Genomic DNA, 144,179 nt, shown 5'->3' with positions numbered 1-144,179 from the left:
CAGTGTTACTTTTTTGGGTTAACTTTAGATGTAGTATACTGTGGATTTGCTTAGAAGTAACCAGAAAAAAACATATTGTCTATTAGCTAGTTAATGCTTTCTTCTTAGCAGGTATCTGTGTTCTAATCCAGCACAGCTGCAAAGAAGTAATTCAGGCGGCGTTGAGAGCTATGATTGTTATTTCTTTATGTTGAGACTGGGGAGAGGGAAATAGTTTTTTTCCAGCAAGGCAAAATTAGGAAGTAGGCTACCAGTCTCACCTCTTTCTGTATCTTCCTTCCATCCTCTTTTCTGAAGAGCCCTTCTACTTCTATTCTGGATCCAGTTCCTTTCAGTTTCCCGAAGGAGCTGGTCTCCATACTTCTCCTTTTCCACTAGCTCTTCCTTGACACTGGTGTCCTGGTCTTACTTTCTGCCTTCTGTTTAGACAAGTTCCTTGAATGATTAGCCCCCATTTTTTACCTTTCCACATTACCCCCAGAAGCTTTGTTTTCACCAGGGAGGTGACCTTCTTTAAGATTGTTAGTGACCTTTTTCTTTTTTCTTTTTTTTTTTTTTAAAGATTTTATTTATTTATGCGACAGAGACAGAGAGACAGCCAGCGAGAGAGGGAACACAAGCAGGGGGAGTGGGAGAGGAAGAAGCAGGCTCATAGCGGAGGAGCCTGATGTGGGGCTCGATCCCAGAATGCGGGATCACGCCCTGAGCCGAAGGCAGACGCCTAACCGCCGTGCCACCCAGGCGCCCCTGTTAGTGACCTTTTTCTAACCAGTCTGTTTATTTTTATTAAATGTCGATTCTTAACTTTTTTGTTTACTTCACATTATTGATCACTCTTGAAATCACCCCTTACTTTGACTTTTCTCTTGAAGACTCCCCAGCTGGGTATTCCTACCATTCTCTTTCTCTAGTCCTGGTTTATTATCTTCTTCCTGAATCCTCTCTGTAGTTTATTTTCTGAACTTCACTTTTGCTAAGTTAATTTCTCAGAAAACTTCCAGGTGATTCTCCAGAGCTGGCCAAACAAGTAGGACTTCTCTGTGGTCCACCAAACTAAGCTCTGCCTCTTCCTCTCTACCTCCAAACTGCCTGCCTTTTGTCTACAGCCTGAAATTGATTCACTTTCTTGTACCTTGTACCTTTACTGGCTTTCCATTGCCTGCATGGTAAAGGCATTTTAAACCCTTGACAGTTTAGCCCCAACCTAATTTTCCTGTTAATTTTCTACTAATCTCCAGATCCCCTTTCTTCAAATGCCATTTCCGCTGCTCTCAATACTTCCCTGCCTTGAATAACCCTTCATAAACCCCCGGAAATCTCCTCAGGCCACTGGGTCCCACTCTTAGTTTCTTTTACATTTGTAAATTCCTAATTGTATTTAAGATCCAGCTCGAAAGTCCTTGGTGATAATGTCCAAAGTTCTTTTCTTTCATTACAAAATTAATAGTTCCTTTCTCTGTACTACTTTGCTACTTCATTCACACTGTTGGTAGAGTAGCTATCACATTGCGTTTTACTTGGTTTATACACATCTGTTGTCCCTTTCTAGGCTTTGAACCACTTGAGACATTACATCTTTTTCATGTCTAAATCCCTAACATCTCTTACACAGGATAGACACTCTATAAATGTTGAATGGGATAGGCCTGCTAGTATACTCAGTAATCACCAACCCAATATTCTCCTACACTGGAAACATCGGCATCCAGCCTTTCCCATTCTCTGTACACGTAGACTGCCTTCTGCTAATTTAGTTACTTCTGTATTGATCCACATGTCAGTCTTTTTGCCAGTACCACCACACTGTCTTGGTTACTGTAGCTGTGTAGTAATTTTGAAATCAGGAAGTAGGAGTTCTCCAACTGTTTGTCTTCTCAAGACTTTTATCCTGTTCTGGGTTCCCTGCTGTTTCATATGAATATTAGCTAGGATCAGCTTGTCAGTTTCTGCAAAAATGGATTTTGATAGCAATTATAGTGAGTATGTAGACCAGTTTGGGGAGTATTGCTATCTTAACAGTATTTAAGTCTTCCAGTCCATGAACATGGATGTCTTTACATTTATGTAGGTCTTCTTTAATTTCCTTTAACAATGTAAATTTATTTTTAAGTATTTTATTTTATTTTTTTTCTATTTGTGAATAGAGTTATTTTCTTAATTTTATTTTGGGGTTTTTCATTGCTTGAGTACAGAAATATGATTGAATGTTTGTATGTTGTTCTCGTATACTGCCTTGCTGAGACGGTTAATTAGTTCTAGTGTGTGTGTGTGTATTCCTTAGGATTTATAAGGTATTTCCTTAGGATGTACAAGGTCATGTTTTCGTGTTTTTTTAAATTTTTTATAATGTTATGTAAGGTCATGTTTTCTATAAGTAGAGATAATTTTGCCTTTTCCTGTTCAATGTAAATGTTTTTATTTCTTTTCCTGCCTAAGTGCCCAGGTTAGACCCACCAAGTACAATGTTGTGTAGAAGTGGCTTCGTTGTCATGTTTCTGATCTTTTGGAGAAAGCATTCAGTTTTTTACCATTAAGTATATGTCTTTTATTGCTGTTTTTTTGAGTGTTTTTATGATTAAAGGGTGCTGGATTTTGTCAGATGATTTTTCTATGCCCATTGAAAGAATCAGGGTTTATATTTTTTGTGCTCTTAATATGGTATATTACATTGATTTTTGTATATTAAACCAAACTTACATTCCTGGGGTAAATCACATTTGATCATGATCTAAAATCCTTTTTAGATGTTTGCTGTTTTGTTTTAGGTTTCCCAGTCCTTTTTTTTGAAGATTTTAAAATCTGTGTTCATAATCATTATATTCTGTAGTTTTCTTATTTTTGTCTGGTTTTTGGTGTCAGGGTAATATCGGCCTCACAGAATGAGTTGGTAAGTGTTCAAGAGCTTTATTTTGTATAGATTGTGCCATGAATTCACAAGATATAGCTTCCAATAGCTCATTCTCCTAGTTAGTTTTTAAGAAGTGTGCATCTCTCTAGATGGAACAGGCTGGAGTTTCTGGTAAACTCAAGTTTCTCTTTCTGTGGCTTGCTCCTTTTTTTGATCATTTTCCTTTGCACAGTTCAAGATCATTCTGTTTTCAGAGTGTATAATGCATTCAGATTGCGTGTTAACTCTCATGGCAATCTTGCCTTGATTGTTTACAAAAGCTTGCAGTGTGCAGTGCAACATTGTAGACACTTTGAGTTTTGCCAAAATGAAATTTGCCATAATAAAATAAAATTTGGGTATTTTTTTTAAAGTACCCATTCCTTTGCTGTCTGAGGTGCCACCTTTTTTTGGCCATGAAATATCAAAGGAGTCAGTCCATGTTTTCAAAAGAGCCTAGAGTACATATGCTAGATGGAATCTTTTCCCTGGCATTAGTCATTTAAGTAAAATACTGGACTATGGCAGCTTTCACTGAAAGGTCTCTGCTGTAGTTTTACAAACTGATATGCATGTGCTTTGCAGGGAAATGAGTTCAGCATTCTCTTTATTCTCTCCATCTATCCATTGGGCTCTTTTGCTTACAAACAACAGAAAGTAATTCTGGCTGACTGAAGTCAAGAAAGGGAGTTATTAGGAGTGCCTGGGTGGCTGAGTAGTTAAGCATCGGCATTCTGCTCAGGGCGTGATCCCAGAGTTCCTGCTGAGCGGGAAGCCTGCTTCTCCCTCTCCCACTCCCCCTGCTTGTGTTCCCTCTCTCGCTGCCTCTCTCTCTGTTAAATAAATAAATAAATAAAATATTTTTTTAAAAAAAGGAAAAAAGAAAGGGAGTTATTAAAATGCTATGAAATAGATAAAAGAAAAACTGATTATTCAGATCTTGGAAAGAACAGGGGTATTACTCACAGTCTCTTCAAATTGTCTTTCTTGGTGTGAGTCTTTCCAGCTGGTTTTCATGCTTATATCATTTGGCTCAAGATTCCCATATCTGGAGGAGAGAGTCTGCCTGCCCTGATTTGGGCATGTGCCCACCCTTGGCCAGTGGAAGTCAGGGATTCCTTACTTGGTCTCACCAAAGGAGAACAGAGGTGTTAGTACTGGGAAAGGGGAATTGGATCAGGGGAAAACAACATATACCACCATGAGGGTGCCACCTAATTTGTGGTTCATTCCTTTTAAAAACAAAGGTAATTCTGGGGTGCCTGGGTGGTGCAATCGGTTAAGCATCCAACTCAGATCATGATTTCAGTGTTGTGAGATCGAGCCCCGTGTCAGACTCCGCACTGAGCACAGAGTCTGCTTGAGATTCTCTCTCCTTCTGCCCCTCCTGCCTGTGCACTCTCTATCTCAAATAAATCTTAAAAACAACAACAACAACAAAAAAAGGTAATTCAGATCTCATTTTGCCCCATCGGGTATGCAAAGTCAGCTAAGATAGATTTTCTTCAAAGAATAGTAAGGATGTTCTAGTTCATGTAATAAGTAATATCTTAAGAAACAGATCCTCACAATAAAAAATATTTCCAAGCTTGCTGATTCTAAGACGTGCTGGGTTAGCATGGGTTGACATGGTTGACATGATTCCTATCTCCCTGCCCAGATTCAGCCTGGCTCAATGCAAGTAAATTCCTTCTGAGAGAGAGAGTACCCCTCTGGAGCTCTCTGGCATTTAAAAGAGTGCTTTTAACTTTTAGTTCGTTTAAAAAACCATTGTTCCATCATTGAACAAATGGCCAGTGTTAACTTATTATATAAGTGTAGAGGGCCAGTTGAGGACAGTGGCTGATACTTGGCAGGATTAAGTGGGATTCATGATAATAGAGGCTTTGATAGCGATCGAATTTGGGCTAAGCTTTCTCTGAGGCAAGGCTCAGGATCACAGAACCCCAAAATGGCAGAGCTGGAAGAGACTCCAGTCTCTGGACTGGACTAACCAGTCCTCTTTCGCTAAAAATAATGACAGTTTGCATCAAGGTTACAATTTTGTGGTAGTCTCTCACTCAGAAAGAACCTCTCATTTTGTAAACTGTCCTGATCAGTGTCATAAACCACTAAAAAACAGGAAATTCCAAATTGCAGGCTAGTGCAGGCCCACCCCAGCTGTCCCAGAATCTCTGGGGACCTGCCTTCAGGCCATGCACCACCAGGACTGCCACTGTGGACTCCAGTAGACATTTGTTGTATATGGAGGAGTCAGGAGCCAAATCATTTTCAGTCTGAATGTACAGAATTCATCAGAGTTATGGAGGTCTCTCGCATATGGGCAAACCTGAGATTGCTCACTCTCCATATGGAGAGCTTTAAATGTAGTGACAGTCATTTGTATAGCATTTCATGCTTTATAAAGGACTTTTCTCTTACGCCATTTTATTTAATCCCCACAACTTTTTGGAGATAGGCTTGATTAGAATCATCCTCTTTTTTCAGATGAGCAAACTGCGACTCAAAAAATACTTGTCTGGTCACATAGCTGATTAGTAAAGTGGCAGAGCTAAAATTAGGACCTGGATCCTGGAATTTCAAAACCCATGCATTTCCTATAGCATTAAACGGCTTCTGGGTAATTCATTCAATAGTGGGGAACAAAAACTTTGACCTCTTTGTTCTGAAACCAAGGAAACTGCTGTATATTTTATAGGGTTTCACTCATCTAGCTACAAAGGAAGGGGTGGGGAATGACAGCTACTGATGGGGTCAGATGGTTATGGAGATCCCAGGAAAAGTCAAAGACATGTTGCTGCTCATGTCCCATGTGTTCACTTGCCACTTACTACTCTTTACTTCTTTGGGATGAGTCGGACCAAGGCATTGCCTCTGGCATCCATACCCTGATTCTCAAGGACCTGTCACCCCTCCCTTCAGTTTTTAGTATGGAGGCCTTTGGTTAGTGCTGCTGGAGGACAGCCTTTCTCTGAAGAAATGCATCTTCCTTTATTCTAGAGGTAGAAACTATGATGCAGATGGTGTGATAAAATCATAATGGCTTGCCATTAGAGCTAGAATACATTGTTTATTCATTACCATTGATTATTTTGCCAAGTGTTTTGTGTAAAAAGCTTCTTAGCTTCTGGATGCTTCAGGATGATTTGTCACCTGCAGTAGTCAACACCCACTGCCATTGTAGCTGAGAGGAGCATGCTGAATTGTAAAGTCCGGGGCCCGGTTGGCAGCCAGCCTGCCCAAATACATGGCACTATGACTTCAGGAGGCTGCAGGTACTTTGCTGATTAGAGGAAGTGAGTTCTTCAGGTAAGAAATACAGAAACTAGGGGCACCCGGGTGGCTCAGTCAGTTGAGCATCCGACTCTTGGTTTCTCTCAGGTCATGATCTCAGGGTTATGAGGTCAAGACCCACGTTGGGCCCCTCGCTCAGTGTGGAGTCTGCTTGAAGACTCTCTCCCTCAGGACACCTGGGTGGTTCAGTCAGTTAAGCATCTGCCTTCGGCTCAGGTCATGATCCCAGAGTCCTGGGATCGAGTCCCACTTCGAGCTCCTTGCTCGGTGGGGAGCATGCTTCTCCCTCTGCCCCCTGTTTGTGCTCACTTTTTCTCTCTTGCTCTCTCTCTGTCTGTCAAATAAATAAAATCTTTAACAATAACAACAAAACTCTCTCCCTCTGCCCCCCAAATGAATAAATAAATCTTTTTTTTTTAAAAATAAACTGTGTTGAGTAGCCCCTGAGTATACAGAGGGACCAGCAGTGTCAGTATTACCTACAAGCTGTTAGAGATGCAGACTCTTGGGCTTTACCCCTCCCCTGACCTACTGAGTCTGCATTTTAGTGTGATCCTAATGAGGATTTTTGTGCATATTAAAGTTTAAGATGCACTAGTATAATGGGCATTGTTGGTTGCCTATCAGTACACATTTCGCTTGTTTTTTCTTGATCACAAAATGCAGATTTTTTTTTTAGTTATTTCCCCCTCACCTATAGACAGCCATGTGAATGTATTCTTTGTCTCAGCTGGTCAGAGCATGGTTTTCCTTGCTCAGTGACTGTTGATGGTCCAGGGATAGTCATGTGATAGTTTGGCTCAGTCACGAGGGAAGACTGATTCTTTGTTTTGGGTAAGCATTTTCTCTCTCATCCAGCAGGAGAGAAAAAATAAAGAAGCATGCTCTCCATCATCATCATCATCTCAGTCTTCAGATAGTGGAAATGTAACCCTTATTGCCACTGGCATAATCATCCTGTGCCATAAGGGGATTCGTCTTGAGTTGAATCTGACACTGAAGTTCTTAGAGCAGAGAGGGAGAAAGAACCTGGATTTCTGACTCTGGCACTGAGCTGTTGATCTATCCAATGCTTACATCTCTCCTTGCTTCCAGTCTCTCAATTATGCATGATGATAAGTTTTTCTCATGCTTTATGACAGTTGATTTTTAGGTATTTTTTATTACTTGCAGCTGAAAGCATCCTAAAGTATTCTTACACAGAAATGTATGCTAGATGCCCGCCCAAAGTATTGTATGTGCTGATTCTTCTGTAAAATATCTACTTTTCCAGCTGGTTTTAGGTTTTTGTTTTAATATTTTGAGTAATGCTTTTACCATGTGGTGATCATTTAATTGCTCAGATTGAATGTTGGGGTGAGGAAAGGAAAGCTACGAGTAAGAAGAATGGGACAACTATCCTGAGAAGGGGCAAACTTGCATTCACAAGTGTTGTATGCTAGATTGTAGAGCCCACAAGACTGAGGAGCCCCCTAGACTGTGAGCCCACTAGATGGTGGAGCCCACTGGCTGCAGTGCTGGTCCATACTTTGCCCCTTATTTAGTGTTCGGACCTCAGTTTCCTCATTTGTAGAATGAAAATAGTAATGAAAAATAATAACGAAATGGTGGAAGTAGAAATGCTTTGAAAACTGGACTCTTTTTTTCCCAGCTTATGTCTCCTTTCTTTTTTCTTATTTATTGTGGTAAACCATATATAACATAGAATTTACCATCTTAACCATTTTTACGTGTATAATTCAGTGGTGTTAAGTTCACATTAACAATGTGTGCAACCATCACCACTATTTTTAGAACCTTTCTGTCATCCCAAACAGAAACTCTGTCCCCATTAAACCGTATCTCCCCATTCTTCCCTGCCCCCAGCACCTGGGAACTTCTATTCTATTTTCTGTCTCTGTTTAGTCTAGATAGCTTGTATAAGTAAGATTACACAGAATTCATCTTTTTGTGTCTGGTTTATTTTACTTAGCATAGTGTCTTCAAGGTTCGTCCATGTTGTAGATGCGTCAGCATTGCGTTCCTTTTATAGCTGAATGGTATTCCATTGTATGTATATAATACATTTTGTTTATCTGTTTTACCTGTGTACGGTTATTTCCATCAACCTGGGCTCACACTGGTTATTGTGAGTAATGCTGCTGGGAACGTTGGAGTACAGGTATCTGTTTAAGAACCTGCTTTTAATTCTTTTGAGTATATACCTCAAAATCATATGATATGATCATATGATAATTCTATGTTTAACTTTCTGGGGAATCACCAAAATTGCTGAAAAGTTGATTCTCAAAAAATGAGTTGTTATGATATATTTAGAAATAGATTATAAGATATATCTATGTTTTTTTCTCTTGGTTCTATAGTTTTTTCATTAATTGAGAGAACTTAGTAGTTTATCATGGGACTCGTGAACTGGCCCTTTTATAACAGATTGAATATACATACTATTAGATTTATGTATATTCTCCTCCTTAATCAAGTAAGAGAATAGTTGGTTCTCTGAGTTGAAATTTCAAAGATTTAAGTGTAAAATGATTCATGAGATTGTTGATGTCAAAGTACCCTGCTTTGTGTGTGTTGAGAATGAATTGATTTACTTCTACTAGTAAACACAATAGCATTTTTATGCCCCTTGAAAAACAAAAGGCTGAATGTATAATGAAGAAAATATCGGTATAAAATACAAGATCTTGCTGTTATATTAATATTTTCTATCAAACAAATAACATTGGATTATTAGGTGTCTAAAAAGTTATAGGTACAGAATTAGGAAGAAAGTCATTGTGGGAACTCTTTTTGCAGTATCTCTGAAATATATCAGAAGGTAATCATAGATTTACAATTGATTACCCTTTCTTTCCTTGAAATTGTAAAATGGGTTCTATCAGCCCACCAGAGCATGTTTTCATTTTTATAATACTGAAAATGCCTTTGCTGATCTGGCAGTTCTCATCCTTTTTTAACGTGACTTAGACCGGCTTAGTCTGCAGAATGTAGTGGTGACAAATACCGTTTTATATCCACTGTGAGAAAACTTTTAAGAACACATTGAAAGTTAGGAAAATAATACTGCAGAAACCCTGCCAAGGTGACTGGTGCAGCACTAGATTCCCACTGTTGGGACTGATTGATCAGGGAGGTTGCATCTCTTCCCAGAAGTCATTCTGTGTGGAATAATTTATATGCCCTTCCAGGTTGGCTTTAGTTTAGCTTGCATGTAAAATCCACATAGGAAAGCTGTGGAGGTAAATAATTATAATAAACCTTGACTTCTGTGGTTGGTGGAAATGCTATTCTGAAGTGTCCACCGTATTAAAATGTTTGAAAGTAACTTCTAACGCCACCTCAAGTAACTCACATTACATATAATTGGAAAGTTTTCTTTTGATTTATTTCTTACTCTGTAAATATGAGTTGATTTTAATTGCCTGTGATTTAGAATTACTTATTCCATCAGGAGTTTGAAAATAAAACTTTCTGGGGCGCCTGGGTGGCACAGCGGTTAAGCGTCTGCCTTGGGCTCAGGGCGTGATCCCGGCGTTATGGGATCGAGCCCCACGTCAGGCTCCTCTGCTATGAGCCTGCTTCTTCCTCTCCCTCTCCCCCTGCATGTGTTCCCTCTCTCGCTGGCTGTCTCTATCTCTGTCGAATAAATAAATAAAATCTTAAAAAAAAAAAAGAAAATAAAACTTTCTGTAGTTTTATAATCTGCTATCTTCATAACTTAAGAAACTATTACTTTTATTTTGCAGCACACCGCTAGTTTTGTATTACATTAGGCACTACTTCAGAATTCTGAAAGGGCATGATAAATCTCTTAATAGGGATCACATTGTTCATATTTAGAAGACCTCCTTCTTGACTCTTAACATCCTACTCCCTACCCTCAGGTGAAACCCTGTGTGAAATTGAACATATTCTGTGATATGGTTGCTGTGGAATCTGGAGTCTCCTTCAACACATGCAGTGTGAGCAGTGTGTGTGTGTGTTTATAATATTTTCAGTGAGTTAATTTAACATTTAAACAAATAGGCAACCATTTAGAAAGTGGTTTGGCACCAAATCAGCCTTGAAAACCATTATCTGATAGTCATTTATTCTGCAGATACTTATACTGGGAACTGTTCTAGGTGCTGGGGATTTAGCAATAAGCAAATAGAGGCCCACCCCGAAACCCCTTACCACCATGGAGTATACAATTTGGAGAGTCTTTTGACCTTTCCTGTCCTGCCCTGAGGGAGAGGTGGTAGAGGATGCCTCTCTAAAGTCCTTCCTGAGTGGAGTTGTTCAACTCTGCATTCCTGGGGCCAGCAGAGAGCCTGACACTGAGTGGGTGTCCCATGAACATTTGCTGAGTGAATAAATGAGTAATAATGAGGTCACTATCACTTTCTCACTTAGATTATTGCATTAGCTTCCTAACTAGTCTTGCTTTCCTCCTTGCTTTCCCTCCTCACCCCCCAGGTTGTTCTTAAAACAGAAACCAACGTGATCAGAGGTCTCCAGTGGATCTCCATTATACCCTGAGGAAAAGCCACAGCCTTTGCAGTAACCTACAAGGCCCCACAATATCTGGCCTCCTGAGGCCTTCTGGCCTCACCCCCTACTGGTCTTCCTCTCATTCATTCCCCTTTAGCCACACCTACTTTGTTGTTTCTCAAACTCACCAGCCAGGCTCCTATCCCAGAACCGTTCATCAGCTGTTCTCTGTCCAAAATTCTCTGTCCGTAGATGGCCACAGGGCCCACTCCCTCACCTCCTATGGGTCTTTTCTCAAATGTGGCTTCCTTAGTAAGGCCTTCCCCAGCTACCCGATCAAAAATTGGAACTCTCCTTTCCCTGACACTCCTGATCTTCCTTCCCTTACTTTTCTCCTAGTGCGTATCTTTAAAACCCACATATACACCCCTTGAATGAATGGATGGATGGATGGATGGATTTTAATTTTGTTGTTCTCTGTCCCTCCATACTATTAAGGACCACCAAGGCAAAGATTTTTCAGTTTTGTGCATTGACGTATCTGCAACATCTGTAAGAGTACCTGTTAGTGACTCAGTCAGTATGTGTTGAATTAGTAAAAAAACAAAAACAAAAACAAAAAACTTTTAACCAATGTTTCTGTCTGAAACTTTTTTAAAGTTTTAAACCTTTTTAAAGTTACTTTTTTAAAAAAGATTTTATTTATTTGAGAGAGCGAGAACAAGAGAGGGAGAGAAAGCTCAGAGAGAGAGGGAGAAGCAGGCTTCCTGCTTAGCAGAGAGCCTGATGTGGGGCTCAATCCCAGGACCTGAGATCATGACCTAAGCCAAAGGCAGACACTTAACCGACTAATCCACCCAGGTGCTCCTGAAATACACTTTTAGTAGAGCCAGAATGATACCTTGTGTGTCTGTGTGTGCTTTGACTAAATGACCATTGGTTTTGCTAGCACTGTGGCTCAAGGCCAATTGGTTGATTCTAGTTCCAGTTGGACAACAGAAAGGTTGATTCCTAGCCTTCCCTAATAAATCTAGTAGCTCAGTGAAAAAAATCAGCTGTATTTGTCTTTTAACTGCAAACACAGTTAAGTACACATCTTACTGTCTAGTGGTGTTGATATTTGTCATTTGCCTTCTATCAGAATCTCTCCTTCTGTTGATACTGTTTTTAACTGATTCAAACTGAAGGACATAGCTCGCATCCAGAGTGATACGTGCTGAATGTTTGCTCTAAAGATTCATGCAGTATCAGATCATAGAGGCACTCTCAGCCATTCCCTTCCATCTTTTTCACCTGCTTGAAGTATTCTAAGCATTTCCCAACTCTTGGGTCTCCCTAAGGAGAGGTTTCATTGCATTTTATTCTCTGAGGTTTTTATCAATTGAGGGGGAATGGAAAGGTCCAGAATAAAAGAGTTCCATACTTTCTAATCTTTAGGTGAAAGAAATTTTAACAATTTGCTGGTTTTAGGTCTGTGGAATCCTTTCAATTAGATATAAGGAGCAGGGTAGTGGCTGGGAGCATGGAATTTGGAGTTGATTAGACCTTTTGCAAGTTGTTCAATCTCTTTGAATCCCAGTTTAACATATTTTGCCTATTTTATTTTCATAAAAGATAGGAAAGTAGTACCATGAAGTAAGTACTGTTATTAGCCATTTTACAGATGGGAAATAGGTTTAAAGAGGTTAAGGAACATGATCAAGATCACAGAGTAAATTAATAATAAATAATCTCTCTTATGGTTTTCCATACACGCAAAACCAATAGGGTGTGTGAGTGTGCGTGTATGGAGAGAGGTTGATTGATTGATTGATTGATTGATCTTTAGGAATTGGCTTGCATGATTATGAAATCTGCAGGCTGGGCTGGCAGTCTGGAGACCCAGGGAAGAGCCAGTGTTGTAGTTGAAGTCCAAAGGCTGTCTGCTGACAGAATTCAAACCCAGTCTTACTTTCACCATTATGCTATGCCTCTTCTCAGATAATCCTGCTGGTTTAGGGCTTGGCACATACTGAGACTGAGTATACAATTAAGGTCCACAGAGGTGGTTGAAAGTGGAATGTATCTGAGGTTGCTGTAACTATGTTGTCATTAAAGTTAGTACTGAAGCTGAAATTGAGGTTGTCTAAGAGATGTGAGCGATGACAACACTGTATGAGAAATAAGGGTGTGGATAACAGCATAGCCTGAAGGAACCTGTCTGTTGCATTTATCCAAAATGGGCATATTGTACTGCAGTCATTCTAGCCCAGGGTTACGAGATCAGACAGGGCCAGAACTCTGCCCCAGTTCTTTCAGAGGAACTTGTAGTTTCAGGAAGGATATGTGCTGGATGAGATCTCTGAGCTTTGTCCAAGTCCATTTCTGTCTAAACCCAGAATTGCTCCATAACCAAATTGACCTTTGAAATACTTGATTCTTTCAACTCAGCCTTGCTCACTGGGTACTGTTAAAAGCCAGGGGGGTAACTTTTTTTCTCTCCTGGATACCCTGTCTACATTCCACAAGGCGGTGGGGTGAGGGGGTGTCGAAGTGGGATGCATATAAGGTTGCTACAGTGGTGTTGTCATGTTAGGGCTTAGCCAAGGTGGTACGATTTCTGGCAAGGTTGCAAAAGTGGATAGTTAAAACTTGGTAGGAACAAAGGTCTCCAAAAAATATGGATGGCACATAATTGAGTCACTTAGTAATCATAGAGGATGTTAACCAGCTCCTTCCTGTTTTAGCTGGAGAAAAAAGTAAGAAGTAAATTGATTTACACTGCATCATGATGTAGAGTTAAAATTCTGTCTTGGAAGACAGCTGAATATTAAAATGAATGCTTAGGGAGGGAATGAACTTGTTTAAAAGATAGGCAGAGAAAGTAGATGACTTTTTAAACCAGTCCTTGGAAATGTGAAGTGTAAAGGTAATTATTTTTCTTAATCCTATCTTTGTGGCATCTTTTATATGTTATGCCCCCTTCTGTTTTTACGCTGTTGATTTTATTTTCTGCATTACTAGCTGTGTCTCATGTCTGTGCGCAAAAAATGAAGTGTTTCAGGGTTTACCAGGCACCACCACTTATGACCGGGGCCTGGGTAATTCAGGCCACTTCTCTGCTTCACTTTCCTCACCAGCAAAGTGGGGACTATAATCCTGCCTGCTTTCCCTCCTGTAAGGTGTGGATTCCTGGAGAATCATAAGGACAGTACCTGACCCAATAAGCCTTTAATTCGCATTAGCTGCTTTTGATGATGGTGATGCATTGATGCTGGCCCTGGGGGTAGAATTAAGGAATCCAGCTGTGATTGTCTTCTGTGTCAGCAGTTCTCTTCTCAGCTGCAGGTCAACTTTTTAAGATCCGTATTATTTATGCCCTCATTTATATAGATGAGGAAAGGTACTCTCAATGGGTAACTTGCCCACAGCCACACAGTAAGTGGCAGAGCTGACCACATTTCAAACTTGGATCTGTAAGACTCACACCCAGGCTCTTTCAAATATATTGTGCTGATTTTTGTTTTGTTTTGGTTTTTTATTGTAAAAAAACATAAAATTTACCATCTTAACCATTTTTAAGTGTATAGTATAGTTAAGTAGTGTCAAGTAGGTTTGCATGTTGTGAAGCAGATCTCCAGAACTTTTTCATCTTGTAAAACTGAAACTCTGTACCCATCAAACAACTCCCCATTTCCTGCTTTTCTCAGCCGCTGGTAATCATCATTCTTTCTATATGATGAATTTCATTAGTTATTAATTCATTAGATACCTCATGTAACTGAAATAATACAGTATTTGTGCTGTCTTGACTGGCTTATTTCACCTAGCATAATGCCCTCCAACTTCATCCATGTTGTAGCATGTCACAGAATTTCCTTCTTTTGACGGCTGTGTAGTATTCCACTGCATATTATATATATATATATATATATATATATATACTGCATTTTGTTCATCTATGCATCGATAGATATTTGGGTTGTTTTTACCTCTTGGCTGCTATACATAGTAGTGTGAACATGGGTGTGCAATATCTCTTTGAGACCTTGTTTTCAGTTTTCTCCAATATATACCCAGAAGTGGGGTTTCAGTGTCATATGATAGTTCTATTTTTAATTTTTTGAGGAACTGCCATACTTTTTTTTTTTATAGCACTTGCACCATTTTCAATCCCACTAATAATGCACAAGGTTCCAACTTCTCCATATCCCCACCAACACTTGTTATTCTGTTTTCTAGTTTTTTGGGTTGTTTATTTCATAATAGTCGTCGTAATGGCTTTTAGGTGATACCTCATTATGGTTTTGATTTGCGTTTCCCTGATGGTTAGTGATACTGAATATCTTTTCATATGCTTATTGGTCATTGGTATCCTTTGCCCAAATTTTTAGTCAGGTTGATTTTTTGTTTTCGAGTTATAGTTTTTTATGTATTAACCCCTTCTTACATATATGATTTGCAAATACTTTCTCCCATTCTGTTGGTTGATTTCTTTTACCCTGTTGATTTTATCTTTTGATGCACAAAATTTTTGAGGTTTAATATAGCCCCATTTATGTATTTTTGCTTTTGTTTTTTGTGCTTTGGGTGTCATATATATGAAATCATTGCCCAATCCAAGGTCACACAGCTTTGTCCTTACATCGTCTTCTAGGAGTTTTATAGTTTGGGGTCTTAAACATTTAGTTCTGAAATCCACTTTGAGTTCATATTCGTGTGTAGTTTAAGTTAGGGATCCAGTTCCATCCTGTTGCATATGAGTATGGAATTCTCCCAGCATCAGTTGTTGAAAAGACTACTTCCCCACCATGCAGTTTTTTTTTTTTTTAAAGATCTAATTTATTTATTTGACAGAGAGAGAGAGAGAGAACTAGAGAGAGAGAGCTAGCGAGAGAGGGAACACAAGAGGGGGAGTGGGAGAGGAAGCAGGCTCCCAGCAGGGACCCTGATGTGGGGCTTGATCCCAGGATCCCAGGATCACGCCCTGAGCTGAAGGCAGACACTTAACAACTGAGCCACCCAGGTGCCCCACACCATGCAGTTTTAAGGAGAGAGGAGAGAGAGTGATAAGGCAAGGGACAGACAATTATTTGGGGCAGAAATAATGCTAATTTCTTTCTTGTTTACTGCTACATAGATGGAAAAAGGTATCTGTAAATCTTTGCTTGTACGGTATGTTTACAAGAATTATGGAGAATTCGTTTCCTTGATTTAGACAGAGTTGAATATTATTTATATTCATGTAGAGAAAAGGAAATCAAGGCATTACAGTAATACAATATTCTCTTAGGCTCCGAAGAGCCAACTTGCAGAAATCCAGGGTGTCTGGAATCCAGAAGTTGCTGGCAGGTTGGTGGTAGGGGAGGAAGCCTTTTTAATGGCAAACTAATGAGGCTCTGAGCTCCCAAAAGCAAATAGACACGAAGGAGAGAAAGAGCCAAGGACTCAAAGGGGCTGTATTCTATATACTCTGATAGTGTGATTCACAGCGGGGGCAGCAACATCTCAGAAGGAATGTGGCCATCCCCAGAGGCAGTGGATACGAACAGGGAAGGTTAGCATGGAAGAGCCAGAAGGGGGAGGCATGGAAGCCAGCAACACTGGCATAAGCGGCAGACCTTGAGGAAGAGGGACCAGACTGAAGGTACCCAGCTTTGTGGCCTCGTGGTGGAGGGGAAAGGGGGAGCACAAAGCCTTTCCCCCTTCACTTGAAGTGTTAGCCTTCAACTAACTAAAAAAATGGACTCTCCAGAGAAATTCAGTCCGTAGGAACTCTGAGTAGCTAACTGGGGGAGGATATATATGTGTGTATATAGCTTTTTGACTAATGTGGTAATATTTCACAGAGTTGCTAAAACATTTCAGATGTCTGATTCTCTTGTTAAAATCTCTGGGCTATAAATAGGGTTATAGAAAACTTATTTGTCTCTTTGTCCTTTCCTTTTTTCAGTAAGTATTATCTGTGTATATTATTTATTGTGAGCAATGTTAATGTTATACATCCTTCCGTCAGAGTTATAACGCAGCAGAGAAGACAAAATGTTTATATATAATAGTAATAATGGTAATAAGACAAAAGGTTGTCATTTTAGATAACCTTTTGAGGTTATCTAAAGGAAGAAAAAGGTCTTTTTAAGAATGGAGAAACAGAGCTGAATATTATGCAAAGTTTATAGGTCTGGGTCCTTGATCACATTACAAATCTTATGGCAATGACAAGAGACTTCAAAACAGTGGTTCTGTAGGTCGTGTTAGTATAAATAGTAATTGTGGGATGTTTGATTCTACTGCTGCCCCACTATACTAGGTATTCTCTTTGAGCTATTTACACTGTAAATACCTCTGAAAATAAACATGGAAGTATATAATTACTTGTTATCCACATCATTTGACTAAAGTGGGACAATAGATATTGTTACAGAAATGCGGTACCTTACATTGGAATAGCATTCTCTGGTGAACAGAGGAACATAGTAGTCTCACATAATGTTATACAAAGAGTGTGGATCTTAAACATTTAATCTTTTCTTTCTTTGAAGACTCTTTTTCGTTTTCGAGAATTTAGCAAATAATACTATATGGTAAAAAAAAAAAAATAGAGGCTTGGGCTAAAAGACATAGGAGAGCTGTTCAACGTGTGGACGGCAACAGAGACTCTTAAAATTTGCTGAAGGAGAAAATCTCATTTGGCATCATCTCTTCTTCTGGAGTTCAGCCAAATTTGACTAACATTCTGCCTCCAGGCTAAGAACCAATGACCCTTAAATTTTAAAACCAGTGGGTAAAGGGTGAAGTTCTACCAGAAAATGTCAATTTAGTTCATCAGTTGCAAAACTATACTAAAACACGTACACACAATGAATACATGTTGAGCTTATGTCTAAATACTGATTGCATTACAGATGGCCTATTACAAAGCCACTAGAAAAGTTATTCTGAAGGAGAATTTGAATAACTGTACCTTTTTTTTATCATGGGACTTTTATCTTAACTCTGTATACCCACATCCTTCATGTCTTACTGTTCTCCTTTGCTTTCCATGAATTTCCCTTTATTGAGGTATAATTAGCATGCACTAAGCCATTCATATTTGACTCTTACACTGTAAGGTTTTTTAAAATATTTTATTTTTAAGTAATCTCTACACCCAACATGGGACTCAAATTCATAACCCCGAGATCAAGAGTCTCATACTCCACCAACTAAGCCAGCCAGGCACTCCTATAAGTTTTGACTCATGACATGATCACCACAATCAAGAAAATGTCATCCTCAGCTTGCATCATGCCCCTTTGTCCATCTCTTCTCTCTGGGTCTCTGGGACTCTTTTGCCATTGGAGTGTAGAGGAAAAAGTTCTGAGAAACACTGTCTTAGAGAATTCTCTTAAATTCTAGAACTGGATCCCTGAGGCACATTTGAGCCTGTCACTCCACCTGCCACTCATCTGTGCCTCTCTTGGCCTGGAACCCTGCATAAAATTACAGTTCTGAACATGTAGTACAAGTTAGCTTTGTTGGTGTTCTGTACCTTCCTGGACCACATCAAGCGTTGCTGGCCAGTGCTTTCCAAACTATAGTGAAGATTGAGGCTTTTCTTAAAAAAAAACAACAACAAAAAACCCCCCACTTTTAGTCCATTGCTGTCTGATGCTTCTGTAAAGGACAATAAAATTGGTTACTAGAAAAATGAAATGAAAAAGAAGTCCTATGGGGGCACTTGGGTGGCTCAGTAGGTTAAGCGTATGCCTTCGGCTCAGGTCATGATCCCAGGGTCCTGGGATTGAGCCCCGCATCTGGCTCTCTCTTCAGCAGGGAACCTGCTTCTCCTTCTCCCTGCTGCTCCCTCTGCTTCTGCGCACTCTCTCCCTGTCTTTCAACAAAATAAACAAAATCTTTGATAAAAAAAAAAAGTCCTATGAATACAAGTCTCAATTTTTTTCTTTAGATTCAGCAGTTATAAAATTTCTCTGTCAAATTTTAAGTTTCTAAGTACTTGTTCTTTATTTTTGCACTGATTTCAATGCAGATTGATAACAAAATCTTACGATCATAGGCTACACTGAGTGGCACTGTGATAGGCAACCCTGCTTATCCCCCTGTGTGTTTCACTGGGTACAGAGATCTCGCAGGCATGCTTTTAGAGTTTCCCACTTGGAGTGTTCTGAAACTTTTGGCAATTACTTTGACTTCAGAAATGAAAGAAAACTAACAGTTGTTGAGTACTCACTATATGACAGCCAGCATGTGTAAAGCATTCTTTTATGAGGTTAGTTGTGATCTTGTCATCTTTGGCCTTTATTATGTTGACATATACTCCCTCTTTACTCACTTTGTGGAGTTTTTTTAATCTTGAATGGATGTTGAATTTTATCAAATGATTTTTCTGTATTGAGAGAATCATAAGATTTTTATTCTTATGTTGGTAATGTGGTATATCACTTTGATTGTAGATGTTGACGCATCCTTGCATCGCTGCAACAAATCCAACTTTGATCACGCTATATAGTCCTTTAAATGTATTGTTGAATTCAGTTTGCTAATATTTAGTTGAGGATTTTTGCATCTGTGCTCATCAGGGATATTGCCCGTAGTTTTCTATTCTTGTGGTGGCATTGTCTGGTTTTGGCATCTCTGTAGTGCTGGCCTCTTACATTTTGGAAGTGTTCCTTCCTCTTCTATTTTTTGGAAGAGTTTGAGAAGAGTTGATATTAATTCTTCTTTAAACATAGAATTCACCAGTGAAGCCATCTGTCCTGGACTTTTGTTTGTTGGGAGGTTTTTGACGACTGATTCCTTCTCCTTATTAGTAATTGGTCTGTTCAGACTGTCTATTTCTTCATAATTCAGTCTTGGCAAAACATTTTTATTTTTTATTTCTAAAAATAACCCTGAAGTGTAGGTGATAATAGCTCAGTGGAGGGTTGAATTAACTCATTTATATTTACATATTCAGTTAAATGTTTCTGAATCCTTGCTATGGATCAAGTGTGTCCTAGGCTCTGGGGAGGCAACAGGAAGTAGAGCAGATAATACTGTCTGTCCTCATGGGATTCACATCTTTGTGGGGGAGAGACATCATAAACAAATAAATGAAACCTATTAAATGGTGATAAATTATGTAGAGAGAAATAAACTAGAAAAAGGTGTAAGGGAGAGGTGGGGATTGCACACTTAAGTAAGGTGGTTGGAGAAGTCTTTACTTCCAGGACATTTGGGCAGAGATCTGAAGGAACTGATGGGGAGAGAACCGCTCAGAGCTAGTAGCAGTGGTAAAGGTCTTGGAGTTTTTTGAGATCCTCAATGACATGAAAGACCTTTCTCCCACCTTCTAAATGGCTCATCTGGGTTTAAACTCACATTTGGCCTTTCCCTTATGCTTTACAGCTTTTATTCACTATCCATGCTTCTGGTTTAAAGATGCCTGAATTCAAATAAAGTGGAAATCCCTTTGGGAGTGGGAGTGCAATTTTTGTGTGTTAAGGAGTTAGACTGGAAGTCTGCTGCTACGTGAATCTTGCTTTTGATTAGGTCTGGATATTTTCCAAGGCTTTGAGTATCTTATTCCTAAGTGTACAAAATATCTTGAGTTTTGTAGAGTTGAGTTTCCATTTTTAAGTGGATGAAATTTCTCTAGGGGACATAGAAAGCCAGACAAAATCAGGGAAAGAATTTTCAAAGAACAGATGATTAAAGCTTTGGAAAGAAGACATTGCTTTTGTTTAAGCACTTTGAAGTTAAGGATTGTGTAAGTCCTTCCCTATTACGAATGACCTGATGCTTAACAGACAGCTCTCCGTGGCATTGACAGGAGCTTTGTTGGGACTCTTTTTTTTGTCTGGTTGCTCTCCCCTGCCCACAGCTTCCCTTCTGCACTTGTCAACAGCTCTGCCCCAGACCCTTTTACCTTTGATTCTGAAAGAAGACTCCAGCCACCTTCATTTTGACCTCAGTCTGTACTTCCCAGTTGATTAAGTTCTTCTATCCAGCTTCTCTTAACTTAGGCAAAAGATCCTGCCAGCAAAACATCCATGTTGGGAACTGAAATTATCCCCTCAGGCAATAAGGACTGCCTTGAACCAGCAAGGTCCTCCACAACAGTGATCAAACTGACCTTCACTTCCCACCTGCCTGTACCCACCAAGCTTAGTCCCACATTTTCCTTACATAAACCTGGATGTATTTTTAGCACTTTGGAGACAGGCTTTAAGACATTATTCAGCTGTCTTCTGGTGTTGGCCTCACTGAAATAAATTCCTTTCTTGTTTCACCACCACGCCTCTCTCTGCCTTTGGATTTTGTCAGTGGTGAGTGACCAAGCCTGGTCTGTTTGGGACCCCCCACACCAGATGCGCTTGTACCCCTGCACCCAACTTACAGTCCTAGCTGCTGAACCTTGGACTCCTCTCTGCCCTGTCACCTCCTCTACCAATCCCAGATTGGGTTGGGGAGGAGGAGGAGTGGTATGTTGTCATTCATGAATTATGGATTTGGACAAATGTTATAATGACATGTATCCATCATTACGGTATTATACAGATTATTTTCACTGCCCTAAAAATCTCCTGTGCTCTGTCTGTTCATCTCCCTCTCCCCACCTCCCATGTCTTGCTGATTTTTATATTGAAATTTAGTAATTTGTAAGTGTACTTCCACATTTGGTGGGGGATACTCTTATTACTCTTGGAATATGTACTCTCTCTTGTACATAACATTCCCTTGGTAACAAGCCTAACACCCTTGGAGTTATCTATCATGTAAAATAATTTCTGCTATTATTTTTCTCCATTAGTTTGCTTTATTGTTTATAACTCCCCATCCTAGGTTGTTAGAATAGAGGTGGGATTTTTAAACCTGGAGTAGGTTTTTGTTTTTTGTTTTTTTTCCAAACATAGTCATATGCTTTTGGTGAACTAACCATTCTTCAGACAATGAAAAACAGAAGTCAGCAAGCTTGGCCTTGATGATGGGTAAAACCTGAGTCCTCCGAAAGTTAGCTTGAAATACTGACTTGTTTTACTGCCCTTCAGGATCACAGAGAGCCCACACATAGCAGGCATTGACAGTTACTTCTTTGTTTAAAGCTGTGTTAGCCACCCAGCTGTTTTTGGCTCTCTCTTTTTCATCAGAAGACATTTGTCCTTGAAATCTTCTCGGGCCCTTTTGGCCTGATGCAGTTCTCCATACCTTCTCTTCCCTGACATCTTAGTCCTACATCTGATGATGTTTTATTGTCATCAGGCTGCTGGGCTGAGTGGGTCTGGACTGGACCAAACACTGACTTTCAGAGGTACAGCTTTAGCTACAGCTCTCCTTTTCTTCATCTTCCTTTAGGCATTGTTTATTTTTTTTTTCTTTAAAGAATTTCATGGTTTGATTTGTCATGACTATTCCAGAAGTCAGTCTTGAGTCATCAGGGTTATTTAGTCTGTCGTCTTATGTGCATGTGTGTGTCAGTGCTGTGGTATTCATTTTAGATATTTGGATAGCGTAGGTTATAGCAGTCTTGTTTCTGTAGCCAAAACCAACTCAAAAGAGGTTGCCAACAAGGACAGAAAAAATAAGACAATGCAAACAGGCCCGTGTGTCTCTACACCTGCATTAGGAACCAAGGGCAACTGGGGCCAGGATTCATAGTTTTTCTACATTCAGTGGTAGTTAAGATGTAACATGAGCAGAGGGCTTGGGAATGGGGGGAGAGGCCTGATCTTGATCTTAATGTTAGAATTACAGCAGTAGCAGAAACTCATTATCCATTATTGGTTTTTCCTAATCATTTTAGCTTTTTTCTCTTTTTAAGATTTATTTATTTATTTTAGAGAGAGCACGAGCGGGAGGGGCAGATGGAGACAGAGAATATCAAGCAGACTCTGTGCGCAGGTGGGGCTTGATCTCATGACCCAAAGATCATGGCCTGAGCCCAAACCAAGCATTGGACACATAACCGACTGTGCCACCCAGGCGTCCCTAGCTCTGTTTTTTTTAATACAGTTTTAGGATTTACGTACGTGAACAAGAGCTACTGGGTAGCAGGTTTTACTCATCCTATGAGGGGGTTGAATTAGAACTTTTGATAACAAGTCAGTCCCAATTATCATTAAGCTTAAGGTAAGGAACAATCTCCTGGTCTCAGCTTATAATCTAGTAGGGAGAGGTAAAATAAGCTTTCTCTTCTCTTCTCTTCTCTTCTCTTCTCTTCTCTTCTCTTCTCTTCTCTTCTCTTCTCTCTCTCTCTTTCTTTTTTTTTCTTTCTTTCTTTCCTCCCTCCCTCCCTCCCTTTCTCCTTCTCTTTCTCCCTTCCTTTCTCTATCTATTTATTCATATTGAGTTATAATTGGCATACTAGTTTCAGGTGTATAACATAATAATTCAGTATTTGTATGTATTGCAAAGTGATCACCACAGTAAGTCTAGTTAACTTGTGTCTGGATTTATCTTAATAATATGGCAGCATATGGTAAATGCCCTAGAGAGAGAGAGTGATCAGTACTAGAAGGACAGAGAGCGCTCCCATTACGTAGGAAGAAAAGTGCTAACAGGTTTTTGACCACCCCAAATAAGGACACTCATTTCTGTTACTGCTTCAAACTTCCTGACACTGTGGTTTGATCTTGACTCATATGTCCAAATTCCTTGAAAATGGGTTTGAACCTCTCAGAATACAATATGATTTCTCAGAACTGTCAGTACACTGAGCATATTATTGTATAATCGGTGACCATTACTTGTCTCCCTTGAACTGTAAGCTCATTAAAAGCAGTGAAATGGTCTCCTTTTTGTTCCCTGGGGCTTAGTACAGTGCCTGACATGTACTAGCAGGTGGTGCTTTTTTGTTATTCCCTTCCCTGAGAATTTCCTTTCCCTCCTCTTCATTGTGAGCACAGCCAATAGAGACTCCCTTCAGTCACTTACTCCCTAAAGTCTCTCCTGCTGCTTCTCTATCCTACAGCTCCTTAACAACACTGCCTCAGCTATTTCTTGAATACTGTCATGTGCTGTGTATGTATCTCACAGTCTAGGAACTTACTCAGGGCCAGGAGCTGTGCCTTATTCATCCTTAGTGCCCTGCACCCTCAACAGTTAGTTACATGGTAGTCATTGGGTACATATTTGTTGAAATGGAAATGAAGGGAGGTTTTCAATTTACAGGTACTTGTTTGCCACTCACCCCTCTGTTTTAATGGTACAAAGTGGGTAATGATAAGTTAACATTTGCTTGGGCTCAAAAGTTAATTTTTACTGTTTTTACTCATTTACATTCTTTTTTTTTAAGATTTTATTTATTTGAGGGAGAAAAATAGTGAGAGAGAGCGCAAGCAGGGAGAGGGAGAAGCAGGGGACTCAATCCCAGGACCCCAGGATCATGACCTGAGCTAAAGGCAGACACTTAACCGACTGAGCCACCCAGGTGCCCTTACCCATTTACATTCTAAACAAATAACAATTTCTCTGTATTATAAAACTTCACTTTTTAAGTAAAAGGAAAATGGTGCTCCATGTGTTTTTAAACTACTGTTTAGCATTTCCAGGAACTTAAAAATGCAGCAGTTAAAAAATGAAAAGCTGTTTTTTCTGGGAAATAAATTTTCTTTGTCTATTCTTCCTTCTTACCAAGTGACTATTGAATGCACTTATGAGCTTGTACATGTTTTGACACCGTAGGGAAGTATATAATAAATTGCCAGTTAGTCACCAGTAATTTCTAATTATGACTCAGTTCATCTTCCATCTTCATTTTTTGGCAGAGCACATCCTTTGCACTTGAGTTTGTAAAAACTTGTTTCATGTATTTCTAAACATATACCCAATCCAATTTGTTATATACTCTCTTTAAGTAGAAGCACTTATATTCTGAAATAGCTTTGCAATTTTAAAGTTAACAGTATAACTTGGTGGTATGATAAGATCTTGACCATATGGAGTATGAAATATCTCTGCTTTCCTCTACCCCCATTCATAGAAGTTCCTTTAACCAGAAGGCTTAGTGCTTTTCTCAAAAGCATCTCAGCTGTCATAAGTATGAGAAATGTTTGTTTTAGTTCATAAAATGTAAATAATTTTTTAATCCAGTTCCCAAGAAACATGAGGATGTAGGGGTATCCTTTTTTTGTTCCACAAGAATAAATTTAATCTTGTATTTCAGGTTAGCACCCTAGATTCATTATCCCATATCACCTTTTTGGGTATGCATTCATGGGATTTTGTAGTTCTGATTTTTATTTTTCAGCTAAAACTCAATTTGAGATCATACAGAATTTTGTAACAAAAACAGCTTGTTTGACTTTTTATGTCTGTGATTTCATTTTATCTTTGTGTAGCCTGAGATTTAGACAGAATGGTTATTATCCATTTTGTAGTTGCTAAAGCTGAATATTAAATATTTTGACTGAACCAAGATGTCACAGCTAATAAGTGGTACAGTTAAGACTGTAATCCAGGGACTTTTACTTGTAATCAGGGCACCTTCCAGCATTATATAGTGTTTCCATGCATATTGAACTTATTACTAGTGTAAAGCTGTGGTTTTCAGCTATGTTAAGTGCATTTAAAATTTTTTGTTAAGGGGCGCCTGGATGGCTCAGTCGGTTAAGCGTCTGCGTTTGGCTCAGGTCATGATCTCAGGGTCCTGGGATCGAGCCGCATCAGGCTGCTTCTCCCTCTGCCTTTCCCCTTGGCTTGTGCTCACTCTAGCTTGCTCTCTCAAATAAAATCTTAAAAATAATTTTTTTGGTTAATGTTTAATATACATATAAAAGAGTACACAAATCTAAAGCACACAGGTTGATGAATTTTCACAAAGTGAACACATAGTTAAATTATTTTGAATATGAATTAATATTGAAATGAACTTAACGTGGAATGTGCAGGACCTCTTGATTCCAAAGAAATTTATGCATGAATGTATGTACGTATTTATTTATTTATTAATGCAGATTTATTTATTTATTTTAGAGAGAGAGGGAGAGGGTAAGAGAACCTCAAGCAGACTCCATGGTCAGTGTGGAGCCCCATGTAGGGCTTGATCTCACGACCTTGTGGTTATGACCTGAATTAAAACACCACCCAGGCACCCCCAAAATATTTATTTTTAAACTTTTATTACACTTTCCTCAATAGTAGTTTGAATTGTTTAAGTGGACATCTGATTTTCTCATTTGTTCATTTCTTTGAGCCTGAGAATCTGCTCTTTGGCAGGAGTCACATACGTGTGGGGGTACACTCTTGTGTAAGAATCCCATTTGTAATAAACTTCCATTTGGGTTTAGACTAATAAGAAATCAGGCAACAAATTGTGAGGTCTCAAGCTTTATTTCAGGAGTACTAGGTACCAGGCTCTCTGGGAGCATAAGTAGTCTGAGGGGCTTCAGTGAAATTTTCCCAGAGGAAGTGACATCTAGGCTGACTCCCACCTGTTGATGAGAATCATCCAGACATGCCATTCTAGAGAGGAAGAGCAGAAGGGACGAGAACGTAGGATGTTGAGGTGTGGCGGATCCCCATAGTTGGCTCAGAGTGTGTGAAGTAGGAAGTAGACCTTGGCAGTGGAAGTGGGATCAGGGTCATCTAGATCAGGATGGGTCTTGTGTCAGATTGGGGCTGCTTTTATTGTTACTTAAGTTTCTTTGGTTTTGAATAACAGGAATTAACTCTGGCAAACATGAGCTCAAAGGAATTTTTTGGAAAGATAGCAGGGTGGCTCAGGGGACTAAAGAAAAGGCCAAACATCCAGGTCTCTGAGAGGATGAACAACTAGAGCAACTCCCGGCATCTCAGCAGAAGAACCTGTGGACTTTTCTCTGTAGGGTAATACCATTAGTTGACTTATTCTACCTGCTGAGGATTAGTCTCTATTCAGATTCATATTTTCAAGAAATAGAATCTGATTAGCTTAGTTCAGGTCCAGTGCCCAAATCAGGACCAGTCACCATGGCCAGGGATAAGAACACACCCTGTCTAATTAGTTGCCTGTTCCATGGTCAGGAGAGCCAGAGCTGAAACAGAGAGTGGAGGGAGGGAGACGCACTGCCTTTAAGGCAGTTTTGCAACTGTGTGTAGAGGGCGTGGGTTACAGACAACGATCAGGAAAGAGTTGAAGTCCAGAGACCTATTAGACAATATTATAGTAATCCAAGGGAGAAGTGATGATGCCAGAAGTAGGTACTGTCCACAGGGCTAGAAAGAAGTGGATAAACTCACATATTTAAAAGGCAGCAAAGAAAGGACTCTGCAGTTGGATATTGGGAGGTTTGTGGGGATGTTTGAGGAGTTGAGGATGAGTCCTGTGTTTCTGGTTTTGGCCACTGAGTGAATGAATGGTGGTACCTTGTGTGGGGAAGAGCTAGTTTCAGGCAGGGAACAGGGCTTTCATTCAGTTTTGAAGTGTTTGTTCAGTTGACATACTTAAGCAGACCATGTTTACCTTAAACACGCTTGGTTACTTCTAGGATTCCAGTTCTGCCATCAGGGTTGTCTCATTCTTATATAGGGGCATATGCTAGGATTGTCCCTTTCCTGTCATGTCCTTGGGCAACTAGAGTCTTTACACATTATTTCCGTGGATATTTACAACCTGCACCCCCTCTCATGCTCCTATACTTTGGACACTTTCAGGTCTGAGTGGATATAGGGGATTTTACCTTGCTCAAACTCAAAAAGACTCCCAGAGCTAGGAGCATTTAGGACCAAGTATTGCCGTTTAGGTTCTTTCTTGGATATTACTGTGGTTAGACAAGGCTTGCTTTTCTATGACACTGTTTTTTTGACAAAATTTCACCTGAGTTTGAAAATACTTGAAAATTGGGGACTTACTTGATTAAAAAGTTTGAATTATAATTGGAAGTTTTTTAGTTACAGTGTTTTAATTTTAATAATATTCAGTGTTGTAGGTCAAGTCAAAACCTGACAGGTGGTTCCTTCAGATACTTTAATCAGTGCTTTTGCCATTCGGCAGCTTAATGGCCTCAGAAATCCTCTGGGTCAGTAGTGCTCAGTAGGGCTAGAACTGTTCCCTAAGGAGCAACTGGGAACTTATGGGGTATTTTTTGTTACCTCGATGGTTTGGGCATGGGGCACGTAGGCATTGAGTTGGCTAGGGCCGAGGATACTAGATATCATGGACTTTGCATCCACAGGACTTCAGTGCAGGTTAAAAAGAAAAAAAGAAAAACTTTTATAATTATCTGAACATAGCACCTAATTCTATTTTTTTTTAAAAGATTTTATTTATTAGAGAGAGAGAACAAGTGGTGGGGAGGGACAGAGAGAGAGAGAGAGAAGCAGACTCCCCACTGGGCAGGGAGCCCAGTGTGCGGCTCGATCCCAGGACCTGGAGATCATGACCTGACCAAAGGCAGACGCTTAACCGACTGAGCCACCCAGGCACCCCCCTAATTCTGTTTTAGATTTAATCATGGATTACCTTTACACAGTTTGAGTAAACACTAAGTTTTTCAGGAATGCCATGAAATTTGTAAGTTGAGTGAAAAATGAAGTTTGCTTGGGATTTTACTGTGAGCTGTACTCTCCTAGGTAGTATTAATTTCTTTTTATCCTGTTTAGAACCTCAAGCCTTTAAGAGAGCAATTAGGATATATTGAGGGACGCCTGGGTGGCGCAGTCAGTTAAGCATCTGACTCTTGGGTTTGGCTCAGGTCATGATCTCAAGGTTGTGAGATCGAGCCCTGTGTAGGGGTTCAGGGCAGAGTCTGCTTAAGACTTTCTCTCCCTCTCCCCTTCCACCCTGCTCTCTCTCAAATAAATAAATAAATCTTTAAATATATATATATTGAAAAGGTTTTTGTTTTGTGTTTTGTTTTTAGATGAGATAATTGGAAACCGAATGTTTTCTCAAGTGAAATAGGGCAGACACACCAGGGAAAGCATATGTCTAGGGATGAACATGATGAACTTGCTGAGTTATAAGTGTGTTTCATAAAGAAGGACCTAAGAGGCATATAGAAAAATGTAGACATTCAGGGGCGCCTGGGTGGCGCAGTCGTTAAGTGTCTGCCTTCGGCTCAGGGCGTGATCCCAGCGTTCTGGGATCCGAGCCCCACATCAGGCTCCTCTGCTGGGAGCCTGCTTCTTCCTCTCCCACTCCCCCTGCTTGTGTTCCCTCTCTCGCTGGCTGTCTCTCTCTGTCAAATAAATAAATAAAATCTTAAAAAAAAAAAAAAAAGAAAAATGTAGACATTCAGTAGCACTTGATAGATTGGGTAAATCAAATTGGGTGAGACTACCCCAGATTTTTTTAAATGCCAGAGAGGAAAAGATATGCAAAGTCATTGAAAAAGTTACAGAATAGATCTGTGTCCAGAGAATATTCTATGGAAAATGTGTCTGCTGATTTCTTTTTATCTGTGTGAGACTTATAAGGGAAAAAGGAAGCATGGCTATTGATCTGGTTCTTTTACCAATCACCCAAACTGTAGCTGGTGATCATAGGGAACTGTAGCTCCATCTGCTGGAGAGAAGCAGACCCACTCTTGCACAGTGTATAAGTGAAAGTGACCCTCTCTCTGTATACAGTCTTAGCAAGCCGCCCATTATTTATTAAATATTCCCCGTGTGCAAAATAACGCCTTGTCAGGCTCTAGGGTAACAGTAATAAAAATTTAGACACATTCCCTGCTGTCACCATGCTTAGCTTTGAAAGGCTTTCTGCTTTTATGAAAAAGACTTCAGTTTAGCTAGTACATTTTTGCATTCCAAGTTCCCTTCTTAGACTTCTCCATGGATGACTTTTAAGAAGTCATGTAACCTCTCTCTGAGCATCATTTTCCTTATCTGTAAGATAAGAACCACTGCTTCTCCTACAGGCTCAGTTTAAACTTTATTAAGTGCCTACTGTGTATGGCAGACATAGGCACAAAGGGCATAAGATAAGTAGGAGCCCAGTTCTTGCCCTCACGCAGGTTAGAAAAAGAAGCTCTTACCATATAAGTGAGAGGGCCTCACGGGAGCCCTGAAGAGGGGTGCCTGATGAGGAACAGAGAACGGGATTGAAAAGGGTTGGGACAGGTTTTTTTGAAGGTCTGATGCTTCACTTCAGTTGTACAAGGATATTAGAGTTAGCAAGGGGAAGATGGAAAGATCTTCCAGGCTGAGGGGACAGCATAAGCAGCAGCACTGAGATGAGGGCCTGCATGGCATGTGTCACTGCTGGGTTGCATAAAGTGAGTGGCAGGGAGCGTCGAGATGAGGATTGGCAGGTCAGGGGAGGTAGGGTTTGTTTGCTTCTTTAAGGGGCTTACCTTTGTGCTCAGTGCGCTGGAGAGCCATTGTAGTGTTTAAGCAAGTTCCATAGAGAGACCCCTGGTTCTTTAGATGAGTTGCTGGTTCAGTCTCCTGGATTTGTTTGAAGGCAGAGGACCTAGTTAAGAGGCTGCAGCCACAGACCAGTAATCAGGAGGGCTAGAACGGTGACAGGGCTAAAAAATGAGAGTGATATGGGCAGAAGGACAAATTTGAAAATGAGTTAGGAATTAAAATTAGCAGAATTAGATGGCTTAAAGATAAGAAGTCAAGGGCAACTAGGGAATTCCTAGCTTGGGTGACCAGTTTGATAATGTTGCCATACCTGAGAGAGGGCATGTAAAAGGTAGAGCTGGCTATGGGCATGGCAGGGAGGGGGTGACTGATTCAGTCATTTTGAGTTAGGACGTCTCCATGAGAGCAGCCGGCAGACAATTTGATGCATGACTGTGAGTTCAAGAGAAAGGTCTGGCCAGTGTTGCTAACGTGGAGGAAGTAGTGGAGCCATGAGAGATGGTGAAGTCATCAGGGAGAATATGCATAACAAGACCGGCAGAGAGCCAGGGTTCAAAGGAGGAGTTGCCACACCCAAAAGGCAGGCAGAGGAAGGGGATCCTGCAGAGGAGACAGTGATGGGATGATGAGAAAGACAAGGGTAATGGCCTGGAGACCAAGGGTACTGATTTGAAAATTTCCAGGAGAGCATTGTTTATAAATGTCAAATAAGAAAGATTGAAAAATGTCTTCTGGATTTGCTCTTGCTTAGAAAAATTTGTCTGAAGAGAGGAGGAGGGGGTGAGATAGTAGCTGGAAGGGCTCAAGATAGACTTGTCCTGATCTAAGCATGCATGCCCCTTTGTCCATCACACTGCCCTGTTTCCTTCACGGTGCGTGGTGATATAGGGACATATGCTAGGATTGTTTGCCTCTTCTGGATTTTAATTGCAATAATGTAAGTTACTTTCTTGAAGAGAATTCAATATGCTGGGAATCTTGCTCAGAAGACTTCCGTTCTATTTTCCTTCTCCCAGGAGTGATCGTGGCTGCTTTCCAGGGTTTCTATCTGTGGTATAGTACTGTCCCTGGTGGGACTAGGGGGGGAGGCTGCTTCTCACCCACAAACAGCTTTTGTACTTCCAGCTTCCTTCTACATCCCACTCACATCCCCAAAAGAAAGTAAGTAAATCAAGGCCAGAAAAGTCCTCTGGCTGGAATTGTACAGTGCTGAGTATTGTGTGTGAAGTACAAACCCAGCTCTGATGGTGGGGTTTTAGAGTGAGCCATGAAAGTAGAGCCTTTTAGGTACCCCCAGGGTTGCTGGGCAGATCCCTGAAGTTTAGAGGTCACTTTGCCTCTAGCTTGTCTCAGGTGAGCTCTTTCACCTCTCCAGACAGCAGACTGCTTCCCTGTGGAGTAGATGGCCCTTCAGGGTGCCTTTCACTTCTGCCGTTCTACTGACAGTCGCCATCTCACAATGCTGCCAGTACAGTCTCAAGTGTTGGCATAACAAGCAAAGGTGAGGAGTTGTCTTCTTGTTTTTAAAGATTCACCTATAACTGGAGAAATGCTGTTATCATTCTAAAAATGACTGCATTATAATAAAGAAATTGCTTAAGGAACTTCCTTGTAGTATTCTCAGTGAGTCCGGACAAGGAAGTCATCATTTATGGAAGCGGAAGGCTGTAATTAGTGCTCCTGAGTTCCTCCATCTCAACCAAAGATCCCTTTCTTATTCTTCAATGGAAACTTGGCACCCAGGAGTCCTGGGAGGTGACTCAGTCGGGTGTGTGAGGCCTCATTAGCCTTGGCCCTGCTCCTTTTCTGCACTGTGTTTGTCAAGGATATCTGGGACAGAAGGAGCTGTTTCCCTGGCTCTGTCTGCTGGAGTTTGGCCCTCCTGTCTCTAAACTTGGACTGAGCCACCAGGAAGAGAAAATAAAGACGAGCCGCTCAAAACTGAAGTGGTAAAGCATTAGAGAAGTAAAAGAAGTGCTAATAATTGAAACATGTAGATACTGTTAAGATCCAAAAGGGTGGAGGCCATCTTTTTATGAAAGCCCCACCTCCTTCTATGCTGATTGATTATTGGTTTCTTTCTAAGTCTTTTCTGCATATTACAAATGCTTTCAGTAAGTTTATGGATGAATTTCTTAGTAAGGTACATAAAACAACTCAACAGGATATGAGTTATGACATTTAGGGGTGTTGCCTTATTGCTTCAGAACTTTGGGGTTATCGTGTAACACGCCATGTCACATGATTTGACTGAATGCAGGGGAAAAAAAAGCCCTCAGCCTGGTTTCATTGGCTTAAATATAGCTCAAGGCAACAGACACAAAGTTAAGATGAGGAAGTACTATACAGTGTAGGAAACAGGAGCTTTTAAAGATAATTCACTGATCTGGAACTGGTTGCCCAGGCCCTGATAAATGAGTGAAAACAAGAGCAGAAGTACCAGGAAGGAGATGCTTTATTCTTGAAGTGAGAGAAAGGAACTCTGGAGGCACATCGGGTAAAGTGCTTGGAATATCGACTTGGTTTTGCAGAAGTGGGGCTGTGTGTACAAAATTAAGACAGAGGAGTGGAAGTTTGAGAGAAGACATTCATCGAAAAGATATTCGTCTAAACTTGTATATCCAGTAACAGGAACAGTCTTGGGTAAGTTGTAGTAGCTTTTGGCCATACTAATTAAATTTTTCTTTTCGCTGCTACAAAGCGTAATGGTTGTGGTTCTTACTTCCTGCGGGTGCATATTTAATTACTGAGCATATGTAAAAGCAACTTTATGTTTTATTGGTTTCAAAGAGGGTGAAGAAGGGAGGCTATACCCTTATATTTGCAGAGAAAACATTAACCACCTTGATAGTGTTTAGTGCCATATAGTTTATGGTCCTGCAGAAACACAGAGTATTTTTATAGTAATGCTTCTTGTCGTTTTATTACATTAAATATGTTTAACCCAAATTCTGTGTAGGGTCTTAAAATAAACAATCATATACTGTTTAACATTATGCTTAGTGAATATGTGTCTTGCCATGGTGTGGAAAAAGCAACTATAACTATTTGAGTTACTTATTCATTAACCTGTGTAAGTCTATAAAAACTAGCAGGCCATTTTTAAAGCAACCTTAATGTGCCAAATCTATATTTGTAAAACATTTATTGAGAGGTGATTATTCACCCCAAAAGGATCTTGTGCTTTACACATGATCTGCCTTACACAGTGAACTACCTTAGAGATTTAAAGGTTTTATGAAAACATTTATTTCTCAGTCAATCTCCAGGAGCATTGTAATCTTGAGAGGAACATAGCTGTGATATAGAATGGGGTGATGTATTAGGGTCTTTCTTATTTTATATAGGTTATGTATTCGTAGATATATGTTTTTATATACAAACACATAGTCATAAAATATGGAATAGTTATAGCATTAGGAAAACAATTATTTTTTTCAAGGACATGAAAGAAAAAGTTAAAAAAAGGATGATCGCTTTGCTTTGGTCTTGCAAATTAATAGAAAGGGTACATACTTTAGTTTGCAACAACAAGGCACTATGCATGGCATATAGAGTTAAAAAATGAGTAAGGTACTTTGGGTAAACATACACACAGTGGTGTAAAAAAAATTGCATACAAATAAGCATAATCAGACCACCATGAGTACTGTCAAGTTTTGGGGGATAACCAAAAGGAGAAGTGACCTCAGGGACAGCACCATTTAATTGATTATTAAATTGGGCTTTGAAGAATGAGTAAATTTCAGCATTTAAAAAATGATGGGAAAGGGTGTTTTCTAGCCAGAGTTGGTGACATCTTGAGCAAAGGTTTGCAGGTCAGTTTACTTCTCTGTTCAGAACCTTCCATTGCCTTTCCACCTCACCTAGAATGGAACCTGGAGTCCTTATTCTGGTTTGCAAGGGCATACTTGATGTGTGCCCTGCTCTTGATTCCTCTTTCTTTCAGATACCATGTCTTTCCTGCCCTTTTCCACTAGATTATAAGATCCATGAAGCAGGGTCTTTGTCTTTCATGTTCCCTCATGTATCCTAGTGCCTAGAGCTCTAAGTGCTCAGTAAATGAGTTTGGAATGAATTCAAGATATTCAAAGTCATCTAATGTGCTAGGATGTAAGATGTGTTTGTGGGATAAGAGTGATAGGGAGTTCACATGGAGTACTGCTCTTGAATGCAATATAAAGTTTTGGGGTGATTTTGCAGGGAAAGTATATGGTAGCATTGCAGTGTGGAGGATGGACTTGGAGAATCAGAGAGTGGAGATAGTAATACCATATGAAAGGTTGTGTCAACGATTCCTTCACACAATCGACATTGGACTTATTTGCTCCATGATAAGCACTGTGTTCAATTCTGGGGATGCAAAGATGACTGAGAAATAGTTCCAGTTGTTGAGAGCAGATATGTGAACATCTTGCAGTAGAGGTCTCAACGAAGTGGTGTGATGGGTACTTGAACCAGGGCCTTACCATGGGTGGCAAGGAGTATTAAGTCTCATGGACTGTTTCTTCATTTCAGCAGCTCCAGGAGTTCCCAGACAAAAAAAAGGAAGCTATTACGGGAACTTCAAACAGTGTCTTTAGTCATTTATGTGTGTGTGTGTGTGTGTGTGTGTGTGTGTGTGTGTACAATTTTTTTTTAAATGCAGAGACCTTACTGTGATTTTGAATTTCATCTTGCCTGAAAGTTCCTATCAATACATTGATTGGCCCATTCATTCTCAGAAGAAAGATGCATATAGGAACAGCGCCTCTATAACTGCCTCTACCCAGTGTCTATACTAGGTCAGATTTTAGCTCCAAGTGAGTGCATCACTTTGGGGGCATAGTTTGCCAGTCTACAGAATGGAGATGATGTCCTAATTGAATTAAATGAGGTGATGTATAGGAAAGTATTTTATATATCAAACATTGCTACAGATATATGGTGGTATTGTTGGGGGTGAGGAGGGGTACTCTCCCACCCCAGATGAGAGTTTGGGATAGGATATATAGAACATGGAAAAATTGAAAAACGAATTTTACCAAATATTCTGGGTTGGGAGAGAGAAGAGGCAGATGTTCTCTTAGCAATATATTTATGGAGCTTAAAAACTTGCAAAAGGAAGTTTGCAGCCTGAGGAACTATTTGAACATGTAGTTCTTTGTGTTCCGCCATTCATGGTCTTTCTTGTCACTGGTTTGACAGTTTCAGACCTGTAAGGAGAAGCTGCCTTTCTTGTTCATGTATTTATTAACTGAGTCTGTTTATCCTTCAAACACTTTGGTATAGTTGAAAGACTGTGGATTTTAGAGCTACCAGATGTGGGTTCAGATCTTCCCTCTGCCACTTATATGGTTTTTTTTTTAAAGATTTTATTCATTTGTTTGACAGAGAAGGCACAAGCAGGGGGAGCAGCAAGCAGAGGGAGAAGGAGAAGTAGGCACCCTGCAAAGCAGGGAGCCCGATGTGGGGCTCAATCCCAGGACCCCAGGATCATGACCCGAGCCAAAGGCAGACACTTAACCAATTGAGACATCCAGGCATCCCCACTTGTATGGTTCTTAATAAATTATAAAATATCTGAGTCACAAGATTCTTCACCTGTAAATGGCAATAATTCCTAATCTGTAGGTAGTAATGATTAACTGACACGTACAAGGGTCCTAGCTTGATATTTGGTGGGATTTAGGTGGTCAAGAAATGTTCCCTTCTCTCTTCTTTTTTTTTTTTTTAAGATTTTATTTATTTATTTGACAGAGAGAGAGGCAGCCAGCGAGAGAGGGAACACAAGCAGGGGGAGTGGGAGAGGAAGAAGCAGGCTCCCAGCAGAGGAGCCTGATGCGGGGCTCGATCCCAGAACCCTGGGATCACGCCCCAAGCCGAAGGCAGACGCTTAACAACTGCGCCACCCAGGCGCCCCCTCTCTTCTTTTTTTATTGTGGTAAAATACATATACCATAGAATGTGCCAATTTAACCATTTTTAAGTGAAAAATCAGTGGCATTAATTACATTCATGATGTTGTACAACTATCACCACTATCTATTTTAAAAACTTTTCATCATCCCAAACAGATGTATATCCCATTAAGCATTAACTCCCCTGTATATTTATATAAGTGGACTTATATAACATAAGACCTCCCTGTCTGGCTTCTTTCACTTAGTATAATGTTTTTGAGGTTCATCCATATTGTAGCACGTGTCAGAATTTCTTTCCTTTTTATGAATTAATATTATTGCATTCTATGGATATGCCACATTTTGTTTATCAGTTCATCTGTGGAAGGACACTTGGGTTGTTCCCAACTTTCAGCTATTATGAATAATGCTGTTGTGAGCACAAGAGTACAGGTATATGTTTGAATCCCAGTTTTCAGTTCTCTGGGATAGATACCCAGAATTGGAATTGCTGAACCATATGGTAATTCTATGTTTAACTTTTTGAGGGACCACCAAACTGTTTCCCCTCTTTGTTTTTTATTTTACTCTACATCATTCATACAGGTATCCTTTAAGATCCAGAACTACTGGAGCTCAGGGTTGAAAGAAACCAAGTTCTATTGAGTATTTGATGATCTTCATGATTTTTTTCCCATTCTGAATAAATGTGATCCTCTTCAAACTCTCCCATTGCCTGACTACCATTGAAGAGATTTTCTTCTCTCTTTTGTTCTTTTTTTTCTTAAATCTCTCCCCTTCTCTTACGTTTTCTTCCCCTCACCAATTCTTTCCCTCTCCCTGTCTGATTCTGTCACCATCCCCCATCTTTTCTAAAGGGATGAAATCTGTCAGGAGCTGCTCCTTCTTTTCCATCTCCCAGCCTCACTCACACCTGGAGTTGTCCTTGTGGACAGTGTCCTAGAGATGGAATGAGATCAAGAGGCTAGATCACATTGATGTGTAATAAACTTCTTTAAGCCAGACTTTCAGAAGGATTGGCATTTATAATAAATAATGGCAAGAATTTGGGAAAAGTTGGGTAGAAAATAAGAAAATACCATCATCCCAGAGAAGAATCATTTTCAGGGTTGCCAGCTCAGCACATTGTTAGCAACAGTTTGAAGGAATTCATAAAAGAATTTTTTTCACAGACGAATCAGCCAGAAATAAACCCCAGACTGCCAAATCAGATGTGATTTCTTAGTCAAAGAAACTGCTTTTTATTCCCTGTAATCCTGATTGGCCTGGCCAGTAATTGAAAGTCAGTATTCAGTTTGGTTTTACTTATATCTGAGACCATTATAAAGGTCTTCATTCATTGTGTATCTGATGAGACACTAATGGGAAATAAAGGATGTATCCATGCATCTTAGGAGAATGGAGTTTACACACATGAAGTAGCGAAAATTAGAACAAGGCTACATTCAAATTTAGTCAGTAGCAGTGAACTGTTGATAATAGTCCTAAGGAGAAAGTGAGCCGCAACCAGAATTTTGACCTTAATTTTAATGACTTATTAACACGTGGACCAGTAGAGAGGTGAAGGGATGAATATGGCAGGTAAACGGAGGATGGGAATAAATAATGCAGCTGTGGAGAAGGGGACATATTTTGCCTAGAAAGCACCCCACAGCCCTGCCTGGTAAGGGTGATTCTATGGAAGCAATTAGAGTGGAAAGGAAGGAAAAAAGGAAATTGTGATCCAGACTTTACATGACTAACCACAAGATGACTACATCAGCAACTCAACATGTTCACAGGGTTTCTAAACCTTCAAAGAAAGGGAAGTAACATTTACTGAGAATGCACTTTGTGCTGTTAAATACTAAATGCTTTCCTTCTGTTTGTTAGTCTTTGAGCCCGTGAAGGGGTTTTATTATGCCCACATTTATAGATGAAGAATCTATCCTGCAGGTGAGGAAATTTGCCCTGGCTAATAAGAGATAGAGTCCAGGCTGCCACTCCCCCTTGTTTTCTGGGCTACATTTCTTTATTCTGTAACAAGGCTTATATTATCTAGATTGGTGCTATCCAATAAACACATAACATGAGCCATATCACGTGTATAGTTTAAATTTTTCTAGAAGCCATGTACAAAAAGAAACAAGTGAAATTAATTTTTTTAAAAGATCTTATTTGTTTATTTGAGAGAGTGTGTGTGCACGAGTGGGGTGGGGGGCAGGAGGGAGAGGGAGAAGCAGACTCCCCGCTGAGCAGGGAGCCTGACTTGGGGCTTGATCCCAGGCCAAAGGAAGATGCTTAATCGACAGCCACCCAGGTACCCAGGTGAAAAATTAATTTTCATAATATATTTTATTTAACTCCATATGCCAAGCTGTTATCATGTCCAAACTATATACATGTCTTGTAACATATTGAAACTATTGAGATATTTTACATTTTTGTGAGCTAAATCTTTGAAATCCCAAGTCCATTTTACTCTTATAGCACATTTTGATTTGGGTTAGCCACATTTCAAGTTGCAGCATGTGGGTAGTGGCTACCAAATTAGCATAGGTCCAAGAAAGGTATTGAGACTCACCCTAGAAAATCTAGGGTAGAGGCTCTGCCTTGAAGTCATGTTTTTCATCTTAAGAGAAGATGGAAAACTATAAAAGAAAAGTACAATACATGAAAGGGAGGACTGCTCTTTAAAAGCAAGTAAAAACAGAGAGCATAACGTTCAGAGTTGTCAAGTCACTGTGTTGTATACCTGAAACTAATGTAAACACTGTGTGTCAAAAAAGTAAATGGGGTGCCTTGGCGGTCAGTCGGTTAAGCGTCTGCCTTTGGCTCAGGTCATGATCTCAGGGTCCTGGGATCGATTCCCGCAATGGGCTCTCTGCCACTCCCCCTGCTTGTCTGTCTGTCTGTCTCTCTCTCTCTCTCTCTCTGTCAAATAAATAAAATCTTTTTTAAAAAATTAAAAAATAAAAAATAAAATAAAATTAAGAAAGTAAAGATGTGGGACACCTGGCTGTCTCAGTCGGTGGAGCATGTGACTCTTGATCTCCGGGTTGTAAGTTCAGGCTCCACAATGTGTATAGAGATTACATAAAAATAAAATCGAAAAAAAGAAAGAAAGAAAGTCATTACTGTATCATGTAAGGCATATTACTGACCGAAGGGCCATTTATGGAGAGTGGTAAAGTCATACCAATTTTTATCACCACCACCAGTAACGACCACAGGAAAACTGTGGCATTGGGTGCTAGATTCTGAACCATATTTAGTTAGGGGAATGACATGTCTTGGCAAATCTACTAACCATTAAGAATGGCACCACAGCTTTTAATGTATATATGCATGGTGTTGACAAAAGAATCAGTTCTTCCAAACGCCTAATGCCTTTTTCAGATGGGAGCTATGATATCTGCTTGAGGCAATAACCGTGAACAAACTACCTTATATGGGAATTTCCACAGACTTCAGCTCTACCCAGAGCAAGATAAATGATAGTTGCAGACTTCTATTGCAGCAAAACAGGAATTTCCCCTTCATCCTCTTCCTGTGATTGTGCCGCCTACTTTGTTGTCTTTGTCCCACTTAACTTCTGTCATTTCTGTCTTTCAATCTTTTCTCATTGTACTTTTTTCTTTTTGTTTCATTTTGTTTTGGTAGTAAGCTGTGTACTAGGATCCTGTTCTCTGGTCTCTTACCTGTGGGACTTTAATTCTGTTCCTACACCCAAAAAAATGAAAAGGATGAATTAGAATTCTTCACAATCATTCAGGGCCCCTCACTTTGGAGCTTGGAGCCTCATTTTTACATTAATATTGTTGTGCTACCATCTCCAGACCTCTTTTCATCTTGTAAAACTGAAATTCTTACCTTCACATTCCCCTCCACCCCCAGCCCCAGGCACCCATCATGTTACTCTCTTTGGCGATTTCAGATATCTCATATGAAGTTTAATCATATAGTATTTGTCTTTTTGTGACTGGCTTATTTCACTCAGTGTAATGTCCTTAAGGCTCATATGTGTTGTAGGTCTCAGAATTGCCTTCCTTTTTAAGGCTGAATAATATTCCATTGTGTGGGGGCGCCTGGGTGGCTCAGTCATTAAGCGTCTGCCTTCAGCTCAGGGCGTGGTCTCAGAGTCCTGGGATCGGGCCCCATATCAGGCTCCTCCGCTGGGAGACTGCTTCTTCCTCTCCCACTCCCCCTGACTGTGTTCCCTCTAGCTGGCTGTCTCTCTCTCTGTCAAATAAATAAAATCTTTAAAAAAAAAAATTCCATTGTATGTATATATCACATTTATCACATTTTGTTTATTCATTTGTCAGCAGGCATTTGTGTTGCTTCTACCTTTTGGCTGTCGCGAACAATGCTGCTGTGAACATGGGTGTACAGATATTTCTTGGAGTCCCTGTTTTGAATTATTTTAGATACACCCAGAAGTAGAATTGCTGGGTCAGATGGTAACTCTGTTTTTTTATTTTTTGAGCATGGCCATACTGTTTTCTATACTGCCCCATTTTATATTCCCACCAACAGTGCAGAAGGGTTCCAATTTCTCCACATCTCCAACATCTGTTATTCCCCCCCTTTTTTTTAAATAGTAGCCAGCCTAACTTGTCTCATTTTGATTTTGATTTGCATTTCTCTAATGACTAATGATATTGAACATCTTTTCATGTACTTATCAGCCATTTCTGTTCCTTCTTTGGAGAAAAGTCTGTTCAAGTCTTTTGCCCATTTTTTTTTTTTTCAATCTGGTTGGTTTTTTGTTGTGGTTGGATTATATGAGTTCTTTATAGATTCTGGATATTAACTCCTTATCATATATAATTTGCAAATATTTTCTCCCATTCCATGAGTTGTTTTTTTAACTCTTTTGATAATGTACTTTGATGCACAGAAGTTTTTAATGTTGATGTAGTCCCAGTTCTCTATTTTTACTTTTGTTGCCTCTTCCTTTGGTGTCCTATCCAAGAAATCATTGCCAAATTCAATGTCATGAAGCTTTTCCCATATGTTTTCTTCTGGGAGTTTTATTTGATCCATTTGGGATTAATTTCTGTATATAGTGTGAGATAAGAATTCAACTCCATTCTTTTGTATGTGGATATATTTCCCATTTTGGGCTTCCTGGGTGGCTCAGTCTGTTGAGGATCCAACTCTTGTTATGTCATGATCTCAGGGCCTGAGATTGAGCCTTGCTTGAGAATCTTTCCCTCTCCCTCTCCCAACTGTGTACGCATGCACACTCTCTCTCGAATGAATGAATGAATGAATGAATGAATGAATGAATGAATGAATAAAAGCTTTTAAAAAATAAAATAAAAAATTTATTTTTCCTGTTTGCTGAAAAGACTCCTTTTCCCATTTGAATGGTCTTGACACCCTTGTCTAAAATCATTTAACTGTATTTGTGAGGGTTTATTTCTATGCTCTCAGTTCTGTTCCTTTGGTCTGTGTGTCCGTCTTTATGCCAGTACCACACTGTTTTGATACTGGAACTTTGTAGTAAGTTTTGAAATCAGGAAATGTGAGACCTCTAACTTTGTTTCTTTTGAGTTTGATTTGGCTTTTTGGGGTCTCAGAATTTCATATGAATTTTAGGATAGATTTTTCTATTTCTGCAAAAAACATTATTGAGATTTTGATAAGGATTAAAGCTTCATTTTTTAATTCTGTAAAGCAAGGGTGATATTTTTGCCCAGTGATTTAATTTAAGGCAGCAGTTTCTACCTATAGAAGTGCCAGATAAGGCCTAGAGGCTTGGGGTTGGCCTTAGGCATCTATGGATGGTAGGAGGCACATGCTGGAGCAAAGATTAAGAACAGGGAATGATTTCCTGGCATGTATTTGCTGTAGTGCCTTAAAACACGTTTAAGGAATTGTGTAGGGGATCTTCACTCTCTGCTGCAGACACAGAAGAGTTAATACTCTTTTGACTTCACTGTGACCCAGTAGTAGTATATTGAGGTCATGTCATTCAGTGACCAACATGACTATAGTACTTTATTATCTCTCCCAGTTTGTTTCTTATTAATACTTTATTTGATTCTTACAAAGAGATTGTGAGGTAAACAAGCATATGCTGTCTTTGATTCATAAGCAAGGAAAGTAAATGCTTTGCAGAAAACTTTTGGGTGGCCATGTAATAGCTAGAATGATGGCAAAGCCAGAGGGAGGCCTCAGGAGCCTGGTGCAGCCTTCTTTCTGCGGCAGAGTTGGGCACCATAGTCGCAGGGTGGGGCTGTGATCTCTCCTTGTAGTGGTGGAGGCTTTATGGGAGCCATCTAGTGTAATCTGCTGGCTCCTTTGACTCTCCCCTGCCTGTCCTTATGGGCACAGAAAGGAGTGTGCTGAGTTGGGGGAACAGTGGTTGGGAAGATTTATGGCAGGAAGGGGATTCACAGTTAGGGAAAATGGCTAGAAATTAGGCCAGACAGGTAAGTAAGTGCATTGTAAAGATTTATGTTGTTAGAAGGTGAGGGAGGGACAGTAAAGTGTCCTCCAAACTGAGAAGGCATTTTGAGACCTGAAGAGGAAGCAGGTGACTCCATACAGTTTCCAGGGTAATCTACTGACAGTGGTTGGGGGTGGGGGTGGTGATAGGGGCAGCGGCGATGAGGGGAATCTTGCAGAAGATGAGAAGATGATCCACGGCAGCTGCATAGTTATTTTCTGTAAAGTCCAGACCTTAGTCCACATATTTTATAGAGCAGTGGGACATGCAGAAGGGCACTGTAGTGAGATCAAAGGTTTGCACACACCTCAGAGGGCTTGCATGCACCTAATCAACAGCTAACCTTTAATTAGATCTGGAGGCACCACCTGTGCGTTAGGAAGGGGGAGACTATGTTATCTCTAACACAGGCCAAAACAAGCCTCCCCCTATCCCAGCCTTGGCAGGCATTTCTAAGGTATGTATGTTAATCTCCAGGGGAGCTGGAACAAGAGGTCATCGATTGAAACGTGATAGAGGGCCAAAGACAGGGCCAGTATTGTCAGCACTCCTACATATGTCTCTTATGCTATACCAAGGGCTTTGAACTGTATCCCGTATAAAATAGACATCCATAGAAATATTTTAATTTAATATTTCTGATCATAGTATGATCAGAATTGCACTAAAAAATATTTGCAGTGAGGGAAAGGAGAAATATTGATGATAATGGTGATATGTATTTTGTATTTAACATTAATTATGTGCCACTTGTCAACCTTAAAAATAAAATAGGCAGTTATTTTCCTAGCAAAATGAGTTTATTCAGGAATAGCAGAGGAATTGCAATTTAGGACAAGCAAACTATTGCAAACCACAGGTAAGTCCAAAGGGACAAAGGGAAGGTTGCTTTTATTAGGCGTTAGGAGAAAATTGGGGAAGATTGTTGTGAACAAAAGTTCACTAGAAAAGAAGAGTTTTTGAAGTGGGGGAGAGATTGTCCCTCTTTTTCTTAAAAGCCGGAGATAAAATTCCTGTGGGAAAAGTGCCTTTTCTTTGTCTAGATAAGAATTACTTTCCTTCTTGCTGCAGGTTATGCAGGCCATGGCGAGTGGTGTGTTGCTGAGAGCTCCCCCTTCCGGGCTTCCCGACTCTATTTTCAGTGAGGTTTCCCTTACTCCTTCTACACTTGACTTTCATTAACCCAGTTGATTTTCATAGGAGCTGTATGGGGTATGGTTATAACCGTCCCCTTTTTAGAAATAAGAATAGCTAGTAAGAACCAAAGCTAGGATCTGAGTTCAAGGCTGGTTGACTCTGAACCCAGCATCTTATGGAAGGATGAGTGAGGATGGGGGACATCAGCTGGGTATGCATAACGTTATGGGGAGGGTGTTAGGCATGTAAATGTCAATGAAGAGAGGAATGGAGATGACATTTCATACATTAAATCAACTGGTTTTAGTGACTGGGTTGGTGAGAAAGAAGATGCTGAGGAAGACTTTGAGATTTTAGCTTGGCAGCCAGGTGATAGGAATGCCTTTGGTCAAGATAAAGTGGGCACTGCTATACAATATTCAGTTTCCCCACTACCCCACCAGTGATAAATAGAACATAATGAAGCATGCCAGTTGTCTGATACCTTTACCATATAAGTAGTGCTTGTATACAATTAGTGTTTACACAAGGACATGTTTCTATCTAGTTAAGATTCACTGTGATATAAATTTTAGGTTTATTTCTCTCTAACCTAAATATTCAGAAGAGAGATAGACGTTGACCTCTCATAAAATTTGCTTTTAAAGGTACTAAATTCCTTGTAGCGCCTGGGTGGCTCAGTCGTTAAGCATCCTCCTTCGGCTCAGGGCGTGATCCTGGGGTCCTGGGATCGAGCCCTGCATCGGGCTCCCTGCTCTGCTGGGAGCCTGCTTCTTCCTCTCCCACTCCCCCTGCTTGTGTTCCCTCTCTCGCTGGCTGTCTCGCTCTCTCTGTCAAATAAATAAATAAAATCTTTAAAAAAATAAAACTAAAGGTACTAAATTCCAAAGTACGAAATTAAGTGAAACTTTATACTATGGCTAGGGTTTCTTTTTCCTGTGTTCTTTCTGCTTATTTACTTCTGGGTTTTGAAGTGTGTGTCTAGGTCTTCATTTACATCTTAAGGGAATTGCATCTGAAAGCTAGCCCTCTGTATCTGTTTTTGCTAGTCTTGACTGTTTAACCTGTCTCTAATGCATCTTACGCTGATCCTTTTCTCTTAGACAGTTTATATCCAATAACTCTCATTATCATCTTCTTCTGAGTGTGCTTCCTAGCAAAAAATTTTTTTTATTTTTCCACCTTTATTGAGATATAAATGGCCAATATTTTTGAGGAACTTCCATATTGTTTTCCACAGTGGCTGAACCAGTTTGGATTCCCACCAGCAGTGCACAAGGGCTTCCTTTTCTCCACATCCTTGCCGACACTTAACTCTTATCTTTTTGATAATAGCTGTTCCAGCAGGTATGAGGTGATATTTCCTTGTGGTTTTGATTTGCATTTCCCTCATGATCAGTGATGTTGAGTACTTTTTCATGAACTTGTTGGCCATTTGTATGGCTTTGGACAATCCGAAGCCTCTGCCCATTTTTTAGTCAGGTTGTTTGTGTTTTGGCTATTGAATTGTATGATTTCCTCATATACTTTGGATATTAACCCCTGTTAGATACATGGTTTGGAAATATTTTCTTCCATTGTTGCCTTTTCATTTTGTTGATTGCTTCTTACGCTGTGCAGAAGCCTTTTAGTTTGATGTAGTCCCGCTTACTGATTTTTGCTTTTGTCACTTGTGCTGTTGCTGTCTTGTCCAAAAAATCACTATCAAGACTGATGTCAAGTTGCTTTTCTTCTAGGAGTTTTACAGTTTCAGGTCTTAACATGTAAGTCCTTAATCCATTTCAGGTTAATTTTTGTGAGTGGTGTAAGATAGAGGTCCAGTGTTATTCTTTTGTACCAGCATAATGTTTTATGTCTTCTGTTTATTAAGTATCATTTAGAAGTGGCAAGATGTTTTTTAATAATGGCTATATATATCAAGTGGTGGCTACTCAGGCTTTCACTGTGGGTTACATTCATGTGATTTTGTACCTGAGAACTAACAATGCCCCTTTTCAAACTTACTTTCATTTTCTGAAAATTGTGTGCATGTAATATCTTTAGGAGCCACATGATGGCAGAAACAGTGCTTTGAAACTTGTGGACTTAACAAACATGCTCTAAGAGAGTGTCTGCTCTATATCTTCATCCTTTCTGTATTAAAAAAAAAAAAGGAAAAAAAGGCATAGAATTTAGTAGAAGAAGCCTTCAAATATCTATCACGTACTTAAGAAAGAAAACATCACAAATATAGTTGAAATCTCTTGGTACACTTTCCTGTTCCAGTTACCCCCCCCACCCCTACTTTTCCTCTGTTAGGAAACCATTTTCCTAAATTTGTATTACTTCTCTATATATCTTTATACATTTATTACACGTTTATATATTTTTAACAGTACAAGAGATTGTTTCTTTTGTTTTATATTTTATATAGTGTATTCTATTTGTGTTATTATGAAACTTTAGGTTTCCACTTAACAATGTTTTTTAGATTTATTTATGTGGATTTATGTAGGTTTAGTGAATGACTTTTCTTTTGAAGCCATATAGTGTTCCATTGAAGAGAGCACACTTTTTACATCTTTTTTCTTAAGGATTGATGTTTAGAGAGACAGTATAGTAGAGTGATTCTAGACTAGGGATCTGGGGACCTGGTGTACCCTTTCAGATCCCATTGCTGTCCCTTACTAAGTACAGAGCTTGGTTTCTACTTCTGCAAAATAGGGGTAGCACTTGTTTCACAGGGTGTTGTGACCACTAAATGAAATAGTGTATAGAGCATTAACACCATAATTATTATTATCACACTACAACAAGGTAACAGTAATGTAGAACCAGCATTATTTTGTGCCTTTTATTAAATTCTGTTGAAACTGGAAGTCATCCTGAAAGAAGGGGGAAGAATAGTGAAAATGAGGACTTGTAGACAGTTGAAGTGGCTTCTTTCAGATGACTTCTGCTTTCTCTAAAGTAGGCGAGGTTATCTGTACGAGAGATGGGAAAGGAGGGTGGGTGGATGACTTGAGAGTGCTCAGTGTTTGAAGTGACCTTGTTTGGGCCATGATCTGGCTAGGTGCTTGCAAAAGAATTTCCTGTTTAGGTTATATGCTTTTCTTGTTTGTTTTGTTTTTTCTTAGCAACTTTTCACCTGATAAATCATGAAGGCTCTACCACCACTCTGGAGTTTCTCTTTCCCTCCTCCCACAGCATATCTTGCTGCCTAGACCGTATTCCACAGCTGGATATCTCCAGGCCTGTAACCCTCTCCACCTTGGATCCAAACCATTTATGGCCTTCTGTCACATGTCACATAAATTTCCTAGCCTGGCAATGACAGGTCTTCACAATATGGCCCTGACTGCCTTGATGCCTTATCCCCTGCATTCTTCTGCTCCCACTGTGTTTCCACAGAATGAGGCTACCCACTCTTCCCTGAGTCACTCTCCACCTTTCCATGCCTTTGTTCTATTTCTTTTTTTCTCTACCTAGAATATTATCTTCTCCTCTCTCCCCATGCCCTTCTTTTGAAATTTAACATATCCTTTACTGTATTTTGTGTGATGGAGTTATTTAAACATCCCTCAGATGTGACATCCTCAGATACTTCATTACAAAAAGCGCCCAGTAAACCTAGGAATCCTGCCGCAGACTTTCTATTGTCCAGTCATTACATTTGGGCTGTTTTTATACTGCTCTCAGGGTATTGTGTTCTAACTTCAAGGTGGTCATGCTTACTTTCATCCCCATTGGTTGAATTTTTTTTAAGTTAAAATAATTCTTTTTCTTTTTTTTTAAGATTTTATTTATTTATTTGACAGAGAGAGAGAGAGAGAGACAGCCAGCGAGAGAGGGAACACAAGCAGAGGGAGTGGAAGAGCAAGGAGCAGGCTTCCCGCAGAGGAGCCCGATGCGGGGCTTGAACCCAGGATTCCGGGACCACGCCCTGAGTCGAAGGCAGACGCCCAGGGACTGAGCCACCCAGGCGCCCATTAAGTTAAAATAATTCTATTATGAAAATTTTCTAATATAAAATTGGAAGAAATGAATCTCCGTATACTCATTACCCTCACATACTATATGACTGTATTAACTTCTCTATCCTTGTTGTCTCTCTTTTTTAACTGAGATATAATTGACATACATTAGTTTCAGGTGTACAACGTAATGATTTGATATTTATATATTGTGAAATGATTATCACAATAAGTCTCAACATCCATTACGATAGTTACAAAATTTTTTTTCTTGTAATGACGACATTTAAGATCTACTCTTAGCAACTTTCAGATATACAGTGCAGTATTATGAGCCATAGTCACCACACTGTATGTTACATCCCCATGACTTATTTTATAACTGGAAGTTTACATTTTGACCACCTTCACCAATTTTGCCTACCCCTCCAACTCCTACCTCTGGCAGCTCACAGTCTATTCTCTGTCTCTATGAGTCCTTTTTTTTTTTTAGACTCCACATATGAGATCACACAGTATTTGTCTTTCTCTGACTTATTTCACTTAACATAATGCCCACAAGGTCCTTCCATGTTGCTGCAAATGGCAAAATTTCATTCTTTTTGTGGCTGAATAATATTCCAGTGTGTGTGTGTGTATCACATTTTCTTTTTTTTTTTTTTAAAGATTTTATTTATTTAGTTGACAGGGATAGAGACAGCCAACGAGAGAGGGAACACAAACAGGGGGAGTGGGAGAGGAAGAAGCAGGCTCATAGCGGAGGAGCCTGATGTGGGGCTTGATCCCATAACGCCGGGATCACGCCCTGAGCCAAAGGCAGACGCTTAACGACTGCACCACCCAGGCGCCCCTCTTTTTTTTTTTTTTAAGATTTTTTTATTTATTAGAGAGAGAACAGAGGAAGAGGCAGACTCCCTGCTGAACAGGGACCCCAATTCAGGGCTTGATCCCAGAACCCTGGGATCATGACCCAAGCTGAAGGCAGACACTTAACTGATTGAGTCACCTAGGCATCCCCATATGTCACATTTTCTTTGTCCGTTCTTCCATCAGTGAACACTTAGGCTGGTTCCATGTCTTGACTATTGTAAATAATGATGCAATGAACATGGGGGTGCAGATATCTTCAAGTTTGTGTTTGTGTTTCTTTCACATAAGTATCCAGAATTGTAAATGCTGGATCATATGGTAGTTCTGTCTTTATTTTTTTGAGGAATCTCCATACTTTTTTCCACAGTGGCTGCACCAATTTACGTTTTCTCTAAAAGTGCACAAGGGTTCCCTTTTCTCCACATCCTCACCAGCACTTGGTACTTCTTGTCTTTTCGTTAATAGCCAGTCTGTGATGTGATGTAGTATTTCACTGTGGTTTTGACTTGCATTTCCCTGATGATGAGTGATATTGAGCACTGTTGGACTGTATTTTTTTTTTTAAGATTTTATTTATTTATTTGACAGAGAGGGAGACAGCGAGAAAGGGAACACAAGCAGGGGGAGTGGGAAAGGAAGAAGCAGGCCTCCTGCCGAGCAGGGAGCCTCATGCAGAGCTCAATCCCAGGACCCTGGGATCATGACCTGAGCTGAAGGCAGACACTTAACGACTGAGCCTCCCAGGCGCCCCATCATCTGTATGTCTTCTTTGGAAAAATGTCTAGATCCTTCGCCTATTTTTAATCTGTTTGGTTTTTTGCTATTGAGTTGTCTGAGTTCTTTGTATATTTTGGGTATTAACTTCATCGTATATATGGTTTCCAAATATTTTCTCCCATTTGGTAGGTTGCCCTTTCATTTTGTTGATCGTTTTCTTTGCTGTGCAGAAGCTTTTTAGTTTGATGTAGTCCCATGTGTTTATTTTTGCTTCCTATGCCTTTGCCTTTGGTTTCAAATAAACAACTCATTGCAAAGCTGATGTGAGGGAGCTTACTGCCTATGTTTACTTTTAGGAGTTTTATGGCTTCAGGTCTTATGTTTAAGTCTTTAATCGATTTTGAATTAGTATCTGTGTGTGGTTTAAGAGAGTGGTCCAGTGCCATTCTTTGCATGTGACTGTTCAGTTTTCCCAGCACCATTTACTAAAGAGACTGTCCTTTCCCCACTGTATGTTCTTGGCTCCTTTGTTATAAATTAACTGACCATAAATTCACAGGTTTATTTCTGGGCTCTCTGTTCTGTTGCATTGAACTATGTGTGTGTTTTATGCCAGTATCATACTGTTTTGATTACTGTGGCTGTGTAATATAGTTTGAAATCAGCTTTATTCTTCTTTCTCAAGATTGCTTTGGCTATTAGGGCTCTTTTTTCTCTCTTAATTTACTTAAGTATTTAAGAAACAAATCCCAGACATTAGGTCATTTGATCCCAGATTACTTCAGAATTAGTCTCTGATAATATGGACGTTTTCTTTTATAAACACATGCTATTATCACATCTAACCGAACGAGTGGATTCTTTGGCATCATCCAATGCCCAGTCCCTGATCAAATGTTTCACCTGTCCTAAGAATATTCCTTTACAGTTGGCTTGTTTGAACCAGGATCTAAACAAAGGCCATACTTCAATAATACATTTGATTGTTACGTCTCTTAAATCTCTTTTAATTTGGAGGAAAACTCCTTCCGCATTTTTCTCTGCTATAATTACTTTTTGGAGATACCAGCTCTCTTGTCATGTTGAATTATAGTTTTGAATTTTTTAAATAAACTTTTATTTTGAAATAATGTTAGATTTATGGGAAAGCTGCAAAGATAGAGAGTTCAGAGAATCCTTCTATACCCCTCACCCAGGTTCCTCTTTTGTTAACATCTTACATTACCTTCATAGCATCCAGCCAAGGATATTACATTGCATTTAGCCTTGGTTGAATTTTAAAATAATTTCTGATCTTAAGCTCTCTTCCACTGTTGAGAAAAATAGCCCTTTTCTGGCTAGGAAGCAGTACACTGTAATGGTTAAAAGTATGATTAGGGGCGCCTGGGTGGCACAGTGGTGAAGCGTCTGCCTTTGGCTCAGGGTGCGATCCCGGCGTTCTGGGATCGAGCCCCACATCAGGCTCCTCCGCTGGGAGCCTGCTTCTTCCTCTCCCACTCCCCCTGGCTTGTGTTCCCTCTCTCGCTGGCTGTCTCTCTGTCAAATAAATAAATAAAATCTTTTTACAAAAAAAAGTATGATTAAAACCAAGCATTAGCTTTCAAATTCTTAATAACATAAAAACTGTGTGATTTTAGATTACATATTCTGCTACATCAGTTTCATCATCTTTAAAATGGAAATAATACTATTACTTTATTTGATCATTGCAAAAAATAAATTTGATAAATGCATGCAGAGTGCTCAGAAGAGTTCCTGGCTCATGGTAACCACTCAGTAAACGTAGCTCTTGACAAAGGTAATATTTCCTAAATCATAGTGAATGTCAGAGAAGAATCTGGCTGCCATGGCAGGGAGTGGGGGGACCATTTGCTTAGAAATGAGTTCCTTTGCTTTGGTTCTGTGACAGGGATCTCATTCAGTTTTAAGTATTTCACCTCTATCTTAAGAATTTTTATTCAGTAGAACATATTTCTGTAGTATGTGTGGATCAATCAAATACGGGCTGCAGGAGTTACCTTTCTTCCCTTGATCGGGGAATGAAACTGCATACTTTTTTTTTTCTTGATTAGTCTCACGTAGTGATTGGTTTATGTTTCAGAGTCACCTCCTTTATAGGGTGGCTGTTTGTATGCTTAAACTCTAACATTCGTTTGTGGCGTAAAGTGCTCTCAGAGGAATTGAAATGGGTTTGCTCACATTCTCAGTGCCTCTTCCTGCACCCACACCCTCCTAACATCTCTGTGTTGTCTCGGTTGCTTCCAGAGCCTCCCCAGTTGCTGTGTAACTGCGCATGGTTTCAGCAGAGTTGCTCTGACGCAGGAAACCCGTTTTCATTAGAATCTTTGCCCTTTTTTCCAGAACTCTTGGAAACATTGAGTCATCACATGTACTTTGCAAGGAAATAAGGCAGCATTGGTAATTTTGACCTGCAGAACTCTAAGGAATCCCGGAATTCAGTTAAATTGAAGATTACCAATTTGACTGCTTTCTTTCACTGGCCTTTGCTTCCAGACTGGTAGAAGAAAATTAGCCAAGGAGGAAGATGTATATTGTCCAGGAGTACACAACAGGTCTCCTTCCAAACCCTCAGACTGTCCATTCATGATATTCATCTAGAGCATAACTAGACTACTTCTCATTTTCAGGGATGGAAAGTGTGGGCTGCTGTGGTGAGCTTGGCAGTCTCTCGTCTGTGTTTACAGTCTGGGACTTGTCCTCAGGGCTCCTCTGCCTGTCAGGTTCCAGAAGCTTCCTGGCTTAGTTTTGTCAGTGTTGAGAGGCAGTTCTAGTTCACAGTGGACCTTTTGATAATCTGTGGGGGTTGTGTTTGGTGGCCCAGAGACAGTGTAGTCAATGGCTGAAACAGGAACATTTGAATCAGGTAGACCTGGCTTGGGATCCACACTTTATTGTGGGAACCACTTGGGATCCTCCCTTATTGGTTATGTTGTTTGGTCAAGACCTTGAACTGTTTTAGCATTTAGTTACTTCATCTGCAAAATGGGAAGAGTAATGATACCCACCTCATAGGACTGAGATGAAAATTAAATTAGATGGCATGCACAGCATGCTTGGTAGGCACTCAAAAACCCTGCTCTTGTTAGTAATGACCAACCGTGTTAGAGAGTCAAGAGACTTTGAACTTTGTAGCAATGGGAAGTGAACATTTTTGTGTCCCAGCTTTTTCTTTTGTAAACACTCTATAAAAACTATTTTATTAGATTCAAAGTTGGTTTCAAATACCTGCCTCTCTGTGGACAATATTGAAGGAACATGAAGTACAGCTCATGCTGTATTTCACTAGGTAAGTGTTGTTGCTACGTCACTACCAGAATGTGGGGAAGTGTTAACCACGTCAGTGCTTTCTGCCTCTCCTGCCCCTGTGTCTAGTCTGTGGCCCCGGCTTCTCTATTACGTCGACATTCCTCTCATACCACTGTACCTCAGGCTGTTATCTCTTTCCTGGACTGCCTCCAGGCTCATCCCCACTTGCCCCTTAAAATCCACCCTCCCCAGATGCCACTGTGAGAGGAATCTTGGTGGAACAAATTTGATCATGTCAGTTCCTTGTTTAACAGTACAGTGGCTTCCCATTGCTCTTAGGTTAAAAAATGCAAGACCCTTTAAAACGTGCCACTGCCTGTCCCTCATCTCACATGCCAGTGTTTCCCCTTAGCCACACAGTTGGATTTCCTTTCCTCCTGCCCCTGGGTCTTTGTACCAACTGGTTCTGCTTCCACAAATGCTCCCCACACCCTTTAGCCTTTAGTGAGTCCTCATCTTTTGGGTTTTTGGGGTATCAGATCTACTGTTTCTTTTCAGGAAATGTTTCCCTGCCATCCCTCCCCTGTTCCTTGTTGTAAGCGTTCTCACAGCAGCCTGTTCTATCATTTGACATGTTTTTAAATATATTTGTGTGATTACATGGTTAGTACTAGTACCACTAGTAGATTGCAAGCTCTGCAAGGTCCCTAGTGCTTAGAGCAGAACTCGCCACATGATAGGTGTTCACTAAATGTGTATGAGTGTAATGATTGGCATGGGGAAGTCACAGCACACTCTTCTGTACCCTTTTACCGAGCCCTACCCATCAGGCCTGTTGTAATGTTGTCTGCCCCCCCCTTCCCTTTCTCATGAGAGCCTCACCTGGACCCTCATCTTACACTTGGGCAATGAGACCCTCTGCACATGACTTTCCATTTTTTTATACCATCTTGGAAGCTGTGGTTCTGTCTTAGAAGGTCTGCTGCTCTGCCAGTCTCATTGTCCCTTTGACACATCTCTGTCAGTCACATGGGAGGATGTTTCCTCCACCTGGAGTGCCCTCCACTTCCCTCCCACACAGATCCAACCGCTTTAGGGGATGCATCAGTATTCAGTTATATATACTGAGGTTTATGAGGTGTGCTTTCTTCCTGATTTGATTACAAATCCCTTGGAAGATGGAATAATGTATCTTCATTTAATTTTTTGTTTTCTTCATTATTTTAAGCATTTTAAATTTTGATTCCTTATTACAGAACTATATTTATCCATTGTAGAAAACTTAGAAAATATAGATAATCCGTAAGAAAAAATAATTTCGAATCTCCTTGGATCCTACCAACCAGAGATATTTCGGTGACTACTCTTCCAGACTCTGTGGTGTGTGTGTATGTGTAGATGTATACATATGTGGTCTTTTCCTGCAAAATGAAAACAGTGTGTGATATCCTTAGCTTTTATTTCACACAGCACTATATCATAAATACTTTTTCGTGTCAAATAATTGCCACCGATCACTCTAGAACATAAAACTATACAGGAAATATTGTCCATATTGAAATAATTATGTCTTTAGAGCTTTCTTAAAAATCCTGTTTTTTATCATGGAATTGAACTTTTATCTGAGTTAGGGAGAAGAAAATAACAGTAAGTGAATGATGCTGACATTAGAAATGAGGCAGCACAAATTTTTTTTTTTTTTTATGTTGTTGCCTTTAAGATGAGACCTATACAGAACCTGGAAATATTTTGAGAACTTAGTGAAAATAGTTTTGCTGTGAAAGTTGATGTGTTGACAGTGCTACCTGTAGTAATGAGTCCTGTCCTGGGGTAAGGCAGGTATTGTGGTTTAGTTTTTAAGACACACCTCTGAAATTCCAGGGCAGGGAGCAGAGCCCTTAAGAAGATCACAGTTTCTGGCTTGTGACTTTGCCTGCCTTGGAATGTGGAAATAACTGTTTCTTTCGTCCTCTCACACACAATTACTTCACCTATTGTATTTTTCCAAGTGACCGTTTAGTTTAGAAATATGCTCAGCAGGTATCGATGTCTTATAAGGTGGACAGGTAGAGAGAGTAGAAACAATATAGCAATGTTATAAAAAATTTTATCAAAACATATATAAGTAATTATGTGAAAATCTGGATAATCAGAAAAGCTCTCTTTTGTTTGAAATATTATCAGAATTTCTTTTTAAAACAAGTTTCTTTAGATAATTAAAAATTATTCTGTTTACAAAAGTTTAATCTTATGTTCAGTTTTCCAAAAGCATGTTTAGTACATCAAATGAGGTACGTTACAATCTATCCTACGGAGGAAAAGTACAGTCTTCTTGCAAACATCTACTTCCTTGTTCCTTCCCTATGATTTCAGGGCTCTGTTGAGGAGTCTCTGGTTTTGCAGCAGGTGTGTATTGGAGCTGGGATGATGAGTATGCCTTTTTGTGGTGTTTTGTATCCTTGTTAGATCTTATCTTTGGAGCAGCTCTTTTGACTCAAAGAGAAAGTGAACAGGAAAGCAACAATCAAGAAAAGTTCAAAGATGCTCAGTATCTTCTCTGTTCCTGCCTCTGCATTCTCAAGGACCTGGCACTGGGCAATGTTTGTTGAAGAGCTGATGTATAAATTCTGATCTTGTGTTCCTGATTTACTCAGGAATGGGATTTCTCACTAACACAGTGATTAGGGGTAAAATGTGCTGTCAGAGCTCCATCAACATTGACGCATCATGTTACTTGGGTCCTTTCTTAAAATCAAGTCATTTTAATCTGGGCAAAAGACCACTGATATCACCTGATTTGGTTGCTTCTGTCTCTAAATGAAAAAATTGAGGACTTTGATAGTAAAATGATTTCCTGTATGCTTATATGCCAACCACAGCAAGGAAGCTGCCAAACGGGGAATGTCTTCTGGTTTCCTTCTTGTATCTTACACCAGCTTCCCTTGTACTTAGCCCTTTAAAAATGTGAATGGGATAGATTACTTGAAATTTTATTCCAGGGGCGCCTGGGTGGCACAGCGGTTAAGCGTCTGCCTTCGGCTCAGGGCGTGATCCCAGCGTTATGGGATCGAGCCCCACATCAGGCTCCTCTGCTATGAGCCTGCTTCTTCCTCTCCCACCCCCTGCTTGTGTTCCCTCTCTCGCTGGCTGTCTCTATCTCTGTCGAATAAATAAATAAAATCTTAAAAAAATTTTTATTCCAAATTCCTTTGAAATATGCTAGGAAAACTTGCCATATCTTGATAGCAGCATCTGAGAACATTTTTTAATTGTCCAACAAAGTACTGCAGATGACCCCAGGCTGCTGGTTATGAGAGAAACTTCAGTCTGACTCTGACTCAGAATGATACAGTGACCTTCTCACAAGCTTCTGATGACAGGTCAGCCTGTCCACTTGGGTGTGTCCATCTTGAGTGAGTTACAGAAAAGCTAGTTAAAGAAAAAATTCAGAGGGACTTGTAGACAGTTGCAGTGTCATCTACTAATGAATGGGACCGTGTTTGGGGTGTTTTTTTGTTTTTTTTTTTCTGACTCTGGGCTGGTTTTTTGCAGAGTTTATTCTGCCTTCTCATATTCTTTGCTCTGGTTAGTCTGAACTTGGCTTATCAGAGTTTGGACTCTTCTGCAGCAGAGTTGTTTTCAGCACTGGGTCCTGCCTTCATATTGATAGCCCAGAACACTCTGAGAGGTCTCATTTAGGGAGATAGCATGGCTGATAAACAAATGTTTAGGAGATGAATGTGTTAGACATAGTGAGAAAGGATCATATTCTTGCTTTATTAGGGAAAGTTTGCTTTCCCCTGTAAATGATTTTTCATAAGATAAAATTTAAACTAAAAAAGGATTCATTTACATTAAGTTCAAAGTTAATTGCAAAACATAAAATTCTTGTCTTTATATGTCACACAAAGAAATGAATGACCTGGAAATGTACAGCTATTGGACCAGTTTGTAGGCTCTCTTAGTAGCTAGTACAAAAGGTACTGCTAATGAGGCCCAGTTAACTCTAACTCTGCCACGGAAGCCAGTTTGCTGCTGTATTATTTCTGTATAGGAGGAAGAGTGACAGTTCAGTAACACTAATGATAAGTTTTAGAGGTTTGATGTTTAACTAGTTTTCTTTACCCTCTCATGCCTGAAGGAGTACTTGGACCAAGTACACTAAAAACTGGACTATGTCATAAGAGGACACTTATCGTAATGAACACTGAGTCATGTATAGAATTGTTGAGTCATTATATTGTACACCCGAAACTCATATAACACTGTATGTTAATTATACTTCAACTTAAAAAAAACTGGACCATGTCAGGTATATGCAAAAATCTAAGCTAAATTTTTTATTTTTATCCCATATAGAAAGTATTAATACTGTGTGAAATACTGTTCAACTCTACAAATATGAAAAGCTTAGGAGTTTTTACAGTCTCACCAAGAAAGTAAATCTTTGCAAAACTATGGAATAGATGTGCCTTTTTAAAATCTCATTTAGGCGGTGACTGGGTGGCTCAGTTGTTTGCGCGTCTGCCTTCAGCTCAGGTCATGATCCTGGGGTCCTGGCGTCAGGCTCCCCTGCTTGGCTGGGAGCTGCTTCTGCCTCTCCCTCTGCCCCTCCCTGCTGCTTGTACACTCTCTCTCAAATAAATAAATAAAATCTTGTTTAAACATCTCATTTAGATAATGTTGAGTGTTAAATGCAAAAAAAAAAGTTTCAGAAATCTGAAGATTGAATTTCACAAGTAACATCATAAAGTGATTAGGCTCTCAAAATCAATTCGTTGAAACATTAAACCAAAGAACTTATTTAACTTATGTCTACCATGTATCTGGCCTTGTGGACACAGTTTTAAATTACATATGTTGCTACCCTCACAGACCCGTTATCCTAAGGGAAGAGGTTGGTAGAGAAACAACCTATCATGAGACTGTGTGATTATGACGACAGAAGGAAGCAAGCACAGTTGGGGGGGGCGGGGAGGCACTCTGGGAGCAACAGAAAGGGAACTGCGGGTACTTAGGGTCTAGAAATGATTCTTTTAAGAGATGAGTCCCAGTGGGATGATTAGGAGCTGGTCCATCTTCTAGTCTTATGAAGGTGCATGTGGAAAGGCCAGGAGGTGAGAGGAAGTGAAATTTGTCCTGGGAACCACCTGGAGTTCAGTGCAGGTGTGAGGAGGGCACAGGCTCAGCAGGGCTCAGTTGGTGACTGAATGGCAGTGAGCCATTCAAGAGTTTTTCAGCAGGATCAATACGTGATCAGTTTATATTTTAGAGCACTTTGAAATTTGGAGGATAGATTGGAAGAGGGTAAGGTTAGTGGCAGAAAGATTGGTTAGGAGAAATGAAGGGGGGAGACAAAGGAACTCTTCTGAAATAGTGTCTGGCCCAGTGCAGAGCACTGAGTAAATACATACTAAATGAACAAATGAGATCCAAAGTCCTGCTCTGTGGTGCTGTAGGTTTTCAGAGAAGTGGGGAGATCAGTGCAAATCAGAAGGTCCAAGGTAAAGTCCATCTGTTGGCTTCTGAAGAAACTATCAGTTCCCTGAAATGATTATAAAACTTTGTGCTCACATGCATTTTCTGAGAGTTATTTACTTTCATCAGATTCATAAAAGGTCCCCAACCCTCTGAAAGGTGAAAAACCACTCAGTTAGGTATTAACCTGGCAGAACAAGGCCTGTGTGGTGCTCCAAAGAACTTTGTGGTTAGACATCTCAATCAAGGGTTAAGTTTACAAAAGAAATTATCAGCTGTTCTGATGAGGTTAAGCTGAAACAGATATCTAATTTGTCGAAGTACAGATTCAAAGAGAACTCAACAGTTTGGATAGAAGTGAACAAAAAGTTGTAATTAGGTTCACAGACCAGCTGCACTATAGTGGAAATGGGATAGAAGGTGCTTACCTGAACAACTTCTGTGAGCTGTTGTTCCTTAACAACCGCTGGGCGTGAGGCCTGGGGAAAGCCCCAGGAGTTCTATGTAGTAGTGAGCACCTCATCCCTGGAAGCCTCTAGGAAGAGGCAGAATCCCAGGCAGATGATACTGTATAGGAGCAAGGCCTTGTGGAGAATGAGAGTAGGGAATTCTGCGCTGAATGGAAGGCTAGACTGGCCTTCAGAGATGTTTGCAGTGCTAAAATGAAATGTTTCCCTGTTTCGAGACCACGGAAAATGCACTTGCATAGGCCTCCCTCTGTACTGTCAACAGAAGGCACCATTGATAGCTCTGTTTCTATGGAAAAGTATGAAAGTTAAAAAAAAAAAAATGACATGAGACCGCCTTTGCCAGTTATCTCCCTGTCGTGTGTTCCAGGGGTGTGCTTTCCCTCCCTTGGTGCTGAAGTTCAGGAACCCTGTTGTGAAGAGAGGAGTTGATAATCTGGCTGCTTCATGAACTCGTTGGTCGGTGGTGTGTTTTGTGGCATTTGTGCATTTCCCTTTCAGAAATTGTGCAGGTGCTTAGGTGTACCTGTGTATCCTTCCCCTCGTTCTACTTACAGCTCAGTAAAATCTCAGAGCACATCTGAAGGAGTGCTAGGGACAAAGAGGAAGCCTCTCCTCAGTGAGAAGACACTGTGAGTTGAGCTTTGCCCTGAGCCCCAGAATTTAGTTTTACTCAGTTGTGACAATTTCGATAGACCATAAGCATTGATTTACTGAAATTCCCATTTGTCATTACTGCCATTTTAAAAGTCAGAGGGCAAGAATTGTTTCAGTTTGTTTGTTATGTAGCTTGGAACTTTTTTTTTTTTCTGGTCACATCCTTTTAACCTTAGACTCATCAAATACAGGATTCGTCCTACACAGAGAGGTGTTTCCTGTCTCGTTACCCTTTAGTAGCTGCCAAGCACTTTTTCCTTGTCAGCATGCTGCATTACTTCTTTTAAAGCTCTTTTAAGAATTGAGCTCTCTTATTTATATCTTTTATAGAAACAGTTACTATTTAATGTTGAGGTTTCTTGAAACTAATATTACAGTGTATGTTAACTAACTGGAATTTAAATAGAAACTTGAAAAAGGAAAAAAAATAATGTTGAGGTGTCTGCGTTTGTAGTGGATACAAATTAATTTGTATTTTATTCATTAGGCATCTATTCTGTCCTGATGCCTTGAGTAAAAAAGAAATTGAAGATTGGTGGTTGTTTCTCTTCATTTATTTTTCACACCTATCTTGACAAAAATGTGAGAATTAGACACTTTAGGAATCCTAATTTTATATGTTTCTGTTACTATAAACTTTCAATTTTTCTGAATTTTAGGTCTCAGTAGGATCCTAGGGCTTTATACAAAAGACATATGTAAAGCTTCTAAATTTTTAAATTTATTTTTCAATAAGCAGAATATTCAAAGTTCAGAGCAGAACTTTATAACAGAAAGCTTTCTTCTGCTCTTGTCCCTAAGTTTCCCAGAGGCCCCAGTGTTTCTCTTTTTATATGTGTGTATCCTTCCAGAAGGGGAGAAAGAGATATATTTGTCACTTGATTTTTTAATGTGTTTCATGACTGTTTAGGTCTAGTGTTGTAACAAAATTAGTAACTTCTTGCATCTTTAAAAACATATGTTGCATTTTGATGGCAGTGGTAAGAATCTGTTTTTCACTGAGGTGTTGGAACCAGGGTGACAACTTGTACCCCGGAGGGGAGCTACCATCTGCATGTCCTGAGTGAAGGTGTAAGATATAGACTCCCCTTTCCTTGTGGGTGCCTTAATCTTTGTATTTATAATATAGATACTCTCAGGGAATATGTGAACTCTAGCCCTTGGTGCAAAAAGAAGTTTCAGAGACATCTCTGTGTGCTCTTATTGAGGGGGATTCTAGAAGGAAATGAAACTAATACAGATTACTCAAAGAGAAATTATTAGAACCACGAAGTCAAATTATTAGCTAAGAACTTGCCAAGGATCTAACCTGTGTATTAAGTGATGTATATTAAGTGCGATTGAATCAGAACTGGAGGCTAGAACCTTGCGTGCTGTTGCACCAACATCATTTGGAGCCCTAACAATAAAGGGTTTGCTCTACGTTATCTGTCCTCCATTATCTGCAAACCCCTCTTGCAGACACTCAACCTACACCCCACACACCAAAACAAAACCCGTTTCTAACTTCACCATCTAGGATCAAATATGCAGCTAACTATGAGGGCTGCATAGGCACCCAAAATACCTTAAGGCAGACAGTGTTGATTACAGAGGTGCACATTTGATAAGAGGGAATTTTTAGAATAGGTAGTTTAGAAAATCATTGAGTGAAGTTTGATAGAAGAAACCGCTTTCAGTTCCTTTCGGTTAGGAATTTTTGAATAATATTTAGGGGAAAAGAAAAGACACTTCCTTTCTAAAGAGAATTTAAAGTAGAGTGGGGAGGGAGGAAGTGCACTGCTTCCCTCACAATTCTGCCCCCCCCTTTTTTTTCTTTTTGAGGAAAATATCCCAAAGAGCTCATGATGACCAGGCACTTCTTTGAACTGACAGCTGCTTATGCAGTGTAAGTGGATTTCCGGGCAAATAAAATAGGGCAGGACCTTCTTTAGTCATTACCGAAGCTTTTTAGCCCAATTTTAATTCAGAATGATGCTGGAAAGATTTATAAAGGAATTGGTGTGATTATTCGTAACAATTAAAATTACTTTGCTTATTAGTAAACATTGAGCAACCGGGTTAGTGACTCTCACCGCCCCCCCCCCCCAGGTGCAAGGCCCAGAGATAAGACGGGCCAGGCCTTGCTGAGGAGGGTGTGTACCAACAGAGAAACAGGAAGCTGTGCTTAGCCGGGCTTGCCCGGAGGTTTCCAACTCTGGTCAGGTGTGCTGAGGTCCCGGCAAGAGACACGCTCTTTCTGAACCCTGGCAGCCACGCTGCTCAGCGTAAATGCTTCAAATTGTCAGTTAACTGATGTGTACAGAGAAGTATGACTGCATTACAGCTTAAAGAGCTGTCACACTCAGGTCTCTACAGGCGAAGACGAGATCGCCCGGATAGTGTGAGACTAAATGGGTTACCGGAGGAAGAGCTAAGGTGAGTGCAAAGTCATGGTTGGCTGGAGGTCAAGGCACCTAGTGATTGCGGAGATTCATGCCTAAGTGGATGCAGCAGTGGGGGAATACACGTTGAAGAGGTTCCACTGGAACCACTCAGTCTGTAATTAAAGATTGAACACAGTCCCAAGATTGTACTGGATTGGAACTGTGCAAAACTAGAACTCATTTTCCATTTCTTCACAAATCCTGTAAGTTGTTTTAGCTGTTCCCCAAACCTGCAGTGTTATTCTTTAAAAATTATATAATCATCAAAGTACTTTTTAAAATTGGAAACAATTGATTTTTTTCTCCCTTAGTTTAAAGATAGATTGCTTTGGCCTATTAGAACATAGTTTCTGTGTGGAGTTTTTCTTTGAATTTTGGTGGTGAGATTGTTCGTGGTGTTTTGGGTGGGGGTTGGGGGGTGTTCATAGAGGATTCTTTGTTATGGAAATGGATTCAGCAGAGGAATGCAGAAACTATTGAATGTAACCTAGGAAGGAAGGACATCAAAAATCTGGAGACCATTTTAACTAAAAGGTTAGGGGGGGTTTTTGTTTGTTTTCAAAGTTAATTTGTCTCTAACAACACAATTTTAGTTTTTGTTACAGCTGTTGAGAATTGTTTTTGGATTTTTAGGTTCTAAAAAGTCCCTGCAACATTAACCCATATTTAAAATACTATGTTAATTGTTAAAGGTTTAGATTTTCTGTTTCTGAGATGAAGTGTTCCTGTTTTACTGCTGACAGGAGGCTGCAGTAAAGAGAGACTTCCTTTTCTTTTTGTTACATTTACTGTATAGTACTTAAATTTGTTTATGGACTCTTGATTTAAGTATTTGAATTTTTAAACTAGATGGTTGGAGGAACATTTATATGCTGTGTACTATTTTCTTTCTATAACTTCATTTTTAGAGTTTCTTTTAAATTCTGTATTTAAATTTGACAGGGAAGAAATTGTTAAGGAAGTTTTTTTAAACTTCTGTTACTTTGTATTTGTCTTATAGCCACTATATATACTTAGGATAGCTGTAGTTTGGGAGGGAAACATTTACTTGAATATTATCAACTCTTTCATTGCCTTTTGAAGACAATAGTAGCATTAAAGGACTGTGATTGATACTAACTTTATTAGAATTTATTTCATACTATGTCCGGTGTCTTTTAGGTACTTTTGGTGTATTAACTTTGAATTGATTGGATTGACAGAATTTAAAGCCTTTGGAGTTTGAACTGTTACAGATTTTATGAGGTTTAGTGAAAATATTGAGTTCTCTCTTGTTAAACAGATAGGCTGTGGGAAGTGGCCTCTGAAGTCAACATTTACTTGTACGCTCCAATCTACTCTTGATCCAAGAGTGAAAAGTTACCAGAAACAGTTTTGATTTCAGATTTGGGGTCCTAAGGAATTTCCTTTTTCAAAAAAATTAAGATATGTAAAACAATATTTGAGAAACCAGCCATATTTTACTTACTTTCAGACAGTAGCAAAGTACCCGTGAATAAAATCGCTTATATGCCCAAGGAGGTAGTTATTTATATAATTATAATGACCTTTGAAACAACTAGATACTTTTCTTTTGTCTTGACTTTAAATCAAAGGAGCAAGAATAATTCTTAAGAAGTATTGCTTGTTCTACTGAGTTAAAGGGAAATATTTTTCCACCCATTCTGGTCATGTAGTTCCCTGGTGATAATAAGGGATTCATGTTTCTGCCATTTCTCTGGCCTCTGATGCAGAGAGAATGACCATTATTCCTTATTTTAGGAGTGCAGTGCTTAACTAGGAAAAGTAGGCAATTGTCTGTTTTTCCGTGGACTTTTTGTTAAAGTCAGGTTATTTTTCTAATTTTATAGGAAGCCTATGTTTAGTATTAAATCAGGTTTCTCAGCTAATAGGAATCAAGGAGGGTAGGCACACCTGTTTCAGCACCAGTCATTTGGATAAGTTATGTAATCTTGCTGAACCTCAGTTTGTTCCCCCTTAGAATGAGAATAAAAATAACTGCCGTTATTCAGCATTGTTTACTATCTCTAAATCCTCACCCCCAACCTGCTGAGGCAGGGGCATTATTATCTTGTGTGCAGTGCTGTAGGGTTAATGGCTTCCATGCATTATTCAACTAATTTTTATTGGGTGCCTACTGTGTGCTAAATAAAGATGCAGTGATGAATTAGATACAGTTCTTCCCCTCAAGGCACACCAAGGTTTTGGCACATGAATTGTGACCAACAGGTACTCTTCATGCGAGCAGTTGTTTGACTTTGAATTCATGTAACATCAAACATCTCTCACACCGTCTCCGTATTGCACAAGACCCATTCCTGCTTGCATTCCTTCTCACTCTCGTGTTCACTTTCTTGGCATGTTTATTGACTCTAACAGAACTATTAGAGCCTAAAAGAGCTATGCTCATTGCCAAAAAACATTTTTCTTGTAAGTTAGTATAAAAGATTGTGCTCTGAAACAAAACACGAGTTTAAGGAGCACCATGAGAGACATGAAAACAACCCTGGCTTCAAGCTTGGGAAGGTCAGCATGAAAAACACTGACTTTATAGATTTTTATTTTAAAGTACAGAATATAATCCAAAGCTTGCATACTTTGTACAATAGAACATTACTCTCTACATTTGAGGGTTATGCTATGGCAATTTATTATTATTTAAATAGTAGTTGTCACTACTAGTAGAAAAAGTGTCCGGTGGGTCTTTGTCTTCAGTTCTAGAGCATGTCCTTAATTTTGGCTAGATTCTAGCATGCCTAAGAAGTAATTGGAAATTATTTTCCCTTATGAAGCTCAATGTTAAGGATTTGGATAAGGCATGGATATTCATTTATACCCAAAGACTCTCTATATGAAGACTGTGTATACATGTATAGATTGTCTTCAGGGCCAGCTCTCATGACCTGGATAGCACTAGTTTAACTTTCAAATTTGAACAGTGGACTCCTTAGCACAAAGTAGCTCACATTTTTATGTCAGTGGGCTCAGAACAAGTTCTGAGCCTTACATCTCTACAGAGCATTCACCCTTTTTTCCTTGGAATTTTTGATGCTCAAAAATCGCATCTAAGATTATATATATATATTTATTTAATTCTTAGCTCTTTATTCCATCTCTCTATGTTGCACCCTGTTTGTTTTTTGAGGAAACGTGAATGAAAAACACACAGAAACAATACATACACACATACCCTTAAAATTCTCAAAGTCACTTTTGTTCTGCCTTAGATATAAAGGATCTGTAAATAACTGATTGGGGACACCTCAAAATTCAAGTCTTGGCTGGGTAGGTCCAAAACATAGTTTACATAGAAACGTTGGCCAGATCTGGCCCACTGCCTGTTCTTGTATGGCCCACGAGCTTAGGATGGATTTTACATTTTTCGGTGGATGGAAAAAAATTAAAAGAAGCATATTTCATGACATAATAAAAATTACATGAAATTCAAATTTCAGCGTCCATAAATGAAGATTTATTGGAACACAGCCAAGCTTATTTGCCTGTGTTGTCTCTGGTAGTTTCTTGCTACTGTGGCATTACATCCTTGATCTAGTGCTAAGGTAAAGAACCCTTGATCTTTCCGTATTGTTCATTTAGTTATGCATCTACCCTCCCCACTCTTCCATGTCCCAGTTAGTTTTATCATACCTGGCTGTGTCAATCTTGAAATGAGTGTGAAGAAAAGAAAAAATACTTTGAAGTGTTTATCCTTATGTGGAGTTGACTGGATGCAACAGTGAGAAGTTACTTACTTGTTAGAACCTCTTCATGCTGTCCTTTCCTGCCCTTTCCCTGGTGGAACTGGACAACCAGGAATAGGAGGAAGTGCAAAGAAAAGTAACCTTTACTTTCTGGTTGTTAAGTAAACGTTCTGAGCTCATATCTTTCTCGATATAGGATAATCATTTTTAAGTAGTGGGAATGTCCTTGACTTGGTTTCAGAGCAGAAAATTCAGATCATGTGTTCCTAAATAATACATTATCATTGATTGAGCCCTTGTCATGGATCAGGCACTCTATTAAGAATTCGTGTGTTTTTGGGGTGGGGGGTATTTGTTTATTTGTTTTTTAACTCACAATTAAATAAGGAGGAAGAAGAACCTAAAGTTGGAAAAGGGGATCATTCTTATTAACCAGTTCCTGTCCTTGATTCAAATAAGTTAATGCTCAGTTAGAGTTCAGTTGAGGTTGGAGTAGGTTAGCGTAGGATGTGCATTTCCTTGCATACCTGTTTTGTAGTTTGCTTATCATTTCTTTGCCTGTCTTTTGGATGAAAAACCAATGTTCATATTTTAGTTTTAGAAATATAGTAGACAGGGTGATGAAGTTGCAGCTTTGCCGTGTTTGTCTATTCTTATTATTTAGTGGTTGAGAGCACGTTTAAGCTTCCTTCGGTGAATACATCACACAATTAATAACAAATATTTTTTTCTCTGTGGTTCACAGAGGTATCAGTTTGCCAGGGTTGCTTTTTAAAATGTAGTAAGTAGTGCTTTTTGTTGTTGTTGTTGTTGTTGTTGTTGTTAAAGATTTTATTCATTTATTCATGAGAGACACAGAGAGAGAGGCAGAGGGAGAAGCAGGCTCCCTTCTGAGCAAGGAGCCCTATGCAGGACTCAATCCCAGGACCCCTGGGATTGAGACCTGAGTCAAAGGCAGAGGCTTCACTGACTCAGCCAGTCAGGTGCCCCAGTAGTGCTTGCTTATATGACACTGTTTAAGAGTGTAATACAGACAAACAACACGTACTAGAATATTATTCAGCCGTGAAAAGGAAGGGAATCCTGCCAGTTGTGACAACATAGATAGACCTTGAAGGCATTATGCTGAGATAAGTCAGAGAAAGACAAATACTGTATGATCTCTCTTATATGTGGAATCTAAAAAAAATTTGTGAAAACAGAGTAGAATGGTCATTACCAGGGCCTAAGGGGTGGGTGAATCGAAGAGATGTTGTTTTAAGGGTACAGACTTGCAACTAGTAGATAAATAAGTTCTGGAGATCTAATGCCCAACATCATGATTATGGTCAACACCACTGTATTAAACACTTCAAAGTTGCTAAGAAACTAGATCTTAACTGTTCTCAACACAAAAAGGAAATGGTAATTATGTGACATGGTAAAGATGTTAGCTAAAGCTACTGTAGCAATGATATCCCAATATATAAATGTATCAAACCAACAGGTTGGGTCTGCTACCTCAAACTTACACAATGTCAGTTATATCTCAATTACACAGATGTAAAATCCATAAATATTTATGTTGTAATAATTGGTTTTATAGGCATACCCCTCCTCACCTTCTCACTTTTACCTATCCCTCTCCTATGCCCCTACCCATTAATAGAGAGGATTCTCTAAGCTCAGAGGCCTTGCCTTCTTTTTTATCTCTAGTGTGTACCCTAGTACCTTGTAGGTCATCACTGTCCAGTATCTATTCCTCATTGAATGAGTGAAGAAATGAGAAACCATAAAGTGGCTTAGCAGTACCTCTTTTATATCTACCTAAGTATCATGATCAAAAGATCATGGTCATTCTGTTTTTCAGTAGTTTTGGGAAACTTATTTTCTAAAGGGGAATATGTTTTCTTTGTCACTAAAATATTTCTTTAGAAAGTATATGCTGAAATTAAAGCTAGCAATGTCAGTGCTTAAAACTTAGGTGTATGAAGGGTGCCTGAGTGGCTCAGCTGGTTTAAGTGTTTGCTTTCAGCTCAGGATGAGCTCAGGTCATCATCCCAGGGTCCTGGGATCAACTTCCACGTCAGTCTCCCTGCACAGCAGGAAGCCTGCTTCTCCTTCTCCCTCTGCCTGCCACTCCCCTTGCTTGTGCTGTGTCTCTCTCTGTCAAATGAATAAATAAAATCTTTTAAAAATAAGGTAAAAAAAATAGGTGTATGAAAGGAGTAGCTAGAAGGATTGAAAAGTCTTTAGATAAAGATCCCTTTTCTGTTTTTCTGTACAGCTGAGAGACATTTTGGAATGAACCTCAACTTCAGTAGAATCAATTTGTGAATTTGTTGTCAATACACATAAAATGTTCTAAATGATTTACCATGACAATTAAATACCAGGATTTTAATCATTATAATTGCTTTCCTATTGGTTTAAAACACACAAAAAACATTAAAGTATCAGTTATAAATCACTTACTTAAAAAAAATAGCAGTTGACTAAAACTTACACTTTACCTGTATTATTTGGATAGATGCTATTAAAATGAAACTATTATTTATTTTTTATATATTTATGTATAAAAATATGTATCTTGGAAACACAGCCACTTATTGTGTATCTGTGAGACCCAGTGACCATTCTGTGATTAAAACCAGCTTTGGACACAAGTATTCTCCTGTAGAATATCTACTTTTAGAAATAAACATTAAATATGTTTTCACATAATATACAACTCCCGAAGTTTTTTTTTTAAAGATTGTATTTATTTAATAGAGCACGAGCATGGGGAGGAGCAGAAGGAAAGGGAATAATCTCTGGCTGACTCCATGCTAAGCGCAGAGCCTGATGCAAAGCTGGATCCCACCACCCTGAGATCATGACCTGAGCTGAAACCAAGAGTCGGACACTCAACCGACTGAGCCACCTTTGTACCCCTCAAGTTTTTTTTAAGATTTTATTTTTAAGTAATCTCTACATCCAGTGTGGGGCTCAAACTTAAAACCCCGAAAACAGGAGTCACATGCTCTACTGACTGAGCCAGTCAGGTGCCCCCCAACTCCTTAAGTCTTTTTAATGGTTATATTAGTTTCATAGAGCTGCTGTAAACTGGGTGGCTTCACACAACAAATTTACTGTCTCAAAGTTCTGAAGACTAGAAGTGAGAAATTGTGTCAGCAGGGCCGTGCTTCCTCTGAAACCTGAAGGAGAGAATCCTTCCTTGCCTCTTCTAGCTTCTGTCATTTGCTGGCAATGTTTATTTTCTCTTTGGCTTGTAGGTGTATCGTTCCAGCCTCTGCCTCTTTTATGACATGGCTGTCTTCTCTATGTGTGTCCGTGTCTTCACATGGTATTCTCCTCTGTGTGTGTGTCTTATCTCTGTGTCTCCTCTCCTCTTTGTAATAGTACACCAGTCATCTTGACTTGTGTCTTAATTATATCTGCAAAGATTATTTCCGAATGAGACCCTATTCATGGGTACCAGGGGTTAGGACATCAACATATCTTTTTAGGGATCACAGTTCAACCCATAGCAGTGGTCTGTTCATACAGTAGTAGTGTATAAAGATTAAAAATCATTCTGGGGGCGCCTGGGTGGCACAGCGGTTGAGCTTCTGCCTTCGGCTCAGGGCGTGATCCCGGCGTTGTGGGATCGAGCCCCACATCAGGGCTCCTCTGCTATGAGCCTGCTTCTTCCTCTCCCACTCCTGCTGTGTTCCCTCTCTCGCTGGCTGTCTCTATCTCTGTCAAATAAATAAATAAAATCTTTAAAAAAATAAATAAATAAAAAATAAAAAAAATAAAAATAAAATAAAAATAAAAATCATTCTGGTGTGCAGTTTTTTAAGAAACAGCTTTATTGAGGTTGAACTAAGGAATCTCAATGAAGTGCACAATTTTTATGTGCAATTTGATCAATTTTGACAAGTATACACAGTGATACCCTTACCACAGTCAAGATAATGAGCACACTCATCATCCCCAAAATTCCTCATGCCCACTTATAGCCCTTCCCTTCAACCCTAGGGACTTTGATCTGTTTTTTGTCACTCTAGATTATTTTGTATTTTTTAGACTTTCATAGAAATAGAATCATACAATAATGTTTTCTTCACTTCAACTGACTTTTTAACTCAGGATACTTATTTTGAGATCCATCCATGTTGTTGCCTGTATCAGCAATCTGTTCCATTGTGTCCTTGAGTAATGTTCCACTTTAGGGATATGTTATAATCTGTTTAGCCAGTCACTTGTTGGTTGACATTTGAGTTGGTTCCAGTTTTTGGCTATTGCAAATAAAGCTGTTTTGAGCATTTCTTGTATAAGTCCTTGCGGGGACATGTGCTTTCATTTCTCTTGGATGGAATGACTAGTTGTTGGGTAACTTATGTATATTAAATTTTTTGAGAAATGTCTAGGGGCACCTGGGTGGCTCAGTAGGTTAAGTGGTGGGCTCTTGATTTCAGCTTAGGTCATGATCTCAGGGTCCTCTGGCTCCATGCTCAGCAGGGAGTCTGTCTCAGGATTCTCTCTCCCTCTGCTCCTCCCTGCCCACTCGCACGTGCGCGCACTCTCTCTCTCTCTCTCTCTTTCAAATAAATAAATCTTTTTTTTAAAGTATTAAAAAAGAAAAAAGAAATGTCTAAACTGCTTTCCAAAGAGATTGTACCATTTATATTCCCACCAGCAGTGTTTGAGGGTTCCATCTCTCCATATTCTCACCAGTGCTTGGTTTGGTAATTTTTTTTTCCAATTTTAACCATTTTGAGGGTGGGTAGTTGTGTCTCATTGTGGTTTTACTTTGCATTTTGCTAATGACTCGCGTAGTTGAGTATCAGTTCATGTGCTTATTTGCAGTCTATCTTTGACAAAATGTTCCACTTTTTGCCCATCTTTTATTGGGATGCTTCTTAATAGTATTGTTTTAACAGAGTTTGCTATAATCTACATATAAGTCTTTTATCAGATACATATTTTGGAAATGTCTCTTCCCAGTCTGTGGCTTATCTTCTCATTTTTATAAGTATCTTTTGAAAAGCAGAGGTTATTTTGATACTTTATTGATTTTTTTCTGTTTATAAAGTTTACGCTTTTTGTGTCCTACTTGAAGTCTTCCCCAAACCTACAGTCAGTAAGATTATTAACACATATGTCTCATCTAAACATAAACTTATTAATTATTTTTTTAATTATCTTGGCCTTTCATACCATTTAGTGTTTTTCTGGCTATGTGGTAAGTGCTTCACAGCCTCAGTGAATCTTCACAATAATCCTATGAGGTGCTGCGTATTTCCCCCTTTCACAGAGATGGGAAAGGACTCTTAGAGACACATGGTTGGTAATTTGGGCAGTTGGGATTTGAACCCAGGGCCATATCCATCTATGTCTTGTGCTTGAAGTGTGAGCTCTTAACCATAAAACTTAAGCTTCACTTAGGTTTTAGAGTAAGTATTCTTATGTGGAAGTTTTGAATATACTTGATCATATCTTAAAAGTTAAAAATTTACCATTGAACATAAAAATAAAGGTTAACCTCCTCTGCTTGCCTGTAGGTAATAAGATTGAAATAAAAATGGAATTTTTCTGCCTCTTCTTTTTTTTTTTTTTAAAGATTTTATTTATTTATTTGACAGAGATAGAGACAGCCAGAGAGAGAGGGAACACAAGCTGGGGGAGTGGGAGAGGAAGAAGCAGGCTCATAGCGGAGGAGCCTGATGTGGGGCTCGATCCTAGAACGCCGGGATCACGCCCTGAGCCGAAGGCAGACGCTTAACTGCTGTGCCACCCAGGCGCCCCTTCTGCCTCTTCTTTGTAGACATTTGCCAGAGAAAATATCCAGGTTTAAAAAACTAAAAATATTATGCTTATATGTCATAATGAATATATTCCTTAAAATTGAACATTACAAGAGTATCCAAGTTTTTATCTTTGCCAACAATATTGTCCTCCTGTCCCTAGCAAACAGAATGTGAAGGGAACCAGACTGAGATAGAAAGCTACAGTGAATCATTGCATGTAGGATGTTGACTTATGTTTGACAGTTGCTGCTGCCAACTTTGGTTTTTAATTCTGATATGCAGAATTTGTTGGGACAAAACTGAAATTCTGCAGAGTTTTGGAAAATTTCAGTAACATTTCCAGGTGCCGGAAAATAGATTCTTTGTTTCATTGTTAAAACTAATGGCAATAATCTTGGGAGTATCTGATATAAACTGATGTACAGGTCTTTTAAACAATGAGGTTTTATAGAAGTATAGCCAGTCTAGAGAAGCCTGAGTGGCTCAGTCAGTTAAGTGTCTTTGCCTAAGGTCATGATCCAAGGGTCCTGGGATTGAGTTCTTGTCTTCCCTGTTGGGCTTCCTGCTCAGAGGGGTGTTTGTTTCTTTCTCTGCCCCTCCCCCAACTCGTGCACGTGCTCTCTCTCTCTCTCTCGTTAATAAATAAAATCTTTAAATAAATTAAAAAAATGAAAGTATAGCCAGTTTAAAAGATAACAGTTTTCCTGGATCTAAAATCATTGTTTCTGTGGCAGTCAACAAATGCCTTTAAAATGGATTCAACTGGAAATAGTAGCTATTCAGCACCACTTGTAATTTTGGCTTTTCTCAATATAATGTACTTTATTTAAAGGATATATTGCTAGGTTGTGAGTTTCCTGCATTAGTATGTAAAATATATTTGTCTAGGCATTCTTGGTTCAGTCTACATTTATTAAGGTCCTACTAAGTGCCAGGGAAATGGGGTTATGAAGTTGATTAAAACATTCATGGAGCACCTGGGTGGCAGAGTCGTTAAGCGTCTGCCTTCAGCTCAGGGCGTGATCCCGGCGTTCTGGGATCGAGCCCCACATCAGGCTCCTCCGCTATGAGCCTTGCTTCTTCCTCTCCCACTCCCTGCTTGTGTTCCCTCTCTCGCTGGCTGTCACTATCTCTGTCAAATAAATAAATAAAATCTTTAAAAAAAAAAAACATTCATTATCTACTAACATAGAACCTTGTGTATTGTGGAAAAAACAGACAGAGATAATTAAAAGATATTGTACATAGAGGAATAGCTGTGATGCTCTAGGATCAGAGTGCATTAGTTACCTATTACTGAATAGCAAATTACCCCTAAATTTAGGGGCAACTGGAGATGGTACACTTTTTTGTAAAGGGCCAGATAATAAATATTTTAGGTTTTGCACACCACACATTCGGTGTTACAACTACTTAACTCTGCTGTTGTAGTATGAACACGGCTGTAGAAAATACATTAAGTGAATGAGTGTAGCTGTGTGTGTTCCAATAAACCTTTATTTACAGAAGCAGACAGTGAGCCACATTTGGCTTAAGGGTACTGATTTACTGACTGCGGGCTTAAAATGAGGAGCATTTGGTATCTCACAGTTTCTGTGAGTGAGGAATCCAGGTACATCTTAGTTCAGTGACTTTGGCTCAGGGTCTTAGTGATACTGCTGTTGAGCTTTCAGTCAGGGCTGTAGTCTTCTCAAGCCTCAAAGGGAGGGGGTGATCCAGGAGGGGGAGAGGCTCGAGATGGCAGCCACAGTCTTTTTATAACCAAATCTCAGAAATGACTTAACCACTTTTGCTGTAATGCCTCATTAGAAGCAAGTCAGTAAGTCTAGCCTGCTACACTGCAGATGAGGAGAATCCATAAAGGTGTTAATACTGTTAAAGAAAAACAATATCCAGTGACACTTGCTTAAACAACAGTAAGGCAGACTATTCAGGATCAAGATTAAGTATAGGGACCACTGAAGTGGGGTTTCCCACGGGGGGGGGAGAGACGGGGCTCAACTCCAAGTACAGTGAGGGAAAGTGGGATTCATAGAGAACAGAGTAAGTGTCAGTGGATGGAGAATTACTGAGAAGAAACATCACAGGTTATGGAGGCATGTTATTAGAGTATTACTGATTTTATCCCCTGTGCTATACTTTTCATCCCTGGGGTTTATTTTACTACTGTAAATTTACCTATTAATCCCCTTCAGCCTTTTTTGCCCATTCCCCTCCCCCCCAGCAACCATCATTTTGTTCTCTGTATTTATGTTGTCTGTTTTTGTTTTTTATTTGTTCATTTGCTTTTTAGATTCCACATATAAGTGAAATTATATGGTATGTCAATTTCTGTCTGACTTAACTTCATTTAGCATGATACCCTGTAGGTCTGTCCATGTTGTCACAAATGGCAAGATGTCATTCTTTTTATGGCTGAGTAATATTCCATTATAAAATATACATAGTACATCTTCTTTATCCATTCATATGTTTTTTAAATTAGTGTTTTTGTTTTCTTTGGGTAGATATCCAGAAGTGGAATTACTAGGTCATATGGTATTTCTATTTCTAATTTTTTGAGGAACCTCCATGCTGTTGCCTAAAATGACTGCACCAGTTTACATTTCCACTAACAATGCAAGAGGGTTCCCTTTTCTCCACATCCTTACCAACTATTGTTATTTCTTATCTTTTTGATAACAGCCATTCAGATTGGTGTAAAGTGATATCACATTGTGGTTTTGATTTCCCTGATGTTTAATTTAAAGTTGAGCATCTTTTCATGTGTTTGTTGGCCACCTGTTTGTCTCCTTTGGAAAAATGTCCTTTTTATACTGATGGGTTTTGTGGCCACCATAATCAACTCTGCAATTCCACAGAAACTGCCGTCACCTTTGTACGTCTTTATATTGCCATCAGTTATTATAACTACTTAAAGAAGGCATCGTTGAGTGGTACTGAGGTGAAGGATGTTTTATTGTCAAAATTCTGTTTGCTTAGGGGTGTAATGGGAATGAAAAAATGACAATATTATAGGGAAGGAGCATGGATATGCATGGAGCTAGAAATGGGCCACAGCTTATATGTGGGCTACTCATTTGTAATGTTTCAGCCATGTTTGAGGGGGAAAAGAAGGACTTACAGGATTGTTTCCAGGCAAGATGCTTCTCTGTGAATGAGCATAGGGTGATCTTCTGAGCTGTATATAGAGATATAGCAACTGAGATTGATCAACTCAATTACCATTTAAAACTGGTATATACCAGTGAGTTAACTTTCACTCATAATAGAAGTGGTAAAGTATCAGAGACTGTTTCAGAAAACCAGTCCATGTTTTTAGAGCTTCGAATTTTTACAGGAACAGACAAAAAACCAAATAAACCAACCAAAAAAACCAGATATCTGAAAATTTCAGAAAAGGTATAGAAGTTCCAGTCAGAAGCTTTTAAAAGAATCATCTTTTCCAGACAGGATTTCCCTGGGAACTATGGTGTACAGAACAAAAGCAGTGATGCTCTGTGGAAGTGATGAGAAGGAAAGGGGTGGGATGGCTAGACAGGATTCTTTTCCTGAACCTTCCCCCCGTCCTGCGACAGCTGCTGAGGCATCTCAGTGAAAACTAGTGGAGGACAGCCTGCTCACACTTAGGAGTACTTAAGAGTCCATAAGTTTGAAACAGTGGAAGTCAAGCATCTCTGTACTGAGCCTCCTTCAAAATTTACTGTGCTACATTACATCCCTGTAGGAAGTAAGAGCTTAAATATATATTATGGTTACATGCTGAAGAATTTATGGATCAAGTGATATGCTGTATGGAATTTGCTTCGAAATATTTTATGGTTGAAGAATAGATAAATTGGTCATGGTTTGATAACTTTTTGCATTGCGTCGGGTTTGATGGGCTTCATTTTACTCTTCTCACTAGTTTAATATGTGCTTGAAGTCTTTAGTAATTAAAGTTTATAATTGGTATGTATCATGATAAATGACACAATTCTATTTTATTTATTTTTTAAGCTTTTTTTTTTAAGATTTTATCTATTTGAGAGAGAGAGCACGAGCAGGGGGAGGGGAAAGGGAGAGGGAGAGGGAGAAGCAGACTCCCCGCTGAGTAGAGAGCCTGATGCAGGGCTCAATCCCAGGACCGTGGGATCATGACTTGAGCCAAAGGCAGCAGCTTAACCAACAGAGCCACTAAGCCGCTCCAAGTGACACAATTTTAACTTTTCAAACCTCCTCATATGTAACTATCACATTAGAATTATCATTTAGTGGGCTTATCAATGATTGTGCCTAATCACCATCCATAACCATAGTCTGTCAGCTACTTGCCTGTCAGTAACATATAAACCCAACCAGGATTTCAGCATCTGTGGCTCTGGCATGTGTAATTTGGAGGTTGGTGGAAGGAGGAGGGTGGAAAGAGATGGGAGCCCCTTACCTTAACTAGGATGTCTACTTATGGTAATTATTAAGCCTTTTACAATTTGTATTGAAAGAGAGTGGACTGAACATCTCATTTACTGCTCTCATGGCAGAGATGGATTTGTTTCATTTGTAGGACAGTTTATGTTTATTTTGAAAATAAGTTTGGCCAATGGAATGTGGGCCATATAAGGTAGCTTTTCCAGTCTGGGTTAGCAGAGACTGGGTCCAATATCTGGTATCACCACTTAGTAATTAACTTTTACAAGTCGCTTATTTTTAGGGGCTTGAGTTTCTCCATTTGCCAACTGAATAATATTAACAGATTTAGAGTTATTCAAGGAGGATTTATTGTATTTTATTTTGTATATCAAATCCGTTTTTACTATTCAGGAAGACCATCTCTTTCTTTGTAAAGAGAAACTAACGTTCTGCTTTGCATCCTGAGTACCTGTGTTAGTAATTTGTTGGAATTCAGCTACCTTCTCTCCCTTGAAAGACACCTTGTTAAAAGTTAAGTGCTGGAGCCACTTAACATGTGCAAGATTCTCAGGGTGCCTGGGTGGCTCAGTCAGTTGGGCATCTGACTCTTGATTTCGCCTCAGGTCATGATCTCGGGGTCCTGGGATTGAGCCCCACCTGGGGCTTCGCGCTCAGAGTGGAGTCTGCTTGAGATTCTCCCTCTCCCTCTGCACCTCCTCTTTCTTTCTCTCTCTCTCTCAAATAAATAAATAAATCTTTTTTTTTAAAAAAGTACAGGATTCTCAGAAAGTATGATGAAATCAAGAAAGAATATCGAAGGGAGCAGGCATGGGCTCAGAATTCTCATGGTTCGGGACAGTTTGTTCTTTGCCAAGCAATGCCAGACCTTATGGCACAAGATGATGTTTAGGGTCAAATGAATGGTAAATGAGCTGCAGAAAAGCCTCTGGCTTCTTTCTCTGCCTCTTCAGTCTTGAAAATGTAAGAGGGAATGCAAATGTTACTAAAGAACCAAAATGTGAATCATGGTCTGACTGTCTGAAATTGCCTCTATAGAGCTAAAAGTAAGCGCCTGGGGTTATGGGCTCTGGGCTCTGTAATAATGACCCAGGCTGTCTACATTTACACAGGAAACAGAAAATAAAAGGGAAGGTAAACTGGCTTGTTCATATGTGTTTAAGCAGTTTGCCTAGAGGCGATTTGTACCTGCATAGCAAGTATGCAAATTGATTTCTGAATGAGAAAACAGTGACATTACTTATGAGCCATTATAATATTGAGCACTGATTATATTTGTGCTCAGGGTAATAAACTGTACCACGTGATTGTCCCCCCATCCCTTGCCCCTCTGTCCCTGAAAGCATTCATGCATCCTTTTAGGACTTAAATATTTATCATGACAGCAGTGTAAAATTTGGGTTTTGTCCTTTTAAAATGTTGACTGTTCTGTCCCTTCATTTTTGCCAGCGTCTTAACTCTCAGTGATTGATTTGGTGTTTGTTTTTCATTTATCCTTTTAACACAATTATTTCCTTTATTTCAAAGCAGGTTTATCTGGCAGGATAAAACTGTTTCTTGAAATAATCATGTGGTCATTGTCTCTGCTAGTTTGGAATATTGCTATCTGTGGAAGAGCAGAAATTACTACCACTTTTAATAGAGTGAAATCATTGACTTTTGATTCAGCTATTACAGATACGATCATTTGAGCGCTAGACAGCTGTTTTACTTATATTCAGACCATATGGTTTTATTAGTTTATGTGAACCATTCTCAGCATCATCTTTTCATTTGCTTTCCTACTTAGATTCCCGTCTGTTTGAGAACTCAATTATTTTGCTCTATTTTCCCAGCTTAGAATTTGACCTGGTACCAAGTTAGTTTTGATGACATTTTGCTTCCTTATTTATGTCATGAAAAGAGGTGGTTCTGTTTTATGTGTTGTTATGTTCAGTTAAAGGTTTAGATAGGCACAATCATCCAAGTACACGTTTGCTGTCCTAAACTGAAACCCTTGACGTCAGTTCTGTTTGTAAAAGGATTAGAGCGGGAGTCTCCATGCCCTATAGTCAGGACAGTTTAAATTTAATTTAATATGATTTAAGTAATTAAATATTAAAAGACAACACACACACGTTGCACATGCACATGTGTAAACCTCAATTATAAAAGGAACTGTAAAAGACTATTTCAAGTCTTCGTGAGCTCCATGGGATTGTTTCTGTCCCCAAGCCTTTTTCTTGATTTTTCTCTTGTACATTGTTATTTAGAGATAGTATTTCTGGAAGGTTTGTGTTTGGGGTTTGTGGTGTGATGTCTCTATCCTGTTTGTGGCAGATAGAGGAAGAGGAGGGAACAGTGTCCTCAAGGAGTGGGGAGAGGGAAAGCAGGCTGAACACAGACAGCTCTTGTGAAGTTGATCTGACACTAGCCTGTTTGGGGCTGCAGACAAGAAGGGAAAGAAGGACCTCAGGGCTGGTCTGCTCCCTGTCGAGGCTGCTGCCATGTTTCACACAGCACTCACAGTTCAGTGACTCCAGTTCATTCTTTGTGCCCACCATTTGGTTCAGCTTTCATATGTATGGGGAGTGAAAGCAAGGTAGATGATGAGGCAGAAGAGATAATAATAAGATAATGAATGTGTCATCTCTTAAAAGCACATTTTATGACAGAAGTTGTTCCAAATATCATTGTATTACATTTTAGATTTTGCCTGATCCCCTCAGAAAATATGGAAGCTCAGAAACGTGGGACAGGCCTTGGAGCCCTCACAGGGCTGGCTTTCAGGCCCTCCTGGAATTGTGCTGGCTGTAGCCACAGATGGGCTCTATGTGTGACCATCCTTGCAGAGATGCCACTGAGTCAGTGTTAAGCAGTGCACGTGGTCCTTTGCACCACAAGTATTCTGAGATTGAGGGACTGTTTAGGAAGCAGGCTGCTGCTTAGGTATTACACAGCAGGACTCTTGTGACAGGGAGGGTACCAGGAATAGCTGTGACCAAGGAAACCTGTATAGCACCCACGTTAAGTAGCCCAGAATACCCCACAGCCAAGTGAGCAGGTACATGGTACCCGCTCAGGAAGCTTGCAGTTCTTATCATCAGCCTCCTTACACTCTTGAAGATGAGTGAGAGCTTACTGAGGTTCCTTTATTCTACTCTTTTGTTTCTTCAGGACTGAAATGGAGGTGTGTCCCATGTTTGCCTCTTTCCTGGGTTAATACCTAGTGTGAAAATATTATAGGAACCCAAATTGACTGGTCCCCAAACATGCCCCTTGTACCAGAGACTGCTCATTGGAAGGGATGCCTGCTCTGTACTGGGGAGGTGGGGGAGAGTGGGGGCTGCCTTATCCTCCCGAGTGAGGTCGACTCTCTTGAGCTTCCATCTAACTGGCCATTTTATTTTGCTGGACTTTTTGATGTTATAATCCACTGCTCCCATCCCTTTGTAGTTTCAAATGCAGATTTGGTTGTTTTAAGTGAGACAGATGCCTCATACTGGATAAAGGACCGGATGCGGTCTAACAGTCAATTGAGAGTCCTACCTTTGACCTCTTGTATTGGCCAAGGTTCAATCAAGATCCGCTCAGGAGAGAAAAACCACACAGTAACTTGAAGGAGGAAGGTTTAATAAAAAGATTTTTTAAAAGTTATTAACTCCAACAGGGGTTTGCAGTAGTAATGGATTGGCTAGAGAGAATGCTAAGAGTATAGGAATAGCAGCTATAAGGAGCCCCTACCACTCCAGGGCTGAAAAAAGCTAGCAGGGAGGAGCCCTCCTCCCCACCCAGGACTCACTGCTCGTGGGGATAGCAGAGAAGTTGCTGTGGTGCTGCACCCATGAAACAGGCTAGAAATCTGAACTTGTAGGAGAGCCTCTCTACTGGGGGCCACAAGGTATTCCGCTCCAGAACTGCTGAGAGTAGGGGAGATGGGCAGTGTGGTGGTTGGAGAGGCCAGGCAGCGCAGTCAGTCTGTTGTGGGCTGCCACTCACTGCAGGAGCCAGAGACCACTGCTGCAGAACCACCAGGCACTGCCACAGGCAAGCTGCTAGTCAACTGCTTTTGGCTGCCATACCCGAGAAAGCTCTGCCCCCAAGCTTGCCAAGAGAGCGTGCAAAACCCTTTCCTCTGGTTGGTCTCTCCAGCGCCATCTGCTGAAAGGCCCCTCGGCCAGCAGGCAGAGGGAAAAGACCACTTTCCCATCATCAGCACGCCGAAGATATTCCAGTAATCTTCCATCAGGAAATGAGGGGACTGTTTGTAGTCATAATGATCATACTCTTAAATATTATTGCTGGATTCATAGACTATGTCTCTTTGAAAAGAGCTAAAGGATCTGAACAAAGAGCTCCCTACCTAACCCTGTAAGCTATTTTCAAAAACCCCCACTTCATTCTATGACAGAGGGTAGTGAGCTGTATGGGGAGAGAGAGGAGCTGAAGACAGGATCCAGAAGAAAAGGAGGACTATGCAGAAGGATAACCTGGGAGAAACTGAAGCTCTGGCTATGTGGGAGATAGCCTTATAATGATGTCACTAGGTGCTCAAGCCGCCTGTGACTTTGTATCATTTCCATAGCCTTTGATCACATTAATGGTAACTCTTAGGGTAGTTAAAACAGTTCCTTGTCTTTTTATATGCACTTCACAATATTTGAAATTAGTGAAAGAGAAGAAGCCTTTTTAAAGTTTGCAAAAAAAATTTTTCAATTCTTCTGCTAATCGTATCCAATATTTTCAAATGTTTAATGCAATAAAATATACATGAAAATATGTTCTATGTTTAAAAATGAAACAACTGAAGATGAAAGATACACAGATTGAAATTTGAAAGGGTTGTTTTCACTTGACTTGAGTACAGTGGGTTTTTTCTGTCCCTCCATACTGAAGCTCTCATGGTTTTCTTTTATCTTATCATTGAGGAAAGTAGACCTCATGTTAAGCTTATTCACAAAATAAAAACTCCCATTGACTTCCTCTCCTAACTTAGCTGAAGGTCAGTGTTCAGTGAGATATCCCTGGCTGAGTCAGAACTAAAATAAGAATGTCATTTAGAGCCAGAAAGTTTGGTGCTGATGGCCACCCCAGCCATATCAGGAGCCTGTGGATTCACTGAAGGGTTTCCCTGGCAAACCGGGCATTCTCTTAAGTTAACACTCTTAGCTAAAAATACTGTTCTATATTTGAAATACAGGGCTTTTTCAAATTCATCTATTTTGGTCAGGACACATCTTTTTAAAAAGATGTTTAGGGGTGAGAATATGTGTTAGTGGGTCACAGTATGAATAACAAGGAGAAATGATTTGGATGATAGAAGATCTGCTACTGAGACATTTTCCAGTGAGAATGTTTGAAAAATCAGAGAAAATTTGCCCACCTATGAAAGAGAATTCTAGGAATGTTTTTTCTGTTGACCAAACACTCCGCTTATTTGAGCAGCCATGGGGATCTAGTGAGAGAAAGTCTGTTAGAAAGCATGTGGCTTTCAGACTGCAGTGGTGATGGCTAAGCGAGTTATCTTTACTGACAGAGAGCGTCATGCCGAAGTACACACTGAAGCTACTCTTGGATTTCTAGGGAGGGCGTCGCCTTGCCAGCACCTCCCCAGCTCTGTTGGTAGCAACTTTTCACAAAAGGGCCAGTTTGATTAATTGCCTACTAAAAGGGTGTTTGATGTAAAGACTCTAGAAGTTTTCACACCAAAGGGCTCATTTATGGTGTTCTTGAAAGGAGCACCTCTGCAACACAGAACACAATATAGAGTTGACTAAAATCTTACCCACTCACAGTGAGCCCTGTAGATGCTGAACAGATTAGTACAGGCTGGAATGCTCAGAGGGGGCTTCTTAGAGAAGACCTTGAGTAGAAATTTGAGGACTGGGCAAGTTTCAGAAAGGCAGAGAATTCAGGGAAAAAGGGGGCATGGTATTCAACCAAAGAACTTTATGTCCTTTTATGTCCAGTACTAGGAATAAGGGTAATTCTCAACAATCACCTTGCAACAGTCCTGCCTTTATTTACAATCGTGTGTGTGTGTGTGTGTGTGTGTGTGTATTTTAAAAGGAATAGAGATCAACATGTTGCAGTGTGTATCTCTAGATGGCAAGAATACGAGTGAGTCTTTTCTGCCTTTTGTAAATGCTCTATAACAAGCTGTGTTGCTTTAGGGTTGATGGATGTGGAGAAATTCAACTTGCCAAACAACACAGTGCAACCCAGTGGTCCTGTCCCAGAGTGCTCACACTCCCATATACATAGGGCCTCCAGAAACAGGCGGCTCTGTTGTTCCTGTCCTTTTTTAGTTTTCTGTTACTACTGATTTTGCCTTGTTGCGACACATTCTGCTACTTTACCGATCTAATTTTGTATCTTTCCTTCTGTAATGTGTTGCCTTGTGGGATGAGAATGTGGTCATTATTACAGAGACAGGGTGACTAGTTGCAGGCAGCAAGTCAGTGCTCTTGTGCTTCTGCCAGGGAGAGAAAGGTACCACAAGTCTTGAACTCTGTTGGGTTCTCTCTGCATGTGGTCCAGAATGTCTCTTAATAAAGTAGACATGTCAGTGTCAGAGTGTCATGGAGGAGGGGAGAACACTGTAAGAGAGCTTTATTTCAGTCTCATCCCTGCACCTTCCCTAGGCTCTGTGTCCTCTGAAGTCTGTGGATGTGTATTTGTTGGTTGGGTAATGTTGGAAAACTTCTAGAGATTGTCCAGAAAGAGGTACTTCCCAAGAAGTAGGCCGCTAAGTAGGTTGTCAGTACTTTTAAATTTGTTAAGATTGAGAAACTGAACTATAATCTGCAATAATCTGTGCCCGTTGTGGGCAGACTATTCCTGAGCTACAGAACACCTTCGGGACCTGTCTTGTGTCTCATAAACCTCAGGGCACTGAGGAGAGCATGTGGCAGCTCTCACCTGATGGCTTCTGAGTAGGGACTCTTCTACTATGGCCGTCAAGAATAAAACCAGGACAGTTTCAGACACCATATGAGGAATTTTTACCTCACTGGCTTTCACTAGAAACATAGTTTTTTTTCTTTCTTTTTTTCATTATTATTAACATATAATGTATTATTTGTTTCAGGGGTACAGGTCTGTGATTCATCAGTCTTACACAATACACAGTGCTCCCCACAACACATACCCTCCCCAATGTCCATCACCCAGCCACCTCATCCCTCCCACCCCCATCCCCTCCAGCAACCCTCAGTTTGTTTCCTATTATTAAGAGTACCTTATGGTTTGTCTCCCTCTGTGGTTTCACCTTGTTTCATTTTTTCCTCTTCGCCTATGATCCTTTGCCTTGTTTCTCAAATTCCACATATCAGTGAGATCATATGATAATTGTCTTTCTCTGATTGACTTATTTCGCTTAGCATAATACCCTCTAGTTCTGTCCACATCATTGCAAATAGCAAGATATGATGGCTGCATAATAATCCATTGTATATATATACCACATCTTTTTTTTCTATTCTTGTGTTGATGGATATCTGGGCTCTCTCCATAGTTTGGCTATTGTGGACATTGCTGCTCTAAACATTGGGGTGCAGGTGCCCCTTCGGATTGCTACATTTGTATCTTGGGGGTAAATACCTAGTAGTTCAATTGCTGGGTTGTAGGGTAGCTCCATTTTCAACTTTCTGAGGAACCTCCATACTCTTTTCCAAAGTGGCTGCACCAGCTTACATTCCCACCAACAGTGAAGGGGAGGGTTCCCCTTTTTCCACATCCTCACCAGCATCTGTTGTTTCCTAACTTGTTAATTCTAGCCATTCTGACTTGTGTGAGGTGGTATCTCATTGTGGTTTTAGGGCTAGATCCAAAATCTATAAAGAACTTGTCAAACTCAACACCCAAGGAACAAATAATCCAATCAAGAAATGAGCAGAAGGTATGAACAGACATTTCTCCACAGAAGACATACAAATGGCCAACAGACACATGAAAAAATGCTCCACATCACTCAGCATCAGGGAAATACAAAGCAAAACGTTGTATTTTAATTGTTGATTTTAGGATGGAAAGCGTGCCTGAAGTTACTTTTTGAAAATTATCAACTTGAGATTGAGTTGTGTTTCACTCATTTTCCTTATGAGGGATAAGAACACACTTCTTAAAATAGCACAAGGTTTGGGGTGCTATTAATCTTCTGTCTTCAACACCAAAGAGTCTCTAACTTCTAGGTGAGTTTCATTTAAGAAGGTGTTAGAATCAGATACAAATAACCTTTTGGGGTCCCAGCCTCTGGGTCATTGCTGGGCTGTTCTGAGTATTTGGGATGAGTGGGAGGCCCTGGGAAGGCAGTTCAGTAACTGTATATAGGGAGGTCCTTTCAGTCTGTTCTTTCGTCATTGTTAGATGATAATGTTTTTCACTTATTCTCTTCAGTTATTTCCAACATACAGTAACAAAGCTAGAGAGGTTCTTCCCTGCTTTGATCATGATTCATAAGCAGTGCCCATGAAAGTAGGTAACAAACGTGCCTTTGAAGTTCATTTAAGATGTGCATCTTATTTCTTTCTCACTCTCATGCATCTGTTGTAATAAGCTTTCTTTTTGCTTGTGCAATCTGGAATTAGGAAACAATTTTAACAGACAAGGCAAAATGGCATGTTAGCTGCAGCTCTGTCCTCTCTGGCCAGCCGACCTTTGTCTCTTTCCTCACTGTCTGTTGAAAGAAAACACAGGGCATTTGTCCTGGTCGCTGGGAAATGAGAAAGAACTTTCCAGCTCCATTATCTTTACTTGCATGTCTTGATTGTTGTGGTTTTAATAGTAGGGGGAAAATCAGATTAAATTTTCCATTTGAGTAGAATAGGGCATCATAATGAAAATAATTCATTTTACCATATGTTAATTTAACCGGGCTGTCTCAACAATTTGAATACCCCAGTATTCATGGAAGCCTTTGATTGAAGTTGGAAAGCTACATTCTAGTAGTTGTTATTGCCAAGTTCTTGGCTTCGCCATCCACATATGCACATCTGTCTGTGGAATGGCATAAAATATATAATAGCACTGCCTTTTTTTCTGTTAGAGTCCTATGTTTTAGAAGCAGTTGGTTAAAATGTTCAGCTTGGATTTTTAAAATCACATAGATTAACTATTTGGTAGTGATACACATAGTTCAATTGTTGCTATTTGAGAGAATTTTAATTTTAAAATATGTTATTAAAAAGTTGATTATTAATCTTGGTAGCCATGTTCATGATTATATCCAGGCTTTAAGTATTTGAGCTCCTGGAAATAGCTACAATATTTTTGTGTGATATCTCTAGGTAGGTTATTTATCTTTGGCTAGGTAGTATGTTGGGTGGAATTTGTTTTGGCTGAAATCGTGGAGTTAGCTGGACTGGTGGAATCTGAAGCCCTGCAGCATTCTTTACAGGACACTGGACTGGCCAGTTTAACATCAGATATGCTGTGTGTGGTTTAGCATCTAACAGACTGTTGGATGCAGTCCACCAGGGTCCCAGATCCTGCCTGCTGTGGTCTGAATGTTTGTGTCCTCCCAAAATTCATATACCAAAATCCTAACCCCCAAAGATATTGGGAGGGGGGACGTTTGGGAGGTGCTTCCGGTCATGAGGTTGGAGCCTTCATGAATGGGATTAGTGTCCTTACAGAAGATGTCCCACAGAGCTTCCTAGCACTGTCTATCATGTGAGGATACCATGAGAGGATATGAGCCAGGAAGGCGGCCGGGGGTGGGGGGGGGAGCTCTTACCAGAACCCAAGCATGCTGGCACCTCGATCTTGGACTTTGAGCCTCTATAACTGTAGGAAATAAATTTCTGCTGTTTGCAAGCCATGTAATCTGTGGTATTTTGTTATAGCACCCCAGATGGACAATGACACAACACAGTAGGTTGCTCAATGAGTAGTAGAGTTTGGCCACAGTAGATGATCAAAAAATGTGGAGTTTATGAAATATAAGTCTGTCTTCTGTGGATGGATTTAAGGGATGTTTGTGATTCAGATTTGTCCTATGGGGTCTCTCAAAGACCTGAATTAACCATGGTGATCAGATTATAGAACCTCTTGGGAAGAACCCTCAAGGAATCATGGGCCTCAGGAAACCCTAGTTCTTCAGCAAAAGCCACCTAACAGACCCACTATTCAGACAAAACTGGCTTTTGGAGTATTTTTTAAAAACAGCCAGTACCCTACTTCAGGGACTATTTTGATGCCACTGTAGTGGCAGTAGTAATTTCCATCAAAGGTGTTCAGATAAATATTTTTCTCATGGCTGCAATCACAGTCTAAAAGGATTATTTACTCTTAGAGTGACATTATTTTTTTTAATGATTTTTTATTATATTATATTAGTCACCATACAGTACATCCCCGGTTTCCGATGTAAAACTCGATGATTCATTAGTTGCATATAACACCCAGGGCACCATGTAATACGTGCCCTCCTTACTACCCATCACCAGTCTATCCCATTCCCCCACCTCCCTCCCCTCTGAGGTTAGAGTGACATTATTAAGTGTCAAAAATGATTTGAAAGTAGCAAAATGCCTGGATTAAAACTTAAGCAGTGGTGTTTATTTGGCCTGAAATGACCCCCCACGTCCTCTTGGAAAAATAACCACACATTTCTTTTAGCTCTCTTCTATGGTACTGGGATAAGAAGTGATTGACCAACCGACTCCCCTGTGAAGTCCTGTTGGGTGAATAGTGCCACCTAACCTTGCAATGGCCACATGGTTACTGATCCTTACTCAGATACTAGGACACGCACAGACAGCCCTCTTCACTCAGCATCTGGCACTGACGTAGAAATCTGCATCCTTATATGCTTGAATGATGAGAAAAAACATGTATATGCATATATTATTGCCCTAATTGTTTACTCATAGAAACAGGCTGTGACTGTATTCACTTTTTAATTCATTCAGCAGGCACTTCTCAGGTACCCCTCAGGACTGTTGCATTGTGAGCTCATGGTAAACATACCATATGTTCAGAAATGATGTAAAGTAATGCAAATAAGCAAACAGTGGAATAATGTGAGTACTTTTTTTCTTTTTTTTTTTTTTAAGTAGTCTCCACGCCTAATGTGGAGCCCAATGTAGGGCTTGAACTCAAAACCCTGAGATCAAGACCTGAGCTGAGATCAAGAGTTGGACACCTAGGGGCGCCTGGGTGGCACAGCGGTTAAGCATCTGCCTTTGGCTCAGGGCGTGATCCCGGCGTTATGGGATCGAGCCCCACGTCAGGCTTCCTCCGCTATGAGCCTGCTTCTTCCTCTCCCTCTCCCCCTGCTTGTGTCCCCTCTCTCACTGGCTGTCTCTATCAATGTCAAATAAATAAATAAAATCTTAAAAAAAAAAAAAAAAGAGTTGGACACCTAACTGGCTGAGCCACCCAGGTGCCCCTAGTGGGAGCAATTACTTTTTAAGAAGCTATAGACCTTAATGAAAAGCTGCTCATGGAAGGGCAGCCCATTGCTGCTAGCTTCTAAATACCAGAGCTCATTCACAATTGCAGGGGCTATGCCTTTCTGGTTGGCCTTAACCCTCACTGAAGTAGCAGGTGTAAGGTTCAGGGAATTTCTCTGCAAATGTCAACTGGCCAGGGTCTTTTGCTCCTTGGCGGGGAGTGGGGAAGGAGATGTGGAATAGATGACTGGGCTCTGTCCTGCCCCATCTTTTCTTTCTTTAGAGCCTCAGCCTCTCTTCTCCCTCCCAGCTGCCAGTTATGGTATTCCTTGGTAACTAAAAAAAGAAAGGAAAGGAGGAAAGAGTGAGATCTGGCAAAACTGTAAACAGAGCCACGAATCTGTCTCAACATCCGTATAAATAGTCACACTGATTAAATAGTTTAAAAATATTAACACCATATGTGATAACTTTGATCATAAAACTGACTCCTGTTGAGGTGACTTCTATTGAAGAATTCTATTTGGACTTATTGTGTTCCAAGGACATACTCTAACATAGTCCCAGCTGGAAGTAGAGGAAATCACAGAAAATGGAAGGTCTCCTACCTGTTTCCTTAACACAGCATTTTTAAAATAGCATAATTTGAGGAGATAAGAGAAATTTTACTAAATTTCCAGCACTAATCTGATTTAGCAGAAGGACACCATGGAACTGACTTAGTTAAAGGTGTGGTTACGTTATTAAGAGACTTTATTTTTCATTTTATATCTCTCTGTAGTGTTTGAATTTTTTCCCAAATACATGTATTACTTTTTCCCTTCTAGTCAATACAGGTATCTGGTAGACTGAAATTTCTGACTTATTTTTTGTACTTATCTGTATATACATAAACTTAATACATATACATAATAAAAGTTGCAACTACACACCTATTGAAACAGCTAAAATTAAAGGTAATGATAGCACCAAATGCTGGTGAAGATGTGGAGAAATTGAATCTCTTATACATTGCTGATGGCAATGTAAAACACTATAACCATTCTAAGAAAATTGTCACTTTCTTAAATAAACTGAACATATATTTATCATACAACTCAGCAATTTCACTCTTGGACATTTATCCCAAAGATATGAAAACTTGTATTCACATAGGAACTGATACACAGCTTTATTCGCAATGGCCCAAAACTAGAAACTACTTAAATGCCCTTTCGGTGGGTGAATGGCTAAACGAACTATGGTATGTCCATACCGTGGAATATTACTCCGCAATAAAACAAAGGAACACACCATTGATATATATTAACAATTTGGATGGATCTTGAGGGCATAATGCTGAATACAAAAAGCCAGCCTTTAAAAGATCACATACTGTAAGATTCCATGTAGCTGTCTTAGTGTGGACTGCTGTGACAAAAATACCATAGACTGTATGGCTTAAACAACAAATAATTATTTCTCAAGACTCTGGAGGCTGGGCAATTCAAGATCAAGGTACAGCAGATCCAGTGTCTGGTGAAGATACACATTTTGGCTTGTAGACAGCCGCCTTTGGCTATATCCTCACATGCTTGACAGAGAATGATCTTTGTCTCTTCCTCTTCTTATAAGGATGTTAATCCCATAATGAGGGATTAATGCTCCACTCTCATGACCTAATCCAACCTTAATTACCTCCCAAAAGTCCCACCTCCAAATACCATCACATTTGGGATTAGGCTTTCAACATAGGGATTTTGGAGGGACATAGACATTCAGTCCATAGCAGTAACATTCTCTAAATTACAGTTCCATAGATGAAAAACAGTGGTTGCAAGGGGTGACAGGATGGCAAGGTGTGGAGAAGGAGGGTGTGACAATCAGAGATAATATGAGAGAGATCTTTGTGGTGACAGAGTAGTGCTATATCTTGATTGGGGGCAGTGATTACATGAATCTACCCATGTGATAACATGACATGCACATAATGTATATACACACATTGTTTCAGTGTCAGATTCCTGGTTTTGACGTTGGGCTATAATTACATTAAGGTGTAACCATTGGAAAAACTATGCGAAGGGTCTGAAGGACTTCTCTGTACAATCTTTGTAACTCCCTGTGACTATAATTATTTTAAAATAAAAAGTTAAAATTTGATTGTAGATCTTTCACATTATTTTTAATTCCTTGACAGATAAGAGCCTTCATTGTATCTGTTCATTCACAGTTAGCTTTTTTCATGGTTCTGTTTTTCTGTCTAGTAGAAATTACACTAATTGTTATGAAATTAAGATAATTAGTTTGTATTTTTAGATCTGCTGACTCAAAATGCTTAGCAGGCTGGTAGCTAAATTGCTCTTCACTGTTTTCATGATTTCCTAGATCAAGTAGATGGATTACTAATCTGAGTTCAATGATCAACAAATGATTACCACACACCTGCTAAGTGGTAGACTGTATTCGTGATGCTGGAGTACAGGCATGAACAAGACAAAGTTCCTACCTTCCTGGAGGTCACATTTTTTTTTTAAAGATTTTATTTATTTATTCTACAGAGATAGAGACAGCCAGCGAGAGAGGGAACACAAGCAGGGGGAGTGGGAGAGGAAGAAGCAGGCTCCCAGTGGAAGAGCCTGACGTGGGGCTCGATCCCATAACGCTGGGATCACGCCCTGAGCCGAAGGCAGACGCTTAACCGCTGTGCCACCCAGGCGCCCCATGGAGGTCACATTTCTGACAGTGAAGTGAGGCTCAGAGAACATAGAAAACGTATCCCCAGATTCCCTGGAAACTGTTTGAACTGAAGGAAAGGGAAGTCTCTAGGACCTACTTCAGCATTCTGCCCTTTGGTTGGGGTCTCCAAGTCGTGTTACGTCAGTGTGAGCAGAATATTTTGGATCTAATGATGTTTCTGGCAAGAGAATGAACATGATTTGCAATCATTGTACCTAGTATGGGTTAGGAAATGTAAGAATATCATAAGGAAAACAAACAAATAGAGCCTGATAGCTTCTTTCCTTAGGCATGAACAAATGTATCAGTTACTGGAAACACCCATACAAGATGGATTTTATTTTATTTTATTTTATTTTATTTTATTTTATTTCATTTATTTTATTTTAAAAAAAAATTTAGGAGCGCCTGTCGCTCAGTTGAGTGTCTGACTCTTGGTTTCGGCTCAGGGCATGATCTCATGGGTCATGAGATAGAGCCCCACACCGGGCTCTGTGCTCAGCGGGGAGAGTGCTTAAAGAGTCTCTCTCTCAGCCCAAGCCCCCATGTACATGTGCATGCACACTCTTTCTCTTGCTTGCTCTCTCTAAAATGAATAAATCTTCAAAAATTTTGTATATAACTACTCTCCTATATTTTATCCATGATTGTACAGTTTTTTGCTTATAAGTATTTTGGGTTTGGTGTGTGTGTGCGTGCGTTTAAGTAAAGTATAGCTGACACTGTTACATTAGTTTCAGGTGTACAGCATAGTGATTTGACACCTCTATAACCTATGCTATGCTCACTACAAACATGGCTACCATTTGTCACCATACAATGCTATTATAATACCATTGACTGTATTCCCTGTGCTGTACCTTTTATCCTTCTGACTTAATCATTTGTTTTTGGAGAAGGGTTCTGAGCCCTTGTATTACCCATGGCCTTCGTAATCACCCTCCTCATCTGTGGCACTGCTACAAGATGACAGCAGTGTGAACTGACTACAGCAGGAATGCCAGTGGCATCCATAGGCATAATAAAGACCACAATTAGCTGAGGGTTTCTAATTAGACTCCAGCTCTTTCCTGTTTCTCTTGTGTCCATTCATTGAACATTCATCCTGCTCTTGCCATGTGCCAACTGCTAGTAAAAGTCAAAAGTAGCCCCAGATCTCAGGGACTCACAGACCCTTGGGAGAGGGCCACCATAGGCATAGCTGACAAGCATGCCCCGGTCATTAGTATATGCCCCCCCAGAGTGTGCAAGCTGTGTTAGCCTCAGCGGAGAGCTTGTTAGAAACAGAATGTCTGGGGGTGCTTTACAAGAAGCACGGTGTTCATGTGGATGATGCTTGGTGACAGATTCCCCAGGGCACGTGGATGTTTGTTTCTCTTGGACCCTGCCAAGCAGTCCTCTATTCCTGTGGCAGTGTTTATAGACACAGTCTACCAGGAAGACTGCTCTGGCAAAGACTGTGTCACTGCTTTGGGGAATGTTTTCTAGAGCTTCCAGAAATGCCTCGGTATATCAGGACTGGCACACCAAGGGACTGCTTTGCTGCTAGAGCTCTTAACATGAAGGGCCAGGACCGACCCTGGCAAACGCAGGGCTGACGTGTGTGGGAACAGTGGGAGTGACCCTGGCAGGGAAGCGGGGGAGGCCTGGATATTGTTTCTCTGTCCCCTGTCCTGCTATTCTGTGCCCTGGACTCAGAGCTCTCAAGCACCCGAGGATGGCGTTCCCGGGCAGGGTGCGCCCCTATGTTATCCCAGAGAATGAAGAAATCCCCCAGGCAGCCCTTAACAGTGTCCACGAGGCTAATGGCAATGAAGACGAGAGGGCTGTGTCCAAACTGCAGCGCAGGCACAGTGACGTAAAGGTCTACAAGGAGTTTTGTGACTTTTATGCAAAATTGTAAGTGTCTCCTCTCCTGGAAGAGGTGCTCCCGTCTTCCAGATCTAGCCTTCTTGAACTTTGAGTTCATTAGCCATTGATGGTTTAATTCCCTCCACTTTCAGGAGGGGCATTCCAGGGTGATGGAGGGGAGGGGGGCATATTCCAGTAGACAGGAATACACCAGATGAAATGCAGAAGTGAAAGAAAATGCTACCTTTAAAGTAATAGTAGTAATGTCTTTGTGTTCGATAGGTTCCTGATAATAGTACATCTTCATTATGTAGTCCAAGAGGGAGGTTTAGAGTTTTTGCTGTCAGAATTTATTATAGAAAAATTGTATGCTCTAAAACTTCCCACAGATGAGGGGTCGGTTGAGGGAAGCAGTAAAAACTTAATTACAGACTGTTGATAAAGATACACATTTTTGTTAAGTTTAACAAGTCAGCAGTTTGAAGTAGGCTAACTGGGTTTCTTAATACTGTTTTGAGGGGATTGAATGAATAAATAAGAATGATGTGTAACTAGCAAATATACGTATATTTATATATACATATATATGCCATTAACTCTAAAATGTCTAATTCATGTTATTAAATGCATTTTAGCAAACAATTAAAAAAAGTTAGTGCAGCGTAGTATTTAGACAAACTCATGTAAGATTGTTGGCCTCCTGCAAAGTCGTAAGCTTGGAATTATTGCAAATCCCCAATTTGTCAATTAAGAGTTAAGGAGAATTTAACTGACCCGATTCTCTATTTCCACTAATCCATTCTGTGTGGTATTGTAACAGATGTCATTTATTTTCACAACTTATAAAGAGTTCTGTTTAAGTATAATTGGGCAATTATAATTATACTGTAACCAGAATGCTTTGTGGACTCTCAAGATGCTTTTTGGATTTACAAATCTTTTCATTTTGTTGCCAGAAAGTTTGTTTCACATACTTTGATCACTGAGGCACTTGAAAAACAAAAGGCTCGGTGACACCAAGTTTTCTCTGTGCAGTTGATTTGTGGAAGTGGGTCAGGTAAATCAGTTATGACTAGCCGGATGTGAAGATTCTGTACTAAAGGCTTTTACATATATATTTCCCCACATATATATTCTCTGTCTTCAACACCACTTCTTAGCAAAAATTCTATTATGAAAAGTTAGCCAGCTAATTATAACTAGCCAGATGACAGATACAATTATCATTCATGACTTTTAAAATGTAATTTCTATCATAGGCAGTGTTAAATATAAAAAACAACTGTAAAATACAGGTCGCTGTATGTTCGTCAGTCGTAACAAAGTACCTCTCTGGTGGAGGACGGTGGCAGCAGGGGAGGCTTGCATGTGGGGGTGAAGGGGAACTCTATGCCTCCTCTCAGTTTCGCTGTGAACCTAAAACTGCTCTAAAAAATAGTCCATTAAAAAAATTCACATGCCAGAGGGTCAAGACAAGAGAGGAAAGGAAATGTAAACAATTCAGTAGGTTGGTGAGATTATTAGTGGTTCTTTCCTGAAAGTTTCCTCTAATGTAGTTTCTTTTCTTATCCTGCTTGTTAATAAAAGGAATACTTCTTCAAAAATGCATGTTACATTATTTCTAAAGCTAGTTTATTTTTCCTGTGTGTGGGAAACTATATGTTTGTATTTATAATGTGTCTACCTAGTTTCTAACTATTTGAGTATTTAAATTTGAATATAACCAGTGTTTATTTAGTATAATGAGTAGGAAAGCTTTGATCTTAGGACCACTTTACACTCTTAAAAATTATTGAGGTCCCCAAAAAGCTTTTGCTTATCAGTATTTACTGTCTTAGAAAATAAGAACTGAGAGCAAAATTAAATATATATTAATTTAAAATAACAATAAACTCATTCCGTGTTAACATTAATAAATATTAATATTAATGAATTTTTATGAAAAATAACTACTTCCAAGATGAGAAAAGCTTGATGGGAAAGTGGCATTGAATTACATTTTTGCAAATCTCATTAATGACTGTCTAAAGAAGACAGTTTCTGAGTTCTGCTTCTGCATTTATCCTAGTGTAATATGTTACTTTAGATAATGTACATAAAGAAAATATGCCTCCCACAGAGATGTAGTTGGAAAAGGAAGGACCTTTTGAACTCCTGAAAGGGTCACAGTGGCCCCTATACTTTGAGAACCACTTGATCTAGATAATGGATCGAGGCATTCCAGAATGTTCTACTCTTCCTGCTTTTTGGGAGTTCTATTAAAATTATAAGGATCTGGTAAATCTTTTGAGAGGGTTCAAAATTAATAATAATGCTTTGTATTTGAGTAGCATCTTCTGGCTTCCAAAGTTATATACTTTTTCTTATTTTAACCTCAAAACGGTATTAGGAATTTTCGGGGCAGGTTAGCATACTTCATGTAGAGACACCTGTGGATTTTGGTCAGGAGAAAGGGGAAGCATAGACCTTTCCAGGAGCTTTGCTAAAACTGCTACAGTTCATCTGGCTTATGGCAAAGCAAATGAAGAAGGGAATGTGATGTATTTTTCTCCATAACCCACAGTAACTTTGAAATGACAAAGTAGAAAATGTAATATGAGATTTAGGCCAGTTTTGCCACGCAATGAGGCTGCCTCTCTTCTTCCCCCCCCCTTTTTTGTGATGTTTTAATTCTATATTTAAGCCTATTAAGTAAAGTTGAGTTGTGATTGGTATGTGGTTATGAACGTGGTACTTCTGCATGGGGTTAGTTATGACAAGACTACAAAATAGGAATACTGTTCTTTGAAACATTTAGGGCAAGAAGGCAAAATTGACTTCTATTGGGGTAGAATGGAGTTGAGACAAGGTATGTGTGAGCCCTTCTCTAAGGAAACGGGAAAACTTAGAAACTGGCTGGGGACAAAGCAGTTAATCTGTCTGTAAAATGAAGACTCCGTACCTGCCTCACAGGGTGGTTGATACTAGAGAATGTCGGCAGTAACTTTACAAGGTGAATTGACTCAGTATCTGGGTGGTTACAGGCTGCACCAGGCAACTAGACACACAGGTAGGGCTTGTGCTCTGAGTGGGCGTCTGAAAATAAACTTGACAAATTGTGAAGGACAGCTTGGCCAATGACCGCTGTGGATGGGGGACCTTCCCCATTTCAAGGCCTTGTAGAACAAAGTAGTTCTTTATGTGAAGCCAAGGCTTGTTAGAGCTAAATAATTATCTGAGTATATGCTTTTCTTCCAGCTACACAGTGGTTAGTTAGGATGTGGACCCATTTATTGAGTGCCTCCTATATGTTTCAAGGTGTAGTGGAATGACTGCCAGGGAGAGACCAGGTCACTGGGTTCATCAGTGGTCTTTTGACTGCCTGATGTGCAAAGTGTGACGGTGTCCCTATCATGTCTTCCCCGGTGTTTGAAATTGATACTATATTCTGGTTGTGATTTTATGAATGGGGACTCTGGATTCTGGTCTAGCGTCTTCCATTAACTACTGAGCTTTGTGACATTGGGCTGTTCACTCCACCTCCCTGAACCTCCCCGTGTCATGTCTATTAAATGATCCTCACAATGTACAATCCTGTGACTTTAAGATGCAGCTAATAATGTTAGTGCTCAGCACTTGTCTTACCAATGAGATTACAGGACTAAGGCATTCTGCCTGGTTTTAAGGGCTACTGCAGCAGTTGCTTTCAGCAGGATCTAACCAAAGGGATAACCTGCGTCAGGGCATGGTGCTCAGTTGACATGCAGTTTAGATTCTGTTCTCAGAAGGAGGAGAAATTGGCTTTGAGGTGGTGACCTGTGGGTATTTTAATTAGGCTACTTATTAAGCTATAACCTCAAGCTCCTGGAGGGCAGCTCTTGACTTCTGTCTCTATCTCTAGTTCCTCACAGGTAGTAGGAACTCACTTATAGTATATTTAGCAAGAGGAATGTCAGAAATGTTAAAGAAAAAGATTCCAAGCAGGAGGGCTTTTCAGCATCTGAGATGCAAGGGCAAAGATGAGAGATGTTTGAGTTCTCAAGACACAAGAAATTGGGCTTTAGGGCTACAGTATGATTTTTGTGATCAGACAGAATTTTCTCCTCAGTTCTTCGTGTCATTTGGTCTTAAGTCTAAGAAAAGGTAGACAGTCTGTGACTTCCTGTCCTTTGTGTGTTACAGCAACATGGCCAATGCCCTGGCCAACGCCACCTGTGAGCGCTGCAAGGGGGGCTTTGCGCCTGCCGAGAAGATAGTAAACAGTAATGGGGAGCTGTACCATGAGCAGTGCTTTGTGTGTGCTCAATGCTTCCAGCAGTTCCCGGAGGGACTCTTCTATGAGGTAAGTCAGCCTGGACAGAAGCACAGGGGTGCTGTTTTGAGGCATCCTTCTTTGTTTTGAATTTCAGTATGAATATTGTATTGATGTGCCTGTGACTCAGAGCACCATGACATACCCTCTCTAAAGCAGGGCATCTGTTACCTACCTTTCATGCAATGAGTGGGAATTTCCATGCATTTATTTTCTAAGGAGGATCTTGTTGGGATACTTTGGAGGAATATCCTGTCCATATTAAGCTCTTCTATGTATCTTCTTTTCCAAATTGTTTTTCTTTCTTTTTTGTTTTTTTAAGATTTTATTTTTGTAAAGTATTTCCATACCCAGCGTGGGGCTCAGACTCTCAACCCCAAGATCAAGAGTCACACGCTCCACCAACTGAGCCAGCCAGGCGTGCCCCAAATTCTTGTTCTTGATTCTCCTGTGTTACCCTTTGTATTTCTTTTGTATTTCTTTTATACATCCTTTGTATTTCCTCTTATGATCCCCCTCCTCACCCCTTTCTCACAGAAAGGGGTCTCCTTTTGGGGCAGTCTGTGGAGGCTGAACCCGTGCTGTTAATGAAGATAAGAGTGGGGTGGGTGCGTGTGTGTGTGTCCAATTATATACTGTACTTTTACCAACTTACTCCTTATATATCTATATGTGTGTTATTCATATGTGTGTCTCTGTGATAATGTATGTACATAGAATTATGTTACAGCCAGAGATGGCTGCTCTTTGATTTCTTCTTTGCCTAGCACATTTTTTAATTTCCCTGTTCTATAAGCCATTCCTGAGGAAGGAAAGGTAGTTTTTAATGGTCATTAGTAAGTCAATTGTTTGCCGCTCAGAGGGCATTTTCCCACAGAAACAATGCCTCCTGAGAGGGAGGTTTCCAGGCCAGCCTGCTGAAAAGCTGTTTAGTCCATCATATGCACATGACATACAGAACTGCCCTGTATATGGTAACATAACTCTGGGAACAGCTTTAAGAGATTTGATTAGGGACCACTGTTTTATTTGCCAGAACACATTTTTGAGCTTCTCTTATATGCTAGAAACCACATTCCTCACAAAAAAACTCTAGCAATAGGAACAGGAACTCTTGTTCTCTTTTCTTTCATTTGGGGTTCTCTTTTTCTGTCAGAGGTAATGGCTTTGGGCTGGGAATAGCCAGTGGTAGTGAGGAGAGCCACAGTAGGAGGGAGGACGGGAGGCGGTTGGAGCAGGGGTGTGCTGCTTGGCATCACAGTAACAGATCCCCTCCCCCCAGAGGCTGTGGGAGAGGTTGCCAGTGGTAATGAGGAGGGTGGCAGCTAGATTCCTGAGGAAGGAAAGGAAATCGCTAGGGGTCCGGGCAGCAGGGAGAGAAAGGGAGCAGGGGCGGGATGGAGGGTAGTCCTCAATTGGAGTAAAAGGACAGGGACCTGCTTCTGTGGTCTTGATGAAACATTCAGGTTCTTAGGTCAGCACAGTGGAAGCGTGCCAGGACTGTGACAAGGAAGGAGGTCACTTAAGAGAGTTAGGAGTCTGCCTCGTGAGGAAACATGAGTCTTTATATTGTCAATCCCAACCTTACCCCTACTTCCGAACCCCGCCAGGCCCAAAGAGGTTGAAATGTCCCTAAAACACAGCAGATCTGTGACATGAATGAGATTAGAACCTAGTTCCTAATACCCAATATGGTATTCTTTCCCTTGCATATTCTTTTCAAATCTAAGATATTTTTACTGAAGTAGTCGTTATGGCAGAAGCCTTAGGAAAGAGTCCAGAGGAGCAAGAGAAGGACCCAAAAGAGAAAGGCAGGTCAGTTTCTCCAAGCATTATTCCGTATTATATGGTCCACTTGCCTGGCACTTTAGAATTAATAATGTCATCCAGCATGATCACCGTCTAAGACGCTGGCTCTGCATCTGCAAGCTGTCCGCCGCCAGGCCACTTGTGCTTAGTCAGAGGAAGGCTCTGTGAGAGCTTCCAGTAGGACAGAATAAAGCGTGACTCACACTTGTCCTCCTGCCCACCTCTCACTCCTGCTTACTCCCGGACTATAAATATCTGTCTGATATTATTCCAGAATGTTACGAATACCCAGAACTGGTCTATTAATGGGCTTTTGCCCAGCTGAAGGTCCCTTGGGTCCTGAGGAATATTGCTATTTTAGCTGCACTTAAAATTAAAACCCCTTTCCCAAGGCCAGGGATGTGTAAACCTGCATGTGGAAAATCTGGCTTTTCCTTTTGATTGAATGATATTAGAGAAAAAGCTATCCGAGGCTTCCAAGAAATAGTCTGTATTTTCAGTTATTGAAAAGGAAGCCCAGAAATTTACCTGGCTTGTTTTCCATTTGAGACACAACGTATGTACTTCAGTCTTGCTGTATGTAATAATAGCAAATGTGGGGCAATTGGGTGGCTCAGTTGGTTAAATGACCAACTCTTGATTTCAGCATAGGTCATGATCTCAGCATCGTGAGATAGGGCTCATGTCAGGCTACATGCTCAGCATGGAGCCTGTTTGTCCCTCTCCCTCGGCTCCTCCCCACGCTCGCTTGCTCTCTGAAATAAATAAATAAAAATTTTTTTTAAAAAAAATAGCAAATGCGTCCTTTCTACTCTGCAGCTTTGATATTGCTTTTGTCTTATTATTAAAACGTCGTCCTTCCTGTATTTCCACAGTCCCTACTCTTTTCTCCATAGGATTAGTTCTGAAGACTTATAGGTGGTTCTCTGTACTCACTTCCCCTTGAAAATGGGATTCGCTTTTACTGTGGAACTTCTGGTATTTTGGGTCAGATGGCCAGGGTGTGCTCCCTTTGGCCCCAAAGGCGCATTTAGCATTACACTGCGTTTCCTACCCTCTCACGAGGACGTGTGTCTGGAGGTAAGCTGATTGAGCTCAGCTACTTCTGGCTCATCTGCAGCTGCTCGGAAGAGTGATTGCAGCAACCAGGATTATTACCTGCATTGGCTCCTTACTCAAGGTGAACTTCAATCCCACCAGATCATGTGGTTCAGCTAGTGAACTTAAAGTTTGCCTTTAAGACTGTAATACGTCACCCCTGAAGAATAAAAGGTCAGGCTCAATGATTCTTGGGCTCCATAGCTTCTGTCGTCAATGACTGCTTTACCCAGGGTGTTTTTATTACAGGAGCACATTAGTCATGTTTTCAGACCACTTCCATCTGTCTCATTTCAGTTATCTTCTCTAGTATACACAGCACTTTGTTTATACCTTTAGTATGGAGAACATTTCACATGTTGATTTATATGCTCATCTTCTTCTCTTCTAACTTTAAATACCTTGGTGTAAGGACTGTCCTCGTTAATTGGTATCTCTATCATTTGTTAAACAGTATTTGATGACTGCTAGGTGCTTAATAAATACAATGATGTGTATACAGTACTTGGAGAATATAGATGACAAGATAAAATGCTAATATACCCACTAGGAACCAGGGCAAACATTTTCTAACATAAACATTTGCAGGCTGTACTTCAAAATCTTGGTATGCTTTACTCATTTACCTATTGTTCATCTCATGAACATCATCCAAGCTTTATTGTCCAGAGTGGTGGATGAAAGAAATGTATTCGTAAGTAGAAACAGGAGATTTCAGTTTTGGGTAGAACCCTGAATAAATGCCTGAGCCATGATGTATTTTCAGTACCATATGTGGACCGCTGACTTGAGATATTAGTTCAGGTCAATGTGGTGTTGTTGAATAAACTTAACTTTTTATTTAAAACCTAGAGAAAAATTGAAAGAATAGTACAACGAATATCATGTACCCTTATGCATCTCACACACACACTGACCACACCCATCTTCTGCCAAATTATTTGGAAGTAATTTGCAGATATATAACACTACAGTTACTTTTAATTTTTGTGTTTTTTGCAGGGGAGGTACAGTGGGTTAAGAGATGATTTTCGGGATGCTGGCTTTACCAAAATGTCCTGTTATTGAGTGACATGTTGTATCTAGTTGGATTTTAATATAATCACTTCTAGTACTTGGGATACTCTTTCTTGAATTAAAAGCTCCCCTCCCCCCAGTTTGTTTAAATGATTCAAATGACTTTAAACTCTATCTCCAAGAGCATATGTTAAAAGGAAAAGAAAGAGCACAGTTCTTTCTTTGCATATGAGCTGGATTTAATGACTCACTTCTAACAGGGATATAGAAATGAGTAAAGTAGTAACTTTGCAGTGGCAAAACCTGACAGATACCATCTTAACCAAGTGATCAAGGTTAACTTGACCAGTAAGAAATCATGTTGAGATCATGTACTCCCCAGTACGATGCAAGAAATAGAGCACATTATTACCTCTGTGATATTCTTCCCCCAAATCTACAACCTCAGTGTAATCATGAGACAAACCCATAACGAGGAGCACTCTACAAAACAGCTGACTGGTATCCTTCAAAAGTGTCAAGGTCATGTAAGACAGGACAGGACTGAGGAACTGTCACAGATTGGAGGTGACCAAAGAGCCTTGATTGGTCTGACTTCCATGAGACTTTCCAGGAGTGTTGTTTATTCATTCTTTATTGACCATTTAACAATATTTATAATATTGGTTGGGCAGTTACAATGTGTCAGGCACCATGTTACACTCTAGGAGTAAGAACGATGAGCAAGCTGGATAGAGTCTTAAGGAACTTATCCTACAGTGGATTAGACTATACTGACCAAGATCAAGTCATTAAAAGTTAGATACAAAAACATCACAGTATTATAGACTGGTAATAAGGAGAAGTTAAATCTACCTGAGGACAGATATTCCCCCCTAGAATCTACTGAAAACTGGAATAAGATGTTGTTTATCATATTTCAGCACGGTGCCTGGCACTTGGTAAAAGAGTTTAATGAATGGAAGGTACTTGTTTTCAGAAAATAATTGTGATGTGGTTTTACAGACTGTCAGTACATACATATGCAACAACAGCTTCTAGCATGGTGCCTTGCCTTTAGAGGGTCCTCTGACTGTTTGCTCTTAGTGAACTATGTATCCTCGGATGTCTTTGGAAGTATGTATCCATAATTAGGATGTTTTGGGACCTCAGCATTTTTCTCAGATTTGTGCAGTGGAAACAGAGGGTGGATTCACTTTATTGGGGCATGGTCAAAAAGGAACCCAGTAGTTCAAGGCTGTAATGTCATTATTCCACATCCAATAGAATACCTCTTCATCTGTGTTCAGATGGCCAGTTCTCAAGTAAAGTTCAGATTGTGTGTTGGCAGAGAAGCTGGGGGATCTTTCAATCATGATTTTTAAGTTCTTATAGAAACTCACAAGGTGATTGGTCTGCCTGAGAGAGGTGGTGAATACAGAAGAAGCAGCACAGATGTTAGGGTCTGACAGCCTTGGATTGAATCCCAGCTCTGCTGGCTTTGGTGCAAGTTATTTAATATCTTTGAATTTCAGTTTTCTCTAACAAAGGGACAATCACACGTGCCTCATAGGGTTGTGAGTTTGAACCAAGGTAGCATGCACAGTACTTAGTAAATTAGCTCACTCCCTAGTACCATTTCCCAGTGGGTACTGTTCAGATAAGTAATGCTTGCACACTAAACCAGGGTTTCTCATCCTTAGCACTGTTGACGTTTTGAACTCAATAATTCTTTGTTTTGGGGGCTGTCCTATGTGTTGTAGGCTGCTTAGTATATTTCTACCACTCTACCCACTAGATCCCCAGTTGTGACAATCAAAAGTATCTCCATACATTGCCAAATATCCCTTGGGGAGCTAAATCACCCCGATTGAGGGATGCCTGGGTGGCTCAATAGGTTAAGAGTCTGCCTTCATGAAGCATCAAACTTTACATCGGAATCTGGGGATGTACTGTATGGTGATTCACATAATATAATAAAATAAAATTATTAAAAAAAAAAAAAAAAAGAGTCTGCCTTCGGCTCAGGTCATGATCCCCAGGTCCAGGAATCAAGTCCCATGCTGGGCTCCTTGCTCAGTGGGGAGTCTGCTTCTCCCTCTGCCTGCTGCTCCTCCTGCTTGTGCGCTCTCTCTGTCTCTCTCTCTGACAAATAAATAAAATCTTTACAAATAAAAATAAATCTCCCTCAGTTGAGAATCACTACACTGAATGAGGGCATCCCTTTGAATAGGATATGAACTTCACTTTGGTAATAGCAAGTCCATTGTAAGTGGGCATGTCCTCCAGGTTGTTTAGACAATACCTTCATAAAACAAAACCCTTTTTCTGTCTCTAAGAATTTGACAGCACTTAGATTTAATCTTGTACCATAAATTTAGTTAGAAAGTATTTCTAGACAGATTTCACTTAAGAAAGACCCTCAAGAAAGCCTATATTTTCTGGCTTAAATTGGCACATAGAAAGGTAATTATACTATTCTTGGATAGTGATCACTCAACTATTCGTAATGGAAGTATCATCCTCGTTTAGCAAAAGGCAAGATACACTATCTGTGTGGTGATTAGAACTGGTTCCCCAAACTGGAATTTTTCTTTTTTCAAATATCCTACTTCTGCATTTTAATTTTATTTTTATTTTTGTTTTTTTTAAAGATTTTGTTTATTTATTTGACAGAGAGAGAGACAGCCAGCGAGAGAGGGAACACAGGCAGAGGGAGTGGGAGAGGAAGAAGCAGGCTCCCAGCGGAGGAGCCTGATGCGGGGCTCGATCCCAGAACCCTGGGATCACACCCTGAGCCGAAGGCAGACGCTTAATGACTGAGCCACCCAGGCACCCCTGCACTTTAATTTTAAACACCTTTTAAATATTAAATTCTAAAGGTGATTTATCTTTTAATTTTGTCTGTATCAGAAGGTAGTGTCAGGGTATTAATAAAAACAAGGAACACATTAAAACAATCATGGTGGTGTTGCTTTACACCCAGCACCACCAAGAGTTGAGGTACTGATTCTGGTTTCATGTAAGTCTTTCGAGGGTAAGGTTACCTAGTTCGTGTTACTTCACAGTCCTTCACCTTGCCTCGAATGTAGTACTTTATGTGTGAATAAATGCCCTATGTGAATAAAATGCTAATTTTAGAAGACTTGAGTTACATTAATATTTTTATTTCTGAAATGATTAAAGTGTTATGAGCCAGGCACTGTGCCAGGTGTTTTACAAACTGTTCTTGTTGTTCTTCTTCATTCCCTTGATTCTCACATGAACCCTGTGAATTAGGTATTTTTATTCCTAACGTACATGTGGCCCTGACCTTGCCCACAGTTAGCTAGTGGGGATGTGGTCAGATCAGGATTTTATGTCATACCTGCTCGTCTGCACAAGGATGCCCTGACCCTCAGCAAAACTGAAATGGTTTCCTGGGACTGATGTTTTATCAATCTGAGAGATAATGCTGTCTTATATAGGGCCATCACTGCTTTTTCATTCATTCACCAGATATTCATGGAAAGCTTACAAATGCAACGTGTGGCGAACTGTGTAGACCACACTGTGCCCTAGTTCTAGGAGTGAATACAGTTTTCACAGTGATTTGAGTAGAACTTGAAGATGGCTTCCATGGTACTTTTCCTCATTTTCAGATCAGGAAAATTTAAAGAGGTTGGATAAATGTATGAGTATACAATTAGTGATCTTTGAATTTGGTATTGTAGTTAGCGTCGAAGGGAAATCTGTTTCCATCAGTGCTGGTTTTCATGAGTTACCAGTATCTCCAATCATCTTCCAGTACAGATGAAGAAATATTTGTAAAATGACCCAAGTTAATGGCAGCATGAGAAGGCTGTTTAAATGTCATTTGTGGAGGCAGGGGGGAATACCGATTCAGACCAGAGGCCCTAACATTACTGACTATATATAGCCACTGTAATGGTTCCTAAATCTAACTTTGTGATATCTTGGAGTATCTCGAGTAAAAGGATTATCTTAGTATTTCCCCTAAGAAGCTACTTTTGAAAGTAAAATGGAACCGACAGTTAGAGAGATAATTCCAGAAACATTACAAATCATGATGGATTGAACCAAGGACTATGAACGTGGTGTGCAGCCTTTTTCAGTTTGGCATAGTACGCATTTAGGGGATAGGTTCTTTGTTCGTACTTCAGATTTCTTTCTTTCTCTTTAGTTTGAATTTCCCAAATGTGTCCTTTTTTCCCTGTCACAGAATGCATAACAGGAAAGACCAATTTATGATGAGTGATTTAGTGGAAAGAGGGTTTACAAAGAGATTTCTTCACTCATTTCCTCTTACACAGAGTCATGATTACTCAGGAAGGCTGAACCCTGAGAAGGGAGGTCTGTTGGCGAGGAAACTTCCCAGCTAGAGGAGGTGCTTCTCTGCTGACCACTCACTTCAAAGCAAGTTATGACAAACCAGTACACATCACCAAGTGAAGATCGTTAACGTTTGCACTTGCTTGAGATGAGACTGTCAGCTAAGTTTCTAATTCTGAGCTTTCTTTAAAGCAGCAGAATTTCTCCCTACCTCCTCCTCCCCCACCCCCCTCCCTGCAAAGAGAATCTTCACGGAGCTCAAAACTTAAAACAGTTCAAAGCAGAGCTATTTTGGTTGGAGTTCATCCTCCCCCATACGGAACAATCCCTGTTCCTTGCAGGTGGCAACAACCGGGGTTCTTAGACATTCTGTTTTAACACTGTCTGGAGCATTAATATTTCTTATAGGCTGATGGTGATTTTTAAACCAGTTTGGGGTTATAACATGCAGTTACCTTAGAAAGGCAGTATTTCTGAAAGTTTGGTTTTCCAAATTTATGATTTCTGATTTTACTTCATTTTCATCCCAGAGTTTTACTTTGGATCAACTTTTGGCCTTTCTCCTAGCCTTGGAAATCAAGCCATAACTGTATTTGAGCATTTCTACTGTGAAAAGGAGGCAGGCTCATTCTAGCAAAGGAAATTCTCTCTTGCATTAGTCCTTATATGGAGTAAGCACACCCAGAGTATGCAAGGGGTTTGCAGTATGAATGGTTTCAAGGGAATCCATTTCTGGATCCTTATATTTTGGTTTCAGGGAACTAAATTCCTGGATTCTTTTTCCAAAAGTTGATTAGTCTGATAATATATTTGTATTCACAGTAGCTCTTACTTCTCCCGCTTGACAAGAGAAAGAAATCTCAAATCTTACTATGATTAATTGCTCCAGGACACTAATCAAAAGACATTAGTCAGGCGTCCTCAAACCCATAAGGCTTCCGTGCTTTCCCTGCCTTATATATTTTCTTGTTAAGAATGAAGCTTGGCTTTAGGAACTGTTTTTGGATGTTCTGTATTTAGATTTGTGGCAGATTTAGAAATGTGGGGAGTAATCATGACAACTTTCTTTTAAGACTTCGCCTTTTTAATCCCTAGTTTCAAAAGGACTCATCCTTTTTCTTCAGTTTTGTTGAAATATGATCAACAGACAACATTGTACAAGTTTAAGGTATACAACGTGATGATTTGATATATGTGTATATTGTGAAATGATAACCACAGTAAGGTTAGTCAGCACATCCGTCACCTCATGTAATTATCGTGTGTGTGTGTGTGTGTTGAGAACATTTAAGATCTACTCTCTTAGCAGACTTCAAGTCTGCTGATACCATACAGTATTATTAACCATAACTATACATTAGATCTCCAGAACTTACTCATTTTATAACTGGAAGTTTATACCCTTTGACTAACATCTCCCCATTTCCACTATCCCTCCAGGCCCCAGTAACTAGCAGTCTACTCTGTGTTTCTGTGAGTTTGGCATTTTTAGATTCCACACATAAATGAGATCGCACAGTATCTGTCTTTCTCTGCCTGACTTAATTCTTTTAGCATAAAGCCCTGCAGGTCTGTCCATGTTGTTGCAAATAGCAGGATTTCCTTCTTTTTTATGGCTAAATGGTATTCCAATTGTATATTTAGACCACAGGACTCATCCTTTTAAAGGGAGAGTCCTGTGAGAACAAAGCGAAGAGAGCAGTGGTAAGAAATTATGAACATCATGAGTATACGTTAAGAGCCAGAACAAACAAGGGGTGCCTGGGTGGCTCAGTCGTTAAGCGTCTGCCTTTGGCTCAGGACGTGATCCTGGAGTTCTGGGATCGAGCCCCACGTCAGGCTCCTCCGCTGGAAGCCTGCTTCTTCCTCTCCCACTCCCCCTGCTGTGTTCCCTCTCTCACTGGCTGTCTCTAGTTCTGTCAAATAAATAAAATCTTAAAAAAAAAAAAAAAAGCCAGAACAAACAGGCAGAAGAGGCTTGTGACTCTCACAAGGCAGTGACAGATTAAACAACTTGACCAAAGTCACTCAGGCCTTTTGGATCCACTGTCAGTGTTCTTAACTGCTACACTATGCTGCCTATTTGAATTATGTCTTAAAAGACTTATTCGAGGGGTGCCTGGGTGGCTCGGTCAGTTAAGCATCCAACTCTCGGTTTCGGCTTAGGTCGTGATCCTCAGGGTTGTGGGTTTGAGCCCCATTTTGTTTTGGGCTCTGTGCTCAGCGGGGAGTCTGCTTGGGATTCTCTTCCTCTCCCTTTCCCTTTGCCCCTCCCCTGCGCGCGCGCTTGCTCTCTCTCTAAATAAATAATAAATCTTTAAAAAAAAAAGACTCAAATTACAACCAATCCTAATTTTTTCTACCTTCTGCTAGCAAATACAGTAATATATGCTAACTGCTGGACTAATTTTGTTTTTGTTTTAAACAATGTATGTCTTTCTCTTTCATTAAATATAAACTAAAAGTTGAGGGTTTTTCTTTTTTTATTAAACTGTTTTAATGGATCTCCAAATTCTGTGACAGACTTTTTGGTCAAGTTGTTTCCATTAAAAAGTACTGATTTTAAAAACTATAATAAAACTGCCGTGTGTGTGCATAAACACAAATAGTGCACAAAACATTCTCCTTTCCTTCTGAAGATGTTGTGATGCATTTTTTTTTATGTTCAGTTAGCCGGCGTATAGTACATCATTAGTTTTTGCTGTAGCGTTCAACAGTTCATTAGTGATGCATTGTTGTCATTAACCAGTCTTTTACTATTAAATATAAGTGACCAGTTGACACACACAGTTCTGAGCCTGGTCTTTCAGCACTGATTAAAACTGGGGTGGGTGGTAAACAATTTATCATTTCCAACTAAATCAATGGATTGGTTCAGAGTCTTTAATTTTTTTTAATAACTGCTAAAAGCTAAACATCAGATTTCTATATATACGTAATATACATCCAATAAAGGAACATATCTGCTTCATAAATAACTTCTGCTTGGGGCTACACACAGTGCATTATGATAGGACTGGGTTAATGTAGCATATCAGTGTATTAACATCTGTTTGTAACTTTTAAAAACAGATTTATTAAATGTATTAGAATTTACTCGTTTGAATTTCAAAATGAAATAAGTCTTTTTCTGGCACAAAATAAATCTGCTTTGACTGGTCTGCCAATTAAGGTATAGTTGATAATGTTCAATAAATTGAGCAAAACTGCAGCTAATTTCTACGATTGAGCAAATCAAGTTGACTACTGATATATCATTAAAAATGGATTTCGAGGGACGCCTGGGTGGCTCAGTCAGTTAAGCATCTGTCTTAGGCTCAGGTCGTGATCCCAGGGTCCTGGGATCAGTCCTGAGTCAGGCTCCTTGCTCAGCAGGGAGCCTGCTTCTCCCTCTGCCTGCCGCTCCCCCTGCTCGTGCATGCTCACTCACTCTCTCTCTCTGACAAATAAAGTCGTTAAAAATAAAGAAATAAAAATGGATTTTGATAGTCAAACATTATGGGATGTATTTGACATACAACTTGCAAGGAGCTCAAAGATTCAAACGGAGACGTAATATAATTCTCATGACATGTGAAAAGAGTGAGAACAGCCCCCAAAATAGAAATTAATGTTGAACCCTGACTCTTCCAATGGTAAATCATATTAATCCATGGATACATGGAATAATTGTGAGAGGAAGAGGAGCCTTGCTTCTCTCATTAAGGTAGGCTTCTCAAGTAAACAAATAGTGGAAAATAAAATTTGACATTTTGACATGTTCATGTTTTGACCATTGTGTATTAATAATCATTGTAATGATAACTTAATCCAGAAGAAAAAGAATGTTTTGGAGCCTTATGGCTTCAGAAAGTGAAACAGATTTTAAAGTTTCATTACATACATTTTAATTGCCAAGAAGTATGCTAGGGTGATCTGTTAAAGACTTTAGTATAGAGTTTAGGAAAAAATATCACACCAGGATAAAACTTTGGGGGAAATGAACCGGAAATAGCTGAAGGAGAAAAGTGGAGGATATAAATTTTTCCAACTGTTAAAATAGAATACATGTTTTTTAATGGGTTTTGGCCTCATTTTGAAACGTGTAAATCTAAAATATACTAGCATAACTACTCTTTGGGAATATTTAAGCTTATGATACAACATTTCAGGTATCAACCTAAAAAAAAGTGGGATGGGGTTTGTTTGCATACGCCTATTTTCTGGGGAGGGGAGTCTGCAGCTCTCGTTAGACTCTTCAAGGTGAGTCTGCAAGCCAGAGAAGAGTTAGCACTGGTCGAAGGAGGTCACTGTACGCCGGTGCCATAGTACCAGGTCTCGCCTCAGTTGTGTGGTGTATCTTTAGGGAAGGTACAAAAGTACATCGGCTTTTAAAAATCTCAGTAGAATTATAATTAGGGCAGAGCTCTTAGTTCAAAAACACCTTTCCTATATGTTTCCACAGGATAATTATATTCATCCTCTCATTGTTTCATCTGTACAAGTTGATGGTACTTTCTATTTCAGTTTGAAGGAAGGAAGTACTGTGAACACGACTTCCAGATGCTCTTTGCTCCTTGCTGTCATCAGTGTGGTAAGTTTTACTGCTGAATGGCAAAGTAAAAAGTGAGTCTCAAAATTATGTCAGTGGTGAAAATGGTGTTTGGTGCTCGTTATAAATAGCATCCAGGTAACTTATTGGTGCTTTTCCTTATCATCAGTATGTAACAAGCTGGAGGAGTATCAAAACCCAGTGAGAAATGATTTTTAAGGACATCTACTGTAAAGTTGTTTGGGGACTGATTAAGACTTGTATCAGATGATCTTTTGGAATGTTCTTGTGCCCTGTTAATTCAGCCTTTACTACTCACTTTTGGGGTTTCCAGGAGAGAGACAGGGAAGACATGGCAGGGGGTGCTTCAGATGCGTAAGGATTGCTGTGTGTCCCACAAGTGTTTACCTTGCTTACATTTTAGCCACCTCACTGGTTGCTAACACTTCTACTAGAGGGTCTCCAGAGATTGGAAAAACTGAGTAAAATGTTCTAAAGTTCAGTGAAAGAAGAAACTGAGTATAGGTTTCAAGAAAATGTGCTGTGGATTTCAATTTTCTATGTCAGCGATGATCAGAAATAAACAAAAGGCATTCAAGAGAGCCCAGTATATCATTGGGAAAAGGAAAACCGCATTCAGAGATGTGATAAGACAACCTGAAAATATGACTACAGAATCAAAACCAAGGACTCAGATGAAACAGAGTTTCTTCCTAATGCAGTGCTTACTGTGGTCAACACATACATAGAAAGTCCCTAGTTGTGGAGAACGGTTTAAGTGTATTTTTTTCCTCGTCTTTTGCCTTACTCCTTTTAGCAATGGGATGCACATCCTTTGTGTGTTACTTTCCCACAGGTGAATTCATCATTGGCCGAGTGATCAAAGCCATGAATAACAGCTGGCATCCTGAGTGCTTCCGCTGTGACCTCTGCCAGGAAGTTCTGGCAGATATTGGGTTTGTCAAGAATGCTGGGAGGTAGGAGTTTTCTATCCTTGTCAGGTGTGGGTGGAAAAGTAACTGCTACAAGGTTATGCCTGTTTTCCCCTGGGACTGTGAGGCGGTTCTCTAGGGCACTGAGTTGAAGGTACAGGGGACTCAAGACTGTAGTGTATTGGCTCAGCGGGTATGTGTTAGAAGAGGACCTTAGAATTGCCGTGCAGCAGCACATGTCCCTGGGCCGACAGGACGGGGATAGGTACTTAAGATGGAGTTTCATAAAGAGCAGTCGGGTTACGTGGGTTGGAATAAATACATTTTCATGTAAAAAGTAGTGGCTTGATTCTGCTCTGTTAAGCCAGGACTGATTTTTTTAAAAAAATTATTTCTTTAACTTCTCTTCAGAGATATGAGAAGCATATTTCTTTTAATTATTAGAAAGAACCTCAGATTTTCCATTGAAGTTTCTAAAAATGTTTTGGCTCTGTTTAGACATCTGTGTCGCCCCTGTCATAATCGTGAGAAAGCCAGAGGCCTTGGAAAATATATCTGCCAGAAATGTCATGCCATCATCGATGAGCAGCCGCTGATATTCAAGAATGACCCTTACCATCCAGACCATTTCAACTGTGCCAACTGCGGGTATTGCCATCTCCTCCTTTTTGATTGTACAGATAGTGGAAATAAAATAAAATATCACATTTTTCTATATTTCTGTTACTCCAGCACACCAGATTGTTTTTCTCCAACTTTTGTAACCTAGAAAATCTAAAACCTGTTAGAAGTCAAGAGAATAATAGAATACCCATTGTCGAGTTTCATTACTTCCCATTTTGCCATTTTTGAGTGTGTGCGGCATACATGTGCGTACACATGTACATATACACGCACCTCTAAATATTCAGTCAACGGTAAAATATCCTCAGTTGTCCCCAAAACTGTTTTTGATCACTTTTTTCAATACAGGATCAAAAAAAAATTTTTTTTAAAGCCTTCTGTTTGTACATGTTAATTTTTAGTTGTAATTATTAGGGTGTTATCTTAAAATATCTTGAACTACATTATTTTATTTTGCTTTATTTACTTCTAAAGGGAATTTTTTTCCTTCAGAAACTCATGATAAATTATCAGACTGTGGTTTTCTAAATTTGCTAAATCAGAATTTAATGGAGCAAGTTACATTAATCAGTCTGAACGTACATGCAGCATTATTGTGGGGTGAAGAGAGGTAAGCTAAAGATCAAGAAGACAGCTTTGTGCTGTAAGTACAGCCACCTCATCTTTTTGTGATTATCACTTTGTATCTTATCTCATCTTCCTGCCTATTCCACTCTGTGGAATTTTTCTCTGTTCATTTGTCATTAGCACTTTTAAAGAATTACTTAAAACAGATGAAATGTAAACAAGTCCATTTGGCTAATTGGGGCCACCTCTGGCTAAATGTTTATTGATGCAGGAGACTGAAAATAATACTGAACTTAAGCATTTGGGGGAGAAAAGTTCTGGGCATTTCATTTGTTTATTTTCTATTAACCTATAACTCTTAATAGCTTGTGACAATTTAATTGTTAGTAAATGGAACTAGTCTCTAACTTTAGACCTCAGTTATTTTGGAAAGATAATATTACCGAGTCTGTCCTGGGCACTGTGATGATTCTCTTCTAGCTTTTTAAGGAAGACAAAGGGATTGTAATGTGATAATAGACAAAGAAGTGATAAATGTGATCAGTGTGATCTGACTTATTTGTACATTTTATCATTATGGTATGATATTGATTTTTGTTTTGTTTTGTTTTTTGTTTTTTAAGATTTTATTCATTTATTTGACAGAGAGACAGCCAGCGAGAGAGGGAACACAAGCAGGGGGAGTGGGAGAGGAAGAAGCAGGCTCCCAGCGGAGGAGCCTGATGTGGGGCTCGACCCCAGAATGCCGGGATCACACCCTGAGCCGAAGGCAGACACCTAACGACTGTGCCACCCAGGCGCCCCAGATGTTTTGATAGGAATCTGAAACCCACTCAAGCCTATTAATTTAGATTACTGTGAGCAACTATAAGAGGGGAATAAAGAAGGTTACAGGGACTGTTATAGTGAGAGCTTCAAAAACCTGCTAAAAAGTGTTTTGGCCCCATTGGTTGCCTGTTTTTTCTCTCCCGGTAGTGGTATTCAGTTGGGTATCTTTCTCGTGGACAGGAAGGAGCTGACTGCTGATGCCCGGGAGCTGAAAGGAGAGCTGTACTGCCTGCCATGCCATGATAAAATGGGGGTCCCCATCTGCGGTGCTTGTCGACGGCCCATTGAAGGGCGTGTGGTGAATGCCATGGGCAAGCAATGGCACGTGGAGGTGAGTCATCAATGGTGGAGGGGTAACCAGTACTTTTCATCCAGATGTGCTGGCAAGAGTAGGAGATTCTAAAGACAGATGACTTTGTGGAAAATTAAGAATATAGAATATACTCTGCTTTTGTGATCTCTCTGTTATGATACAGGATGTGCTCTTTTGTTCTTAAATCCTTGAAGCTGGAAGTGTCATGGACCATATCCAGCAGCAGCCCCTCCCTTATAAATGCTACTAACATGTTGACCTCTTTTCTCATTCTGTGTTGTTTAAATAGGCCATGTCTTTTTTTTTTTTTTTTTTTTTTAAGATTTGTTTATTTGACAGAGAGAGAGACAGACACAGCGAGAGAGGGAACACAAGCAGGGGGAGTGGGAGAGGGAGAAGCAGGCTTCCCGCTGAGCAGGGAGCCCAACACGGGGCTTGATCCCAGGGTCCTGGGATCACGCCCTGAGCCGAAGGCAGACGCTTAACGACTGAGCCACCCAGGCGCCCCAAATAGGCCGTGTAAAGTCACCTGTCAGAAGCTCAGGACACCTGAATTAAGTAGCCCTGGCCAAATGAAGTAACTACCTCCAACTTCTATGTATCTTTATCTTCTCTGAGGGTTAGAGTTAGGGTTAGTTTTACTTCATTAAATGAATAAAACACGGCAACTCAAAAATGACCTCTAGCAATTTTTTTCAGCATTTTGTTTGTGCCAAGTGTGAAAAGCCATTTCTTGGACATCGCCATTATGAAAGGAAGGGCCTGGCATATTGTGAAACCCACTATAACCAGGTATTGATTGTACTCATTGGATACTACATACACTTCGATGAATTCAAGTTTAATATTTTAGCTACAAGGAAATCTCTTGAAAAGTGTACACTGGACTATAGAGATCTCTTTTTAACTTCTTATTTGGGAAATAATTTCAGACTCACAGAAAGGTTGTAAAATAAAAATATCAAAAATACCTACGTACCTTTTCATCCTTTGAATGTGCCTTTCTATAAAAACATACACTTAATAAATGCACATATCTTTATATACAAATGTATGTATTCATGTATATGCACTTATTTTTTCTGAAGCATTTGATGATATTCATCATGGTCCTTTACCCCTAAATATTTCAATTTATATTCCCAAGAATATGGAGTGCTCTTACATAACCGTAGTTAACCAATATTGATATAATACTTTAGACCAATTTTGTCACTTGTACCAGTGATGTCGTTGTATCATTTTTTCCACTCCAGTGCTGGACCCTATCTAGGGTTGTCATTTTCCTTTAGCTTCCTTAAATCTGGAACATTTCCAAAGCCTTTTTTGGTTTTTGATAGTGATGAAAAATAAATTGTTTTCATTGTAAAAACTAGTCTCTGAACTTTACTAATTTTCTCTAGTGATGAATGGTAAATTCTGGATCTTGGTATCCAGCTATTTAAGTGATAGAAAGAACTGAAATTATATTAAATGTTTGGTGTTCTAAAATTTAGTTCTAACACATCTTGAATTTTTACCACTTTTTTTTTCACTTTCAGCTATTTGGTGATGTTTGTTTCCATTGCAACCGTGTTATAGAAGGGGATGGTAAGTATCAGTAGGGATTTTATATGGCATCATTTTGACACAATAACACTTGGGTAATGTGACAATTTGAAGAGGTCAATGACTGCTATTGTTTGGAATATGATATTATCAGTTACTTTTTTTTTCCTTTGGCATATTTCTCCAGTAATCCATAGCAGAGATGATAATATCCTAAGAGATGGATTTGTTACTCCTTTATGATAATACTTTAGGGCAGTGCCACAGAGTTGTTACTGTAGATATTGTGGGAATGTTCATGGCCAACCTTGAGATCTGTTTCTATTTCCGTCCCCTGGAATTATATAACTTGGAAGCTGTAGGGCAGTGTTTATTAGGAATAGCTTAATCTGCCATGGTAGTCAGCGAGAGTCGCTTTAACCCTGCAGATGCTAAAACCTGGCAGTTTTCTGTGGACATTTCTAGGCTTACCAGGCTTGTATTGTGGTAATTAGGCAGGGCTGATTAACTGGGACAGAAAGGAAGCAGCTGTGTTTGCTAATAATTGCTAGCACAATTCTGCTAGAAACTTCTTGGCAAAGTTTAAACATTGCTGTTTTCGGCATGCTTCATGGTTCTCGCCAGAGAACCCAACTCAGGAAATACTTTGCAAAACACTACCCGTGATGCAGCTTGCAAAAGGAGTAGTTCAGTAGAGCAGTCTTCAGCGCCATAGAAAATAAAACTTCACTCCCTCCTATGTGAGGTAGTTGTTAGGCGAGGGAAGCTGTCAAAGGAAGCTCGCATTTCGTCAGCTTTGGAAGACTTCTTCTACAGGCAAATAAGTTGATGTCTGGATTTTTTAAATTTCTTATCTAGTCCATATTTCTTTGTTGGGCCAGTGGCAGTAGACACGGAAAGGTAGCAGCAAGTGTGCTCGTAGGCAGGCCCTGTGCCAGAAAAGCTCATCTGAGCAACACAGTGCATTTTAAATATACACCCCATCATCTACGGGAGTGAGAAGACAGGCTTTGGTGGGAAGACATGGTATGTACCATTTATATGCCTCATAAGGATACTCAAAGGAAAGAAGAAAAATTTTAACTATAAATAAAGATTGAAAAAGCCAGTGGTAATCTTCCCTAAGGTGAAACCAGCCTACAGTCATGGAAGACATGAGTGCTCAATTTTTTTAGTAATGTGAAGAAAGAGCCTTTAATTAATTAATTAATTAATTAATTTGATTGACTCGGTAAACATTAATGGCAGTGAGATTTTTAGTCATGTGATTCTTTTGCAAGAAAACCTCTTGAGAACCTCTTCCAAGTGTCATGGAAGCCACCTTAGCTCTGTTTGAGTTGAAAGTGTCAGCTCCACCACTTTTCATACCAATGTGTGTGACCCGATGTCTTTCCTCTTCCTCTAGTGGTGTCTGCTCTTAATAAGGCCTGGTGTGTGAACTGTTTTGCCTGTTCTACCTGCAACACTAAATTAACGCTCAAGTAAGTCTACAGTTTAGTCCATTGTGAATCCTAAGACTGAAAACGTTGGGGTAACATTTTATAAGATACGGAGTTTTAAAAAACAGAATTGATTCCTTATTCTTTCTGTCTAGGCCTTCCAAAAGTAAAGGTTCTTCCTTTAATTGTTTTATGTTCTTTCTTCTATTCTTTGTCCTGCTCAAAGGGATAAATTTGTTGAAATTGATCTAAAACCAGTCTGCAAACACTGTTATGAAAAAATGCCAGAAGAATTTAAGAGGCGACTTGCCAAACGGGAGAGAGAAGCAAAGGATAAGGACAAGCAGAAAAAGAAAAAGCCAGTCTGTTTGTAAACTTTTCTGTCCCTTCTATCATCATTTTCACTGCTTTCTTCTTTGGTTAGTCCTTTAGAGTATGTTTTGTTCTGTTTTGGTCTTCTGCTTTTTTGATTCCTTTTGGCATGTATTTGTAGCTGTCAGAGATTGAAATGCAAGCACTTGTCCCGTGTAGAGCTGGTTCTTTTGCCTAATTATTAAAATGATTAAAGCTTACATTAATAAAATCCCCACCTAATACCAGCTGTACTTCACTTATTTCCTTTAATCTGTCGACTCCCTCATCTCTTTCTTTATATCACAATGTGGTATAGATTTCTTTTTTTATAAAATGGATTCAAAGGGAAGAATTCCAATCTCTATTTAATATATACTGGGAAAATTTTAAAAGTATTCTTCTCTGCTAATTACAGCTTCTAAAATCCTGGTTTTTTGTTTCTTTGCCTAAGGTGATTTATTTGATAAATTCCAAGTGTCACGTGTTCTAAGCTCTGTATTAAATCCTTTTAGCATGTTTTGTATCTAACCAAAGACCATCTACTGTACATAATAAGAGATCTGTCTTTGGTGTCCATATGCACTCCCAGAGAGTGCTCATTGCTGCTGTTCATGAATTCGTTTTCTTGATGTTCTCAAACCCTACTTTATTCCTGATTTTTATGGGAAATAGTTCAATCTTTGAAATTCTGTTGAATTACTAGCATGATTGTGTTCGGAACTCCAAAAGTTTTATTGTTCCAGTTTTCATGTTTCCTTCCATAAAGAGGAATTAAAATTCAAATATAAAATTAAAACCATTAAAGTTTGCTTAACAGTATCTCTGAAAGCAATGATAATTTATTTCCTTCATCTAAAATATGGCAGTTTTAATAGTTTCCATGCTAGAAGTCTTTGGGAGAAAATTGTAACTCGGGAGTACTATTTAAATCAAACTGTCAGTGGAAAAATAACATCATTTGAATTTCTGTCAGCATTAAGATCTCTGTGAAAAACAGCTAGGGAATAACTTCCATGTAATGCTTGAAAATAAAAGAGTTTTCATTTTATTAAATATATGATTAAGAATTAACTTTGTTCTTTAAAGTTGTATCACCTGATTTAATCATTTGCCATAGATAATAGTGTACCACTAGACTTGTTCCAGAAATGCCACCTAAAAACAAGTTAGGAAAATGTACAAGTTATAAGGTTGTGTATTTCCTCAGTTCACAGTTTAGGACCCTAGATTTCAACAGTTATAAGGAATTGTAATTACCAGTTAGAAATTCATAACAGATAGTTAGGAAGCGGTCTAAAAACCTGGCCTCTCCAGAACTGTTTTACAAATAAACTGATAATGTGTATTGCTCTAGATTTAAAAAAAATAATTGAGTTCTCCATACAGTTGACCATTCACAAAATGGACCCACAGGCAATCTGTTTCATTTCTCTTTCTTAAGGGTGATTAAAAACTTTCTTAAATCTCCCCTACCAACCTTTCTGTCAGACAACTAACCAGAATAACCCATTACAATTTAAGATTTCTTTGAAAATGATTTTTTGTTGTTGTTGGAGGTAGGAGATAAACCATTTTATGTAAGGAAAGATGAAACTTCATAGCTACCTAATTTAAAATATTGATGAAGACTAATATGCTTTCCACAAAGAGAAGGTCATGCAAATTATAGAAATACAACTCTGGGCTTTAAGTCACTGTCTTTAACGTGTTCTCATGGCACTTTAACGTGTGATTGACTTTACTTACGTAAATTATATTGACATTAGGTTTCCTGTATACATAGCACAGACTGAAGTGTAACGTACATTCTGTATTATGCAGTAGATGTAAAAGATCAATTTGTAAGGACAATTTTTTTCAAGTGATACTGTCATTTCTTACATCTACCACAATGACAAAAGTCAAGATTAGAATTACACTTTTTTGCTGTGAATATCTGTGTCATCATATAGTGTCTTCATTTACTTCAGTAAAATTACCTCACATTATTTATATATCTGTGTCAGATACATTTCTACTAATTTATTATTGTTTCTGTCTTTAGGAATAAATTTGTGGAGTTTGACATGAAGCCTGTCTGTAAGAAGTGCTATGAGAAATTTCCGTTGGAGCTGAAGAAAAGACTTAAGAAACTAGCTGAGACCTTAGGAAGGAAATAACTTCCTTTATTTGTTTTTTCTCTTCTATGCAAAGAAAAGAGATTACCGACCTTACTTGACTTGATCCACCCTATTTAAAGCAGTATCTCAAAATAGTTGAGAGTGAAGAGGGCCTATATGAATGGTTTTCTTCATCTCCTCCTTCTCATCAAAAAAGAAAAAAAACTTGTGTATATCGTATTTAAAACACAGATGAAATCAAGATTTGCTTTTGTTAATAACCCTTATCAATTTGTCAAAATGTAGATTATACTTAACAGCAAAAAACACATGGTTTAGATGTTAGATTTTAATTAAGGTCCAAAAAAATTAATTTAACTTTTAAAAATGAAAGTAGGGAGTCAGCTTTCGGATAAGTCAGATAAAAAAATAGAAATATTATTTTACTTTGTATTTGAAAGAAAAATAATTCCAACTGCTGTTGGGGAGGATAGAAGGAAGAAAAATAACCAGCCAAAAAAAAACACAAATGTTATAGAATCTGAGTATGTTTATCAAACTAGTAGCTAGTAGCTATAAAATGAATTATACACATTACTAAGACAAGAAACAAGTGCATTCAGAACTACTTGATTTCAATTTTTTTGTTAAATGCAATAATTATGCTTAGTTTTATATTTTGTTCTTGTGAACTTCTTCCTTACTACAATTAACGCAGTAGTTATAGCTAGCTAATAGTATGCCTTTTTAAATTTTGTGCAAAAAAATTTATGCTAAGCATTTGAAAATTCAGTATGCTTTACAATATTGGAAAAAATGAAGTATTTTTTAACGTATTACAGCAATTATGCTTCTAAGCTTAAGGTCAAAGATGTAGTCTTAGAGTAGGACACGGAACTAAATTTTATGTAGCTTGGAATGTATCACTTAAAACAAGTGAATGTATATGTATAGGTCTTACTGCCTTTATAACCATGCTAATGTCTATGCTTTATACGTAATCAAACTTGCCTTGCCTTAGAAAAACACATACATTATTCAGGAATTCTAGCTATCTCATGCAATACCAAAAATAAGTGCATTGACTGAGATTTGTAAACCCAAATTCCTCTGCCACAGCTATGGTGATATTTGGTTTTTTATTTTTCTCTCCTTTTTTTGGGAAACACGTTGAAATTAATTTTTGTCATCTTGTTAGAAGAATGATATTGATAGGTGTTTCAAGTTTTTCGTTTCAAATGTTGTAATTGGATTTTATTTACTATAAGGAGGAGGTAAAAATGACACTTTTAAATTGGAAGGAGGATGTTTAAATGTCAGTTTTAGGTCAAAAGTAGTGGATTATTCTACTTTATAAAAAGTGTTTCTAGAAAGTTTATCCTGAAGTTTCTGGACCATTCTTTCTCGATAAACTTGTATGCAAAGTAAATTTTGTGAACATTTTTAAAAATGTTGCTGCTGCTGTGTTATCATTTAAAAGAACGTTCCAAGATGGACTTTTAAGGAGGAAATTACCTGTTTTTAAAAGAAAATTGCCGAAATGTTGTTTTGCCATTAAAAAAAAAAAAAAATCTCAGGATGCTACCACTAGCCATTAAAATATTTGTATGCATGTATTTTTTAAAAGTTTGTGCATGCACTTTACAGAGTACATTCTATTTCAGTTTTCAGGTAACTTATAACCAATTACTTTTTAGTGTTCTTTTAGAATTCAAAGAATTACCAGTGATTGAAAATAATCAATATATAGTTTTAAGACTGTATGTGCCCAGACGTTTAAAACAGTCTTTGCATTTGACAGTAAGAATCAGAATCCCTTCAGTGTGCCTTTGTCAGCTAATACGTGAGCAGCAAGTAAAATTGTGGAAGTATTTATTAAATATTATACTATGGATATAGGCAAAATAGTACAGGCTTTGCAGTTTGGGATCTTGACACTAAATTGTCAAATCCCCCTACACCGGAAATAAGGGACATAGTCTTAATCTCTTTGGAGGTCCATGACCTGAGCTCAGCTGCTTTGTTTACTTATCTTCCATAGCCAGGCCCCTCCTGCAGCCAGATGTCCCAGTGCTGTCTTTGCTTACTTCTCTTTTAAAATAGGAATTAGTATTTCCTGGAAGTTCGATTTGGTACCCTCTGCAACTTCAGGATATTTTGTCTAGATACAGTACTTCTTCCCTGACGGGGGCGTCATTGGCGCCCTTACCTGTGGGAAAGGAGGAGGAAGTCGAAAACTCACGAGTGAGATAGAAGACGGGCTTGGTTGAGTTCATAATATTCTTTATGGGGTTTTCTCTGGCTGTGGAAAAACTCAGGCTAGTAAGCATTTGTCTGTTTAAAGTCCTACAAGGCAGTTTGAAATAGTTTATTGTTCTTACCCAATTTCTTAGTAACTCTTTTTGTTACCAAGCCTAATATAATTGGGGGAAATGTCTGGGTGCAAGTAAAACATTCTTTGGACCGTGTTCAAAGCCTTATTAACATTGTACCTAAAATGATAGGCCATCTTGCCTCACTTACTTGCCAAAATGGCCATTTCTAAGTTAAGGAAATTTTGAGGTAGGCTTATAGCATTCTTGTTGTATTTCATTTTAGATCGTAAGCTCAATGGCAGGGACACTATGTTGTTAATTGTGTTTTTACATAGCAACCATTGCAGTATACTCTTGGTACTTAATAAATGTTCATAATTATTACAGATAATCCTATTGTGCATTGTTTCATTTGAATGACTTTGAGACATGGAACTATGAAAAGATAGGACTAATGCTTAAGAAAACTGTTTTGGTGGGGTGCCTGGCTAGCTCAGTCAGTGAAGTGTGCAACTCTTTTTTTTTTTTTTTTAAGATTTTATTTATTTATGTGACCGAGAGACAGCCAGCGAGAGAGGGAACACAAGCAGGGGGAGTGGGAGAGGAAGAAGCAGGCTCCCAGCGGAGGAGCCCGACGTGGGGCTCGATCCCAGGATGCCGGGATCACACCCTGAGCCGAAGGCACCCCGAAGTGTGCAACTCTTGATCTTGGGGTTTTGAGTTCGAGCCCCATGTTGGATGTAGAGATTACTTTAAAAAATAAGTTTTTTTTGTTTAAGATTATTTATTTGTCAGAGAGAGAGCACAAGCAGGGGTGGGTAGCACCAGGCAGAGGGAGAAGTAGGCTCCCTGCGAAGCAAGGAGCCCAATGTGGAACTAAATCCCAGGACTGTGGGATCATGACCTGAGCCAAGGGCAGATGCTCAACTGACTGAGCCACCCACGTGTCCCAAATCTTTTTTTTTTTTTTTTAAGATTTTTAAAATTTATTCATTTGAGAGAGACAGAGACAGAGAGAGCACAAGCAGAGGGAGAGGCAGAGGGAGAGGGAGAAGCAGACTCCCTGCTGAGCTGGGAGTCCGACTCGGGGCTTGATCCCAGGACCTGGAAATGACCTGAGCTGAAGGCAGACGCTCAACCATCTGAGCCACCCAGGCGCCCCCCAAAATAAAATAAGGGGCACCTGGGTGGCTCAGTCGGTTAAGCATCCGACTCTTGGTTTCAGCTCAGGTCATGATCTCACGGCTTGTGGTATCGAACCCCGCGTCAGACTCTGCACTCAGCAAGGAGTCGGCTTGAAGATTCTCTCCCTCTGCCCTCCCCCCACTCTCGCTCTCGCTCTCTCTCAAATAATTTTTTTTAAAAAAAGAAGAAAACTGTTTTGGAAACAACTTCAGTGTCCATCCACAGATGAATGAATAAAGAATTTGTGGTATGTATACACACACACACACAGTGGGATATTATTCGGCCATTAAAAAGGGAAATCTTGCCATTTGCAACAACATGGGTGGAACTTGAGGGCTTTATGCTAAGTGGAATAAATCAGACAGAAAAACAAATATGATCTCACTTACATATGGAATCTTAAAACAATACAGAGAACAGATTGGTGATTGCCAGAAGGCGGGCGTTGCAGTAGGTGAAATGGGTGAAGGAGATCAGAAGGTACAAACTTCCAATTACAAAATAAAGTCATGGAGATGTACTATACAGTATGGTAATTATAGTTAATAATACTGTATTGTATATCTGGCTAAGAGTAGATCTTTAAAGTTCTTATGAGAATAAATTGTGTAATTATGTATAGTGATGGATAACTAGACTTACTGTGACATTTCACAAATATTGTAGATATTGAATCATGTACACCTGATATAGAATGTTATATGTCAATTATATCTCAATTTTTAAAAGAAGTTTCGCTTAAAAGTCATTTTAAATTTTTATGTAGTTTTTTTAGAACACAATTTAAGTAGCTATATCTACATGTAAGAGTATCAAACATTCTCTATAAAAAGTTCACAAGGCAGTTTCCACAAATACTATCTTATTTAATCCTTAAAATTATATGAGTTACTTAAAATCCTTTCCACATTATAGCAGAGCAGTTGCATACTGACGTTAATTAGGTCCTTTGAGGTTGCACGACTTAAAAGTGTCTTATCCAGAATTTGAACCCAAGCATTCCTGTGACTCCAAATGTATAAATATTTCTACTCCGTTACTTGGGTGTGTGTGTGTGTGTGTGCGTGTGTGTGTGTGTGTGTAAGAGAGAGAGAGAGAAAGTGTTCTTGAGTATAAAGTAGAAATATTCATGTGTATGAATAAAAGAAAATGATCCGGTTACTGTGTGTGAGCCAAATCCCAGAACCATACAAAATAGTGCTAGGGTCTTCCCACTATTCACCATAATTCCAATATTTTTCATTTCTTAGCGAGCTATCTTACATCTCCTTGGATATGTATATTAACATCTTAAAACATCACTCAGACAGCCCTGAGGCACGGTGTGGTGCTTTCGCGGAGCGTTCCTCTGCCAGGGCACCATCCTTTCCTTGCCCTTCATCCTCCTTGAACGTAGAGATTTTGGGTCTTTGTGATTTGAGTCTTGGACTCTGTCCTCCACAGGGCAGGTGCAAAGCTTTGGTTTCCTCCCGCTCAAGTAGGAGAGATGGGTAATTACAGCACCACGTAGGAAGTGATGCGAGGGTGAACAGGGTTTTGCCAGATCACGGCAGCAGAGGGAGAGGGAAGGCTCCTAGAGGAGCTGGATCTTCAGAGGGGAATATGGGTCAGCCAGCCGGGGGAAGAGGCCAGGGGTGGGTGCCCCGGGGCTTGCTCGCTCTCTCTTTGTCTCTCTAAAATAAATCTTTATTAAATGTTACTAAAATGGTTCTTAAGTGTTTTGTTTGGAGTTTTTTTGGCAGGGAAGAAGGGGGTCTTTATTTGATTCAGGTAGTGGTTTCCAGTTTGCCAAAATTAATATTATGCTACAGTGATGGAAATGCTAACTTTAGTTTTTGAATGTTTTGTTTAATGGGTTAAATATGTATCTGCAATATTATTTACATCTTTGTTGTTGGCAAATTTTCCTCTATCCATGGAGCAATGGTGAACTTTTTAAAGCAGCTCCTGTATAAATTCTCACAAATTCTAACTTAGCAGAGTTGAAATAAAGCTCTGTTACAGGGGCGCCTGGGTGGCTCAGTTGTTAAGCGTCTGCCTTCGGCTCAGGGCGTGATCCCGGAGTCCTGGGATCCAACCCCTTATCAGACTCCTCCGCTGGGAGCCTGCTTCTTCCTCTCCCACTCCCCCTGCTTGTGTTCCCTCTCTTGCTGGCTGTCTCACTCTCTGTCAAATAAATAAAATCTTTTTTTAAAAAAAAAAAAGGCTCTGTTCCAGGTGTGCTCCCTAAACTGTACTGTGATCACCCAAACCTTAAGCCCTTACTTGGTAGATCATGAGTTTGGTGCCTCAGATTCACCCACTCAACTTCTAGAATCTCCAGTCAAGGGCGGACTGCACAAATGCACTGACTAGCCTCACCTGACTTGACTTCTCTGCTGGGGAGACCCCTGTGTTTGGGGGGGTGGGAGGTAATTTCTTCTCCCTTCTAAAACCTTGGGATTTCCTTCATTTTGTAATCCTACTGTTATATTAGAATCTTTGATGCCACAAGATCACGTAGGAGATCTCCACTTGATGGCTGTCATTAATTGGTGCAGAGGTCAAAAATGGCTTCTTCAATCTAAAATTGTACCTGCAGGCGACTGGCTCATATTTCCTACTAGAAAGTTGTGTTTATACAGCCCAAGAAGATCTCAATCCCCAAACTCTTAGCAGCTTACTAAAAAGATATTTGTTACCACGTTATCTTTAGCACCCTGTTAAACCCCATAAGAGGGATTATGTTGGGGGTCAACATATCAACATTTTGAAAATTATTCATACTGCTTTCCAGTTAATCCCCCCAAACCCCATATTTAATCTGGAGGTATTGTTCTTAACCGTTATTCTGTATTTTTGAAAACTTTACAGGGCTATTTACCTCTTTAAAATTGTAGATTCCATCAGAGGACAAGGCCTTCCAATTTTGTGTACAGTGATGACTTCTAAATTATCCAGAACTAAGATTTCTGGCAACTTCTACCAGAATACAGGCAAAAATAAGGAAACAAGAGCCTTAAACAGACCAAAGGTTATTAAAGTCCATGCACTAACGTTCATATGTCGGAAAAATCCCCTAGGCCCTTGCTTGTCACCTGCTTAGTTCATACACAATACTAATGAGCTTAATGAGTTTCCGATGCCAGATAAAAAGACGCAAATTAGAAGTGGGGAGAGGGTAAATCAAAAGTAAACAAATTCAAGAAACATTTATTGAGGGACACCTGGGTGGCTCAGACGGTTAAGCGTCTGCCTTCGGCTCAGGTCATGATCCCAGGGTACTAGGATCGAGCCCCATATTGGGTTCCCTGCTCAACGGGGAACCTGCTTCTCCCTCTGCCTCTACTGTTCCCCCTGTTCCCCCTGCTTGTGCTCTCTTGCTCTGTCAAATAAATAAATAAAATCTTAAAAATAACATTTATTGAATGTAAACTTTTGTCAGCCACTGCACTACAAGGCAGCGAAGCAGCAATAAATGTTCCAGCCTTGGAAAGCTCACAGTGTACCAGGGGCCATGAAAAAGTGCTTCAGAACATTGTGCAGTAGGAACTGACATTAGAAATTGGAGTAGGATGCAGAGATTGCTCAGAGGAGAGAATGGTTCATTCTAGGGAGTCGAGAAAGTTTCCCCAAAGACGGTGACGGGCAGGGGGAGAACAGGGAAGGGGGCTTACCAGGCTAAGGAACCAGCCCCTGAAAAGAGCCTATGAGAATTCCCTGTTGGGACCCAGGAGCCAAAACTCCAAAGGGGAGAAACTTCCACTGGCACAGCTATAGTTCCAAGAGGGTGAAACCAAGAGGATGAAAACTTGCTTTCATTCCACCTCTGTCCTCCTGCTGCTTGACCGCAGACGCAGAAATGCATGGCAGAGCTGCGTAGGTCAAGCCTCAGTTTTCTGGTCAGGAGACTAAAAACTAGAAGCTGCAGGAAACAAAAGTAACAGGGAAATTGCGGAGAGCCACTTAGGGAAGTGACCCCACAAAGTTGTTTATGAACTCGGGGGCTCCTTTCTGAGCTGCCCCTGCACGGACGCGCAACACACCAAATGCAGGCTGAACTGACGGAGCATGGCCCGAGGTCCTCAACCGGCCACTAGGTGGCACACAAGTGGGACAGAACTTGAATACCCCCGTCCACACTGGGAACTGAACTGGCTTTGGAATCACAGACCAACAGAATAGGAGCTGGAAGTTGTGGTTTGAACCTAGCCAAGTGGATTGTCTGCCTCAACAAAAATATCTACACTCTCCAGAGGATTGGATTTAATTCAGTGATTTTTTTGGTATATTCACAGTGTTAGTCAGCCATCCCCATGATTTAATTATAGGACAATTTCATCACCCTAACAAGAGACCTCATACATGTTAGCAGTTGCTCCTAATCTCCCCTCTCATCCCTTAGCAGCCACCAGCCAACTTTCTGTTATTTATGTGTTCATGAATTTGCATACTCTGGACATTTCATATAAATTGAATTATATAGGGAAGCCTGGGTGGCTCAGTCAGTTAAGCGTCTGCCTTTGGCTCAGGTCATGATCTCAGGGTCCTGGGATTGAGTCCCACATCGGGCTCCTTGCTCAGCGGGGAGCGAACATCTCCCTCTGCCTGCCGCTCCCCCTGCTCGTGCTCTCTCTCTGACAAATAAATAAATAAAATCTTTTTTAAAAATTGAATTATATAATATGGTGTCTTTGTGACTGGTTTCAATTAGCATAATGTTGTCAAGGTTTATCCACATTGAATTCAGTATATATCAGTTCTTCATTCCATGTTTATCAGATAATATTTATATGGATATACCACATTTTGTTTATGAATTTACAGTTGATGGACATTTGGGTTGTTTCCACCTTTGGCTGATATGAATTGTGCTGCTATAAACATTTGCATGTGAGTTTTTGCGTGGACACATATTTTCATCTGATTCATGAACATGGGATATCTTTCCATTTATTTAGATCTCCTTTAACTCCTTTAAAAAATATCTATTTTCAGTCTACAAATCTTACATTTCTTTGGTTACATCTATTCATAAGTATTTTATTCTTTTTGATGCTATTCTTTGAGAGACAGCCAGCGAGAGAGGGAGGGAACACAAGCAGGGTGAGTGCGAGAGAAAGAAGCAGGCTCATAGCTCAGGAGCCTGATGTGGGGCTCGATCCCGGAACGCCAGGATCATGCCCTGAGCTGAAGGCAGACGCTTAATGACTGCGCCACCCAGGCACCCCTTTTTGATGCTATTCTAAATAGAATTGTTTTCTTAATTTCATTTCAATTGTTCATTGCTATTTTACAGAAGACAACTTATTTTTAATTGACCTGAATCTTGCAACCTTGTTGAACTTGTTTATTAGCTCTAAGTTTTTTTTTTTTTTTGAGAACTCTTAGGAGTTTTCCAAATATAAGATTATATCATTTGTGAAAGAGGTATTTTTATGTCTTCCATTCCTATATGAATGCCTTTTATTTGTTTTTCTTCTCTAATTGCCTTGGCTAGAACCTCCAGTACAGTGTTAAACAGAAATAGTGAAAGAGAACATCTTTGTCTTTTCCTGATCTTAGAAGGAAACCTTTCTGTTTTGCCATTAAATATGATGTCAATTGTGGGGTTTTTGTAGATACTTTACCAGGTGAGGAAATTCCCTTCTATTCCTACTTGGTTATTTCTATCATGAAAGGGATTGGGGTTTATCAAATGCTTTTTCTAAACCTGTTGAGATGATCATGTGGTTTTGTCATTTAACTCTATTAATATTTTGTAATACATTGGTTGATTTTTGTATGTGAACTAACTCCACATTCCTGGGATAAGTCCTACTTGGTGTAATCCATTTTAGAAGCTGCTGGATTCAGTTTGCTTACATTTTGGTGAGGATTTTTGCATGCATATTTATAAAGGATATTGGGTCTGTAGTTTTCCTTTGTTGTGTTTTCCTGACTTTGGAATCAGAGTAATACTTTTGTCAGGGATTACATTAGAGAGTGTTCCATTCTCTTCTAATTTTTTGAAGTGTTTAAGAAGGATCGGCATCCATTCGTCTCTAAAAATTTAGAATTCACCTGTGAAGCCATTTGGTCCTGGGCTTTTCACTGTTGGGTGTCTTTAATTTTTATGTTTATTATTTTTTAAAGATTTTTATTTATTTTTTTGAGAGAGAGCAAGCACAGCAGGAGGGGAGGGGCAGAGGAAGAGGGAGAAGCAGACTCCCGGATGATTACAGGGGTCCCTTATTTTTATTATCTTTTTAAAAGATTTTATTTATTCATTTATTTGAGAGAGAGTGGAGGAAGGGACAGAGGGAGAGGGAGAGAGAGAATCCCAAGCCGACTCCACGCTGAGCACAGAGCCCCGCACAAGGATCCCTACCACAACCCTGAGATCAAAACCCAAGCTAAAACCAAGAGTCAGTAGCTCAAATGACTGAGCCGCCCCTGGGTGTTTTTTAATTGCAATTCAATCTTTTGTATAGTACAGGTCTGTTCACATTTTCTATTTCTTCTTGAGTCATTTCAGTATTTTTTGTCTATGAATTAGTCCACTTCATCTAAATTATCTAATTCACAAGCAAATGATTGCTCATAGTATTTTCCTTTCTGTAAATCAGTACTACTATCCCTTCTTTCATTCCCAATTTTAGTAATTTGAGCCTATTTTTCTTGGTCAATCTAACTAAAAGTTTGTCACTTTTCAAAATCTCTTCATAAACCAACTTTTGGTTTTGTTGATTTTCTCTACTATTTCTCAAAATAATTTTTAAGAATTTAATCGTAGTAAAAAATACATAACACAAAATTTACCATCTTAACCATTTTTAAGAGTACATTTCAGTCGTGTTAAGTATATTTGCATTGTTGTTTAATAGATCTCCAGAACTTTTTCCTTTTGCAAAACTGAAACTCAACACACGATAAACAGCTCTCTGTTTCCTGTTCCTCCCTCTGTTGGTGACCGCCGTTCAATGCGCTCTTTCTTTACATCTGACTGCTTTAGGCACCACATACAAGTGGAGTCATGCAGTATTTGCCTTTTGGTGACTGGCTTACTTGCCTTAATACATTGTCCTCAAGCTTCATCCATGGGTTAGCATGTGGCAGGATTTCCTCTTTTTAGGGTTGAAAAAAATTCCATTGTATATATAACCACATTTTATTTATCCATTAATCTGTCAACGGACATATGGATTGCTCCCAACTCTTGGTTATTGTGAATAAAGCTTTTAGAAAGATAAGTGTGCAAGTATCAGTTCAAGATCCTGCTTTCACTTCTTTTGCATATTCACACATAAATGGGATTGCTGGATCATATGATAATTTTATTTTTAATTTTTTTAGAAACTGTCATACCGTGTTCCATAGTGGTTGCACTATTGTACACTCCTACCAGAAGTCCATAAGGACTCCCATTGCTGCGCATTATCACCAACACTTGCCGTTTCCTGTTTTGTTTTGTTTTCCTGATAGTAGCCATTCTAATTGGGTATAAAATGATCTTATTGTGATTTTTATTTTCATTTCTCTAATGATTAGTGACATTTAGCATCTTTTCATATGATTGTTGGCCATTTATATATCATCTTTGGAGAAATGTCCAAGTTTTCTGCCCATATTTTCCATTGGATTTTTTTTTTTTTAGTTTTCTCTATTATTTTTCTAGCCTCTATTTCACCAATGTCAGTTCCAATTTTTGTTACTTTCTTCCTTCTGATTGCTTTATGTTTAGTTTGCTCTTCTTTTTTTATGTCTTCTTTTTTTAAAAAAGATTTTATTTATTTATTTGACACACAGAAAGAGTGAGAGCACAAGCAGGGGGAGCGGCAGGCAGAAGAAAAGGGAGAAGCAGGCTCCTGATGAGCAGAGAGCCCAACAATGTGGGGCTCAATCCCAGAACCCTGGGATCATGACCTGATCTAAAGCCAGACGCTTAACTAATGAGCCACCCAGTTGCACCCCCGCTTTTTTTTAAAGATTTTATTCATTTATTTGACAGAGATAGAGACAGCCAGCGAGAGAGGGAACACAAGCAGGGGGAGTGGGAGAGGAAGAAGCAGGCTCATAGCGGGGGAACGTAATCCTGGCGTTCTGGGATCGAACCCCACATCAGGCTCCTCTGCTGGGAGCCTGCTTCTTCCTCTCCCACTCCCCCTGCTTGTGTTCCCTCCCTCGCTGGCTGTCTCTATCTCTCTGTCAAATAAATAAATAAAATCTTTTAAAAAAATTAAAAAAAAAGAAAAGTAAAGAGATGGAAAAAGAAATACCATAGGAACATTAATCAGAAGAGCTAGAGTAGACATATTAGTATCAAAGTAGATTTCAGAGCAAAGAAAATCATCAGGAATAAAGAAGGACATTATGTAATGTAAAAGTGTCAATTCACTAACAAGACACAATAATCCTAAATGTGTTTGCGTCTAACACCAGAGCCTCAAAATTCTAGAAGCCGAAACTGACAGAACTAAAGGAAAGAATAGACAAATCAAAAATTAAATACCCCTCTCTCAATAATCGGTATAACTAGTAGATAGAAAATAAGTAAAGAGAGAATGGAACAGGACCATAACCAATTGTATCTAATTGACGTTTGTAGAACACTGGACAACAGAATACACGTTCTTTTCAAATGCACATGGAAGATTCACCAAACAGACTATATCTTGGATCAGAAAGCAAACCTTAAAAAAATAAATAAATAAAAAGCAAACCTTAACAATTTTAAAGGAATTGAAAGCTTGCAAAGTATATCCTCTGACCTAAATGGAGGTAAACTAGGAATCAAAAAAACAAATGAAACAGGAGAATCTCTAAACACTTGGAAATTAAACAACAGACTTCTAAATAATTGATGGATCAAAGAGAAAATCTCAAAGGAAATTAGAAAATATCAGTATCCCTCATAGAGGGAGCATACCTCAAAATCATAAAAGTCATATATGAAAAACATACAGTGAATATCATCCTCAATGGGGAAAAAGTGAGAGCTTTTACCCTAAGGTCAGCAGCATGACAGGGATGTCCACTCTCACCACTGTTGTTCAGCATAGTACTGGAAGCCCTAGCCTCAGCAATCAGACAACAAAAAGAAATAAAACGCATCTGAATGGGCAAAGAAGAAGTCAAACTCTCACTCTTCACAGATGACATTATACTCTGTATAAAAAAAACCCAAAAGAGTCCACCCCAAAATTGCTAGAATACAGGAATTTAGCAATGTGATAGAATATAAAATCAACGTGCAGAAGTCAGTTGCATTTCTATACAGTAACAATGAGGTAGAAGAAAGAGAAATCAAGGAGTCAATCCCATTTGCAATTGCACCGAAAACCATAAGATACCTAGGAATAAATCTAACCAGAAAGGTAAAGTATCTGTACTCTGAAAACTATAGAACACTTATGAAAGAAATTGAGGATGACATAAAGAAATGGAAAAACATTCCATGCTCATGGATTGGAAGAACAAATATTGTTAAAATGTCAACGCTACCAAAGCAATCTACACATTTAGTGCAATCCCTATCAAAATACCATCAGCATTTTTTACCGAGCTGGAACAAACAATCCTAAAATTTGTATGGAACCATAAAAGAACCTGAATAGCCAAAGTAATGTTGAAAAAGAAAACCAAAACTGAAGGCATCACAATTCTGGACTTCAAGCATATCACAAAGCCATAATCATCAAGACAGCATGGTACTGGCACAAAAACAGACACATATATCAATAGAACAGAATAGAGAACCCAGAAATGGACCCCAAACTCTATGGTCAGCTAATCTTTGACAAAGCAGGAGAGGATATCCACTGGAAAAAAGACCGTCTCTTCAACAAATGATGTTGGGAAAACTGGACAGCCACAAGTAGAAGAATGAAACTGGACCATTTTCTTAGACCATACACAAAAATAGACTCAAAATGGATAAAAGACCTACACGTGAGACAGGAATCCATCAAAACACAGGCAACAATCTCTGTGACCTCGGCCACAGGAAATTCTTGCTAGACACTTCTCCAAAGGCAAAAATGAACTATTGGCACTTCATCAAGATAAAAAAACTTTTGCACATAAAGGAAACAGTCAACAAAACTAAATGGCAACCTACAGAGTGGGAGAAGGTATTTGCAAATGTCTTATTGGATAAAGGACTACTATCCAGGATCTAGGAAAACTTATCAAACTCAACATCCAAAACACAAATAATCCAGTCAAGAAATAGAAAGAAGACATGAACAGACATTTCTCCATATGTCTTCTACATACAAATGGCCAGCAGACAGACACATGAAAAAATGCTCAACATCACTCAGCATCAGGGAAATACAAATCAAAACCACAGTGAGATACCACCTCACATCAGTCAGAATGGCTAAAATGAACAAGTCAGGAAACAACCGTTGTTGATGAGGATAGGAAGAAAGGGGAACCCTCTTACACTGTTGGTGGGAATGTAAGCTGGTGCAGCCGTTCCGGAAAACAGTATGGAGATTCCTTAAAAAGTTAAAAATAGAGCTACCCTATGACTCAGCAACTGCACTACTAGGTATTTACCCCAAAGATACAAATGTAGTGATCTGAAGAGGCACATGCATCCCAATGCTTATAGCAGTGATGCCCACAGTAGGCGAACTGTGGAAAAAGCCCAGATGTCCATTGACGGATGAATGAATAAAGATGTGGGGTGTGTGTGTGTGTGTGTGTATATATATATATATATAAAATACAAATGGGGGGTGTGTATAATGGAATATTACGCAGCCATCAAAAAGAATGAAATCTTGCCATTTGCAACAATGTGGATGCAACTAGAGTGCATTATGCTTGCAAAATAAGTCGGAGAAAGACAAATACCATATGATTTCACTCATATGTGGAATTTAAGAAACAAAACAAATGAACATATGGGAAGGAAAGGAAAAACAAAATAAGATGAAAACAGACAAAGAGACTCAGAACTCCAGGAAATGAACTGAGGGTTGCTGTGGGGAGGTGGGCAGTGGGATGGGGTAATCAGGTGATGAGCATTAAGGAGGGCACTTGATGTAATGAGCCCTGGGTATTATATACAACTGATGAATCACTAAATTCTACCTCTGAAACTAATAATACAGTATATGTTAATTAAATTGAATTTAAATTTTAAAAGATAATAAAAGAAAATATCAATATCCCTCAACTTAGATGCAAAATCCTTAACAAAAATTGGCAAATTGAATCAAGTAATATATAAAAGGTGAATACGCATTCAGCCACAGAAAGCCATAAAACTCTGGAAAATGCTATACCATGAATGAACCTTGAATACATAATGCTAAGCCAAATAAGCTAGACACAAAAGGACAATTACTGTATAGTTCCAGGTATATGAGGTAATAGGCAAATTCACAGAGACATAAAGTAGAATAGAGGTTACCAGGGCCTGGGGGAAATGGGAAGTTAATTGTTTAATGGGCACAGAGTTTCTATTTGGTACAATGAAAAAACTTTTTATTTTTTTTTTTGGATATGGATAGTGGTGGTGATTGCACAACATCATGAATGTATTTAATGCCATTGCATTGTACATTTAAAAATGGTTAAAATGGTAAATTTTATGTTAAGTGTATTTTATCACAATAAATAAACAAGCAAAACACATCACAACCATGTGGGGTTTATCCTGGGAATTTGAGGATGGTCTAATACTTAAAAATTAATCAGTGTAATCATATTTGCAGCTTAAAGAATGTCCATTCATGATAAAAACTGTTAGCTAACTAGGAATAGAAAGAAATGTCCTTAACCTGATAAAGGCATCTACCTAAACCTATAGCTAACATCACACTTAACGGTGAAAGTCTTTCCCCTTAAGATCGAAAACAAGGAGAGAATGTTCTCTCTCACGGGTCTTATGCAACATTGTACTAATAGTCTTAGACCATGAAATAAGGCAAGATAAAGAAATAAAAGGCATACAGATCGAGTAACATGATTGTCAATGTGTAAATCTCAAGTAACCTACAAAATACCTCCTATAACTAAAAGGTGCATTTAACAATGTCACAGGATACAAGGTCAACATACAAAAATCAACTGTATTTCTCTATACTAACAATGAGCAACTGAAAGCCAAAATCTAAAAAAAAATATCATTTACAATCAGTCTATGAAAAATGAAATAGCTGTAGTCCAGCAAAACATGTACAGGATGTATATGCTTAAAACCACAAAATATTGGTGGAATAGAAGAAATTTTAACAAAGAGTCATACTACTTGAGGAATTACACTTAAGACTTATATATAGCTAGGGTTGCCTGGGTGGCTCAGTTGGTTGAGCAGTCGACTCTTGATTTCAGCTCAGGTCATGATCTCAGGGTCATGAGTTTGAGTTCTTCGTGGAGCCTGCTTAAGATTCTCTCTCTTGGGGCGCCTGGGTAGTGCAGTTGTTAAGCGTCTGCCTTCGGCTCAGGGCGTGATCCCGGTGTTCCAGGATCGAGTCCCACATCGGACTCCTCTCCTGGGAGTCTGCTTCTTCCTCTCCCACTCCCCTGCTGTGTTCCCTCTCTCTCTGGCCGTCTCTCTGTCAAATAAATAAATAAAATATTAAAAAAAAAAAAAGATTCTCTCTCTCCCTCTGCCCCTGCCAGCTCGTGCCCTCTCTCTCTCTCTCTCTCAAAAAAAAAAAAAAANCCCTCCAAAAAAAAAAAAAAAAAAAAAAGATACACAAATCAGTGAAACAAAACAGAGAGTCCAGATACAAATTCAAGCTAATAGAGTCATTTAATTTCTACAAAGTGGTGACAGTAATTTAATGGAGAAAAGATAGTCCTGGAATAATTGTACATCCATATACCAAAAAACCCCCCAAATTCTTGACAAAAATTAACTCAAAGCAGATCATATATATCAATAAAAGGTTAAGATGTGGAAGAAAACCTTTGTGCCTGGAAGTAACACAAAGAGTTCTTAGCTATGACATCAAAAGCATGATTCATAAAAGAAAAAAATTGAAAGTTGAACTTTACCAAAATAAAAAATGTTTGCTCTGTGGAAGACTCAATTTAGAAAATGAAATAGGGGCGCCTGGGTGGCACAGCGGTTAAGCGTCTGCCTTCGGCTCAGGGCGTGATCCCGGCGTTATGGGATCGAGCCCCACATCAGGCTCCTCTGCTGTGAGCCTGCTTCTTCCTCTCCCACTCCCCCTGCTTGTGTTCCCTCTCTCGCTGGCTGTCTCTATCTCTGTCAAATAAATAAATAAAATCTTTAAAAAAAAGAAATAAACTATAGACTGGGAGAAAGATGTTTGCCCATCACATATCTAATAGAGAATTTGCAATCAGAATACATAAATCCTCTCAAGCCTCAACACTAAGATAACAAACAACCTGATTAAAATATGGGCAACAACTAAAACACAGTTTACCAAACAAGATACATGGATGGTAAATATGTCTGTGAAACAATGTCCAACAATATTGCCTACTAAGGGATAAAATGAAACCGTGCTACACACTTTTTAGAATGGCTTAAAGAAAAAAAATCCTGACAATACCTAGTGATGACAAGGAGCCAGAGCCCCTAGATCTCGTATATTTCTGATGGGAAAGCGAAAATGATACAGCCGCTCTAGAAAACAGTTTGGCAGCTTTTCATAATGTTAACCCTAACGCCCACCATAGGACCCACCAATACCATTCCTGAGCCTTTACGCAGGTGTAAGTGAAGTTTTCCTTAAAGGGCCAGAGAGTAAATATTTTAGGCTTAAGGACATAGGTCTCTGTCACCACTACTCAACAGTGTCAGTGTACTGCAAAAGCAGCTATAAGACAGGTATGTAAAGGAACGGGCGAAGCTGTGTTGCAATAACATTTTATTTACCGAAATAGGCAGCCAGCCCATAGGCCATAGTTTGCCACCTTTTGCCCTAGAGAAATGAAGACTGTGTTCATTGAAAAACATGTATACAAATGTTTACAGCACCTCTATTCATAATTAACAGAAATTGGTAACAACCCAAATGTCCTACATAGGGTAAACGGATAAACCTGTGGTACATTCATGTGTGGACTGTTACTCAGCAATGAGGGAGGATAACCTATTGATACGTGAAAGGACTTGGATTAATTTCAAAGGCATTATCTGAGTGACAGAAGCTGGTATCAAAAGGTTACATACTGTAGGATTCCATTCATATGATATTCTTGGAGAAACAAAACTAGAGTGTAAAGAAATGATCAATGGTAAGGGTTGAATGTGGGGTGTGACTCGAAAGTAATAATGGAAATGAATCTTGGGGGATGATGGAATTGTTCTGTATCCTAATTGTTGAAGTGATTCCATGAATCTATACATCTCAAAAGTCATAAACCTATACACCCCATGAAAGGGCAGTTTTTTGAGATGATTATTTACCATTAATGCCAACATCAATTCTCCCTATCAAAAAGAGAGTAATCATCATTTTGTGCCTTCATTTCCTTACCACCTAATTCCTTCTTAGCCATTTGCATGCTGTTTTTTGTCTGCACCATTTCTTTCAAAAATCAACTTTTAGGAAGCAAGTCTAAAGAGTTTTTCTCAGTCATCACTCCTGATTTTTTTTAAAGATTTATTTATTTATTTTAGAGAGAGAGAAAGAGTGTGAAAGCAGGAGCAGGAGGGGCAGAGCGAGACGGAGAGAGAATCTCAAGCAGGTCCTGCACTGAGCGCAGAGCCCAACATGCAGCCCGATCTCATGATCCCAAGATCATGACCTGAGCCAAAACCAAGAGTTGGATGCCTAACTGACTGTGCCACCCAGGCACCCGGAGCTCTGTATTGTTAATAAAGTCCTCAGCCTGACACGGGGCTTGACCTCAACACCCTGAGATCAGGACCTGAGCCGAAACCAAGAATCTGATGCTTAACCGACTGCACCACCCAAGATCCCCCGTTCTGATCTTTTTGTAGCATTTTTTGCTGTTGATTATTCTCTTCTTAAAGCTCTGCTTTTTAGCTTCTGGGATGCTGTACTTTTTGGATTTTCCTTCAGCCACATTGAGTGCTGCAGTTACATAACCTGTTCCTTTTTATGTTTAATGTCTGAACAACAAGAACTCTGCTGTCCAACACACTAGACACATACGGCACTTGAGCATTTGAAATGCAGCTACTGCTACTGAGCAATGAAGTTTTAAATTTGATTTAATTTTAATTAATTTAAATTTAAAAACTTGATATCCGGTGCTCACTTCTGCAGCACACATGCTAAAATTGGGATGATACACAGAAGATTAGCATGGCTCCTGAGCATGGATGACATGCAAATTTGTGAAGCATTCCATATTGAAAAATAAACAAATAGATAAACAAACAAACTAACAAACTTGATATTCAGTTCAATTCCTGCAAACTTCTAAGTATGTCTGGAACAACTTGGGTATATTAATCTATTTTTTCAGCCCTAAATTTTATGAAATCTAAATACAGATCGAGTATTTTTGATGAAATCTTGGCATCTGAATTAAGATGCAAATGTAAAATATGCAGCAAATTTTAAATGCTTAGTACGAAAACAGAACGTAAGGTAGCTTATTAACAATCTGTTTATACACTTGCATTTGAAATTGTAATGTTTTAAGTATATTGGATTGAATATAAGATTATTAAAATGGATCTCTCCTGTTCCTTTTTACTTTTTAAAGTGTGGCTTCTAGAATATTTTAAGTTACGTGTTGGGTCACATTATATTAGACACACTGATTTGGGGGATTCGGTTCCCAGAGATACATACATACACACATATGTACGTGTATATACAGACACACATATATACATATATACACATACGGATGCATATACATATGTATGTGTGTGTATTCCTTAGTTTATTATTTGTACAAGCTCTGCCTCACATAATTCCAGGCAGGGCTGTGCTGTCATGTGATAGCTCCAAATCCTTTCTCAGTTGATGTGTGAAAGATCCATTTCTGCACGTGAAAGACAGTTTAGGTTGTATGGATGTCAAGAGCAGCCTGTGAAAAAGCCTCTATTTTCAGAGATGCAATCAAAGCAAAAGTTTTAAAATGAAAATAACTTATATGCAAGAACCAAAAAATGGCAATGCGTATTCATGTTGGTTCCTTCTGTTTGAGTTTCTTTATGAACATTTTCAATCTCATCATGTCTATTAAGTTCAAAAGCCATGAGAATATTCAAAATGCTGTCTACAAAGTAGTAAGTTTAGGATTACTGTAGAATCATACAAATTGGGAACACTGAGAAAAAAATGGGATGAATTGACAGTACGAATGGTTCTGAAGAAAAAAGGAATCATGTGATATATGAAAGATGTGTCTGCAGTTGATGATAATTAGCAATAGAGGCTAGAGGTGTTTGAGATGAGAGAAACTTTGATCGGCATCAATGTTAAATGCCCGTTAGTTCAAAATTCAGAAGTTGAGGACTCCTATTAATCAGATAAAACTGCCGTTAATGAAAAATGTCATAAGCCAAATATTTCTATGGATTCAACTCTCATTTGAATTGAATTTACAATGCATCAATATGAGTAATGGAGCCATTAGAGTAGAATTCATACCCTTGCTATGGAGTTCTTTGTAGAGAACATTATAGTTAGATGTGTGATTTGGGGGATGGGTAATTACTTGTGAGAAATTTGGATGTAACTGGTTTATGCTGGGAAAAGATGTGGGCTAGAATGGACATCATCATGGTGAATGTCTATTTTGAAAGCCCAGAAGGTCAAACTCATTCTTCCATTTTGTGAAAATTGAGGTGTTTTTTTTAAGACTTATTTTTATTTTTTAAAAAGATTTTATTTATTTATTTGACAGAAAGAGAATGAGAGAGGGAATATGAGCAGGGGGAGTGGGAGAGGGAGAGAGAGGGAGAAACCAGCTTCCCACTGAGCAGGGAGCCCCATGTGGGGCTTGATCCCAGGACCCTGGGATCAGGACCAGCTGAAGGCAGACGCTTAACAACTGAGCCACCCAGGTACCCCATAAGATTTAATTTATTTTAGAGAGCAGGTGGAGGGGAAGAGGGAGAGAAAATCTCCAGCAGACTCCCTGCTGAGCCCAAAGTGGGGGCTGGATCCCACAACCTGGAGATCACGACCTGAGCCGAAATCAAGAGTCAGAGGCTTAACATACTGAGTCACCCAGGCACCCCCAAAATTTATGTTTTGAAGCGTAATAAATGTACTTAAGAGAAGTCATCTGAGTTCCTCAAGAGATTCTCCTTTTGGCCCCTCCTTTTCAGTTTATTTGACTTAAACAGATTAATGGTAGTGATTTTACTTGGTAAGTGTGCTTTGGAAAGTTGCTTACTGTTCACTCCCTTGGTTTCCTATCTACAAAACCAAGGATAATAATATTTAACAGTACCCTCCTGAAGCTGTTGAGAATTAAATGAGCTAATACATGTGAAATGTTAGGAAAAGGACACGGAACAGAGCAAGTGCTTACTTGTTAGCCATGGCTGTTATTACTAACACTCTTTCCACGGCAAACTCATGGCTTCAACTGTCACTTAAGGTTTGACTCCCAATCCATCACAGATCATCATCCTACTACTCCATCTATACACTAGGTATCTCCATTTAGATATATAAATTGTACCTAAAGGGAAATAAATCAACTATCTAAAATAGGATCTTCTATCCCAAACCACATTCTCTTTGTTATTTCTAATATATGTCACACTATTAATCTCAGAATCATTTCCTTTTCTTTTATTCACATCCAACATGATCGAGATAAAACAAAAGAAAATGCTCTTTTTCTCCGTTTATAAAGACAATACTTGCTGATTGTAAAAAAATTGGAAAATATGGAAAAATCAAAAAGGAGAGACTGGGGAGATGGCCTGTAAGAGGCCAGGTTAATTCTAAGGGATTGGATAAAATTATCTTTTGCCTACATTAAAAAAAAAAAGAAAAAATAAGGGTGGTTCAGTTGGTTAAGCGCCCGACTCTTCTGAGGTCATGATCTCTGGGTCCTGGGATTGGGCCCCACGTGGGGCTCCACAGTGGGCTTGGAGCCTGCTTAGGAGTCTCTCTTTCCCTTCTCCTCTGCACACCGCCCGCCCCACCCCCACTCGTGCACATGGATGCTCTCTAAAATAAATAAATAAAATCTATAAAAAGAGATAACAATTCTCCATAACCATAACATTCTAAACTTCCAGTTAAAAATTTCGACACATTTCATTTGCTTGATATTTTCCCAGATAATGAAGACCCTACTGTATGTATACAGGGATATGACCTTTTTATACCTAATGTCTCACCACTGAAAACATTTTATAAAACATTTTAAAAATCAGATTTCCAGAGTAAACTTTTTTTTTTTTTTAAAGATTTTATTTCTTTATTCGACAGAGATAGAGACAGCCAGTGAGAGAGGGAACACAAGCAGGGGGAGTGGGAGAGGAAGAAGCAGGCTCATAGTGGAGGAGCCCGATGGGGCTCGATCCCGCAACGCCGGGATCACGCCCTGAGCCGAAGGCAGACGCTTTAACCGCTATGCCACCCAGGCGCCCCCCAGAGTAAACTTTTTTAATGACTTGTTTTTGTTTTATGGCTACAATATATACAATATATACAATATATTATCCTGAGGATTATAATTCAATTCTTACAAGTTTTCTTCTGTTCTTTGTTTTGCTTCTTCTGGTACTTTTTGTAAGCTGGTTATTACACTGGATATTCTAAAAAGGCTGCTGGTACCTTGTTTTCTGTAATGAAAAGGTGAAAGAAGGGGCTGTGTAGGTGAGTGTAGGGTCCTCTGCCTTCATCCACGGTAGAACAACTGAGGGAGGCCCACCTATGTGAGCATAAATTGTTAGGAGGTGTTATGGCTCACTTCATTTGTACTACTTTGGGGTCCTAACCCAAAATGATTTTGTAGGAAGGAAAATTACTCTGTTGTACATTAATAGAATTTTGCTCGTTTTAAATTGTTCTCAAGAACAGAATGATTATAAAACAGAAGTGTTTTTCTTATAAAAAAGAACAGGTGTGGAAGATGTATCTGACTGCAAAAATACAAAGAACTCCAAACCTCCTTTTCAGATTAAACTGTGTAATTTCATAAATCAGATGATTTAGTCAAAACAAAATACTGTTTTTAAATGGTAAATGTATTCTTTATTGTTGAAGTGTAATTTGAATTCAAGAAAGTATTTTCCAAACCTGAATGTAAGTTCAGGAGTTCCTATCACCAATTTGACTTTGTTTTTAAACCGTCAGAATACTTGACTTAATAAATTGATTTATTCCTGTTCTGAGAAAGCCAGTCAATAAAAGCAGTCTCGGGTAGAGGCTGGGGGGAAGTAAATATTTTTGAAGATCTGGAAAATGCAGACGTCTCATGTTGAGATGAGTACTATAAACATTTTGGTATATACTGTTTTGCTATTGAGATATATATCTATATATATATAAATATATATACATGTGTGTATATATATATGTATATATATAAATCTTGGGGGCTCTTCAAATTATACAATTATAATCGTCCCCAAACAGTATTTGTGGCCTACCATTTAATTATGCACTTTTGATTTTCTCATATAATATGTTCTTTTAAAATACGTGAATTTTAACACGGAGGCTTCGTATTCACACGTGTCCTACATAACATATTTAACCAACAGCCTCCAGAAAGGTGTTTCCATTTTACACGCTCACCAAAATGTCCTAAGAGTGCTCTTCCCTTCCACAGTATCCCGTAATTAAAATTAAGAAGAAACGGCCCAAAGTTTTGAGAACCCATCCGGTAAAACCTCGTCCCTCTGATCTAGGTACTAGTCGCTGGTCCCAGCGCGGTGTTCAACTTTCCCTTCCGCGCAGCGGACGCTCTCACAACGCAAACCCGACCTTAGACTCGGCAGGACCACGCGGAGCCTAGGGCGGGGCCAGCCAGGCGCCTGTGCGCGGCCGGAGCGACGCCGACGTTGGCGAGGCGCACAGTGATGACGCAACACGCACGGGGGCGGGCCGATTGTCGGCCGGCGACGGCGCTGCGTCACGGGCTTTCAGGCGCTACGCTCCTGGAGACGGCGACCGCTGTGGGCCTCGGCTCTGGCCTCCCGCGCCCTGGGAGTCAGGTCGTTGGCGCGATGAGGCGCAGCAAGGCCGACGTGGAGCGGTACATCGCTTCGGTGCAGGGTTCCGTCCCGTCGCCCCGAGAGGTGAGCTGGTCCTGGAGACCCGGCTGGCCTCCGCCCTGGCCCTGCCGCGGCCCCGCGCAGCGCCGGCGTCATGGCTCCCGGCGGCCGCCGCTCCCTGGCGTGTTGAGGCGCCGGCCGGCTCCCGCGGTCCGGTGGGCGGCGTGGCGCTCGCGAGTTCGAGGGGAGGAGGGAGGCCGCGGCGGGCTGCCGTTGGCGCCAGCTCTGCCTCTTCTTCCTGGCCTCCTCCTGACGGTCCTTATTCGCAGGCCCGTCCCGGGGTTCCTCGGCTGCGTCCGTGCGGCCTCGTCACCAGGCTCCAGAGCCTGCTGTTTACGGCGGTTCTCTTCTCGGCTCCCGGACAGTTAGCCGCTGCGGCGGAAGCGGCACTTCCAGGGTTTGGAGGTCGATGGAACCCAGCGGGGAACTGACGCAGCTCCGGGGTGGGCTTTTACTGCGGTGACGGGCAACCATCGTAGACATCCAGTGGACCGGTGCAGGGGTAGCCACACTTGGAACTCCCTGACCGCGCAATAACACTGGGAGTCCATCCTATTCTGAGGCATCTGTCGTTGTGCGTTTATAAGGATCCTGACCCTACTCTTCACACTCCACTCTCCCTTCCCCAGCACTCTTAAGAGGCTTCTTTTTATTTGCCTTTATTTTTTTTTAAACGCGATCTTGGGTGTTCTGAATTTCTTACAGGCCGTTCTTACGATGGCTTAAAAATTTTTTAACCTTTTTGACAACATGCTTAGCGTATTTTTTCTGTTTTAAGTTAATGTGCCAGATATATTTTGGGTTCATCAGAATTTTAGTGATTGGTTGTGGAGGGTGAGGAAAAAGGCTAAGGGTGGGTGGAGTGCACAGGATCTTGAGTCAGTTTGCTTGGGAGTTGAATCACAGCACTGCCGTTTATAAGCTGTGTGATTTGAGGCAAGTTAAACTTCATCAATAAGTTGGAGTAATGGTATTGATAGTATATAGGATGATTCATGGTAAACCATTTAGGGCAACGCCTGGCACATAGTAAGCGCTAGACGTTGATGTTAAAAGGACAGTCATTCAAGGTCTCTTCTGGGTAAGGGCCCGTGAGAATAAAGATGTGTGAGGAAAGTAAAAGAAACCCAGGGATGAACATTATTATAATAGTTGCATAATTATATTTTTAATCATATACTAGGCATATGTCTTTGTAGGATTTTGGTAATGGGTCTGAGTTAGTTTCTTTTAGCAATAACAGAATAGGTTTCAGCCTGCTCCACCAAAAGAGAGGAATAGGTACCTACATACAGATTGTAATTTTAAACTGCTGGCATAGTCATAAACAACAAGTCCGATGCTAGAGTCTAAAACAAAACTTCATTAAGGGTTTCTGTACCGCTGAAATTGACATACTTTTTAAAAAGCCAGGTTTAGAGCTTTCATGAAATTTTCATTGGGGACCCTGGCTCCCAAAAGATTTAAGATCTTATTTCTGTAGACGGAATTTAGAATGTTCTTTGAACTACCTAGCTTTTCCATCAAATAAAGGGGGGTGGAGTCAGAATTTTAAGGACTGGTTATTATGGCTACTTCTGTTTTACATTTAAAGAGTATTATTTTAATCCGATGTTTTTCTTAAAACAGGAGAAATCATTCACTTTAGAACTTGGGGATTTCAGTGGGATTTTGATTAGCAAGTGAGTAACTTTGTAACAGGTGATGGTACTATAAACCTAGGTCTAAGTGAAAGGACAAATCAGTGTGCTTTGGGTAGCTTGGAAGGGAGAACGCGGAGGAGGCAGAGACAGTGGCTTTTAAGAGTGGAAAGATTAGTATTTACTTGGCTTCGAGTTTGATAGAGATTGGCCATGTGTGAACTGGAGATGCTTTTTGGGATGTCCCAAGTTCTGGAATGCAACGATGGGTCTGTAGTCTTACCTTCCCAGGGTTCCCATTATGCTTTCATTTGTTTGTCTCTTTTGTTTTGTCATTTTCTATTCCTTCACGCCTGCTTTTGTCCTTGTTGAAAATACCACTTGTGTTTCTTCAATTTTTCTTTCTCTAGTTGGCTTCTATTTAGTTTTCCTAGATTTCTGTTGAGTTGGCCTCCCAGTCCACACCCCTAATTCCTGCTGCTCAGATGCAATCTGACAGCTCTTAGTTGTTTACCATATACTTTAGACTTCTTTTTTTTTTTTTTTTAAGATTTTGNTATTTATTTTGACAGAGATAGAGACAGCCAGCGAGAGAGGGAACACAAGCAGGGGGAGTGGGAGAGGAAGAAGCAGGCTCACAGCAGAGGAGCCTGATGTGGGGCTCGATCCCATAACGCTGGGATCACGCCCTGAGCCGAAGGCAGATGCTTAACCGCTGTGCCACCCAGGCGCCCCTATACTTTAGACTTCTGATTAACTTCTGAGTAGTACATACTTTTATTTCTCTGTCTCCTTTTCCACATTTTAGATACTTTCTACTCTGTCCTCTAGGTCTCTGTTAACAGATCTTTCTCCCCCCTCATTCTTCCAGTTTTGTTGTTGTGATTTTTGATTAAATGAATAGTTTGTATTTATGTAATTATGATAAGGTACATATTTTTCCATTTGAGCCACCTTTATTGCGTAGCTTTATTTTTCCTGGAGTTAATAGTTGCTTTATTTATTTATTTTTTTGGTTTGTTTAGTTATCTAGGATGTATTACTAATTCTTTACCCAAACTCAGTTTAACTCTCAAGTGTAATCAAAGAGGTCACATAATCCATCGATTTCAGCTTAAAATTTTTTTTAAGGGTCTTTCTTGTGGAGCGCTCTTTTCTTACTGCTGCAGTCTGGATTGGCTTCTCCTCCTCTTTGCTACATAGTTCTAGCTCTGGGACTTGGCTTTATCATCATCTTGAGAATTACCTTTACTTCTTTTTTAGACCCTTGGTTTCTTGTAACTCATGTTCTCTTGACTTTGTTTTGGTGTAGGGCGCAATCTCCAGTTTGCTCTGAGAAGGAAAGGATGGTATTTTCTTTTTTTTAACATGGTATGCCTGAAAAAATCTTCACCTGATTTATAGTTTGGTTATCAGATTCTAGGTTTGAAATAATTTTTTCCTTCAATTTTGAAAGTATTGCTTCATTTTCTGATCATTTGTATTGTTAGAAATCTGATGTGATTCTTGTTATTGATAGCTTCTAGGTTTTCTAGAAGTTTCCTTTCAATTGGAAAACTCATTTCCTTCAGTTCTGGGACATTGTGTTATTTCTTTGAGTATTTCTCCCCCCCCCCAACCATCCCAAGCTCCCCCCTCCCCTCGCCCCAATCTCAAGTTTTTGTTAACTGAAAGTTGGTTCTGGTTTGATCCTCTATGTCTTTTTTTCTTACTTGTGTCTTTTTGTTCTATTTTTAACCTTCTCTTCCAGGGGAAGGAGATTGGGGAACTCACCGTTTAGTATCTAGACTTTGCTTATCTGCCTCTATAACCCCTGCCCTCACCCTTGTCAGGACTCCTGAAGTTTGAAGCCCTGTGGTTTATACTGAGAAAAAAAATCCATTTGCTTAAACTAGTTTTGCAGGGGGTGTTGGATACCTAGGGTGATGGTGGAGAGTCAGTTGGCTGTGCAAGAGGAGGGTTAATGTGACATCTCTTCAGGTCTGAATGTTCCTGTTTTCAGCCCCACATCCGTTTTGATAGGAGTGTGAATGAATTTAAATATTTGCATAACAGTGGCATAAAGTGTCATGGAAAGAAGCAGTGTCCTGAATCATGGA

General features: G+C 39.6%; 2 protein-coding genes and 1 non-coding gene across 6 annotated transcripts in view; all 3 read left to right on the top strand.

Annotated features, from left to right (window-relative positions):
- Nucleotides 1-32,198: 32,198 nt before the first annotated feature.
- On the top strand, nucleotides 32,199-119,515 carry LIMS1 (LIM zinc finger domain containing 1). 4 transcript variants are annotated; one of them, XM_034658909.1, is made up of 10 exons: nucleotides 32,199-32,551; nucleotides 95,210-95,369; nucleotides 108,081-108,147; nucleotides 108,962-109,082; nucleotides 109,536-109,685; nucleotides 111,237-111,387; nucleotides 112,069-112,161; nucleotides 112,911-112,959; nucleotides 114,323-114,398; nucleotides 116,755-119,515. In XM_034658909.1, exons 2-10 carry the CDS (start codon nucleotides 95,214-95,216, stop codon nucleotides 116,867-116,869), a joined length of 978 nt encoding a protein of 325 aa, XP_034514800.1. In that variant the 5' UTR covers nucleotides 32,199-32,551; nucleotides 95,210-95,213; the 3' UTR covers nucleotides 116,870-119,515. The 4 variants fall into 4 exon arrangements, with proteins under 4 accessions (XP_034514800.1, XP_034514799.1, XP_034514801.1 ...); XM_034658908.1 differs by lacking the exon at nucleotides 32,199-32,551 and adding an exon at nucleotides 60,985-61,214; XM_034658910.1 differs by lacking the exons at nucleotides 32,199-32,551; nucleotides 116,755-119,515 and adding exons at nucleotides 90,887-91,096; nucleotides 114,583-114,955.
- Nucleotides 119,516-135,487: 15,972 nt separating this feature from the next.
- On the top strand, nucleotides 135,488-135,594 carry LOC117802083. The gene has a single exon (XR_004625143.1). It is a non-coding gene; the product is annotated as a U6 spliceosomal RNA (small nuclear RNA).
- Nucleotides 135,595-140,273: 4,679 nt separating this feature from the next.
- LOC100484820 (E3 SUMO-protein ligase RanBP2) overlaps nucleotides 140,274-144,179 on the top strand; it is a 78,185-nt gene continuing 74,279 nt past the window's right edge. Inside the window, 1 exon segment of the mRNA XM_034658906.1 lies at nucleotides 140,274-140,464. Within this exon segment, the coding sequence (XP_034514797.1) occupies nucleotides 140,393-140,464 (72 nt within the window). The 5' untranslated portion in view covers nucleotides 140,274-140,392.

This window comes from Ailuropoda melanoleuca, chromosome 4 (genome assembly GCF_002007445.2).
Source record: "Ailuropoda melanoleuca isolate Jingjing chromosome 4, ASM200744v2, whole genome shotgun sequence".
Classification (NCBI taxonomy): domain Eukaryota; kingdom Metazoa; phylum Chordata; class Mammalia; order Carnivora; family Ursidae; genus Ailuropoda; species Ailuropoda melanoleuca.
The sequence above is the reverse complement of the archived record's forward strand: the minus strand, read 5'-3'. Positions and strand labels throughout refer to the sequence as shown.

Excerpts from the sequence above, each read along its gene's own strand:
- LIMS1 (XM_034658910.1), top strand. The coding sequence starts at position 90,915 with ATGGCGTTCCCGGGCAGGGTGCGCCCCTATGTTATCCCAGAGAATGAA. Across the intron at positions 108,148-108,961 it reads TCCTTGCTGTCATCAGTGTG|GTGAATTCATCATTGGCCGA; the intron begins GTAAGTTTTACT and ends ACTTTCCCACAG. Across the intron at positions 111,388-112,068 it reads GCAAGCAATGGCACGTGGAG|CATTTTGTTTGTGCCAAGTG; the intron begins GTGAGTCATCAA and ends AATTTTTTTCAG.